This window comes from Rhinopithecus roxellana, chromosome 15 (genome assembly GCF_007565055.1).
Source record: "Rhinopithecus roxellana isolate Shanxi Qingling chromosome 15, ASM756505v1, whole genome shotgun sequence".
In the NCBI taxonomy this organism is placed as follows: domain Eukaryota; kingdom Metazoa; phylum Chordata; class Mammalia; order Primates; family Cercopithecidae; genus Rhinopithecus; species Rhinopithecus roxellana.
In genome coordinates, this window is record NC_044563.1 from 27,911,111 (window position 1) to 28,055,289 (window position 144,179).

The 144,179-nt window shown below is 40.6% G+C and overlaps 1 protein-coding gene and 1 long non-coding RNA gene across 7 annotated transcripts in view; both read right to left on the minus strand.

Annotated features, from left to right (window-relative positions):
• Positions 1 to 1,941, minus strand: part of LOC104671125 — a 13,955-nt gene extending 12,014 nt beyond the window's left edge. The window contains exon 1 of the long non-coding RNA XR_749249.2: positions 1,740 to 1,941. This is a non-coding gene — a long non-coding RNA (uncharacterized LOC104671125). The remainder of the gene's footprint in view (positions 1 to 1,739) is intronic.
• A 25,471-nt stretch (positions 1,942 to 27,412) lies between these two features.
• On the minus strand, positions 27,413 to 97,752 carry BDNF (brain derived neurotrophic factor). Of its 6 annotated transcripts, none has more exons than XM_010374531.2 (2): positions 76,556 to 76,889; positions 27,413 to 31,096 (listed from the first exon to the last, which is right to left on the minus strand). In XM_010374531.2, the coding sequence occupies exon 2, from the start codon at positions 31,073 to 31,075 to the stop codon at positions 30,332 to 30,334; it is 744 nt and encodes a 247-aa protein (XP_010372833.1). In that variant the 5' UTR covers positions 31,076 to 31,096; positions 76,556 to 76,889; the 3' UTR covers positions 27,413 to 30,331. The 6 variants fall into 6 exon arrangements, with proteins under 6 accessions (XP_010372833.1, XP_010372831.1, XP_010372832.1 ...); XM_010374529.2 differs by lacking the exon at positions 76,556 to 76,889 and adding an exon at positions 75,424 to 75,760; XM_010374530.2 differs by lacking the exon at positions 76,556 to 76,889 and adding an exon at positions 97,436 to 97,752 and having other exon boundaries at positions 27,520 to 31,096.
• Between the last annotated feature and the right edge of the window lie 46,427 nt (positions 97,753 to 144,179).

The following is a 144,179-nucleotide window of genomic DNA, read 5'->3' on the forward strand; positions in this document are numbered from 1 at the left end:
TTTTAGAGAAAGAGCCTGAAAATGCATTTCTCAAGATCTTAGTCTTCATGCATTTGAAAAAGTTGGTGGAGTTGGTGCAAAGATTATTCTAAACATCTTTCTAGTTTGCCTCAGTGAATAGGACTGTCACTATTAGTGTATAGGAAACAATCATCTGGGCTTTACAGCTAACCAGCTAAGAGACCCTGGACAAACCATGTCCCACTTGAGGTCTCAGGTAGATCATGTAAAATGGAGATGGGACAGACAGACAATCTCCTAAAGACTCCCTGAAGTGTTATCATACATATTATCATATGTCCTCTGCATTCATAAACATACAATGTCCTGGGCAGGTAACAAGTATCTGTCTGTGGATTGATGACAGACGTTGGGCTATATTGACTTTGCTATGCCTCTTCAGTTTCCTACTTTATATTTTTGGAACAGTACAATATATTTGTATTAACTTGTGTTCCTCCAAAAGCTGACCCAGGGACAAGGGTTCAATTTTAAGAGGTTTATATTTGGAAAGTGCAGGAAAGACCAGTAAGGGAGGTGGCTGATATAAGGTATGTTATCAAGCCAGCTGTCACTGGGCTTAATCCCGAAGGGCAATGCTGAGAAACAGCATAAAACCCATGCTTCAGAGTTATCTGCCTTTGGATCAAGGGTGCTGGGGTGTTCATACATGAAATCCCATCAGCACACCCTAATGTGCTAATGTGCTAATTATCAGCACATCTAGCCTGCCATGCAAAGGCTTAGCAGCCTGCCTTGGTTTAAGGAAAAGCCTTCCGGTCAAGAGTGCAAAAAGAGTTTTCTGGAACACAGCTAAGGGATGTAGGCATGGCCACAGTGTCTACTGTGTAACTCTCACAGTTCCCCTCACACCAGCCTTGCTTTACTCTTCTGTGTCTTTGCTCATGTTGTCTTCCCTTCTTTCCCTTTCTGATCAATTTCAAATCCTCAGACTTCCTAGGTTTGTGTCCTGCCTCTGCTACTTCCTAGCTGAGTGACTTTAGACATGTTACTTAAGCGCTCTATGCCTCAGTTTCCTTATTTGGAAATAGACGTAGGGATCATTCTCATCTCATTAAACAGTTGTTAGGATCAAATGGTAATACTGGAAAGCACTTATGGAGGTGCCACCACTTAATACGTCTTCAGTAAATGTCATTTTTTAAATTATCCTTCAATAGCTACTTAAAGTGGTAATGCCTTGAAGAAAGCATCCCTGGGACTCCAGGCTGGGTTAAGGGCTCAGGCCCCTTCTTAACACATGATGATGACATTTTCCATATGCAAGTTTATCTTCTCCTATGGACAGTGAGTCCAGGAAGGCATCACTGTGGCTTACTCAAGTCTGTGTCCTCTGCAATTCTTGTAGGACCTAACCTGCCATTCTGTGAATGAGTAATAAACAGAGACTTTGCTTTCATTCATTCATAAATAAACCTTTTGCTTTAAGATTCACCCTGAGTAAAACATAAATTTCATCAAACTCTAGTAATAATACACTTCCTTTATCCTAACACATACATTGCCAACAGTGCTTCCTTAAAACGCACACACACACACACATGCACATACAAACCACTGCTTAATATTTCTGAAATCAGGTTGTCAGTCTTAATACTGAGATTTTTTTCATTTTATCTGCCTTTCTTATTATTAAATAATAATAAGATTATTATTAAATAAATGATTAAATAAATGCTAGACTCTAGTATTAAAATTGACAAATGTATGGTTTAGACATCAAAGTGAAGGATAACTTGGGAATAGTTCTCAGTTGCTCTTCAAGAAGAAAGCAGGTTCCTGGGGTTCCTCGCCATGTGGTGGATCTCATACTCCCGTCATTCTGCTAACACAATCCCAGGAGCTGATTCTGTTGCGTCTCGCAGGGTATCCGTCTCATCCCGATCAAGGATGAGCAGGGCAGACTGGTAGGTCCTAGGAGTGGGAAAGGACAGAAGAACTAGTCAGATGCCATGTTGGAAGGTCAAGACAGAGATGCCAAATCAGATGTCAGGATGGAGGAGCCAACAAAATGGGCAATAGGGGACACAGTTGAGGAATGGAGTGACAGTAGCAAGAGAATGAGAAGTAGGAACCCGGCACAGAGATGTACACCCAGCCAAGAGGTTATCCTGCATTAGATGACGGTGAGCTGGCCTGGAATAGATACCCCAAAACCAAGATCCATGGCAGAGGGGACACTAGCAGTACAGGGTCTGGTCCTGGACATCAGGTGGGTGAAGCTTTTGGGGATGGTGGAGAAGACGGCATTGATGATGAACCATGAGCCTTGGGAGGGTTTAGTCAGATATTAAACATTGCCTCATTTAATTTTGCTTGAAAAGAAAAATAATTCAGGTTAGAATATTTTAGAAGACAGGCTTGCTAGTATCACTAAACCAGAAAAAAAAATTATCAAATATGTGTATGTATATATATATAAAAGAGTAAATCCAGATTTGAATCCAGTCTCCTTGAGTTAATAGCTAGAAGAATTTGGGCAAACAATTTGGACAAGCAAGTTCTCTGCATTTAACTTTTCATCATGAAATACACATAATACTCCTGGGCTGTTGTGAGGAATTATTAAGATAAGAAGATAATGACAGCAATGGTCTACTGAATACTTAATATTTCCAGGCACGGTACCAAGGGTTTTCCCATACTTTGGTCTTATTTTCTAAAATTAGCCTACAAGGCAAGTACTACAGATTCTTATTTTACAGCTGCAAATTGAGTTTCAGTGTGATTAAGTAACTTGTGCCATGTCTCATAGCTAAAGAATATATATACATCATCACACATGGAATACAGTAGGTGTTTAACACATGTGAGTTTTCTCCTTTCACTCTGCTTGCAATGCTAGCCATAGAAGATTTTAAAATTGTCCGATTTTTGAAGAAAAAACCCTTGGAAGAGCACTCCCTCTCTGCTGGACTAGAGTTTAACTATCATCATGTTCTTTGTGAATTTGATAGCCTTTTAATCCACCAAGGCCATGACCTTCTTATAATGTGCTGACTTCCTCTGCCGCCAGTGTTTTTCTCGAGGGACCTCCATCTGCATTTGTTTGTGGCTGTCTCTGTGACATTTCCTCCTTTACCTGATTCTCAAGATAATTTGTTTTTCATTTGAGCTTCAGCAGCCTGAGAGATGATGTCAAAATCAATCAATCCTCCAACAAGCTTTGTAAATACAATTCCTTGGCTTTGCAGAAAGGGTATCTCTGTTGCCCAGTTCTTCCTGGAGCAGTGCGGCCACCCAAAGGAGAGTCAGGAGGTTAGAACACATCCTAGAACATGAAATCTCATGCATGGGGGGATGTCAGCCTCATAGCATCTGAGTCCTAGTGTAGGAAGATGGGAGCTGAGGGGGTGTCATGCCCTGGGACTTCTGGGAGCTGCAGGTGGAACATAAGAGCCATTGGTCCAATGCGGATAATAAGGAGCCCTGTTAGAGAGCCATAGAAACCATCCCTGAGTCATGTCTTCCCTTCTCCTTCATTATGACCTTCTCTGTTGGGGGGAGGCAGCAATGCCTTGGAAAGTTTGAGCTGGTTTCTGATGAGAGGTTGAGGATGGGATCTAATGGTTATCTCCTTCCTCAAAACGGAGCTAGAAGATGCAAGCCAGCTGCCATGGCTTGATTGAAGCCTGTTATGGATTTGTCTTTTAATGTGTTTGTTAAAAATTTGAATCAGGTGCAACATTTAAAATGGGAGACGTCACATGAAACTCCAGATTTCTGGCTTGTCTTGAAAAATCACATCTGATAATCCTGGGCTAGGGGCATTTCTATGGACAAGAGTAGGCTGGATCTAGGGAAACCTTTTTAGGTCGGCCAGGTGCAGTCCTGTGTGCCCCAGTCCCCACCTGACCCCATGCTCCCTTAGGTTACCTGTCTTGTTCCCTGGGCATTTGAGTTTTGACAGAAGGAACGAGAAGGAAAATAACGATAGAGTTATAAGACTTACAACCTAACACAGTTAATAACAGGAAAAGTAAAAGGTGCTTCAGAGGCCAGGCGCGGTGGCTCAAGCCTGTAATCCCAGCACTTTGGGAGGCCAAGACGGGTGGATCACGAGGTCAGGAGATCGAGACCATCCTGGCGAACACGGTGAAACCTCGTCTCTACTAAAAAATACAAAAAACTAGCCGGGTGAGGTGGCGGGCGCCTGTAGTCCCAGCTACTGGGGAGGCTGAGGCGGGAGAATGGCGTAAACCCGGGAGGCGGAGCTTGCAGTGAGCTGAGATCCGGCCACTGCACTCCAGCCTGGGCGACAGAGCGAGACTCCGTCTCAAAAAAAAAAAAAAAAAAAAAAAAAAAAGGTGCTTCAGATAACTATTTCCCTTACATATCATGCAAAACATCCAGTTTTGCAGAAAGAGAAATTGGAGACCCGCGAAGCGAATTAAGCTGCTCAAAGTCACATGGTGTTGGTAAATGGTACAACCAGAATTTGAGGTTTGGTCTCTTTGACTCCAAGTCGTGTGACCACAAAATCCCACTTGGCCACAGTGGCCTCTTCCAGAATCTGCTTCCCTTTTATGAATAGGATGCCCTCACAGTTCTGCATACCCGGGGCACCCGATACCCTGTCAGGTATCAAAGAGTTAATGTTATATCAGTCACCATTCTTGATACTAAGAAAATTCAAGAGGAGTCTTGTTTATCTCCGATGCTGGCTGGCATCCTCTCTGTTCCCTGAGTCTCTAATGAGAATGTGTACAGTGATATTCAAACAGGATAGGAGAAACTTCTTTGTGTATCACTGAGGTTACCATTTGCATTAAGGGAAAAGAGGTTCTATGACTCTCAGTTCGGCAATTCAGCAGCCATCTGTACTTCACATCACTGGCCTGAGTTTTCAGCCTCATTAAATTCTTTCAGGTCATCTGGCCCCAATCTTTATGGTTGCCCAAGTGTATATTTATGTCCCATGAGTTATTGCCATTTCTAACCTGTGCTTAACTGCTCCCACCTCCCACCACCCTTAATTGATCTTGCAGTACTTCTGGTATTTTTTTTTTTTTTTTTTAAGTCTTCCCTTTCCCAATTATTTCCAAGAGCCCACAGGGGTTACTGCATGTGTCTCAGACACTGTGTCCTCTGGGTTTCTACATGGCTTCTACTTTTTTCTGTCAAAGCTCCCTGTGAGCTATTTTTTGCTGGGTACCACGGTCTCCCACCAGACACCACTGGTAAGAGGTGTTTAAGGTCATATGGGGTTGCATGCAGTGGTGGGTAGAATGAATATTTCTTTCTCATGGTCTGTATTTCACATAGCTACCAAACTGCTGGTAGTGCCATGTCTTAGGGAGTCTTAGCTTGGTTGGTTTTTGTCACATCTCTCTGCCTCCATATACCCTTGCATTGCTCCACAGGATTCAGAGGAGATGCCATGGGGAACTGGGCTGGGAAATATAATACTGAGCTAGGGTTTGCTTCTTCCCTTTGATGACTGAGGCACCAAGACTTTCTTTTGCACCAAGACTATCTGCCTAGTACCCTCTTCCCTTAGACGGAGTTTTCTCCCAGGGAGCTCTTTGCACCCTGTGCAACCCTTGCTATCTTGCCTGCATTGGGCATGACTGGCTCTAAGTGATGGATATGGCTTGGTGGCTCGAAGTCAAATTGGAACCCTTGAAATCTGTTTTTTTGGCTTTTTTTTTTTTTTTTTTTTTTTGGTAAAGTCTCACTCTCTCACCCACACCAGAATGAAGTGGCACACTCTTGGCTCACTGCAGCCTCAATCTCTGGGGCTCAAGTGATCCTCCCACCTTAGCCTCCTCAGTAGCTGGCACTACAGACGCATGCCACCATGTGCAGCTCATTTTGTGTATATTATGTAGAGGTGGACTTTTGTCATGTTACCCAGGCTGGTCTTGAACTCCTGGGCTCAAGCGATCCATCTGCCTTGGCCTCAGAAAGTGCTGAGATTACAGACAGGAAGCCACACGGCTGGCCGGAACCCCTGAAATCTTAGGTGGCAGTGTTTTATATAATCTTGTGTCCTTAAAGCCCAAATCATCTGAAATAGTTTTATCATACAGCCTCAACCCAGACACAGATTGGCTTAAGTGTTTTTCTGGGTGCTTGGGTATGCAGCTTCCTTGTCTTCTTTCCTAAAGAAGCAAGCCTGTGACTCAAAGGAGATTTTGAAATTTGGATTCTTGCATGATGTGAACTGAGTAGCACGGTTATAAGGCTACAGACACTACTACAATAGGTGGGACTCCTTGAGCCAGCTTAAGCCACAGGGAGGAAATGGAAGTAGAACCCAAGGAAAGGATTATGGCTAGGTCTTGGGAAGAAGGGATTGAGGCAGTGAACTTTCTCTGGTTCCTGCCTTCCTCTGTCGGCTGGTTTCATCCTCTCTCTCTCCATGCAGACTGTTTACCTTTGCCTATCAGATCACAAGGCGGCATATGACCATCCCATTCTTTTCAGGTTTACATATAATAGTTCCAGAAATATGCAAGACTTTTCTAATCCCAATTTTAAATTCCCAAGAGGAAGAGCCTGATTGTTTCTGTTTAGGTCAGTGTTCACCTCTGATTCAATCAACTGTGTTGCATCCACCAAGTCTGTGTCTAAGGATCAAAGATAGACCAGAGAGGTTACAGTGAGCTGGACAGTCAAATACACATCCATTCTACTTGACCATATTTTTTCCCCATTTTCTCACATTTACTTGTACCTTTCTGGAAAGGCACTGAGGAGCAGAGGGGCGATACTCAAGAGAAGCAATGAAGTCTAACAATAATGTTTTCTTTTTCTTTCCTTCCTTCTTTTCTTTTCTTTCTTTCTTCTTTCTTGTGTGTGTGTGAGGGTCTCACTCTGTTACCCAGGCTGGAATGCAGTCATGTGATCTCAGCTCACTGCAGCCTCTGCCTCCTGGGTTCAAGTGATTCTCATGCCTCAGCCTCCTGAGCATCTGGGATTACAGGTGCATACCACCACGCCAGTTAATTTCTGTATTTTTAATAGAGATGGGGTTTTGCCATGTTGGCCAGGCTGGTCTCGAACTCTTGGCCTCAAGTGATCCCCCCACATCAGCTTCCCACAGTGCTGGGATTACAAGCATGAGCCACCGCACTCAACCCTAACAAAGAATAGTAGTAGCTAATATTTGCTAAGCATTTCCTATGTAACAGATACTATATTGAGTGCACCTATGACATACAAGAAGATCTTACCATTGGTTATTTTTATTAGCCTCATTTCACATGAGGACACCAGGGTTAGGGGGCTGGCTGGACCAAAATCTATGTGGAGAGCAGAGTTCAAACCAAAATGCATGCTTTTTATCGCTATATTTAGAGACAGACACACCTGGTTTCAAAACTGGTTGCCACTAGCTATGTGATTTTTGAATAATCATTCTGAATCTTAGTTTCCTCATCTGTAAATGAAGATAAAAATACCTTTCAAATTAAAAATGATTTTAAACTAGGCAACTTAGACAAATTATTCTTTTCAATCATGTACCGGGCTTTCCTGCCTCATCTAAGCACACTTGTTCTTTCTAAAGCTCCCTGACTGTAACCAAAACCTCCAGAGCCCTTCACCCATCCTCTTATTGCCATGAATTGCCAATATCAGACAAATAGTTTAAAAAGTGGCAAGAAGGTAGGATTTGAAGTCAGAAGACTTGTATTTGAATCTTGCTTCAGCTTTGTATTAATTGTCTGACCAAAGGCAAGCCTTTTTATCATTCTTAATCATAGTTTCCCCATCTGAAAAATAAGATGTGGAATTGTTATTATTGGTGGTGGTCTGTTCTAAGCATTAAATTAATAAATGCATGTCAAATGTTCTGAAAATTCAAAGACATCATACATTTGGAAAGGAGTCTGTTACAGACTCACCAATGCACCACAATGTAGTAGTCTTTCCTTGTGAGGTATCACCCAAGACCAAGAGAATTAAGGAGTGTGGACACAAAGGGTGAGGTTGGAGTGAAAGTTTAATAAGTGAATGAAGAAAGCTCTCTGCTGCAGAGAGGGGACCTGGAAGTGAGTTGCCATTTTTCACAGTTGAATGCAAAGGCTTTTATAGGAAACTGCTGAGGTCTGGGCATCTAATTTGCATAAGGCATGTGTTTCTGGTAGCTCCACCCCATCCTCCTAAGGCGCATGTGGGCCCTTAGCTTGAGTTACCCATATTGCTTTGTTGCCCTTATTATGCATGTGTCAGGGGATGAAATTTTCTACTGCTGGCATGTCTGGCTAAGTCACCTGTGTAGCCTTTCTTATCTCTGCAGCTGTGGGCATATCTTAGGCAAGGTCCCCAGTGCAAGTTCCCTTATCTGTGCCTGGAGGCTGTTCTTTTGTTTCTAAGAAGTTTCTAAGAATTCAATCCAGGACCCATGCTAACTGCCTGCCTGACTGGTTTCTTTCTTTCTCCTCTCTCAATTCTTATTAAGGCAGAAAAATTCTAGAATGACTTTTTATCCTATAGCCTGGGTCTCAGAATGTTTTGGAAATGTAACCACCCAATGGGTTCACGTTACCCACTGCCTAGACAGAGCCAATTTATCAAGACAGAGGAATTGCAATAGAGAAAGAATACTTAATGCAGAGTGAACAGAAAAAAGATAAAGGTCTTTTAAATATATATAGCTTGGACATTCATGTTTAATTAAGCAAATTTTAACTATAGAGCTCTTTTGTTTAAAGAAAATCTCTTTCAAATCTCTTATTACCAGACTCTAGTCAGGACAGCCAATATTTCTGGCCTTTGAATTCTACCCCAGATAACCGCCCACATGAAATTAGTAACTTTTAATTAAGGTTATAACTTAACCATGGATACAAAAGGTGTTTTAAGGAGATGGTTAGCATTTTTTTTAAAAAAATAAGTTTTAGAATATCCCCAAAGGTAGTTAAGTGAAAGGAAAATTCAAGACAGGAAATCAGAAGCTATCTATGGGGTGAAAAAAAAAAAAGTTCAATAAATGACAAAGTTACACAAATAACAACCCAGAAAGGAATCATTCTGAAAGCCAAGAATTGAACGCGGGCCACCATTGTCAAGAGATAAAACCTTAGCTACTGAACTACACAGTATTGAGCAGTTTCTACTGCTCTTCCCCAAAGAAGTCTAGAGCAGCTGATTTCAAGCTTGTAAAGGCTTTTAACGGCTCAAGATAATTTTTAGGGCTGTGATATGAACCCCCAAATTCCTGTCCCCTGGATGGTGGGGACCAAGATAAAGTACCTCTACATAGTCACAAGGTTAAGCTCTTAAAGACACAAAACAAGACAGAAACTTCATCTGGTATTGGTTTCAGGGGCCCACAGCAAAGTTTATAACTGACCAGCCTGCCAGGTTGGCTTGAAAAGCAGGATTATAGGGGTCCTAAACTCATGTTCTATTCTGTGACACCCTTCTCTCCATTACAGGAAGACAAATTCTTAGCACAAAGTGCACCAGATTTGCCACAGCCTAAGACTAGTCTCACAAATCCTTTTTTACTATTCATCAGACCTTTGCAGAGGACACACATTTATCGCTTACCACTGCCCCCCTACACACACACACACACTCACACACACATTCACACACACACACACAATGCAGAGAGACAGAGAGAAAGAGAGAGAGAGAGAGGCCAGACACTTTTCTGGTAAGAATTCCTACCCTTTGTGCCAGCATATCAGGTTTCTGGGTCCCTTTCTCTGCAGCTTCTAGAAGAATGGAGCAGCATTTGATGGCCCTGTTCACAGTGCCATAGCTGTGGGGGACCAATCCCCATTACAAAAGAAAATGATCCTTTTCTGTTTTATGGAACCATAGGCAAAAGCTTCTCAATGTTGCAAGATGCTGCCTGACGGGCTGCATGGGGAACCAAATTAACATTTTCCATTCCAGTGGAAGCAAAATACACATAACGCAACAGACACTGGTCACCTTATTCAGCACCCAACATCGACCTGGCAAGGCTCAAACTTTTTCCCGTTGGTTCCTGTTGTCTTTGATCTACATAAAGTGGGGAATGGTGACCTCCATCCAGGAATTCAATGGGTGGTCTCTGGGCAAGATGAAGAGCAGTCACCCCGATCCAGGGCTGTTAAACTTCTTTCAGGACTCACTGAATGTGACTAGATAGATAAGGAAAATTCTCTGAGTTAGGCCTGCTGGACTTCCATCAGCAATTCCTTCAGAGGTCCCCTCCACATATACAAATACACACATATAGACAAGACAGACAGAAGGCTTTCCAAGTCAAGACTCCTAACCAAGAATTCCAGAGTGTCTCTTCCAAACTATCCTCCTATTCTCTGTTTGAGAAATCTCCCTGAAATCTTCTTGACTGAGAAGTGTCCCGAACCAAGACTCTTTCTACTAGTTAGGGAGAGCCAACCGAGACCCCCCCAGGAGCCAAACCAAGACAGACACCCCATGGTGTAGCTACAGACACCTCACAATGGAGCTACAGAACTAGTTGGGAAAAGGAAGGAGACGGTGGCAGCATCTAGGATACTGACCAACCCAGACAACCTGCAGTGGGGCTATAGACAGACACCCTGTGATAGGGCTCTAGTTATGGGATGTCTCCCTAGGACTATTTATCTATTGCAATTAAATCCATGCCCATTGGGTCGGGAGTGCCCCATCAGTGGATTGAGTACCAGAGTCAGCTCCCAGTCCAGGTGAACTAGATGGCTGCTTGGGCTGGCCTCTGGATCCATTGCTGGAGGGGGCTACTGAACCACGGGTAGATAGCCACAAGGGCAATCTGGATGAGCCTCTAAATTTGTAACCATCCAAAGGGTTCACCTTGCCCACTGCTTAGACAGAGCTGATTTATCAAGAAAAGGGAATTGCAATAGAGAAAGAGTAATTCACCCAGATCCAGCTGTGCAGGAGACTGGAGTTTTGTTATTACTCAAATCAGTCTCCCAAAAAACTCGGGGACCAGAGTTTTTAGGATAATTTTGTGGGTAGCAGGCCAGTGAATCAGGAGTGCTGATTGGTTGGCTCAAGGATGAAATCATAGGGAGTCAAAATTGTTCTCTTATGCTGAGTCAGTTCCTGGGTGGAGGCCACAGAACTGGTTGGCAGGTCCAGGTGGGACCATCCAGTTGGTAGAAATACAAAAACCTGAAAAGACATCTCAAAAGGCCCATCTTAGGTTCACAATAGTGATGTTACCTTTAAGAGTAATTGGGGGAGTTGCAAAATCTTATGACCTCCGGAATAATGGCTGGTAATATCTAGAATTCCAGCCCCTCCCATTCTAACTTGGTGGCTGGTGGCCTTTCATTCATTTTACAAGAACAGTTTAGTTTTGGGGAAGGGCTATTATTTAAACTATAAAGTAAATTCCTTCCCAAGGTTAGTTCAGCCTACGCCCAGGAATGAAGAAGGACAGTTTAGAGGTGAGAAGCAAGATGGAGTTGGTTAGGTCTGATACCTTTCACTGTCATAATTTCCTTAGTTATAATTTTGCAGAAGCGGTTTCGGGAAAGCCATTGTTTGCACAGTATTTTCATACTCTTAATTTGTAACTGCATATGTTTGCATGTCTTACTTTTTAAGTGGCAGGAGTTTTGAGTCTAGGGTGTGTCTTTCAAGTTTCTTTACAGAACTTAGAAATAATGGGTGTTTAATAAACGCTAGATGCACAGATAACATTCAAGCTTTCTATGCATCTATCTTTCATGTTTTTGTTGGGATGTTTTGCAACAGTCTGGGGACCTCTTAACAATGGAGTGAAAGGATTTGAAAAATCTCTAAAAGCCTGTATAAATGCAAAAGTATTTTAAATTTATAGGAGGTGCTATTACTACTAATACTGTGCAAATTTGTGAGTAGTTACGGAAATAACTCTGAGCAAAAATGCTTTTATTTCGGTTTTGTTCTTTGCATTGTGCAAATACAGCCTATATAAATCAAATTTCTACATTTCTGCATCCTGTGTGCCTTAAGACATATCTTGAGATATCAAAAGAAGAAAAAAAATACAACAACATGGAATCACTAAAGGTTGGAGCTTAAAGATTATTATGTTCAGCCCTGCCATTGTACAGACGAGGACACTAAGTCTAAGGGACACCAAATGACTTGCCTAAGGTCACACAGCAAAATAGTAATCTTTTTTCTGTCATTATTTGTTCTCTGAAATATGTGGGTGTGTTTAGTATTGTTGACATTTCCTTGGAAAAACAATTTTTAAAATGAAATCTTTTCTTTCCAGGGCTAGAGCAATGTATCTTAGGCTCACTCACTTAAGGAGGTTATAGAAATGAGCTCAAGGAGGGAAACCAGAAGAGCCCCCCCAGGCTCACCAGCTGTTTGTTGGCTCCCTACAAACATGTCATTCAAGTGGCTAATCTTACAGCAGCACAAATGCATCTAACCAGGTGAATTTCTTCGAGTCACTTCAAATAATTATTTCTTGAGCATCTACTTCATGCCAATGGTGTGCTAGGTTCTATAAGAAAATAAATGTGAATTAGTCACAGATAAAAATAAATAACAATCAGGCTGCATACGGTGGCTCATGCCTGTAATTCCAGCACTTTGAGAGGCTGAGCAGGGTGGATCACTGGAGGTCAGGAGTTCGACACCAGCTTGGCCAACATGGTGAAACCCTATCACTACTGAAAATGCAAAAATTAAGTGGGCATGATGGCGCACACCTGCAATCCCAGCTACTCAGGAGACTGAGGCATGAGAAACACTTGAATCCGGGAGGCGGAGATTGCAATGAGCCAAGATCGTACCCGTTGCACTCCAGCCTGGGCAACAGAGTGAGACTCCATCTCAATAAGTGAATGAATAAATAAATAAATAACAATCAGAGAATAGAATCAATATAGCCCAGTGGACAAGACCATGGATTATGGAACCAGACTAGCTACTTACTAGCAGAATGATTAATTTTGAGCAAGACCCTTAAGCTCTTTGGGAGTCAGGTTCTTCATGTATAAAGTGTGGCTTACTTAATATTAATAGTTTCTGTGAAGTTGTGAATTTTATAACTATCAAGCTCCTTACCAAAGCTAACTAATTTGCTAATCACTGATTTTGCAAAGCATGTTATGGAGATGTGGCTGGACAGGTTTGTTTGGGTGAGGGAGAAAGGACAAGATGGAGGAAGATAAACAAGAAGGCACCACCCCTGTTGCTTCCGGGTTCTTCATCACCAACTTACCCAGGCGGGGGAAAATGCAGCCCGCGCCCGTGAAAATGCAGATCAACTGAGCAGGCGCTGCAGGACGTCAATCCAAAGAGATCGAAACTTACCAGCCATGCCTATGGAGACGCCCCTATCACGCCCTTATCCCGCCCACTGCCCGCCCCCTTCCAGTACAAATGCGTAAAAGTCCGCTGCAGCAGGAGCCGCCTGACTTCTTCGGCCCCCTCATTCCTGGACCGGAGAACCTCACCCAAGAGCACGGGGGCCACTTCCCTGGCCCCCCACACCTGAGGACCAGAGAACCTCACTGGAGAGTGTGTGCATATTTGCAATAAAGGGCTGCCGCTTTCTTATGTACTTTGGCTTCATGTTTAATTACTTAGCTCTCCTAAATTAAGTTACATTAAATTAAATTAAGACAAGGTTTGCCATCAGAGTTGACATACCGTTGTATTAAAAACAAGATTAAAAAAAGCTGCCAAGTTCTTTGGTGAGTGGTTGGTTCGTCTGAAATCTTTGTAAGATGCTGATGCTCAAGCTGTTGACATACTCATTGCCTACTTCAACAACTGTCAGAGAAACATGATATGGGGTAAACAGGTGATTTTTAAAAATTGTTCATAGACCTCTGTAAAATGCAAGATAAATTAAAGTTATTTTAACAGTGAAAAAAAAAAAAAAAAAAAAAAAACAAAAAAACAAATGTCAGGTGCTTTCAGGGTCCGACATATAATAAGTGCTATAGTAACAATTATTTTACATTTGTTATCTCCCTGGGTCTCATTCTAAGCCTATGAAGTAGGTACCATCCACATTTTATAGAGGAGTAAACTGAAGTTAAGAGGTCAAGTAGCTTGCTTAGGTCACCCTGCAACCAGCAACAGAGCCAAGAGTCAAGCCTGGCTGTCTGTCCGACAGCCAGGCCTGGCCCCGTAAACACTGTTCCATGTGCTGTCCTCAGACACAAGCCTTGCTCTCCAGAAGGTCGTATTCTAGAAGCCTTATTGCAGGACTGAAAACACTAAGTGCCACTAGAGACATAGAAATAATGTGGATGGGGATTTCACAACAGGGCCTGTGGGAAATTGTTTCTAGCTTAGAAAATCAGAGAAAGTTTTAAGGAAGAAGTGGAATTTGAGTCTTGAATGATTTATTTGTGCAGAAGCAGGAGTGAGAAAGGACAAACAAAAAAAAACCAGGGATGAGAGGGGTGAGGAATAGTTTGGAAACAGGCAGTAGCTGGTTCAATAAAAGTGGACTCTGGGGTATATGCAGGAGAACAGGGAAAGGTGAGGCCTGCAACCCTCCCTAGGTGAAGTCAGATCACAAGAGGCTTCAAGTACCAAGCTAAAGAGTGTGCATCTAAAATTGAAGGTCTTTAAATAGCTTTTTAAAAGACTAAATGGAAAAAAAAAAAAAAAAAGACCAAAAGGGAAAAGGAAAAAATAAGACCTAAGACTTTGAGACATGGTGATTATTTGTCAGTAAGAATTGACGGAATATGGTCTTATTAACCTAGTTAGTTCTCTTCAGAAAAAGCCACATAGATTTACAGAAAAAAAAAGTTGATTTTGCAAACAACATACTTGTTCATTTGAAGAGTTGAAGCATTCTTTCTGAAATGTAATATAATTTTTATATTTAAGTTAAAATGTAATTATAGATATTTTTCATCGGTTAGATAAAAGAGATCTAGAATTTAAATTTTATTTGTGAATTATTTCCCTACATCCTTCCCCCTCTCCCTTCCTTCCGTCCACTTGCATTTGTGTTTGGTTCACTTCTCTCTCTTAGACAATAGGCATTTTCTCATTTCTTAATCCCGATTCCTCCTTCATGTTTTGAGTGCTGTTTTATGTTTCGATTTCATGTTTATTGTAACATGACCCCTCAGCCACTAGGACATCCAACATCCCTAGAATGGCAGAGTTGAAAGGAACAGTAGAGATTATCTATTCTAACATTCATCTTACAACTGAGACAATGAAGGCTCAGAGAAAGAACATGACTTTTTCAAAAACACAGAGTGAGTTCAAGGCAGAAATGGGACTTGCACTTGTTTTCTGGCTCCTATCTAGTGCTCTGAATTTCAGTGCACCATCTGAGCACATGTGTAAGCAGGGCTCTGGGCCTTTACCTTCTTGAGAATGGTTTAGGGAGTCTCAATAGACTTCTCATGTACTGCTGCAGGACTTAGAATCTATGAAGTATTTAGAGCTGGAGGGAACCTTAAGGTCCTGAAATTCAGCATCCTCCTGGCTGTGGTCTAAATGGTGCCTGCAAAATTCATGTGTTTAAAAGAATCCCCGGTGCAACAGTGTTGGGAGGTGGGCCTTTTTGGGACATGTTTAGGTAAACAGACTAATGTCACTGTGAAAGGGCTTGATGGAAGGAGTTTGGCCTGTTCTTACTCTCCCATCCCTTCTTCTATGTGAGAACAGTGTCCTCCCATCTGAAAAATGCAGCATCAAGGTGCCATTTTGTAAACAGAGAGCAGCCCTCACCAGACAGCTGAACCTGCTGGTGCCATGATCTTGGACCTTCCAGCCTCCAAAACAGTCAGAAATAAATTTCCATTCTTTGTAAATTACCCAGTCTCGAAACTTCTTTTGCAGAGGAGAAGACCAAAGCTGAAAGAAGTGAGGGGTGACCTGCTTAGCTTATGTGGCTGGAGACATACACAGCAAGGTCAGGGATTCCAATCTGCTGACTTGAGGCCCATGCTTTCACTCTGTACATGCTCATCCTTATTTTCAAAGTCTCCAGTTCAAAAATTCATCCCTTTACAGTCACATATACTGAAAGGAATTCTGCTTCACAATGCCTGGAGGAGCTTCAAGTGGAATGTGTCCAAACCAGGAGGAAACAATTCCCTTGGTTTTCCTCTGGATGTCAGTGCAGGTTGGTGTGAGGTGAAGGTGGGGGTGTGGAAAGCTGGCCAATTCCGCTTTACAAGTTCTTTAGTTTCTCATACCCAGGAGGTACCACAGCCACTGAATTCTTGGTGAAACCAGAACCTAAAACAGTAAAAGTGGAGTTGGGAACCTGGGGAAACAATACTCAACCAAGCCAAAACTAAGATTGTATATGTACATAGCATGGCTGTAGCCATTTTGTTCTTCACACTCTCAAAGTGAACACACAGCACAAGGCTCAGAGGCCAGACTATGTGGTGGGGGTGGGATGTGGCAGGTGTGCATGCATGTGAAAGAACAGTATAAACTCTAAAACATCTACAACAGGGAAAAGCAAAAAAGAAATCCATATCTCTCCCTCTGATGGTCTTAGTCTGTCTCCTCTGTCATGGATTAGACCCAGAGAATAATATTAGTCCAAATCTCCAGCAACTGTTCATCATTTTTAACCTTTTCTGCCTGGTAAAATCACCTGGGAGCTTTGAAAATAATGTTGATGCCTGAGCTTCACCCCCAGAGATTCTGATTTACCTGATGTGGGATGGGGTGTACAGATCACGAATTTTTAAAAACTCCCCAGATGCCTAATGTGCAACTACTGTGGAGAATTACTCAATTAGACTATCAAGTAGCTTTCCCTGACTGCTGGGATCCATTCCTTGGCTGCTGCGAACAATGTTGTAGCCATTTAGGGCTAAATACACTTATAATGTGGTCTTACACTGCATTCATTCAATTTAATAGACACTTGTTTAGTGCTTTCTGGTACATGGCTAGGTGAACTGCAGTGGGTACGTAGGTGAATGAGTGTCCTCTGCTCTAGAAGAGTTTATACAAGTAACTGTGGCTTAGTAAGGGAGCAATTATTTTCCCCAAGAAAATGCTAAAGGCTTCATGCAATTGAACTTTGAAGATTCTAAACATATAGAAACATTTTTTATATTCATAGGAAATTCATTTGTAAAGAGTAACCTGCCTAATCGAAAATTTGCTTTGATAAGTCTACCATGGTATACAAACAAGCCGTGGACTAGTGCCTGGGTTTGAAAAGTGAAAGCTTCTGTGCATAACAGAGAGTGAGAGCAGGTGATCAGCATGAAATGCTATGTAGGGAAATGGTCAAAAGGACACTTAATGACTTTTAGAGATGGGGTCTCAATCTGTCACCCAAGCCGGAGAGTAATGGCATGATCATAGCTCACTGCAGCCTCAAACTTGTGGGCTCAAGTGACCCTCTCACTTCAGCCTCCTGAGTACTGGGATTACAGGCACGTGCCACCACACCCAGCTAATTTTAAAAAAAATTTTTTTGTAGAGACAGGGTCTCACTATATTGCCCAGGCTGGTCTCATCCATTTTGCTTCAGCCTGCCAAAGTGTTGAGATTATAGGCCTGAGCCACCATGCCCAGCCGTAAGGCCATTTTTAATAAGAACTGTTAAAAATAAAATGTCAATTATGGAATGTAAACTTCATTTTCACATTTATTAAGAAGGCTTCCATAAAATACACATTGCTCATTATTTAGTGAGAGTGAATTGTGTATGAAAAATTCAAAGAAGTGCTAAATCCCACCTTGAGATGGCAGAAGAAAACCAGAGGGTGCACATGGGACAACTGCCTGATGTGTGGGTTTGCTAGATTTTACAATTAAAATTGCAGGACACCCAGTGAAATTTGAATTTAAATGAATACAAATCATGTTTTACTATAAATATGTTCCATGGAGTATTTGCACATACTTATATTAAACAATTATTCATTTGGTTTGATGTTTTTTTCTGGCAGCCTTATTATGGGTTATGGTTGGGTAGGGATTTTATAATCAGAGAGGGAGACAGGAAATGGACAAAGGTGCAGAGGAGATAGAGTGCAAGGTACATTTAGGAAATAGGGAGAAGTAGGGTTGGAGTGCACTCTCAAGTGTGTTGGAAGTTGTCTGGACATTAAAGTAGGAAAATAAAGCTACATCCTATAAGGCCATAATGTCAATATCACCAATTGGTACTCTGTCAGCAATGGAGAGCCCTGTGATATGTTAAAGGGGGGAAATCATATGCTCTATTCATCCATTCATCTATCCATCCATCCATCCATCCATCCACCCACATTAATGTATCTGTATCAATATGGCACACTTGAAAAGCATATATCCTTTGAATTTATATTCTAGTTCTGCCATATGCTCACTGAGTGATCTTCTGCAAATTACTCCCTCTCTCAGCCTCAGTTCCCTGAAAAATGGGCATAATTAGATGTACATCTTACATCTCTTGTCAGGTTTATCACAGTGACGTACAATTACCAAGCAGACAAGGCCATCTTGAATGCCTTTTTGAGGACTCGTTTGAGGGTTCCAGTACTGTGTGTGCCAACTTAGACCATTATTTCCCAAAAACATTCCTCTCAGTCTATTTCATTTCCTTGCAATGCACTGGCCTTTACACCTGCATAGTCAACAGTGAGTAAAGACTGCATTTCTGTCTCTCCTGCCACATTGGTACGTTTGTGTATAGGTGGGTGTTGCTATTTGTGTAATGTATTACGAAGTGTTTTCACATTTATTATTTTCATTGAACCTTCAGAGAGATCATTCTGCTATCATGGGAGGATAGATTGGAAGTGGGTGGGGGTAGAGAGATTGGAAGTAGAGAGATGGTTGGAAGGCTGCTGTGATAGCCCGGGCGAGATGCAATGAAGACCTGAACCGGAGTAGTGGAAAGGTGAGCTGAAAGTGAAAGGAACGGATGAAAACAAATGGCACAGAAATAAAAAACAAAGGGAAGTTCTGACACCCGCGTTTTGGTCTCCTTGACATTGCTTCTATTTCCTCTAGGGACATGTCCTGGATAAGGGTGAAACCGGATGCTCCTTGGCAGTTTCAGATGTCACCACCCCTAACTTTCCATTGGATAAAAGAAGGCCCAAAATAACCTCTGGTCCCATAGGCTAGTGATTACTGGGACTCAGATTCCTGTCCTGAAAACACAGGGAAGAAGCCAGGCATTTGCCCACTTACCCTCTCACCAGCTGACCCCAGGCATTAGCACCCTGGTGCCTGCTGACGCAGAGCATCTGCCAAATTCGATTAGCCCCGTGGCCTGGCTAAGCTGGGCATGTCCTGCATTGCTTCTAAAACAAGCCCTCCAGGAAGGGGCGGTGAGACTCGGAGATGTTTTTTCCTACTGTCAAGCAAGACTCACTGCTTGGAAGTTTGAGGTAAGGATGGGAAGGAGATAAAATTATTAGAAGATGCAGAAGATAAAGCCAAACACTAATCTAACAGTCACTTCTGAAAACAGAGAAAACACTCCAGTCAACATGGATTGTTTTTTTTTTTTTCATTGCTTCAACTTAGTAAAGCCTTTTGAGTCCAGCAGAATGAGCCAAGCAGTGTGAAATGTGTGGAAACATGTTGGCTCAGAGCAGGTTGCTTGGAGGTGGGACAGGTGACGACCTGCCTGTGAGAAGACCATAGAGCTCCCTTTGCCTCAGCACTGGGTCAGTTGATCCTCATCTGTAGATGAGAGATCCTCATCTGTAGACTCAGCCCTCCTGCAGCCATTAGTGCCTCTCCTGTTTCTAATCACAGGGAATCTAAATACATTTAAGGAGCCTCATTCAGGAGCTCAGTGTTAGATTGAGCTTTCTGGTGGGTCCATTCTGACTCTGAATGTTGATTTTACTATCTATAATCATTTTTCTTGTTTCTATGGCTAGGGTCCTACTAAATTTCCTATAGAACTAGGGTCCTGTCTGGTTAATTCCCAGTCATTAGAATCCCACACCCAAGTTTGGAACCAGGTTAGGGCTCTGAGTCCCTTGGGTGGAAATCTCTGATACCTCTAACTCCTGTTTACCTGGAGGAAGAAGAATCTGGGGCAGCACTTCTACCCTGGCTGGTCAAAAAAACCACTGGAAAGATCTTTAAGAAATACAGATTCCTGGGCCCCACTCCCAGAGATTCTGATTTAACTCATCTGGGTATAGACATATTTTTTAAATTCCCTATGTGATTCAAATGTACAGGTCAGGATTGAGAGCCACCAGCCTGGTGGTTAAAATTTGAGGCCTTGGGATTATATAGATGTGGCTTCAAATCTGACTATGTCATCTATTAACTGTATGACCTTGGGCAAGTTATTTAGGCTACTGTGTTGTCAGTTCTCTTGTCTCTCAAATTACATCTATCTCATGATTGATGAGTATTTTAGATAGCATGCAAAACATTTAGCATGGCATCTAGTACAAAATAGGGATGTAATAGTATTGCCTATTGCCAAACACTTGTCCTTGTGTTCAACCAATTCCTAGGGTAATCTTACCCTTTACTTGGATTCTTTGCATATGGATCATCTGTCTGAAGTGCATGGATAGAACTCTTTATACTCATTATAGAACATTCTTCACCCTTTCGCATCTAACTTCCGCTCAACCCGAGGGGCACATCCAGTCCTCAGCACCTTGACTTTACTACCTTATCTACCCCATCACCAGTGGGATCTGTTCTTAAGAAACTGGGGAAGCCAAGATAGCAAACTGAGTTCATCTTTTGGTTCAATTCAATTCAACTGGCAGTGGAGCATGACCTTGAGATGACTTCTGAGGCTGAGGTGCAGCAAGGACTTACAAGTGATGTCTGCTATACATGGAAGAATGGGGGAGAAAAGGCTGGCGCTGGTGGCCAGGGCTATTGCAGACCCAGCAGGCCTGAGTCATTGTCCTTTCTCTTTTCCACCAATCCCAAACACAAAATAACTGTAAAGTATTGACCTAGAGAGGATTGGGCATTCCTGAGTTTTACAAGTGGTTCCATAACAACCTGCCTGTCTTCCCAATCCCAGCAATTCACAGGAAGCTCTTCAGATAGGTCATGAGGTTAAAGGGGTGACAGCTGCCCCATATCCAAGTATTGGAAACAGCTGGCATGAAGCTCTAGAAACCCTACAATCAGGTTTTTCAGCACAGAGCAGGGTTGTATCCACTTTTGGAAAGGCCCCCATGCAATGAGAGACTGTTTGCATGTTAACCTTTAAAAGAGCAATCCAGTACTCTTTTGAAAGCTAAAAATTCTAAGCACCACTAGTGGTCTCTCTCTCCGATGGAAGCCAAATCCCTTGGACATGTAACTAGCTATTCCACTCCCCTCCCCTGAACCACTGCCTTTTTTTTTTTCCCCTTCTGTACTCAATGCCCTTTACACTTTTAAATTTTGCAGTGGTTTAAGAGTGGCTCCAGATCCAGGCTGCCCTGTTACTCACAAGTGTTGCAGCCTTTGCCAACTTAATTGGATTCTCTGTGCCTTAGTTTTTTCATCTCTAAAATGGGAGTACTAAAACTACCACCTAGTTTATGGATTGTTGTGTAGTGAGAAAATCTGCATAAGATGCATTGAACACTGCCTGCTTATAGTAAGTACTAGTCACTATAATTGTGCAATGGGTTAAATGTATGTCAAGGACATGGGGCAGAGGTTAAGGCAGGATTTTCCTGATGTGCCATGTCTATTTTTAGAAATGTGACCATGGCCCCTTGTTTCTTTCAGACTACATGAGTTCATCTATTTCATCCTGGCTTCAGTCATTGCCATTCAGCTGGGATAGACACGTAGGGATAACGGGCTTCATTTGGAATGTACAGTCTAGAAAAACACCCTTTGTTGTAGTATATCTCTTCCATTTGCCTGAGTGTATGTAGTGGCCACAGCTTAACTGCCAAGCAGTATTATTGCTAGTGGGTAAACAAGAATTATCTCTCTGAGTCTTCCAGAAAAGACAAAGTGACCCTGGATGCTAATGGCACAGATGAGATGGGATCTCTTCCAGGATTCTGAATATAAGAAAAAAGTCTCTGAAGTGTGTACTAGATGAGCCCAGCTTATTACCGGTCAGCAGAGTGACTACCAAGAGTTTGTAAACACTTTCTGAGGCTTTCTCATGGGTCCATAACTTTCCTAAGTTCTTTATATGTATTACCTAATTTAATTATCACAAAATCCCATGAGGTAAGTGGGAATATTTTTACCTGTCCTTTGCAGGTGAGGAAACTGAGGCACAGAGAAGTTAAGTGACTTGCCTACAGTCACACAGCTCTTGTAGCAGAGTTGGGATTCAGACTCCACTCTTCACTATATTATGTGCCTCCTGAGAGGTGAGACGTTGGATCCCAGAGGAAGCAGAGCTCTGAGGTCATCGGGAAGGGAAGCAGGGCATGAAGTGGGAGCAGAGGTGGATTGAACAAAAACATAGATTTCTCAGAGATTCGGGCAAAAAGGACTCAGGGCCAGGAATAAACCAAAGTTGGATTGCTGAAATGAGGAGTTTCAAACCCTGGCATACCAGTGAGGTTTGTCTCCTAAGCTAGCCAAAGCTCCACTCAGAATGACCTCTTTACCGTTCTGAAATATCTGCTGTTCCTCTGAGGAAATCTGCTGCTGAATGTGGTGTTGCTGTGATTTGTTATGAGACACTTTTGTTCTCAAGGCCATCCTCTCAAGAGGAGGAATCATCCAGAGTGCTCGGGGGTGGTGGTGAAGCAGGCTGGGAGCTGTACGTCCTTGGTGAATTTATAAAGCCCCAAAGAACAGAGATGCAAACCCATTTCATTCAGAGAGCTCTATAAACAGTGACTCTACAGGATGCTACTTCAGTTTCATTCAGAGTTTCCTGACTCTGCAACTTGGCAAAACACAAGGAATCTCTCCTTGCCAGGCACCATGTCATACAGTTGAATGAGTGACATAAAACAAAGGTAAATGCATTGCCTGGCTTTGAAAGTAAGGTTTGAGCCTGGTAGAAAGTTTGCATCTTGAAGAATATTTGGGCACCTTCCCCAAGGTATTTTCTGCCTGCTTGTCAGACAGTTGGTAATAACTTTATAGTTGCATATGAAGTAGAAACATTCCTTGGGTCACATCCTCCCCAACTACCACACTAACTCGAGGTGCCTCCTGCTTTTAATCTTGTGGCAAGTGCCAAGAAATAAGGACACCAACTATGGAGGGAGGCAGGCGATGCACAGTGAATTATCTCAGAATGCATCCCAGCCTTTAAGTGCTTCAGAAACCTCTTTAATCTCTTTTTATGGCAAGTAATAAAGTAGGAAGAATGAAATTGTAGTCTTAAAACTGAAATTTACCTCCAAGACCATCCTCTTGGGAGATCCCCCAAGTTCAGCCTCTTCCTCTGACAGATGAGGGCATGGAGGCTCAGATACTGGAAAGAGTTGGCCAACCTAATGATTGAACTACCAAGATACCTGGCTCTCCAAGGTAGGCTTGTTAGAATTCAGGCTTCCGTATTGCCTAATGGATTGGACACCCTCCTGTCCATCCCAGAAACAGAAAAATCTTCTAATGCAACGTGCAGTGTAAAATGTGCAGGAGTGTGCACACACACATACACGTACACACAGAGATGGGAATAGCTATGTTGAGGTCCTCATTTCCAGAAACCAGTTCCTACAATATGGAAAAGCTTTGCCACAAAGTCTGAGGAAGCCCTTTGAATTTATAGTCTGGTCATTCTGGAGGTGTGAACCTAGATTTCCTCAGCTGGATGTTAATATCTGATTAATTCAGGATTCTGATTTAATTTATGACCTATAAAACGCTATTTCACAGAGAATGGGCTGTGTTGGCATGTGCAGAGCCCAGCTCCCCAGATGGAATAATCCTTTCCTTATTAATTTGCTGCATGTTGCTTCTCATTTCTCACAATCCTTCCAAATGTGTTACAAACGACTACATGCTCTGGGTCCTGAATCCACTACTGCTGTTGCTTTGAAAGGAAAGAAAAAAAATTGTTGAATATGAATGGCACTGGGCTTTCCTGGCTCATATTTGCATGCTCACTTTCAAACCATCAGTGCACTCTTGTCTTACAACACTAAGCATTGCTCCACCTGCGAGCACCCATCACTCTTGCGTTGTTTAGGAAATGGAAACATAGATGGTTTGATGTTTTCAGGGCCAAGAAAAGAGGTAGTGACATGATTGGGATCAGATCTCAAAGTTCCAAATTCTTGGGATGTGCCATCTTCCTATTATCTAGAACATGTGAAGGGCTGTTTAATCCCCTTAGTCGAATGATCCTCAAATTTGAGTGGGCACAGAATCACCTAGATGGGTTGTTAAAACTCAGATTGTTGTCCTCTACCCCCAGAGATTCTTATTTAGTAAATCTGGGATGGGAACTGAGAATTTGCATTTATAACAAGTTCCCAGAGATGCAGATGCTGGTTGGAATCCACACTTTGAGATCATTGCATGAGTCTAACTGGAGGAGAGTGTGGGTACTGTTATCTCCAAGTAAACACTGCTTGGTATCTGTTGGAGAAGGTCTCTGCTGGGTAAGGTTTCTGTTTTATGTCTTTTTCCTCTTTCCTTCCTGATATGCACCAAATCCCAGTTTAGCAACTATTTTTTAAATGTTAGGGCTCAATGGAGAATGCAGCTTGACTAAATAAATTTAAATGTGTACTGCAGTACTTGATACAGATTTTTTCAAATTGTGAGCACTTAAGCCAGACGAAAATATTTCCCCTGGGTTCAGACATTCTATGCAGACCAGCCCCTGGTTTCTAAGGAACCATTTGAAATAGAATACAGTACCAAAGTGCAGAGCTGCAGAAGCATCTTTATGTCCTTTCTAAATGTAGAACATACACCTCAAGCTCAGGATTTCAACTAACGCTTTTTGGTCATTTACAGACTTGAGACAAGTCCTGTCATTAACTACAACATTGTGTGTGAGGCTTTTTTCAGGACAGATAGGCTTATTTTTCTAAAGGAAAGACTTGTTTTGCCAGATATAAAATAGCAGTTCACACTTAAATGTAAAGGTCTTGTTTATTGTTTGTGTGGTGAGGTTTAATTGGAAGGCCTGCTTTTTACAATTCCATGGTACTGACGTTACCAAGCACACAGGATTGTTCTTAGAAAAGCAAATGCCAGGCTAGAGAGCTCCTAATCTGGTGCTCTGTGCCTTGTAAATAATTAGGGGGTGGGGGTGAGGTAAAAGCCTATAGAAATCCTACAGAGTGCCACAGAAATGGGTCTTCTCAATGATGATAATGTGTAAGGTCACAGTATTTTTTCTGTTAATATTTAAACATAGTCTTTAAGTAATTTACTGCAAATAATCACTTACTAAAAAGGAGTTTGCCTTTTATTCCCTACAAATAATTCAAATGGTGGCCAGAATTGAGAGAATGGATGATCATACTCACAAGGCTGGGGATAGACATGCAGGCAGGGTGTTTATTAGAAGGAATGTCCATAAACGTGGGCTGGTTTGGAGTGGCTTCACCCACTCTAGTTGCTAAGTTTAGCTATTAGGTGGGGAGTTCACCAACCACCAGTTAGTTCAACGTAACCAACAAAAGTCAAATTCCCAACCATTACCCCCGATTGTCCCCAAACCAAGCAGCCAACCAACCTTTAAAACCACAGTTTAAAAACCCACAGCTAAAAGGATGGCCTGTGTTCCATCAAACACTAATTTTGCTGGTCAACATTTTGAGGTTGGATCAAATCTGTGAATGGCTTTTTGCAAGCTAAACACTTCATCTTCCTAAATTTATGTACACATATATTGTTTTTTATCCCAATTAACAGTCTTTACTTAACAATGGTTTGTCAAAATATGCAGCCATTTCCACTTTAACTTATAGACCAGGCTTGATGTTAGAACATGAGGGAGACATGTATGCTTTACAATAAGCTTAAACCTTAACACTACTGGGAGTGCTGGCTGAACTGAGGCAATGCCTGAAGCCATTTGTTGCAGTTCAAAAAGTGTTTGACATTTTATCCAGATCTAGAAGCCACTTAAATGAATGAGGAACAATTTAACACTGACCCATTCTACGACTTAGTCCAGATTCTCATTCGGAACTGTCTTATTATTCATAGAATTAGTACAGCTCATAAAAAGATTTCATAGACACAGCTAATCACCCAGAGGCTTATCAGTATGGTGAAAAACAACAGATCAAAGCAATGATCTGAGTTATTTCCAGGCATCTTAATAATTAAACAAGTTTAACTGCTTACTCAATGAATGCAGTACACATTGGTTACTCCTATTAACTCCAAGTTGGATAATTTAGTAGATGTCTCTATTTTGTTTTTTTTCTCCAATCTCATATTCTAATGAAAACTTTCAGTGATGTTTACCAAACTCGTTTAACTTCAAGTAATTTGGATGTCATGTTTAATTTTTACTTTACTCAACCATTTAAAAAATATTTTGATCCTCTGACTATGAAAATTGGTCAAGCCTGAAGTTTATCAAAGTTCTAATTCCATGGCTAGGCTGTCATGACTGGCAGTCAAGGGCTTCTCTTAGAGTTTAGAGTACTTTTCAAGTTCACTGGACAGATTAGGATAGAGTAATTCATCTCATTCTATCTGTTTTTCCGTATACACAACACAAGTCAATGTTTGTTATGACTTTCCTGATCCTTATTTATAAGACAATACAAGAGGAAACCATGTGTGTATGTTTAGAAATAGAAATGATACATTGCACAGATATAGTTCACCACGTTATGGGATGGGTTGTCAGTGTTCAAATGGGGAGGCTGAAGAGTAAGAACAGATGCTTTTTTTCCTTAATGGCCCTTTCTCTGATTTAAAATCCTTCCATTTATTTCCCTAAGATTTAGTGATAACTTTAAACACTTTAACTAAATTACCCAGCGGCTTGGCAGCCATCACGGAGGCAAATCCTTTTAGAAATCCTAGCAATCTGTTAGATTGTGGGTACTATGATATAAAATCTGTGTGCTGCACGTACAAAAATTAAATCAGTGCTATGGATACAAATACATACTGCAAATGGCACCATTTCTAAACTGTGAGTATGTGACCTGTCTCCAAATATTGAATTTCTTTTCTTTTTTTTCCAGTACTTGACTTTCTAAATTTGGGCCAATTTATTCTCATTATCCCTAAGTAAACCTACTTTGATTTTTTTTAACAGTTATTTTATAATCAGATAGAGCCAGCCAGCCAGCCGTGATTCGTGGATCCTGATGTTGCTAGGATACATGGTTTGGTATCTGATGAAAGTATATCACTTCAAAGGGGTAAAACTTTCAAGTGTCCGAGAAAATGACACTCCCATCTTACAACATGGAAGACAGATCCAATCCTACAACTTCTCAGAAGCTCACAGACTGCAGGATTGGCCTCCCAGGCTTTCAAATAAGTATCCTCTCTGGAGGGCTGTTTAATTGCTAAAACTAGTCAGATTAGTCTTAAAGCAAGGAACACACGTATTTATAATAAAACACGTTTTCATGTTTGTTTTACAGTAAAGAGAAAAAAACCCAGAACCCCCAGATTTTATGTACTTTGAAAATATATTTAAAAACATTAAAAATTCTATATTTAAAACATATATTATATGTTAATTAGTACACTTAAATAGAACTTGTATTTACAATAGGCTTCTGATGCGGTTAAGTTTTAATGCCAATTTTTTCAATAACATAATTATATAAATATACTAAAATACAATAAATACTGTTTTTTGTTTTACATGGTGAATAATATCTTTACCATAGAGAGAACAAGGCCACAGACATTTACTTACATTTTCAATGGGAATCACCATAAAAAAGCAACAGGCCTGCTGCCATGCATGAAACACTTCTGCCACAAAGAGACCACAGCAAGACTTTAAAAAACAAAACAGAACAAGAACGAACACAACAGAGAGAGATTTTAACAAAATAAATCTTAAGTCAACATAAACCATCAAGCATGTGACTGTGATGTATCTTATTGGGTAAAAGAGCCACTGACCACACAATTGCTGGATGTGTCTCCTATGAAACCACTTAACAGATCTGGCCCTTGCAATCCTTTAAGATTGTGATGGGGGTTTGTTTTAAATTCGTCCCTCAAAAGAAAGATGCATAAAGTTAACATACAGCAGATATTCCAAGAATTCCTTACATATTAAAAATAATTACAAAAATAATATTTTCAAATAACACAAAACAAAGTTATACTACGTAAAGTCTTCCTTCTCAAAGAGGTATTCAGATGGTACTGTGAAAGACAGACTAGCTCTAAAAGAAAGATCGAACAAATTGTAATTCTTTGCTGATGGTATCTTCATTCCTGGGTTATGGTGAGCATCCTCTTTTGCTTATCCCTCACCCTACTAAGATGCAGCAATTGCTTGGGGCTTTCTGATACTTAAGGATGCTGGTCCAAGTGGTGATCACTAACATTTTCAGGTGTGAAATGGGCTGAATGGGCTTAGAGCACTAGTTTTCAGTGGGGATCCATTTTTCCAAGAACCACTATTTCAGCCTCCCAACTTGACTTCTAACCCAAAATGGCAGAGGTGAGGCAGGGACCCTCTCCATGAACAGACAGGATGGGAAGAAGGTTGCTGTGGCCTTCACTGGGGAGCAAAATTTTGTCAGCTCTGTCCTGGCCTCTTCCATTGAGCAAGGCACCTTCAAGTCTTGGTGTTCTGAATGTCCAGACACCTTCCCGAAGTCTTGTCTCTGGACAAGATTTCCTATGGGTCCCCTTGATCATTCAGCCTGAGTTTGGGGTTTCTTTTCCTGTTCCCTTTCCCCTTACCAAAAGTTCTCAAAAGATAAACCCTGGTTTCCTCAAGTCTAGTTTCAAAGCAATAAGTGTTCAGGTAGCAAACATCTTCTATCTCATTGCATCAATCTCATGATCACAAATGCCACATTTGGCTCCCAACCTGCTCCAGGCTAATCCAATTTTATGCAAAATTATCCAGAGGTGGGATGGAGGGCATAAGTCGGCTTGAGTGTGGTCCTCCAGTCGAGAACCTCTTGAGCACAGTTAGATAATGTAGGCACTTAAAGCACGAGGTCCAAGCAGCTTGACACATGTCATTCCAGAGTCACCTCTGAAGGGTCCTTCAGAGGCCTTCCTTTTGGAATGTCTCAAATACCATGCCCCACCTCCACCTAGACCTTGGGGTGGCCACTCAGAAATTCCTCCCGCACTGCTGGTAAATGCTATGCCAGCTCCACATAGCCTCCATTTGGCTGTTCAGTCTCATGTCACTGGCAATGTGGATTCCTGTTCTGATCTAGGTGTTCCTGGGTTGATACAGGGCTCTACCTTTTGCTTGCAAGACATTGTTAAGCCTTACCATGAGTTTTTTTAAGCTTTACCATGATTTATGCAAATGTTTACTCCTTATAAAAAATAATCTTCATTTTGGGGTTATTTTTTGTTGTTTTCTGTTCTAAAAAAAAAAAAAAATCACTGTTCTCCATGCTTATACTATGAGTGTCATGATGTGACACGATGTGTCCACTTGTTCACAGCAGTGGTAACATATTTCAGAGCGCGCAACTAATTTTTCTTCTTTAAAACAAAACAAAGAGGAGACCAGAGGGGGAGTGGGGGAAAGAATGTGTTCTGAGCAAACATAGGTCCTTCCGTCAAAAGCAGCTTACTCTGACCAATGCCCAAAGAATGAGCGGGGCCTGGGAGGTGCATCACAGGATGTGGAGTGTGAGCATTTTTTGTTCAGTTGCCTTAATTTTTATTTACTTTCCAGTCATCTGATTGATATTGCAAACATCTTCACAACATACAAATGTATCTTTTATCAGCCAGAATACATATTGAAGGAATTCTTTCCCCATCTCTACTCCCTGTGGGAACTAAAAAACAAAACAAACAAACAAAAAAGAAAACACAAAACAAACAAAAATATACCCCTCCCATCCCCCATCCCCTAAGCCAGTAAAGCAATGACAACAGCACCTTGACATTGTTTTAATTCCAACGCTATCAGAAGTTAAAAGCAGTAAAACAGATATAGTACTAACAAGAACGAAGATACTTACTGTCTAAAATGTAAACGGAATGTTTTGGTTCAAATTTTTGTTGTGTCTGTGTGTGTGTCTGTTTTCTGAAAGAGGACAGTTTATTATCAATTCACAATTAAAGCAGCATGCAATTTATTATTTTTTTTAAACTTTTTATGTTTTCAATTCTTGGCAACGGCAACAAACCACAACATTATCAAGGAATGTAATGCAGACTTTTTAAAGTTGTGCGCAAATGACTGTTTCCCTTCTGGTCATGGACATGTCCAATAAATAGATTGTAGAACCACTGTACTGTATAAACTTCATTTATACATGCAGTTCATAAAATTATTTTTTTCTTAACTGAATAATTTACCCTGTTATGTATATATACAAATAGATAATTTTTGTCTCAATATAATCTATACAACATAAATCCACTATCTTCCCCTTTTAATGGTCAATGTACATACACAAGAAGTGTCTATCCTTATGAATCGCCAGCCAATTCTCTTTTTGCTATCCATGGTAAGGGCCCGCACGTACGACTGGGTAGTTCGGCACTGGGAGTTCCAATGCCTTTTGTCTATGCCCCTGCAGCCTTCTTTTGTGTAACCCATGGGATTGCACTTGGTCTCGTAGAAGTATTGCTTCAGTTGGCCTTTCGATACAGGGACCTTTTCAAGGACTGTGACCGTCCCGCCCGACATGTCCACTGCAGTCTTTTTGTCTGCCGCCGTTACCCACTCGCTAATACTGTCACACACGCTCAGCTCCCCTCGGCGGGCAGGGTCAGAGTGGCGCCGGACCCTCATGGACATGTTTGCAGCATCCAGGTAATTTTTGTATTCCTCCAGCAGAAAGAGAAGAGGAGGCTCCAAAGGCACTTGACTACTGAGCATCACCCTGGACGTATACAAGTCTGCGTCCTTATTGTTTTCCTCATTGGGCCGAACTTTCTGGTCCTCATCCAACAGCTCTTCTATCACGTGTTCAAAAGTGTCAGCCAATGATGTCAGGCCTCTTGAACCTGCCTTGGGCCCATTCACGCTCTCCAGAGTCCCATGGGTCCGCACACCTGGGTAGGCCAAGCCACCTTGTCCTCGGATGTTTGCTTCTTTCATGGGGGCAGCCTTCATGCAACCAAAGTATGAAATAACCATAGTAAGGAAAAGGATGGTCATCACTCTTCTCACCTGGTGGAACTGTAGGGAGAAAGCAGAAACAAGACAAAAAACTGGTTAGGGCTTTCTTTCACCGGGATGCCATGTGGCCCATCTGATTGCAATTCCAGGCCATTCTGCAGGGTCAAGGTTTTTTTATGTCTTGGTGATAAACTCCAGCTGCACCAGACACAAATCAACGTCAGTAGCGTGCTGTATGTGGTTTAATATAAACCAGAGACGTGCAGTGTTTCCCCAAGATCTAGCATATAAATCTGAGATTAGATAGCTTCTAAGCAAGTGCAAAAATTGTGGCTTCAGGTTCTCCTTCCTCCCACTTTAGCAGCTTTGTAAGTTTAATTTTTAATGATCTCTGCTCATGCTGTCACAAGAAACACAAAATCAGAAATGTTACTAAGCAACAACTGCAAGTGTAATAGTAATTTTTTTCAAGTTAGCAACATGGTCCTTTGCAGGAATGTGACAGGAACAGCAGCGGCCTGAGGGGTCTGATGGGCCTTTCTAGCTATGTGATGTCTAGGCATGAATAGCACAATAAAACAGCAGTTGGGGAACTATAAGGAGCCTTTAAATTGACTTTTTTTTTTCTCTCTTCCCACAGAGATATTCTATTATAGCAAAGAAGAAAGATAATTTCATTGAGCCATCCTGTTTTACAGATAAGGAAACCAAAGGCCATAGAAGACTTGCCTCATGTGATGAAGAAAGTTTATGTTAGAACTCAGGGCTCCCAATTCCACTGTTCTTTATTCTACACCTGGGTGGTCACAACTGAAAATGTTTTGCTTATTTCTAAACAGAAATCATTTTTGACATGTTCATTTTAATGATGTGTCTATGCCTGGGGCTGATATCATGAAAACAATGTGTCTAGTAAGGAGAAAACTGAAAAAGTCAGCGTTAAAAAGGCATTTAAGTCCATTTCAAATGCCTCCCATATGCATACTCCACTTTATCTCCTCCAATTCTCTAAAACCCTTCACTCCTTGGCTTTTTCTGGCTAATACACACATCTAGCTAAGAAAGCTCAACTTTTCTTTTTACTGGAGAAGTGGTCCTGTGTGTGCTCTGAGTTTATATCCTACGTTTAAAAAGCTGAGTGGTATTTTACACATTTTGGAATAGGCAGCCAGTGCTTCTTTCTCTGCTTCTGAAGTTTCCTGGGAAGTCCCTTAAAAGCATACCACAAAATTAATCTCTTCCTGTTTGCCAGAGGGTTGCTCTACTCTAAATTTGGCTCTACATCTACAAGCATGCTCTAGGAAGCCAATTAAAATGGATGAATAAGCAAAATGAAAACATACCTATGAACCAACCCAAGGTTACCGTCAGGTGGTGAAGGACTTCAGAATCACTTACCTGAAGTATTGTGTCTCTCAGCAGCAAAGAGTAGCATTCCCAGCCCTGCCACTAATTTTATTCCTACTTCTCAGTTCTGAGGCATGGACTTACAAAAAGACACATCATGCAATGACCATCATGCTATCCAAATAAGTAGGAAAAGGAACTGTGTTTCTGCCCATGAAGTTTTACTGAATTCAAAGGCAACCTACCTCCAGTCAATAGGTCAGAATGCAGAAATGGCTGAAAATTCTGGTATTGAAAAGCAAATATTCTCCACTTTTGTACAAAATAACATTTTCAACCACTAAGAGACTTTATTACCATCCCTAAACACACAAAAAAATTTATTTTAGATTTACTCTCACTTTGCACGAATAGCAAACATGCTTAGAACTGCTTAGATTGCACAATGTTCTCAGATTAGGAAGGGCAAATTCGTTTGAATAGAATACAGATGTCTGTTCTGCTAATAACTAAATCTTTGTGAATATTCTGAGTCCTGTACCATCAAAGAAATAGATCCTCCATGGGGGTTTCTATTTCTGGTAGATGGTACTTACACCACTGAATGAAAAAGCTTTCTCCTAATATTCCCAGTTCAAATAAAAACAACCCAAGGGGCACCTCTTATTTAGGTCAACAAAAGGTTGCAAATTTGGAATACTTTAGCCATCTACGTCACACTGGTAGAGACTTTCTGTGATCAGCTATTTTTTAATACCATATTTAATCAAATCTAAGATACCATCATTGTGAAACACAACATTTTATATACCACTAAGAAAGCAAAAATGCAGCCTGGGTGACAAGAGTGAAACTCTATCTCAAAAAAAAAATAAAATAAAATAAAAAAGAATTAATGAACTATAGTTTAATACATATTTACTAAGTGCCCACACTAACTACTTAAAAATGGTCCAAAGTACTGAGGCATCTTAAGCTGTTGGAAAATTGTTTTGTTATCACCACTACAGTAATGAGTCTTTGAATGATACCATTTTCTATACTTGGCTTCTAGTTTATTCTGCCTTTCACTGATCTTATCTTTTTATTAATAACTTTTTTATGAGAAAAATAAGTAATGCTTTCTATGTTGTTTTCTCAGTTCCACAAGCAAATATTTCAGAGGGAAAATTGGCATCTGAGTAAATATTACTTGGCTTTCATTCTGAAGCCCAAACATGGGCATTCCTCAAGCTGAGCATCTGCATAGAATTAGGAATTAATAAAATGGTGACAAAGTCCAACCCCACACTGCAAGCCCTGCTCTCTGAGTGGCACTTCTGCAATTCTAACTGTCTACTCACTTGCAAGGCCTTGAAGTCAAGTGGGTGTGACACCAAACTCAATACTTTTTGTCAGAACAGTGGTATCTCCTATCTTTTCTGTTTCTAACAATGGTTTCCTGATATTTTGGGCAACCCAGGCATAGGATAGAAATCCTGGAATCAAGTTTGAGAATATATTTCCAGTATAGCCTTCCAATCTAGTCAGTAAAGATGTCCTGTTAATTTTTCCTTTAAAATATTTCTCCTGGCTATCCCTTTTTATCCATCCCACTGCCACCATCTTAGCTCAGCCCTCACCACCTCATTTTGTGACCACAACATCTCCATGCTGTATCAGACACTCTTTCTGCTCCATTCAACTCTGATGACCACTTCCTGGCTAACCACTCTCATATTATTATTCTCTTACACGAAAAATGGCAATGGCTTTTTTGTTCTATCTGCTCAAATCTAATGTCTTCTCTCTGATATTCAACACTCTCCAAAATCTGCCCTCACCCTTCTTAGCTAACTTTCTCAAACTACTCAATGCTTCATCACTTCCGGTCGGATCAGGACAGAGTCCTTAGAGTGCCATACACATTACTGCCTCCTGACTTATTCCATTCTTCTGACAAACTCTTCTCTCTCCCCCTCACTCGCTGCCTAAATCTTGCTTATCCTTCATAATCCAGTTCAAACATCAAATCATGCATGCCCCTTTTTCTAATTACTCCAGCATACACTGCCTTCCTTCCCTAAAATTCCACATCTTACGTAGTACTTGATTCCCTTCTCACTTGTTTTTTTGTTTGTTTGTTTTGTTTTTTCCCCAAGACAGAGTCTTGCTCTGTTGCCCAGGCTGGAGTGCAATGGTATGATCTCGGCTCACTGCATTCTCCGCCTCCTGGGTTCAAGCAATTCTCCTGCCTCAATCTCCCAGCTAGCTGAGATTACAGGCACCCACCAAAATGCCTGGCTAATTTTTGTATTTTTAGTAGAGATGGGGTTTCACCATGTTGGCCAGGCTGGCCTGCTCACTTGTTAATTGTTAACCGTATTTGCTCATTCTGGTCAGTCTTCAGCTGGAAGGTAAGTTCTTTGAGGGAAGGGATCATGTCTGAGCCCCCAAAATGCTTAACTGAGAAAAATGTAATAGCAGTACTCAGTAAAAACTTACTTATAGGTTTATTAAACTAAGAGAAAAGACAGTTTGAATATAATTTTTGTAAGAAGCCTTTTCATTTGGAAAGATCAGTGAACTCATTGAGATTCTTAGGTAAATATAGGCTGTGCTAACCCCAAATTATAAACTCTAAGGCAGCAGTCCCAACCTTTTTGGCACCAGGAAGCAGTTTTGTGGAAGACAATTTTTCCACAGTCTGGGGGTAGCAGGGGGGATGGTTTTGGGATGAAACAGTTCCACCTTAGATCATCAGTTAAATTCTCATAAGGAGTTGGGTTCTCATAAGAAGCACGCAACCTAGATCCCTTGTATGTGCAGTTCACAATAGGGCTCACGCTCCTATGAGAATCTAATGCCACTGCTGATCTGAAAGAAGACAGAGCTCAGATGGCAATGCTTGCTTGCCCACCGCTCACTTCGTACTGTGCAGCCTGGTTCCTAACAGGCCAGGGACTGGTAACAATCCATGGCCTGGGGGTTGGGGACCCTTGCTCTAAGGAATTTGACAGATGGCAATTATCAGCCACAACCAACTTCTTGAGTTCCTTTAATGGGGTAAAACTTTTCTTGAATAATTAAAAAGCAGATAACACTACCACATACTAACTGTCCTACTATTTCCTGTGTAGCTCTGTTTCTAACAGATCAATAAGAGACTTGGGAAGTAATCAGTAATAGTAATAACAATAATAGCAAAATTTGTAGTTTTCAGCCTTTTAATTTCCTACTATTCTGCTGAGCTTTCAATGAGTAATTTTATATACTGTATTAGGAAATAATCAAAGATTAAACAAGAGCTTCCAGGACAATTTTCATTTTCAGCCTTCAGATGACTCTTTATCACACATAAGATAAAGAGGCTGTGCAGTATTGCTAAGTAGATTATATATTTATTTATACTTAATAAATTCATTGATGCTGTCTAATTCTGCTTTAAGGCTTACAACCATTAATTCAACCACATCTATAAAATGCTAGGAAGGCTTTCTTAGCCCCACTCTCAGGAAATTCAATATAGTACATAGAACTAAAAAGAAAATCAATGAAGTAGATATCAAGTTTAGCTTTAATCATGACTCACAAGTCTTAGACATTTCACTGAAAGAATGTCCATAACAACATGCTCTTTTACTCTTGCTGTAGTCATAACTTACATTTGTCTAAGAGACTACAGAACATTCACAGGCATCATCTCATTTGATTTTTACAAGGAGACAGGATGGGCATTATTATCCCCATTACACAGATGAGGCAATTATGCGTCAGAGAGGTTAGGTAACCTGTCAAATGCCGTAAAGCTAATAGGTCACCTGTCTCCTGAACCAAGCTTTTACCATCAGGATGTGCTGCCAGTTTTAGAATAGCCACAGAGAAGAGAGTGGCTATGACAACGAAGGAGCTTACAAAACGTGGACACAGTTTTCTGCAGCTATGTGTGTCCTGGAACCCAACTTTCTAAAGGAAGTGCCATTAAGATACCACTTTATAGGGCTGGATTAATCATGACCAAGATCCTTCAACTTTAAGGCTTGATTACTTCAATGGATGAAGTTTCAGACAATGTGGTCTTTTTCTAAGAGAGAGAATTACAAAAATTTTAGCATGTTAGGACTAAGTTTCTATGGCCAAAGCTGGGAAAACAAACAACAGTACAGATAATTAAGGCATACAGAAAAAAAAAAAAAAAGTCTTGTTTGTTCCCAGCCCCTTTGGGTTTTACCTGTGAGCATGTAATCAGAGAAAACACAGTTTAAAGATATGGCTGCTCATTTTAGACAGTCCTATAAAGATAATGGTAATGCTGAAGAAGTTATTAATATTTCATTCCTAACATATATGATACAAACTATTAAGAGTTGACCTTAATGAAATCTTGCAAATCAATATTTAAAAATCTTTAATTTGCATCCAGTTGACTACATCCATATGTTAGGCTTCCTTTTGTTCATTCATTCATCACACATGAAGTCTACTTTCCAGTCTTATCGTCTAGGAGGGAGGTAGGATATATGCAATATGTAACTAGAATATAAAGGTAGAAATGACCTAGAAAAAGTACAGATAAAATTTTATAAAGAGAAAGAAGTTACTTCCAGTTAGGGAATAAAGGAATACATTGTCAAGAAGTTTGCAAAGGGCCAGGTGCAGTGGCTCACACTTGTAATCCCAACATTTTGGGAGGCCGAGGTGGGAGGATCGCTTGAGCCCAGGAATTCAAGATCAGCCTGGGCAACACAGTGAGACCAGGTCTCTACAAAAACTTAAAAATTAGTCAGATGTGGTGGTGCACAACTGTAGTCCCAGCTACCTGGGAGGCTGAGGTGGGAGGATCACTTCAGTCTGAGAAGTTGAGGCTGCAGTGAGCCATGATCATGCCACTGCACTCCAGCTTGGGCAACAGACTCTATCTCATAAATAAATAAATAAATAAATAAATAAATAAATAAATAAGATTGTAAAGAGTCTGAATGTACCCTACAGAGGGTGAATGGCAGCTTAATGAATGGCAGGAAGGTGGGAGGGCACAGAGTAAATGTCTGGAGAGAAGAGTGTGGAATAGGAACAGTGAAAAATAAGACTGAACGATTGCTAGATTTTGAAAGCCTCTGGGGGATGCCAAAGAGTTTGGATGTTGCCATATGGGCGTCAAAGAGCCAATGAGAGTTTCTGAGCATGGGAATGCTGCCAGAAGACCAATTTATCATCATGTGAAGGAGGACCTGAAAAAAATGATAGACTAGAAGAAAATAATTGGCTGACTTTACTCTTAGTGACTATGGAGCTTTAAAAACAAATATTAAGTAGTTACTTAAATGTGGGGTTAAAGGCCTGGCTATATCTTTTTAATTAATTAATCCATTTATTTATTTATAAGCTGAAGTGAGTTGCAAAAAGAAAAGTGGTCGAGAGAGTGTGCGGAGCTGAGTAGTAACCATCAGTTAACATCTGGGTTGGCAGAAAGAACAAGATAGAGAAAAATGGAGGAAAGGTGGTACCACAAACTGATTCCAATTATAATTACAAAGAATTTTGATTACATTGCTCAGTACTTTTAATTCAAATATCTCCAAACACTTTGCAAATATTAACTAATTAAGACTCAGAAGACCCTAGAGATGTAGGTAACTATAATTATCCCCATTTGGTACAGGAGGAGAGAGGACAAGAGTTTTTAATCAACTCATCTACTCACTGTGGTTCCCTTGATAGAACAAGCTCAGAACCCCAGATTCCAAAGGAAACTAGGCCTTAAACTATAGGGACTGGTTTGTTTCATTCCTCTATATTATTTCCACATTATTTTCCCATCATATATGTATTGCTTAGCCAAGAAGACTAAAACAAGAAAACACCACCACAACAAAAACCACCCACACATTCCTCAAAGAAAATAATTAGCCATTGAAATCTATAAATAAAATGAAAAAAAAAAAAAAAAAGGTAATGGTCATCACAGATACTCACCTACTTATCCGGATGGCCATTCAGGTGAAATTAATAAATATTTTAGTAAATGATATCTGAAAATGCAGATATTCCAAAGCTTTGCAGCTACCTTTAAAAATACAGTTTTTAGCCATAATGTAGCTTATGTCTGAGAACATCCAAATACATGTCCTACAAAACACAGTCCTTCATACCACGGTATACTCTAAGCCCCTGGTATGTCTGTGGTGTTGATTGATACTTGCAGACATCACTTAAACTCACTAAGAGTTTTACAGAAATTGCTGAGTCTTAATTCATACCTGAAGTGATACCTACATGTAACTACCATAAGAAAAAATGTATAATTTCCAGAGTCTTTAATTTGATGGATAAATTTACATGCATCTTTGTTAGAAAGCACCATAGCTCTGACCCTCTGTTACTTCCCACTACACCCCTACTCCCCATCTCTGAAAATATAAGGATTTTTTTTATTGGCAGATGCTCTACCTTTCTTCAAGAGTAAATTTAAAATGCCTGTGTTACAAAGACATTTGTTTTTGCTCAATAAGGAGCAAAGGATAAGAATTGACACTGGATATTCTCCTCTGAATAAGCAACTAGAACAATTTGTACAGTACCATCTACAAACTAAGTACTCAATTCTCCTTGTGCTAGAAATATTTGTATAGTATTTAGGGAAGTGCAATTAAACTAAGAGCAGTAAATCTTAAGGTAAATTGAAATTTTGTCATTAATTTTGGAATAAACAATAAAAAATGCCCAGCACAAGGGCCAGAACTGGGCAGAGAACATCCCATCTGGCCTCCTGACCCCAGGCACTTAGTGCTTCCATCAAGAGAAAGAAGTTACTTCCAGTTAGGGAATAAAGGAATGCATTGTCAAGAAGGTTGCAAAGGGCCAGATGCAGTGGCTCACATTTGTAATCCCAACACTTTGGGAGGCCGAGGCGGGAGGATTACTAGAGCCCAGGAATTCAAGATCAACCTGGGCAACACAGTGAGACCATGTCTCTACAAAAACTTAAAAATTAAAAAAAAAAAAAAGTGTGGTGCACACCTGTAGTATCAGCTACTTGGGAGGCTGAGGTAGGAGGATTACTTGAGTCTAAGAAGTTGAGACTACAGTGAGTGATTGATCATGCCACTGAACTCCAGCCTGGGTGACAGAGACACTGTTGTTGCCCTAGGAACACAACTGTTTCTCTGTAACCAATGAAGGTTCCTGATAGCCAGAGTCACCCAGAATTCACAGTCACATCGAACCTTGCCCTCATCCTCTGCCTCCTTGTCACAGACAACACTGCCCCAATAGCACACATCTCCAGTCTATAACAAAGAAGTCTTAGCATCAAGCATACTCAAGCCACTTGCATAGCAAATGAGGTCATCTGAAAACACTTTTAAAGGTTATTAAAAAAAAAAAAAAAAACAGTTTTTCATTTACAGGACCCAAATGGTAGTTGACATTCCATGTAAAAGTTTAACTTCTTCAATTAGGAGTCTGTTTTCTTTAAAATTTCAGGTGGGATCCATTACAATTCACTGAAGTTTAGATTTAACAATGTTCTATCTACTATGTTATTGAAAACCATATAATATTTGCCAAATTCCCATACATGGTAGACAGTGACATTAATTAAGAAGATAATTTCCAATTTGTTCCATGAAGTTTCAGCAACCCACTCTGTAATAAAGAACCTGGAGAGGGAGGTTCCAAGATGGCCGAATAGGAACAGCTCCAGTCTACAGCCCCCAGAGTGAGTGACACAGAAGACGGGTGATTTCTGCATTTCCAACTGAGGTACCAGGTTCATCTCACTGGGGCTTGTCAGGCAGTGGGTGCAGCCCACAGAACGTGAGCCGAAGCAGGGCGGGGCATCACCTCACCCGGGAAGTGCAAGGGGTTGGGGAATTCCCTTTCCTAGCCAAGGAAAGCCATGACCAATGGTACCTGGAAAATTGCAACACTCCCACCCTAATACTGTGCTTTTCCAGTGGTCTTAGCAAACGGCACACCAGGAGTTACATCTCGCGCCTGGCTCGGAGGGTCCCATGCCTATGGAGCCTGGCTCACTGCTAGCACAGCAGTCTGAGATCGAACTGCAAGGCAGCAGCAAGGCTGGGGGAGGGGCGTCCGCCATTGCTGAGGCTTGAATAGATAAAACAACTAGGAAGCTCGAACTGGGTGGAGCCCACTGCAGCTCAAGGAGGCCTGCCTGCCTTTGTAGACTCCACCTCTGGGGGCAGGGCATAGCTGAACAAAAAGGCAGCAGAAACTTCTGCAGACTTAAACATCCCTGTCTGACAGCTTTGAAGAGAGTAGTGGTCCTCCCATCATAGAGTTTGAGATCTGAGAATGGACAGTGTGCCTCCTCAAGTGGGTTCCTGACCCCCGAGTAGCCTAACTGGGAGGTAACTCCCAGTAGGGGCCAACTGACACCTCATACGGCCAGGTGCCCCTCTGAGATGAAGCTTCTAGAGGAAGGATCAGGAAGCAACATTTACCGTTCTACAATATTTGCTGTTCTGCAGCCTCTGCTGGTGATACCCAGGCAGACAGGTTCTAGAGTGGACCTCAAGCAAACTCCAACAGACCTGCAGTGGAGGGTCCTGACTGTTAGAAGGAAAACTAACAAACACAAAGGACATCCACATCAAAACCCCATCTGTACGTCACCATCATCAAAGACCAAAGGTAGATAAAACCACAAAGATGGGGAGAAACCAGAGCAGAAAAGCTGAAAATTCTAAAAATCAGAGTGCCTCTTCTCCTCCAAAGGAATGCAGCTCCTCACCAGCAATGGAACAAAGCTGGATGGAGAATGACTTTCACAAGTTGAGAGAAGAAGGCTTCAGATGATCGCTAATAACAAACTCCTCCAAGCTAAAGGAGAATATTTGAACCCATTGCAAAGAAGCTAAAAACCTTGAAAAAACATTAGACAAATGGCTAGCTACAATAAACAGCATAGGGACGACCTTAAATGACCTGATGGAGCTGAAAACCATAGCACAAGTATTACGTGATGTATGCACAAGCTTCAGTAGCTGATTCACTCAAGTGGAAGAAAGAGTATCAGTGATTGAAGATCAAATGAATGAAATGAAGCAAGAAGAGAAGTTTAGAGAAAAAAGAGTAAAAAGAAATGAACAAAGCCTCCAAGAAATATGGGACTATGTGAAAAGACCAAATCTACATCTGACTGGTGTACCTGAAAGTGACAGGGAGAATGGAACCAAGTTGGAAAACACTCTTCAGGGTATTATCCATGAGAACTTCCCCAACCTAGCAAGGCAGGCCAGCATTCAAATTCAGGATACACAGAGAATGCCACAAAGATACTCCTTGAAAAGAGTAACTCCAAGACACATAATTGTCAGATTCAGCCAAGTTGAAATGAAGGAAAAAATGTTAAAGGCTGTGAGGGAGAAAGGTCAGGTTACCCACAAAGGAAAGCCCATCAGACTAACAGCATCTCTTGGCAGAAACTCTACAAGTCAGAAGAGAGTGGGGGCCAATAGCTGACATTCTTAAATAAAATAATTTTCAACCCAGAATTTCATATCCAGCCAAACTAAGCTTCAGAAGTGAAGGAAAAATGAAATCCTTTACAGACAAGCAAATGCTGAGAGATTTTGTCACCACCAGCCTGCCTTATAAGAGCTCCTGAAGGAAGCATTAAACATGGAAAGGAACAAATGGTACCAGCCACTGCAAAAACATGCCAAATTGTAAAGACCATCAATGCTAGGAAGAAACTGCATCAACTAAGAGGCAAAATAACCAACTAACATCATAATGACAGGATCAAATTGACACATAACAATATTAACCCTAAATGTAAATGGGCTAAATGTTCCAATTAAAAGACACAGACTGGCAAATTGGATAAAGAGTCAAGACCCATCAGTGTGCTGTATTCAGGAGACCCATCTCGCATGCAGAGACACACGTAGGCTCAAAATAAAGGGATGGAGGAAGATCTATCAAGCAAATGGAAAGCAAAAAGAAGCAGGGGTTGCAATCCTAATCTCTGATAAAACAGACTTTAAACCAACAAAGATCAAAAGAGACAAAGAAGGACATTACATAATGGTAAAGGGATCAATTCAACAAGAAGAGCTAACTATCCTAAATATATATGCACCCAATACAGGAGCACCCAGATTCATAAAGCAAGTCCTTGGAGACCTACGAAGAGAGTTAGACTCCCACACAATAATAATGGGAGACTTTAACACCCCACTGTCAACATTAGAAAGATCAACGAGACAAAGTTAACAAAGATATCCAAGAACTGAACTCAGCTCTGCACCAAGGGGACCTAATAGACATCTACAGAACTCTCCACTCCAAATCAACAGAATATACATTCTTCTCGGCACATCGCACTTATTCCAAAAATTGATGACATAGTTGGAAGTAAAGCACTCCTCAGCAAATACAAAAGGACAGAAATTACAACAAACTGTCTCTCAGACCACAGTGCAGTCGAACTAGAACTCAGTATTAAGAAACTCACTCAGAACCACTCAACTACATGAAAACTGAGCAACCTGCTCCTGAATGACTACCGGGTAAATAACAAAATGAAAGCAGAAATAAAGATGTTCTTTGAAACCAATCAGAACAAAGACACAACATACCAGAATCTCCGGGACACATTTTAAAGCAGTGTGTAGAGGGAAATTTATAGCACTAAATGCCCACAAGAGAAAGCAGGAAAGATCTAAAATTGACACCCTAACATCACAATTAAAATAACTAGAGAAGCAAGAGCAAACACATTCAAAAGCTAGCAGAAGGCAAGAAATAACTAAGATCAGAGCAGAACTGAAGGAGATAGAGACACAAAAAACCCTCCAAAAAATCAATGAATCCAGGAGGTGGTTTTTTGAAAAGTTCAACAAAATTGATAGACTGCTAGCAAGACTAATAAAGAAGAAAAGAGAGAAGAATCAAATAGATGCAATAAAAAATGATAAAGGAGATATCACCACCAATCCCACAAAAATACAAACTACCATCAGAGAATACTATAAACACCTCTACACAAATAAACTAGAAAATCTAGAAGAAATGGATAAATTCCTGGACACATACACACTCCCAAGACCAAACCAGGAAGAAGTTGAATCTCAGAGTAGACCAATAACAGGCTCTGAAATTGAGGCAATAATTAACAGCCTACCAACCAAAAAAAGTCCAGGACCAGATGGATTCACAGCCTAATTCTACCAGAGGTACAAAGAGGAGCTGGTACCATTCCTTCTGAAACTATTCCTATCAATAGAAAAAGACGGAATCCTCCCTAACTCATTTTATGAGGCCAGCATCATCCTGATACCAAAGCCTGGCAGAAACACAACAAAAAAAAAAGAGAATTTCAGGCCAGTATCCTTGATGAACACTGATGCAAAAATTTTCAATAAAATACTGGTAAACTGAATCCAGCAGCACATCAAAAAGCTTGTCCACCACGATCAAGTTGGCGTCATCCCCGGGATGCAAGGCTGGTTCAACCTACGCAAATCAATAAATGTAATCCATCATATAAACAGAATCTAAGACAAAAACCACATGATTATCTCAATAGATCCAGAAAAGGCCTTTGACAGCCCTTCATGCTAAAAAATTCAACAGCCCTTCATGCTAAAAACTCTCAATAAATTCGGTATTGATGGAACATCTCTCAAAATAGTAAGAGCTATTTATGACAAACCCACAGTCAATATCATACTGAATGGGCAAAAACTGGAAGCATTCCCTTTGAAAACTGGCACAAGACAGGGATGCCCTCTCTCACCACTCCTATTTGACATAGTGTTGGAAGTTCTGGCTAGGACAATCAGGCAAGAGAAAGAAATAAAGGGTATTCAGTTAGGAAAAGAGGAAGTCAAATTGTCCCTGTTTGCAGATGACATGAGTGTATAGTTAGAATAACCCATCATCTCAGCCCAAAATCTCCTTAAGCTGATAAGCAACTTCAGCAAAGTCTCAGGTTACAAAATCAATGTGCAAAAATCACAAGCATTCTCATACACCAGTAACAGACAAAACAGAGAGCCAAATCATGAGTGAACTCCCATTCACAATAGCTTCAAAGAGAATAAAATACCTAGGAATCCAACTTACAAGGAAGGTGAAGGACCTCTTCAAGGAGAACTACAAACCACTGCTCAATGAAATAAAAGAGGACACAAACAAATGGAAGAACATTCCATCCTCATGGATAGAAAGAATCAATATCGTGAAAATGGCCATATTGCCCAAGGTAATTTATAGATTGAATCCTATCCCCACCAAGCTACCAATGACTTTCTTCACAGAATTTGAAAAAACTACTTTAAAGTTCATATGGAACCAAAAAAGAGCCTGCATTGCCAAGACAATCCTAAGCCAAAAGAACAAAGCGGGATGCATCACGCCACCTGACTTCAAACTATACTACAAGGCTACAGTAACCAAAACAGCATGGTACTGGTACCAAAACAGAGATATAGACCAATGGAACAGAACAGAGCCCTCAGAAATAATACCACACATCTACAGCCATCTGATCTTTGACAAACCTGACAAAAACAAGAAATGGGGAAAAGATTCCCTATTTAATAAATCGTGCTGGGAAAACTGGCTAGCCATATGTAGAAAGCTGAAACTGGATCCCTTCCTTACACCTTATACAAAAATTAATTCAAGATGAAATAAAGACTTAAATGTTAGTCCTAAAATCATAAAAACCCTAGAAGAAAACCTAGGAAATATCATTCAGGACTTAGGCATGGGCAAGGACTTCATGACTAAAACACCAAAGCAATGGCAATAAAAGCCAAAATTGACAAATGGGATCTCATTAAACTAAAGAGCTTATGCACAGAAAAAGAAACTACCATAAGAGTGAACAGGCAACGTAAAGAATGGGAGAAAATGTTTACAATCTACTCATCTGACAAAGGGCTAATATCCAGAATCTACAAAGAACTTAAACAAATTTACAAGAAAAAATCAAACGACCCCATCAAAAAGTGGGCAAAGGATATGAACAGACACTTCTCAAAAGAAGACATTTATGCAGCTGACAGACACATGAAAAAATGCTCATCATCACTGGCCATCAGAGAAATGCAAATCAAAACCACAATGAGATACCATCTCATGCCAGTTAGAATGGCGATCATTAAAAAGTCAGGAAACAACAGCTGCTGGAGAGGATGTGGAGAAATGGGAACACTTTTACACTGTTAGGGGGACTGTAAACTAGTTCAACCATTCTGAAAGACAGTGTGGCGATTCCTCAAGGATCTAGAAGTAGAAATACCATTTGACCCAGCCATCCCGTTACTGGGTATATACCCAAAGGATCATAAATCATGCTGCTATAAAGACATACGCACACGTATGTTTATTGCGGCATTATTCACAATAGCAAAGACTTGGAACCAACCCCAATGTCCATCAATGACAGAGTGGATTAAGAAAATATGGCACATATACACCATGGAATACTATGCAGCCATGAAAAAGGATGAGTTCATGTCCTTTGTAGGGACATGGATGCAGCTGGAAACCATCATTCTTAGCAAACCATCACAAGAACAGAAAACCAAACACCGCATGTCCTCACTCATAGGTGGGAATTGAACAATAAGAACACTTGGACACAGGGAGGGGAACTTCAGACACTGGGGCCTGTTGTAGGGTGGAGGTCGGGGGAGGGATAGCATTAGGAGATATATCTAATGTAAATGACAAGTTAATGGGTGTAGCACACCAACATGGCACATGTATACATATATAACAAATCTGCAAATTGTACACATGTACCCTAGAACTTAAAGTATAATTAAAAAAAAAAAAAAAAAAGAACCTGGAGAAATTATCAAGTAAGCATCATATTTAATGAATTTAACTATGGTGGAATTGTGGGAAAAATTTTCCTGTACAGGGATGATGGCTCTGGAAATGGTGCAGACAGAGATAGAAAAACAAATGTCATTGTAACACAGGTATTTAAATTGTATTTAAATATACAGACTTTTGAATTTATAGAAAATTTTCAAGTATGAAATTGTTTTCATGCAACCTTAAAGTCTCAAACTTCAAATAATTTTTTGAGTGTTACATTTATAAATTGTGTATTAATGCAATTCAAATTTATTCCTAAAAGTATTTTAACTAAAGGAGAAACTCATGGCGCCTGAGATTAGAGTTTTAGGAAATGTACATATGGGATAAACTTACACAGGCTGAAATTAAGTGAAAGTTTACTTCTCAATGTTGAGATGGATTAGCCATTTTAACATAAAGTAGAAGCTTCTAAGAAATGCAGAATCTCAACTTCCCCACCCTCATTCCACCTACCCCACCCACTCAATCAGATCCTGCATTTCAATAAGATTTATTTAATGCAGTAACTTTTTTACTTATCAAAGTTGAGAAGCACTAGACTAAATGATAAAGAGAAAAGAGGCTGCTTAGGATAGGGAAATAAAAGGTTAAAGTTAACTTAAGTATTATGATACTTTCTTAGCGTGTCATACGGTTACCTGTCATCTTTCCTCTTCAGTTCAACTTGTTTTATGGGGATGTTTATATGGGAAAATATCTTTGCTTTTGTAATTTATGTGGGAAAATATCTTTGCTTTTGTAATTTTACTTAAGTAAAATCTGGGCTCCTTTTATGTCAACTAGCTTTTCCACTATTGTTGTTACGATAAAAAGTACAGGCTACTTATAAACATGATTAGTTCAATGAGAACTTTTAGAGTATTGCTGACCCTAAATGTGGACATCTACACAATCATTAATTCTTACCAAAATGCTACAAGGCAATATAAGCAAATTAGCCTCCCTGATCCCTGAACATAGCCTAATATCATTCACTCAATCAGAATCATACTGGAAATGATATGACCAACTATGGCAGGTAGTAGATGTCCAGTCACACTACTATTGCTTTTAGTCAGATGTCCCTGGTCCTTGTGAGTTCCTTTGGTCCTATATGGTGAAATAGCAACAGAGAGAACCAACTCACTCACTCAAGGCAGATTTCTTATTTCTAGATTCATTCTGAAACCAACAGATCCAGCTCTCTCTTTAAATACCATGAAATTTAAACAAACAAAACTCACAAAATAAAACAGCAGCAGCAGCAGCAGCAACAACAATGAAATCTTAAAATAGTAAATATAAGTTTCAAGCATTGAAACCCCCACTCCAACCAAAATCTCTCTTCTTCAATAAAGTTCCCAGGAGGAACCCAATTTCTAGATTAGTATCCAATATTTGGGATCGTTTGATTCAAGACTGAAGTACTTAAAATGGCTTTTAAAAAAGGAAAAAAGGTTAGATTTCCAGAGAAAAGTGTAACATTTTTTAAGTTGAACATTATGAGGGATTTGATGGGGGCAGCTTTGCAAATAGAACTGGAAACTGGTCCACCGTTTAGCCTTTTTACAAAAGACTGCAAAGGTTGTTTGTTTCTAAACACCAAGAAGTCACCAAGTTCACCAGTCCAAATGCAAATAACTCACACTAGGAACCCTAATAGTGCTGCTGTTATTTGCAAAGGGGTGGGGCTGAGATGACGCAGGACCCTATTTTCCCAGGTGGCATCTTAAGTATGGTTGATTCTACCTTCAGCCCCACATTGAAAAGTACAGTGTAAACACAGCTAAGGGACCGCCTCCTTCAAATTACACACAAGGCACACCTACTTATAGGAGATGTTGTGAAAGCCAGGTGGGGCTTTGTCTTTCAAGTCCCTGCATCCAAGAATAAGCATGCTCTATACCAAAAAAAAAAAAAAAAAAAAAAAAGAAAAAAAAAGCAAGGGTGATGCAACTGCATTCATTGTCCCTAAAGGGAGAACATGCACTAACTCTCAGATCCAAGGATAAAGGGAATCCCCCTTTAAGAAAAGACGTTGGCATTATGTGGGGATTGGGAGCAGGCCAGAACAATCACACTTTTTTACAAAAGAGAGAAAGAGAAAAAAAGTTAGGACCCATTTGTCTTATTTCAGTCTCTTTCTTCAGAACTGACAACTTTAATCAACAGGTTGCTTTCAGAGTATTGCTGGACATCTTGACTTTCTGCCATAAAATGCTATGGGAATTCTGACAGTTGAGAGCCAACACCCCACTAGACACCAGTGCTGCATAACCACACTTTTAATAGACCCCAGAGCTGTGGTGACGGCATGCCCTTCCCAGTTTTTCCACAGACGGTGCTCCTGAAATTTTCCATAGTCAGTGTATTCTTGTGGTTAATTAGTTATCTGAGCAATTTCCATTGTAGAAAGAGTATCTCTACATAATTAAACCCATCTTAGGACCAAACTGCTAGGCTTCAATGTCATTAATTCAGAAAGGCTAAAATGAAAATGAGATGAATAATTCTCACCTGCTGAAGGGACCGCACTAGATTAGATCCTATCCTCTGAAATACACAGAACATTAAATTTAGAAAAACAAGAGAGGTGAAAACAGGTGGTGGAAGAAACTGGAAAGGTAAGTTGCCTCTCGAGACCAAAAAATAACACTCCTTTTCAAACTATTATCAAGAAATCTTGGGGGAAAGATAAAATTAGCAAGATAAGGCTATTAGCTCTCTGTTACTCACCTTTTATGAAACCATTTTCAGGGATCAGTTTGTTAAATTCCACTGAAACGCGGAGGTACACAGCACAGCTCTTCTTCTGGGACGCACAGTCATGCCATACAGAAGGGTGTGGGTAGAGACGCCAAAACATGTGTGGACCTGCAACCCTTTCTGTAGAAACTCAGCATTCTGAGTAGTAAGAAGGATTAACCTTGAACGCACATGGAGAATACTGGTGGCTCCACACATCCAGTTGTCCTTCGGGTTATTTTTGCATCCCACTCTATAATTTCTTTTAATTACTTACTGTAAAGCACAGGAAAGTGCTCATTACTTGTAGCTTAATGCAGGAGGAAATATAATTGAATATGTTCTTCTAGCCACTGCTCTACCCCAGCTCCCAGCTCTTCTGAAGTGTCACTGTTCATCTCAACAGCATGAATAAGGCAGTTTCCAGGCCCTGTGCATAATGAGCCATGTGGACCCTATTCAAGAAACTGGCTGTACTCCAGAATCACTATAAAATATAAGGAAAATATTAACATCTTAGATGACAAAAGATCCATATGGCTGGCCAGAAAATATCCGCATCATTTAAGCCATTAGAATGCACCTATATGGAAACATTCAATTTGGCAGTACTGTGAACAACAGGACTGTGAAAACATCTGTTTGTCTCCACCCATTTTCACTAAACACTGGTTCCTATAGAAGACATGTGAACTCACATACCAACATATTTCATCTGAGCATGGGACAGGGACTCCATTTTTACATAGTTGCTATAATAAATACAATATTTGCTGGTGATAGGATTTTGGAAGATGCTCTGGGCAGCTGGAAAAATAAATAAAATGTTTCTCTTTGTATTAAACTTGATAAAAAATAGCTAACATTTATTAATGGTGAGGTAGATAATTTGATTATCCACCATTTATAGCTGAGGAAACTGAGGCCCAGAGAGTTTCAGTGGATTCCCTAAGATCACATACCCATCATGTGGTAGAGAGGGAATATGAACCAGTGCTGGCTTGCTATGCCTCTTTCCATATGGGGTCAGACATGGATGTGGTGTCTTACTTGTGAGGGAGGTCTACTTGGCAGAGTATCCTTCAGACCCTGTATGCCAGTTTCTTATTTATTTAAACAAAGCCCCATATGAGCATTTCTGATAAGCAGTTTGTTTACACACTAATTCCACAGAGGTTAAATATAATCCTAATGTTTCTTTGTTGCTACTCTGTTCCCAGTATTGAATTATTACTACAAGGTACCAACCATACATGCATACTTAATAGGGCATCGTGTCAAAACTGTGCATGAGGGTCATTTGTTTGAGATGTCAGAACATTTTCCCCTGAGAAGATCTCATTGGGCATTGAAACAGAACCACATGCTTTTCAGACCAGCAACCGCGACTACCAAATACTCTTCTGTCAACTCTACTTGAGTAAGAATGCTTTCAATTAAGACCTAAGTGTCAACATGCCTTTAAAAAAATCGTGGTGACATAAAATCTTTCTTTTTAGCACCCAACAGAATCCCTTCAAAGCCTGGTGGTCTAACACCCTATGCTACGTGACTTGTGATCCACCCATTTGTCGTGTTCTTTGGGAATGTGCCTGAGGGGCTGAGATGTGACTTGAAAAGAATGGTAGAACAAGATCATCTCAAATTTATTATCAAGGAGTAGTTCAGACAACTAGTTCAGATGACAGAGACAGCAGAACAGATGGTCCGGTGTGGATAGAGCATCAGACACTCACAGACTGTGCCAACAAGAGCCATCGAGCCAAAACAGCCAAAGGAAGGAGGATCATGGATTGGGTTCTCTCACACCAAACTGATGCCCAGAGGCCCTCGGCATGAACAAAGGCAACCAGTCCCACAAGCCATACTGAGTTAATACAAAACCTATACCTGGGCTGACATCCCAAATATGTGTGGCAAGTTAGATGATGATGGCACAAAAGACAGAACACCTTTGCTTCTAGCCGTTGTCAGCTCTTGGTAGACAGCAGACTTTTAGAGGAGCAGCTGCAAGGAGCCTGAGAACAAAACTGGAAATGCCTGTTATGAAAGCCTTCACAGGTATTATTAACAAAAGAAAATGTGTATTTGTAAATGATGTGTCAGTTAGATTTTGGCAGTCCATTCTTATGCCCAGGAATGACCTCTTGTATAGGCAGGATACAGTCATCAATGCAACTGTCCAGGTGCAACTATTTTATAAAGGGGAAGAGGAGTGACTTTCCCCTGTAAAGTGGCCCTATCAAAATTCTATAAGAAAAGATTGTCCATTTAAATTGAATAACCACTGTGCCCAGCTCCATTTACCACACTTTTCTATGCAGTGGAACTGAAGGGGATTTTTTTTTTTCTGTCCTCAGAGAAAAATAAGACTGAGAATCAAACTTTCTAATGAGAATGGTAAGGAGTTATGTGAGGATGACCTGAAATATAGGCTTCTCAAAATGCGGAGATGTTATCTAGGCCGTAAATCATGGTGTTTTAATATGATCCCCTATTTGCCTAATGCAGGAAACCACTTGACAACTTTAAGGAAGAAGTCTAGCAATACTGCATCATAGTTCAATGTTTATATTGTACTTGGGCAGTTTAAATTTATCTTATAAAGTACTAATTAATTACAAATGTTGGGTAAGTGTAAAATCATTCCTCAAAAAAGCATCCCTTGAGTATGAAAGTTCCAAGCTTTGCAAGACATCCCTGTGATTTGGGATACATCTCTTGAACTCAGTCCTGAAAATAATGTTAATAGCTGAGAAAAGAGCATTGAAAACCTCATACACAGTGTGTTGTGGTGAAACAATTTTCTTTTTAGTTCTAAAAAACACTGTTGTGCTCTTTAGATCCAGTATGGCTAGTTATGTGAATAATGAATGCATATTCAATTTTCTGCTACAGGAAATTCTGCAAGTGGCAACATGGGTCTATTCTGTGTGTGTCACTAGAGCTGGTGCAAGCCCATGCAGTGCAAGCACTGTTTCCACTGGAACTAATCTGATACCTGCACCAGCTCTTGGAACTGTGCGGTGTTCCCACTGCAAACTACCGATGAGGTAAATAACTTCTCACCTCCTATTTCTCACCTCATCTTACACACTGTTTGATGAGGCTATGGAGAAACACATCTTTTCATACACTAATGGTGGGAGTACAAACAATTCAAGCCTTTTGCAGGACAATTAGGCAATATCTATCAAAATTATACATGATTTTTCCTGCTGGCCCAGCAATTCCACTTCTGGGAATAAACTGACAGATATAGTTGCGTATGTACAAAATGATGGAAAGCTCTCTGGAATATATTAGTAAGTGATAAAACAAGGTGTAAAATAGTGTATATATGGCTACTACCTTTTGTTTTAAAAATGGGAGAAAATGGCAGAGCTTGTGGTGAGCCGAGATCGTGCCACTGCACTCCAGCCTGGGCAACAGAGCAAGACTCTGTCCCAAAAAAAATAAAAGTGTGGCGGGGGCGGGAATAATGGTACATATTCATTTTTACCTGTATCTATATAAAACACACTATCAAGGATTCACAAGAAACTAATACAAATGATCATCTTATAGACGGTATATATTGGGGGATACTGGGGTGAGCAACGTATAAGTGGGGCAAGACTTTTCAGTGTAAACTTTGAAATTTTATTTTGATTTTTGAATAATGTAAATTAACTGTCAAATAATTAAATTAAAAATAACCAATTTTTTAACAAAACATTTAATCTAGTGGCTTGACTTTTGACACAAGACAATCTCCACTGAACCACCAAATCTCCACCAATCACCAAAAAGAGAGATTTACACCAGTTCGTTTGCTAGTTTTTCCTGGTAGTGACTACAATTAAGAAGTCCTGTGGGTGCCATCTCAGTTTGGGAGATATTTCCCTAGAAGAAATTGATTCAAGGTGGGACAATTGGGTATAGAGAATAGTTCCTGGGACCGGGGGCTGAAGTCCTGAGTTCTGGTCCTGCCTAACTCCCGCTTTCTATTAAGCTGACCCTGTCAAACAGCTGATACATGACCATTTTTTACCAACTAATTAGACAAATTCATGGGTGAACAAATTTAAAAACCCTGTTGCCTCACCACTATGATATGATGAGGACACATAATCTCACCCACCCTGCCTAACTCACAGCATCACACCAGGGATTGTCAACATATGGGAAAGAGCTTTGTACACTGTAAAGATCAACCCCACAAACAGCAGCTGTGAAACACAACACAACCCTGAGGGGGTGGCCATGGCCAAACACAGGAGGGGAAAAGAACCCAGCCACAAAAGCATCTGAGATACTGAGATATTGCAGAGGAATGAAATCTTCCAAAAGATGGAATCTAAACATAAACAGGCATCAAGAGCAGGACTTGCAGTGGAAGATGTGGTTAAATGACTCCACATGTGGTCATCTGCCATTGAATACACTGCAAACTCTGTAAAGCCTACTAAGGGAAATTAGGGAGATGTAACTGGGAGCTTACTGTAAAGATACTGATATGAACACAAATGGGAGATCAGTGTTGAAAGATGGACCCAAAAGGATGGCTCTTAGTCCTTGTAACATATAGTTGTTGGAGACATGTGTCTGTCATACACAGATAGGCCTCCAACTCACCTCTGAAATCAGATGCAAACTTCAAATACTTTTGAAAAGGCTCCCTAGAGGACCTTTTACCCCAAATGTAGAGATTAAATGAAAAACCACTCTTTAAAGGGGGTAAACACACACACACACACACACACACACACACTCAAAAAACTCCTTTCCACATGTATAGTCATCTGGAAAACAGATCTCCCATTAAACAGATGGTCAAAGCTGTACCACAACATGAAAGTAAGCACAAAAATTCAAGAGTTCCTTTCCTCACCCTCCTAAAATGAAACATTTCAGTAGGCTAGAAATAACCTCATGAGGAAGTTCATTGAAGGTATTCCCACTTGGCAATGCTATACAGACACTAGGTTAAGAAACTAGTTACTTGGAACTCAGAAAAAATAAGAACTATTTTGATTAGGCAAGGCCCCTGTGAAAGGTGCCTAGTTCCAGCTGGGTCTCAGTAGTCTGATGGTGTCATGCACTCCTGGACCTCCTCTTAATGAAACAAGGGATCTTGACTTCGGGCCCCATGCTGAGAAACTCTGAAGCCACTTTGGGCCAAATATAATGTCCTCTCACTTCTAGCTTCATAGCAGACCATGTTTCCGTATAGAAATTTCTCTAGGAGGCTTACTATCCTATGTTATCTCAAGCCGGGGCCTTCTCTTACACAAGAGCCTTAGACTGCCTCTAAGTAAGAATTAAAGATATGTTATATTTTTGTGAATTATTCATTTATACATTCAGCAAAGGTTATTAAAAAGGATGTACTATTAGGAAGGAAGTTTGGATGTACTTTGCTTTAGGAAAATCATTTTCAAGGTTGCTTCATGCAAAGTGGGAATAATTAACTTGATATCTCAGTGGATTTGCTAAGTGATTACCCCACGTTTAAATTGTCACTGATTTTCAAGTATGACAAGAAAACCAGAGACCCAAGGAGGTGGACACATTCCCACCTGTCAATAGCCCTTAAGAGAAGTGCTTCAGTATTACCCCAAATGGCCAACTTTGCATGGTTAATCATTTAGTTAGAAGCTCACAAGATCAAAAACAATTCTTTAAAAACTATTTATGTGAACACAGGGACAATGGGCTGACACCTTCAAGGTGCATGTCAGGGGCAGAAATACAAGTTTCTGTTTCACCAGCAGAGCTCTGGTCGCTCAGTTGAAGCTGAAAGTCAGAACCAGCTGTTTCTGTCATTCCCTCACATGAAAAGAACTCAGCTGTAGACCTTCTTTACTCCATGAGAAAAAAAATTTAAAAACCCACTAATAATTTTTAGGTTTCATTTTTGCCTCTGCTTCCTCCAGAGCTACAAAGGTCACCCAAATTTCTGTGACGAGGTTATTTAGGAGAGCCTTTCTTTTGGATGTCAACTTGTCAAACTTGTAGTTTAGATGAGTGTGATGTAGTCTTCTCCTAAAATTTACTTTTGCACTATTTGTTCATATAATAGACATTCTCTGAGGACAGGCACTGAGGACATCAAAATAAATAAAACTGAATTTCTGCCCTTGGGGACTGCAGTGTTAAAGGTGGGTTAGATCCCAAAACCAACAATACAGTGCAATGTGGTACATGCTGTAACTAACATGCACAAAGCGCATTCCCAAAAAAAGAGAATGAAAAGAGGGAGGAAGGTGGCAGAGGAAAAAAGCCTTTGGCCCAAGTTTTTGTTCAATAAAAATCATATTTTGTAGATCAAAAGATTACATGATCTGCTAACCCCTTAGCATGTATAGCTCATGAAGCAAGACAAAGTTCCCATGAAGAGTTCAACATTAGCGAGCCTCTGGGGCAAGTAAGTTGGAAATCATAACCCATTTATGGATACCTACCTAGAACTGATTTCCTATTCAGAGTGCCTTCCTAGCTGATAAGAACAATACTGAAATCTTTCTTTTCCGTGAGGGAAAAACATGTTGAATCATTTAGCAAGTACCTACAGAGCCACCTACTATCTATGTGCCCAGCAGTCTACTGTGTGCTATCAGGAGTAAGAAAATGGGCCGGGCGGTGGCTCAAGCCTGTAATCCCAGCACTTTGGGAGGCCGAGACGGGCGGATCACGAGGTCAGGAGATCGAGACCATCCTGGCGAACACGGTGAAACCCCGTCTCTACTAAAAATACAAAAACTAGCCGGGCGAGGTGGCTGGCGCCTGTAGTCCCAGCTACTCGGGAGGCTGAGGCAGGAGAATGGCGTAAACCCGGGAGGCGGAGCTTGCAGTGAGCTGAGATCTGGCCACTGCACTCCAGTCCGGGCGACAGAGCGAGACTCCGCCTCAAAAAAAAAAAAAAAAAAAAAAAAAAAAGGAGTAAGAAAATGTAGAAATATTCTTGCTTTCAAAGGGTTTACAATCTAATTGTAGAGATAATACTAAAATACATGAGAGGAAAAAAGGCAAACAGCTTCTCTGGGATAAGGACTGTATCTCATGCAACTTTTAAAAAGTTACCATTTATTCAACTTCCTACCACCATTACATACTTGCCGTAATCAACTATCTTCCTTCTCCCCTTGGGATTTTGAATTGGGAACAGAATAGAAACAAGCTGCCAAATAAGAATCAAAATACAGGGTCAGCCTCAATTTCAGTGCAAGAGGTCCATTGCTTTGGTTCACAGCCTCTACAGTCCAGAAAACGAAAGATTAAAGATTTCATCAATCAGATTAACCTCTCCTCTTTTCACGGAAAGAACAAGTAATGGGGATAAGAGAAGGGCCTAGACTACTCCCCTGAAAGTGTTACTTATTAGGAAGCAAGTTCCCTTGTGGAAACACAAGGATGGGGGAAAGGGATTTCCCTCAATATTGTTGTACCTACGCACAGAGAATTCAAGTAACTTGCCAAACATCACAGAGCTAGTAAGTGGTGAGTCTTAAATCAAACTTAATCATCAGGTCAAGGAACACAGCTGGGGCTGCCTCATGAAGTTTCTATTTAGGAAATGTGTCTTTCAAGTCAACAGACTGTCCTGAGTAGGACAGTCTAGAACATTTTTCTAGACAAAAACATCATATCCACAACTTCCAGCCTAGAATCTGATACAGCAAAGACACACAATAATTATTTGTTATATAATTGCGTATACAATTAATTACCAAATTGTGAATTACAGACCACCTAGGAACTCAGATGGGGCAGGTTTATTATTATGGGCAAGAGTCTTTCTAGAAACAGAATTCCAGCTGGGTCTTGAAGAATGAGCAGAATTAAGATGAATAAAGAGTAGAAAAAGTCATGAATAAACAAATGAGACTCAGAGAATTACAACAGAAGTTTTAGTCTTGTAAACTTTGCTATAAAGTGAAGCATATTTAGGTATGAAGCATGCTGATTAAACTTTTTATTGTTTTAGTACAGGTCTAAAAAAAGTATCTTTTTGGGGGAGCTGGAAAGTACTACTAATAAAAACAGTGGCTGAAATTCATTAAGCATTTACTATGCCAAGCACTGCTCTAAGCACTTCACAGGCACTAACACATTTAATCCCTACCAATACCCTGTTGAGAGGTTGAGATACAGAGAATTTAAATTACTCGCCCAAGGTCACAGACCTAGTGTTAGGCCTGGAGTCAAACTCAATCCTCCTCTGGCTCAGGAATATTGTTCCAGACCTTTGCTCCCACCTGGAAGTTTCTAATTAGAAAATTTCTTTCAAATCGTCTTCAGCAGTTCTCCCATCTCAAAGTGTCTAAATTTCTGATTATTTACAAGACTGCAAATCTCTTCTAGCCATGCTCTAATGCAAGTACTTGGATAGTGAAATAAACAATAAGTCTCTCTAAATCACAGGATATTCAGTTTATTTGATTTTAGTTCAGCAATTGTTAAATTTTCCTATACATCCAAACCACCTGTAGAAGTTTCTAAACCTGACATAGGCCCAGGGACCCAATACCAAACTTACAAATCTTGGAGACTAAGATCTCATATGTATATATATTTTAAAGATTCAAGGGTAATTCTGATGCTTAGTGTGTTTGAGAATCACTGCTGTATGCTGTATTATATTTTATTCGTATTTCTATTATTATTACTATTATTATTATATTATACTTTTAAGTTCTGGGGTACATGTGCAGAATGTGCAGGTTTGTTACATAGGTATACATGTGCCGTGGTGGTTTGCTGCACTCATCAACTCGTCATCTACATTAGGTATTTCTACTAATGCTATCCCTCCCTCCCCTACCCTCCTACCCCCTGACAGGCCCCAGTCAGTGTGTGATGTTCCCCTCCCTGTGTCCATGTCTTCTCATTGTTCAACTCCCACTTAAGAGTGAGAACATGTGGTGTTTGGTTTTCTGTTCCTGAGTTAGTTTGCCAAGAATGATGGTTTCCAGCTTCATCCATGTCCCTGCAAAGGACATGAACTCATCCTTTTTTATGGCTGCATAGTATTCCATGGTGTATATGTGCCACATTTTCTTTATCCAGTCTGTCATTGATGGGCATTTGGGTTGGTTCCAAGTCTTTGCTATTGTGAATAGTGCCACAATAAACATACATGTGCATATGTCTTTATAGTAGCATGATTTATAATCCTTTGGGTATATACCCAGTAATGGGATTGCTGGGTCAAATGATATTTCTGGTTCTAGATCCTTGAGGAATCGCCACAGTGTCTTCCACAATGGTTGAACTAATTTACACTTTCACCAACAGTGTAAAAGTGTTCCTATTTCTCTACATCCTCTCCAGCATCTGTTTCCTGACTTTTTAATGATCACCATTCTAACTGGCATTAGATCATATCTCATTGTGGTTTTGATTAGCATTTCTCTAATGGCCAGTGATGATGAGCTTTTTTTCATATGTTTATTGGCAGCATAAATGTCTTCTTTTGAGAAACATCTGTTCATATCCTTTGTCTACTTTTTGATGGGGTTGTTTTTTTTTCTTGTAAATTTGTTTAAGTTCCTTGTAGATTCTGGATGTTAGCCCTTTGTCAGTTAGGTAGATTGCAAAAATTTCACCCATTCTGTAGGTTGCCTGTTCACTCTGATGTTAGTTTCTTTTTCTGTGCAGAAGCTCTTTAGTTTAATTAGATCCCATTTGTCAATTTTGGCTTTTGTTGCCATTGCTTTTGGTGTTTTAGTCATGAAGTCTTTGCCATGCCTATGTCCTGAATGGTACTGCCTAGGTTTTCTTCTAGGGTTTTTATGGTTTTAGGTTTTACGTTTAAGTCTTTAATCCATCTTGAATTAATTTTTGTATAAAGTGTAAGGAAGGGGATCAGTTTCAGTTTTCTGCATATGGCTAGCCAGTTTTCCCAACATCATTTATTAAATACGTAATCCTTTCTGCATTGCTTGTTTTTGTCATGTTTCTGAAAGATCAGATGGTTGTAGATGTGTGGCGTTATTTCTGAGGCCTCTGTTCTGTGCCATTAGTCTACCTATCTGTTTTTGTACCAGTACTGTGCTGTTTTGGTTATTTTAGACTTGTAGTATAGCTTGAAGTCAGGTATAGTGATGCCTCCAACTTTGTTCTTTTTGCTTAGGATTGTCTTGGCCATATGGGCTCTTTTATGGTTCCATATGAAATTTAAAGTAGTTTTTCTAAATCTATGAAGAAAGTCATTGGTAGCTTGATGGGGATAGCATTGGATCTGTAAATTACTTTGGGCAGTATGGCCATTTTCACAATACTGATTCTTCCTATCCATGAGAATGGAATATTCTTCCATTTGTTTGTGTCCTCTCTTATTTCCTTGAGCAGTAGTTTGTAGTTCTCCTTGAAGAGGTCCTTCACATCCCTTGTAAGTTGTATTCCTAGGCATTTTATTATCTTTGTAGCAATTGTGAATGGGAGTTCACTCATGACTTGGCTCTCTGTTTGTCATTATTGGTGTATCAGAATGCTTGTGATTTTTGCACATTGATTTTGTATCCTGAGACTTTGCTGAAGTTGCTTATTAGCTTAAGGAGATTTTGGTCTGAGATGATGGGGTTTTCTAAATATACAATCATGTCATCTGAAAACAGATACAATTTGACTTCCTCTCTCCCTATTTGAATACACTTTGTTTCTTTCTCTTGCCTGATTGCCCTGGCCAGAACGTCCAATACTATGTTGAATAGGAGTGGTAAGAGAGGGCATCCTTGTCTTGTGCCTGTTTTCAAAGGAATGCTTCCAGTTTTTGCCCATTCAGTATGATATTGGCTGTGGGTTTGTCATAAATAGCTCTTACTATTTTGAGATACGTTCCATCAATACCTAGTTTATTGAGAATTTTTCGCATGAAGGGTGTTGAATTTTATCAAAGGCCTTTTCTGCATCTATTGAAATAATCATGTGGTTTTTGTCATTGCTTCTCTTTATGAAATAGATTATGTTTATTGATTTGCATATGTTGAACCAGGCTTGCATCCCAGGGATGAAGCTGACTTATCATGGTGGATAAGCTTTTTGATGTGCTGCTGGATTTGGTTTACCAGTATGTTACTGAGGATTTTTGCATCAATGTTCATCGGGGATATTGGCCTGAAATTTTCTTTTCTTGTTGTGTCTCTGACAGGTTTTGGTATCAGGATGATGCGGGCCTCATAAAATGAGTTAGAGAGGATTCCCTCTTTTTCTATTGATAGGAATAGTTTCAGAAGGAATGGTACCAGCTCCTCTTTGTACCTCTGGTAGAATTAGGCTGTGAATCCATCTGGTCCTGGGCTTTTTTTGGTTGGTAGGCTGTTAATTACTGCCTCAATTTCAGAACTTGTAATTGGTCTATTCAGGAATTTGACTTCTTCCTGGTTTAGTCTTGGGAGGGTGTATGTGTCCAGGAATTTCTCCATTTCTTCTAGACTTTCTAGTTTATTTGCAAAGAGGTGTTTATAGTGTTCTCTGATGATAGATTATATTTTTGTGGGATCAGTGGTGATATCCTCTTTATCATTTTTTATTGCATCTATTTGATTCTTCTTTCTTTTCTCATTAGTCTGGCTAGGGGTCTATTTTGTTAATCTTTTCAAAAAACCAGCTCCTGGATTCATTGATTTTTTTTTGAAGGGTTTTTTGTGTCTCATCTCCTTCAGTTCTGCTCCGATCTTAGTTATTTCTTCTCTTCTGCTAGCTTTTGAAGTATTTGCTCTTGCTTCTCTAGTTCTTTTAATAGTGATGTTAGGGTGTCGATTTTAGCTCTTTCCTGCTTTCTTTTGTGGGCATTTAGTGCTATAAATTTCCCTCTAAACACTGCTTTAGCTGCGTCCTAGAGATTCTGGTATGTTGTATCTTTATTCTCATTGGTTTCAAAGAACATATTTATTTCTGCCTTAATTTCGTTATTTACCCAGTAGTCATTCAGGGGCAGGTTGTTCAGTTTCCACTGTAGTTGTATGGTTTTGTGTTAGTTTCTTAATCCCGTGTTCTAATTTGATTGCACTTTGGTCTGAGAGATTGTTGTTATTTCCACTCTTTTGCATTTGATGAGGAGTGTTTTACTTCCAATTATGTGGTCAATTTTAGAGTAAGTGTGAAGTGGTGCTGAGAAGAATGTATATTCTGTTGATCGTAAGTGTGAAGTGGTGCTGAGAAGAATGTATATTCTGTTGATCTGGGGTGGAGAGTTCTATAGATGTCTATTAGGTCCACTTGGTCCAGAGCTGGTTTAAGTCCTGAATATCCTCGTTAATTTTCTGTCTTGTTGATCTAATATTGACATTGGGGTGTTAAAGTCTCCCACTATTATTGTGTGGGAGTCTAGGTCTCTTTGTGAGTCTCTGAGAACTTGCTTTATGAATCTGGGTGCTCCTATATTGTGTGCATATATATTTAGGATAATTAGCTCTTCTTGTTGCATTGATCCCTTTACCATTATGTAATGCCCTTCTTTTAGTTTTTTGATCTTTGTGGGTTTAAAGTCTGTTTTATCAGAGACTAGGATTGCAACCCGTTTTTTTTCTTTTCTTTTTTTTTTTTTTTTTTTTGCTTTCCATTTGCTTGGTAAATATTCCTCCATCCCTTTGTTTTCAGCCTATGTGTGTCTTTGCATGTGACATGGGTCTCCTGAATACAGCACACTGATGGGTCTTGACTCTTTATCCAATTTGCCAGTCTGTGTCTTTTAATTGGGGCATTTAGCCCATTTATATTTAAGGTTAATATTGTTATGTGTGAATTTGATCCTGTCATTATGATGCTAGCTGGTTATTTTGCCTCTTAGTTGATGCAGTTTCTTCATAGTGTCAATGGTCTTTACCATTTGGTATGTTTCTGCAGTGGCTGGTACTGGTTTTCCTTTCCATATTTAGTGCTTCCTTCAGGAGCTCTTGTAAGGCAGGCCTGGTGGTGACAAAATCTCTCAGCATTTTCTAGTCTGTAAAGGATTTTATTTCTCCTTCACTTCTGAAGCTTAGTTTGGCTGGATATGAAATTCTGGGTTAAAAATTCTTTTCTTTAAGAATGTTGAATATTGGCCCCCACTTTCTTCTGTCTTGTAGGCTTGTAGGGTTTCTGCTGAGAGATCCACTCTTAGTCTGATGGGCTTCCCTTTGTGGGTAACCTGACCTTTCTCTCTCACTGCCCTTAACATTTTTTCCTGCATTTCAACCTTGGTGAATCTGACAATTACGGGTCTTGGGGTTGCTGTTCTCGAGGGGTATCTTTGTGGTGTTTGAATGTTGGCTTGTCTTGCTAGGTTGGGAAAGTTGTCCTGGATAATATCCTGAGGAGTGTTTTCCAGCTTGGTTCCATTCTCCCCATCACTTTCAGGTACACCAATCAAATGTAGCTTTGGTCTTTTCACATAGTCCCACATTTCTTGGAGCCTTGTTCATTCCTTTTCATTCTCTTTTCTCTAATCTTTTCTTCATGCTTTATTTCATTAAGTTGATCTTCAGTCTCTGATATCCTTTCCTCTGCTTGATTGATTCGGTTATTGAAGCTTGTGTATGCTTCACCAAGTTCTCGTACTGTGGTTTTCAGCTCTATCATTTATGTTCTTCTCTGAACTAGTTATTCTAGTTAACAATTCCTCCAACCTTTTTTCAAGGTTCTTAGCTTCCTTGCATTGGGTTAGAACATGCTCTTTTAGCCCAGAGGAGTTTGTTATTACCCACCTTCTGAAGCCTACTTCTGTCAATTCATCAAACTCATTCTCCATCCAGTTTTGTTCCCTTGCTGGTGAGGAGTTCTGCTCCCTTGGAGGAGAAGAGGCATTCTGGTTTTTGGAATTTTCAGCCTTTTTGTGCTGGATTTTCCTCATCCTCGTGGATTTATCTACCTTTGGTCTTTGATGTTGGTGACCTTTGTATGGGGTTTTTGTGTGGACATCTTTTTGTTGATGTTGATGCCATTCCTGTTTGTTAGTTTTCCTTCTAACAGGCCCCTCTGCTGCCGGTCTGCTGGAATTTGCTGGAGGTCCACTCCAGACCCTGTTTGCCTGGGTATCACCAGAAGAGGCTGCAGAACAGCAAATACTGCTGCCTGTTCCTTCCTCTGGAAGCTCTGTCCCAGAGGGGCACCCACCAGATGCCAGCCGGAGCTCTCCTGTATGAAGTGTCTGTCGACCCCTGCTGGGAGGTGTCTCCCAGTCAGGAACCTCGGGGGTCAGGGACCTGCTTGTGGAGGTTGTCTGTCCCTTAGCAGAGCTCAAGTGCTGTGCTGGGAGATCCACTGCTCTCTTCAGAGCAAACAGGCAAGAACGTTTAAGTCTGCTGAAGCTGCACCCACAGCTCTGTCCCAGGGAGCTGGGAGTTTTATCTGTAAGCCCCTGACTGGGGCTGCTGACTTTGTTTCCCAGATGCCCTGCCCAGAGAGGGAGAATCTAGAGAGGTAATCTGGCTACAGGAGCTCTGCTGAGCTGTGGTGGCCTCCACCCAGTTCAAACTTCACAGCGGCTTTGTTTACATTGTGAGAGGAAAACCGCCTACTCAAGCCTCAGTAATGGCGGATGCCCCTCCCCCGACCAAGCTGGAGCATCCCAGGTTGACTTCAGATAGCTGTGCTGGCGGTGAGAATTTCGAACCAGCGGATTTTACCTTGCTGTGCTCCATGGGGGTGGGATCTGCTGAGCTAGATCACTTTGCTCCCTGGCTTCAGCCCCTTTCCAGGGGAATGAATGGTTCTGTCTCACTGGAATTTCAGGTGCCACTGGGGTATGAGAAAAAACTCCTGCAGCTAACTTGGTGTCTGCCCAAACAGCCGCCCAGTTTTTTACTTGAAACCCAGGGCCCTGGTGGTGTAGGCACCTGAGGGAATCTCCTGGTCTGCGGGTTGTGAAGACTGTGGGAAATGCATAGTATGTGGGCCGGATAGCACAGTCCCTCATGGCACAGTCCCTCAGGGTTTCCCTTGGCTAGGGGAGGGAGTCGACCCCTTGCACTTCCTGGGTGAGGCGACACCCCACTCTGCTTTGGCTCGCCCTCTGTGGGCTGCACCCACTGTCTAACCAGTCCCGATGAGATGAGCCAGGTACCTCAGTTGGAAATGCAGAAATCATTCACCTTATGCATTGATCTCTCTGGGAGCTGCAGACTGCAGCTGTTCCTATTTGCCATCTTGCCAGTCACCTAGTATTTCTAATCATTCACTTAGCAAGATTCTCAGGTTTAAGTAAAAGTATAACTGAGTTACGAAGGAACAATATATCAAAAATCATATATTCATTTTTCCCTCTTTCTAAGAGTTTTTTGTTTTTTAAAAAAATTAAATTTAAAAACTTCTTGGAATAAACATTTTTAATCTTCCCATTACCACTTTATTCCTTGGCACACAGAAGGGTACTAGTCTCTGCTGGAGAGAAAAGTGGATACTAGGCCAGGGTGACAATATCAGCCTGTCCCTGCTCCAGGTCTCGCATTAATGCATCAACGGCAAGATACGGTTTCTTACTTGAATACTGTAGGTTGTGGTTATAGACAGCTGGAGTGGTGGTAAGGGGACTAGGTTAGGTGAAGTCATTGGGCTATCATCCTTGCTCTGGTTCTATCGCTGTGCATTTTGGATTGCTATTTAGCTTCTCTAAGCTCTAGTTTCCTCCTCTGTTATATAGAAATAATGTCTGCCCAATCTTTTTTATAGGGTTATTTGTAGGATCCAATGGAATGAGATATGGGAATGCATTTTTTGAACGTATGGAATACCACACATTTGGACAAGATTATTATTGAGGTATGCAATCTGTCTATGTGACAAGTGAAATCACGTAGGAATTGTAGTAATAACAAACCAACTGAATTTTGGTCTCAGTACCAATACCTACTGGGGCACTGCACTAGATCAAGTTTTCCTAACACCTCATGGAACAGTGACAGTAAGGGTTCTCCTAGGTTTTTATGTGAGACTGCCTGAAGACCAATTACAGACTCTGGAATAGTAGATGCTACTAAGTTTATTTTATTATTTTTTATTTTGCTTTAAGTTCTGGGATACATGTGCAGAATGTGCAGGTTTGTTACATATGTAAATATGTGCCATGGTGGTTTGCTGCACCTATCAACCCATCACCTAGGTATTAAGGCTCACATGCATTAGCTATTTGCCTGTTTGTCCTGATGCACTCTCTCCCTTCCCCTGCCCCCTGTCCCAGGCAGGGGAAGTGTGTGTGGTTCCCCTCCCTGAGTCCATGTGTTCTCTCTGTTCAGCTCCCAATTATGAGTGAGAACATGCAGTGTTAGGTTTTCTGTTCCTGGCTACCATGTTTAAGAAAGTCATTGTCAGAGATGTGAAAATCAGAAAAATAATCTGGTATTTTAGGAAAAGCACTTAAAATAAATTGTATTAATGATACCACATTTTAATGATTAATAAAATACTTAAGGCCATCCTGTATTAATACTCAACCATTTATACATGATTATTTCTAAATATTATACAATGCAAAAAATTCACATTTTTAAAGAAGTATCTACTTTATCAGGTTACTATTTGTGAATACTCTCAAGAAGCAGGTGAATACAACTCTCAGTGCAAGTGAATATGCACAGAAATGGGCAGCAGGATGGTCATTTGCCTGTCTGTCCTGCTCGGGAGTAAAAGAGAAGGCTAGGAACATGGCTGTAGGTTTGGTATTAGAAGGAAAGTGGGACCTATTCTGACTTCCTGATCCTGTGATTTTTTTTTTTTTTTTTGAGATTCACACACACACAAAAAAACTATGCACAAGTTTGCTTCCATGTTGTATAGCAAGATTTTAAATATTTCTGAGTTAATAATGCCAAATTGTGCTCCGATTATATCAGCAAATTTACATGATCCTTGAACACCACATACAGATTCCTATACTACACATTTGAGCAAAATCACCTCCTGACTTCACAATGAAAGGAGACCTATTGGATTAAGAAGTGGTTTCTAATAAACCCCAAAGAGATACCATTACTAAATTACTAAATTTAAAGGCAAAATAGTATTCACTAAACTGATTTTTCTGTCTTCTTTTCCTTATTTGGCATAATCATTAATCAACTTCTAGTAAATGGAAGTGTTCTCACAATTTAAGTGTTTTTAGGGGGAAACACACAATTTATAAATACTGCCAAGTGAAGAACAGATTCCTGAATACTAAAAGACCTATGCATATCTTTGTATGTAAAAAAAAAAATTCATCATAAAATCATAGACTCAAACACTATCTTTGATTCAGAAGTTCTCCCTCTACTGTGGCTTCTGCTGTAGAGTCATTGTTAAAAAGAGTTCTTCATGAAAGATTCTCAGATAGCAAAATGCTTTAAGACAATGTCTAACAAGCATTTTTATTGTCTCAATTTGAACACAAACTGACACCTGAAAATCAGAGAGGATAAAGAAGTTCAATCTTTAAAAAAAGAGAGGTAAGTTATTCCAAAATGCTACCAGTCAATAATTAAAAATACAGTTTGGGGGTAAGAAGTTCTGAAATAACTCAGAGAATTTGCTCAAGATTTTACTTTTGGACCAGTCTTCTTTGGGAGAGAGTATGTGAATAGGTAATGAAAGCCTTATATGAGAGAGTCAATGGAGAGCCGTATCAAGGAGCATCTGAAGATATATGGATCAATACAGGGAAAAGAAATCCAAGTAGCCCAGTGCCTGGCACTCACTGGTCACTCAATTAATGCATGGTGAATTAAAAAATGAATTAATGAAGGAACCATTTGCTACATATAACATTGTTACTTTAAGAAAAAAGACTTTGAAACAGAAGAAAACATACACGTAAGAACACATACAAACTATAAAATATATGATATCCTAAAGGAGATGTAAATATTAAACTGTTTGCTTTGCTGATTGACACTATTAATACCTAAAAGCAGTATGAAAGATCACAAAGAATAAGTACTCATTCATACTTGGAGTGGGCTGCTCATCTTATGGTCTAACTTGCATTTTATGACATATCCATGTTGCTTAATCTCCAACTGTTCTACAGAAGAGCAAAATAAGTTATAAATAAATTATTAAAGAAAAAAGTAACTCCATGCTGAGGCCTGAGGGAGTTGGGGGAGGAGTCAATTTCTTTTAGTTTATATTTAAAAAGAGAAACTCATTGGAAAACTGTAACATCCAAAGATTTTGTGGTTTCCAAAAGGTGAAGGTGAATGGTGAGAAGTTTTCTTAGTTTAGCTACTGAACTCTAAAAAAATATAATCTCAAAAGTTAATTTCTTAAGCAACTTGGGCACCTGAATTTGGTAAGAACCCTTTTTTTCCCAGACATTCTGTTCTGTCTAACCCAAAGGAAAAATAACCAATTTTGAGAATCTGTATATAAATTAGGAAAAGGAAAATACAGCGCTTTGCAAAGAAATGGGAGGGATTTCTGATACTCGATTCATGATGCTAAACACATCAAGTAGAAGATTCAAAGGCAGAAATATATAACTGTTCTCATTAGGATTGTTTATGAACTATAAATAAGGAGCAGACTTATGGCCAATGCATTAGAAAAAACAAGTACAAAGGTACTTCAGAAAATACCTAACTCCAACCTCGCATTTGAGTGTCATTTCTAAAACGGTTTCAGCCTTCCTACCTTTCTTCCTTCCTTCCCTCCAACGGGGTCTCACTCTGTCACCTGGGCGGAAGAGCAGTGGCACAATCACAGCTCACTGCAGCCCCAACCACCTGGGCTCAAACGATCCTACTGCCTCAGCCTCCCAAGTAGCTGGGACCACAAGTGCCTGTCACCAAGCTTGGATAATTTTTTTGTCTTTTGTAGAGATGGGGTCTTGCTATGTTGCCCAGACTGGCAATGATCTCCTGGGCTCAAGTGATCCTCCCACCTCAGCCTCCCAGAGTGCTGGGATTACAGGCATGAGCCACCACACCATATCTCTTTTTTCTTTTTTATATATTCCTTTAATAAAGTGCTCTGTAGGCAGTGGGCATTCAATATTTGCTTAACTAAATTAATGGAAAGTTCTTCTAACTACCACATAGAGTATCTAAATTTACGTCATTGGTTCTAGAACTGCTCTCTGAAGCAACACAGATTATACCTATGACAATTCGTCAAATCTTTGAAGCTCTTCCTCAAAATAAGGATGTCAAAAATACATCGCACATGCTGACACTCTGATCTCCCAGCCACAGTAGGCATTAGCAATCTGAATGTTATTTCTTACTAATCCTTCACAGTTTCAGAATTCTTCTCAACCCAACATTCAAAAACCACTTGCCATTCAAGCCAAAGTTTTCTTGTTCCTAAGTCATCCATTCCAAGTCCCCTCAACCATTGCTCACATGCAATGCTTTCAAATTCTCTAGCATCCTGGTCACAGTGATTTGGATGTACACTAATTTATCGATGATGTACCTAAAGCAACTTATTTCATTTCCTTGAACTGATGATAATATTCTAGATACAGTCTATTTAAAAAGTGAAGAATTATTAGCTTCTCCATTTCAGTATTATATTTCTAGTGGTGCAGCCCAAAATTTCAGTAGCTATGATAACAGCCTCTTGTCACACCACTGGCTTATACTGAACTTGCAGTTAATTTAAAACATTTAAGTTTCCTTTTTACAATCTGCTGATAAGTCATCCCCTAAAACTGTGCCCCCAACTCTCTATTCTCTCCTAAATTGATTTTTTTGGACTTAATCATAGTATTTTACATTTAAGTAAATGTAAATGATGCAAATTCTATCATTCAGCAGAATGTCTGCAATATCTGCTGGCTTTATGTTTCATATGATAAGCATATCGTCTGTGCCTTCAGACACATTATCAGCCAACATGTCGGTGCTGGATGTATTTTCCCAATGTTGCATAAGAGAGAATACCTTCGAGAGTTTGGCCTAGGAATGTGGCCTGGGACTCTGCCAAGCATCTCTCTCCAGCGAAATGACTGCAAATTTCTCGACCTTCAGATTCTGCATGATGTAAAAGAAGTTTGTCTGTGTTTAAAAACACATTCAAGAAATAAGTGAACATGTGAAAAGACAGAAAAACTTGTTTTAATTTGGGCATAGTTTCAGTTTTCAAAGGCACATGAAGGCAGAAAGAAAGAATCAGAAAATGGAACTACTGATGATAGCAACTCCAAAACCAAGACTGATTAGACTAAATCCCATGTGGCAAAAATTTTATTTAGTAAGTTTCCTTCTCTCTCTCTCTCCCTCTAGATATATGTGCATACACAATGCACCTTTATTGTAGTAATTTTTTTTCTGAAAAAGAAAGTTTTCTACACCTGATTGCTTCCACGAATGACACAAAGTACAAACAATATGACTTTCTTTGGTTATCATGCAGTTTTTTCTCTGCTTACAAGAAATTGGCACAAATCTAAGATATACTATATTCTACTCCCAGAAGCACAGTAGCTGGCATCTCCACTGGCATTTAAAAATTTGAAGACATTTAAAAGAAAATCCACAAGTTTATAGTTGCTGTCTAAATCAACTTTAACATTTCATATATTCACAATTTCATGAGTAAATCAAATTACACATAAGAAATTGTAGAACTAAGCCAACTAAATGACTTTTATAATAAGTACTGGGGAAAAATATTACTAAACCTTTTCCTCCAATTTTTGCCTTTCTTCCAGCAAGACAAATAAACCATTTTCTATGAAGTTTCTGTCTACATCACTAGTGATAATCTGAAGCAGCCATTAATCAATCTATTAGTGCATTCAGCAACATTTATCAAAGTGCCTCCCCTGCTACCAGAACTGTTTTGGATGCTGTTGTGGGCACATGCAAAAATGAACTAAATACAGATTTTGTCATCTATATTTCCTAAGTCAATTTGTAATTATTGGTTCCTGGTTCCATAAGTTTGTTTTTTTTTTTTTTTTTTTTTTTTTTTTTTGTTTTTTTTTTTTTTTTTTTTTTTTTGGTGCTGGCTCAGATGTATATCTTCATCTATTCTAAGGTTAAGGCAACCCTTATAATTCTCTTCCTTTTTCTTGTTTGTTTTTGTTTTCGTTGTTGTTTGTTTGGTGTTTAAAATCCTGCTTATATATGACTTTATTTTATTCTCACATCTTCTGAAATCATTAAAGTTAAAGGTAGATCATATATCAAAAACATTCTTAAAGGTCTCTCTACTCAAATTATTTGGTGTTATTGTATCTCAGAAAGTGTAATGAATTGCCTGTAGCAAACAAATAACATCAGAACCTCTATACTCAATGCTTCGGTACATATCCCTGAAAATAATAAATGTTAAAAAGAAGGCTAGCCGTTGATTCCTGGCATGCTATTCTATATTTGGCTACATTACAACATTAAAAGGATTCAGTGCATATATCAAATTGTGGATCTGCTTGTTTTAAAATTTCATCTGTAATTCCACATGCACCCCCCACCCCCATACACACTCACCAGATCTGAATATGGTAACAAGGAAATCCTAGTAACTGTAGCTTTGGAAAAATGGTTCATATGGAAATAAGCCATTTGGCTGGTAAAGCTGGTGATTTTGTTCTCTAGGTGGCACTATTACTTCAATTTTTGGTGAGTTGCTTAAATTACTTGGAACTGCCCGTTTATTTTCTTTGAATTCCCATTTTATAAATTTTAATTTTATACAAGCTAGTTGTAATTAAACCACAGGTTGCCTTCTAGGTTTTATTTCAGTAAGCCAATTTGAAGTTCAGTGATTTTTTTATCATATAATTTTATGTTTCCTTACTATATTTTCTTAGATTTAAGAAATCCTCCCTTGCCTGACCTTCTGTCTCCAAAAATGCAGAGGCATGTCAAACACACAGAGGGTCGTCATCAAGTTTCCGTCAGACCAAAGGAACCAAGATGAAAGCATGTTTAAGAGCTACTAGGTTCTGGGAGATTTCAAAGTCAGGACATTACTATCATGACAACCAATGAAAAGTTCTTTTAAGTGAACCTTTGGGGAAAACGATATAACATTCGTTACTCTCCAGGCTCTCTGGAAATAAACTTTTACTTTATTATGGCTGTCACTAAAGCTTGTAAATTTACTTTGCTTCCCTCCAATCGTTCTCCTGTCCCACACCCAGCCCCCTAACTCACCTAATGCAACCCATCCTCAAACATCAATCTATAAATGAGACATCGGGGCAATGAGCCACTTCTTAGCATCTAGTATTTTTGGTAAGATTTGTCTCATCAAGAGGATAAGTGCCCCAGAGCTTGTACTTGAACTTAAATACTTAATTTAAAGGAAAGCTTCCACACTTACCGATCAGATACTCAAATTTTTCTACAGAAAAGAGAATACCTTCCTGTTCCGCTTAAAGAACACACACATTTACCACTCCCCCCCTCCCCGAAAGATTTTCAATGTCAGTACGTTCGTGAGCTCTATTTTGCATCTGCCATCAGTAATGATTCCATATGGTCAATAATTGGGTCCATGACCTTTCTAAGTCTTTACAGTGTAAATATTCTGGAAATCCAGTGATGCATTTCAGTATAAAATTATTTAAGATTAAATAATTCTATGCCTTAAGTAGAAGTTTAAGAGGACTTTTAGAACACACATGACTAAGCCTACAAATACCAAAGCCACTCTACGTTTCCTAGGTTTAAATCACACATGCAAATAACATACGGATTTCATTTGCCAGCATCATTTATTGCTTAACATTACCCCATACTAAACAGAGTAAATGGATGCAGAGTGTAACCAGTGTTTGCTCATTCACTTTTGAAGCTCATCTGTGCATGTTATTCATCCTAATAGAGAAAATTTATCACAACACAACTTGATGCGATTCTCGTTCAAATGATTTCTTCTTCCATTGAACAGCAGCCAGCACTTAAAACCTAGAATTCCACAGAATCCTCTCCTCGATTCCTCTTTAAAATGCAATTCACAGCTTGAGATCATAGAGCTTGCCAGTGCCTGAATGGCTGCACTAGATGGCTAAGAGTCCTTCAATTAAGCAGCAATTTTGCAATTAGTGGAAACTGAGTGCTCTATAACAATTGTTTGAAAACAAGTTGAGACAAGTTAGCAATTACCCTATAAAAGGGACATATTCACTTTTGTTGGATAGGCGAGCCCCTCACACAAATTGAACTCTTCCACGCAGGGAGATACAAGTTGAAAATCAATGTTTTAATCACTAAAATCAAATCCGTATTATGGGCACCTGAAATGGGAGTGCCTTTCTTCTCAAAAGATATTCAGAGTTTAGCTATCATCCACTCTGTATGCTGTCTGTTTTTATTCAGGAAGTCTGAAATTGTTCTTCTCTACTCTGGGATTAATTTCCTACATCTCAAAATGTTAATAAACTACTTGAACATGACCTTTCTATTCTGTACCTCTTCAATTTTCTTAAGATTAAGTCTACGATTGAGACCCAAAGCTGCTGGCTGTGTTATATTTCACAGTTCACAGTTCTCTCTCTCTTTCTCTCCCTCTGCGCGCACACACACACACACACACACACACACACACACACACAGAGAGAGAGAGAGAGAGAGAGAGAGAGAGAGAGAGAGAGAGAGAGAACCCCAGGTTTTAGAAGATGAATGTAAAAAGAATGTAAACAAGTTCTCTGCAATACGATCAGGTGGGCGTGCCCAGCTCACTGTGTGTGCTGAACTACAAGCCAGTGCTATTCATATGAGAAAGAAATAATATCAATCATCTACATTTTGACTATTGAAAAGCTGGGACTCTTAAAGATACCAGGAAAAAGGGAATAGCTTACATTCTCACGGTGCCCCCTTTAAACAGGAAACCCAAGGACTTTGAGCCAGGATTTTAGAAATTTGCATTTTTTTTTTTTTTTTAACAGGATTTTCCCCTCCTGGTGAGTCAAAATGAACAAGAAATATCCCAGGACCTCCCTTCCCTCCTTGGCCATTAATGAGATTAAGGCAATTAACTCGCATAGTATAAATGAATCATTTGAGGTGATGACTGCATTTTAGGCAAATGACGACTTTCTTGGTTCCCTTGATTTGCAAGTAAAAGTTACACACATTGAAAAGACACTCTGAAACAGATTTCCTAAATGCTTCATTTTCTGGATACACCAATGGTGACCTACTTATACATCTTAAATGGCTTTAAAATATCACCTTAAAATAAACGAAACTTCCAGCTACTAACTCAGCTCTGAATGGGCTATGAAAGGCTCCAAAGGTATGTGAAAAATTACTGTTATTTTGTTTTAAAAAATGTGATGTCTAAGTGTGTCTGCAATGTTCTAATGCTTCAAAACATGTACGTAAGCCTTGTTTATCTGGAAATCATTTCTTTCTGCTTATATCATTTATAAATAGAAAATGTTCTGTAATAACTTAAAATAGTTCCACATACATAATGCTTTTCATGTCATAATACTTACTACTGGTCTATATTTACCAACATTTATCACATTTTACAAAATGAAGTAAAAGAAAAAAAAGACAACGACTTTATGGCCCTGGAATTCCAGTAATGGTGACCAACATGTTTTAAATTCCAGTAAAGGTTATGGTTACATTTCAACAAGTGTCTCTTTCCTTTCTCTTACCTCTCCTGCTAACCCAGAGGTAAATTTACCAAAAAATAAAAATAAAAAAATAAAAAGTCTTAAGCAAGGCATTTGCAAAAAAAAGAAAACACGAACAGGTGTTTAGTGATGGTTTTTAAAAGGTGCTGTTCCCAGGGTCAAAACTTTGTGGTGTAATTTCAACATGCTATGTTACCTATTATGTGTAATGTCTTGAATCGCTACATGTCATAACATCAGAAATCTCCAACGTAAAAATTATGTTGCATGAGGTAAGCATTGAAGGCACACACGTTCTGCCAAATTAAATCTGTAATTATGGCTCAATAAATTAAAATGTAAAGACGTATCAAATTGTAAGACCAAAATGGCTTTTGTCCTTAGAACAAACTCGTATAAAAATAGATTTTTCGATAATAATAAAGGGGAGAGAGATTTTTCAGGATATTGAGCCAGTAGGGAGGGGTCTCATTTAATAGCATATCGCCTTTTATATGCAGTTAGAAAATCAACGTTCCCAATTACATACTACTTTGCTTTAAAAGATAACTGTACTAGGAAGATTAATAAACACTCAGAAATATGCTTGTCTTCGCTTCTGGCCAAGAACATTCCTGCGTGCTTGTTGGAAAATGTTCTTTGGTTGCTACTGACATTGAGGAGTAAGTGCAAGATACCTAGAGGGCCCTAAAATAAGATCCAAGAAGCCCTAACACACCACCAATCGAGGCTTATCAGAGCTCCCCCAGCGCGAGGAAAACTTTCATAGAAGCCAAATAAGAACAAGGAGTCAAAATCCACCGACGACGAGTCGCATGCCCCACCGAGCTGGAGTCAGCAGCACCATTCAACAAGTCCCTCCTACCAGCTCTCTAAGGGATCCCGCAAAACTTTCCCTTACCACTTCCCCACCCCCAGCCTCCCGCCCCCAGTAGCTGCTCTTGGCAGCATGGCCAGCAGAGGGCACCCTCTACCTTCCCTAGCTTCCTTCTCCCGGTCCCCTCCTCCTCCTTGCCTCCCCTCCACCTCGGTCCCTCATCCCCGCTCCACCCCCAACACAAAAACACTGCATCCTCCAGTTCACCCTCGCAGCCCCAAGGCTTCTTCCTTAGGGATGCCCCTAGTCTGTAATCTCCCCTTCTTCTTGCCCGTCGGGCACAGAGCCCCCAATCCTCAGCTATTTCTTTCCAGGCGCAACTCACTCACTCATTCCTCTTCCCGGCTCTGCATCCCCAGAGACTAACCCGAGTAAGGAATCCCCCACGTATATTCCACCCAGTCCCCGAAAGTCAAAACTCTAACTTCCCTGGAGGGCGCTTCAGAAGAGGGGCGCAGGCTGGGTAGAGATGTGGGTTCGGCCCGCCCGGGAGTCTCGCAGACCCTTTCAGTTCCCAGCGGTAGTAATTCCGCCTCCCAAGTTTACTAAGCTACATTGGCTTCGGACTTGTAAATCCACTTCGGTCTCAACTCCTGGGGAGCAGGTAGCCGTGTGCAGCCCCGGGGACGATGTGGACTCAAGGCGCAAGCTTCCCTCCCACTCCCCCCGCAAGTCGGCGCGGGGACCACCCAACCCCTGGAAGGATTCCTAGCCTAGCCTCAGCACCCTTCCCTCAGTCAGGGCCCCCAACAGCTCTGGCCCCTTAAGTCTCTCTCGACTCCTCCTGGGGTGGGGAAGGACTGCGAGGGATCCCCGGGACGCCGTCTTGGCTCCCATCACGCAGCTCTAGGTCTCCTCCAGGCCTTCTCTCCTCTACTTCGTGCCTTCCCCGGGTCCCTTTTTCCCTTGTAGTGCCTGCCGGCTGACCTTCTGGGTTGTGGGATGGGGGAGAAAACTCCCCAGGAGCACCTCCAAATCCTCCCTTCTACCGGAGGGGAGGAAAGAAGGAGACTGGCCTCGTCCCACAACTTTGGGGGGTCCCCCAGTCAACTTTCTCCTGCGGACCGGCAGCTCCCGTACCAAGCCCCATGCCCGGCGCTTGCCTACCTCGGGGTCCACACAAAGCTCACGGGTCCCCGGCGGCGGAGTCACATCGTGGTTCCGATTCTGGCTCCAGAGCCCAGCCCGGGTCCCCGTCGCGGTGCTGCTCCCCGCCGGCCCCACAGCAGCGGTGGCAGCTGCATTCAAGTGTCTCATTAAAGCTCCCCGAGCAGGAGATGGGAGGCGCACCGGGCCGGTTCCTCTGTCCGGCCCGGGAGCCCGAGGCGCTACCGGGTGCGCGGGACAACGAGCGGGCGGGTGCGCCCGGGCGCGGCGGCGGCAGCGGCTGGGACCCGGAGCTCCAGGCTGCGCTTTGCGCCCCGGTCAGACATTATTTAGCTCTTCGGTTGAGCTTCGATTGGTCAAACGGCGCCACCCCCCCCGCCCCCCTCCCCCGCTCGCCCGCGCTACCGATACCCGTTCGGGGCGGCTGCTTAAAGGGAACGCCGCGCCTTTTTCTCGCCCGGGGGACCGAGGGGCTCCCGGGACTCCCCGCGCCCCCAGGGCCTGTCCTCACGTCCTCCCCCGGGTCCCCGCGACATTATCCTGCGAGTCCTGCGCCCTCCCGGGGCGCCTCGGGCAGGACGCCCACAGCTTCGAGGGGTGTTCCAGCCCCAGCCCCAGCCCCGGGGAACCCCGCGTCCCGCGCCCTCTGCAGAAACCCTGGCTGTGCGCGCTGGGGCGTGAGGGAACCAGTGAGAATCGCACGCCCTGATGTCTTGCTCCCCTAGCTTTCAACTCTCCCCTTGCTCCCCATCCCAGCACCCAAGTTCTCTGGGAATGGGCGTGCTTTTCCCGGGCCACAGACACACCTTCCCGCACCTTCCCGCACTACGGAGCTTGCGAACGCGAGCACACAATGAAATCGCACAGAGCATGGGGGCTATTGGTTTACTCCGCTGCCTTAAACACGCCGGCTTAAACAGAGTTCGCGCACTGACCTCTCTAGAGTTTGCCTAATAGGAATTCAATCAAGATAATAACAGCATTTTTTATTGATGAACGCCCCCAGATAACGTTACACCAAGTTACTTGTTCCAGCCAGGAAGCCCAGGCAATGACAGACCTCGCTAAAGCCACACGCTTTCTAGCAGACCAAACAGAAAAACGGAAAGAGAAAGAAAGAAAACAAACCCACCTTTTCAGACACTACTTGTCAAAGTAACCATCAAGGCAGCTGCTCTGGGAAAGACTTCGGCCCCAAAACTCCCAGACTCTATTATTTTTTCACGTTCCCTTTGCTTAAAGGGGGGAGGGGGCGCGAGTCTTTGGTGCCCGGTATGTACTCCTTCTGTTCTGCAGCAAAGAAGTTAAATTATTGATAGTGGAAATTGCATGGCGGAGGTAATACTCGCACCCCATCAGCGAGAAGCTCCATTTGATCTCGGCAGAGGCAGGAAGATTTCATGCTAGCTCGCCGGGGGGGAGCGGCAGCGAGAGCAGCCCTCTCCGCGGTGAATGGGAAAGTGGGTGGGAGTCCACGAGAGGGCTCCACGGTGCCTTGACGTGCGCTGTCATATGATACCTCCGCTGCCTCGAAATAGACACTCTAGTGCACGAATTACCAGAATCAAAATTCAGCGCATTTAAAATGATACATCTTTTATTAGAAGAGTTCCGTTCCAGGGCATTGCATGCTTTTGCAGATGTTTTCACTTCCAGCCCCAGCAAACACACATATAAGCTAACCCTTTTAATAACGAACCAGGGCAGCAAAGATAAATAAAAAATCTTCTGCTTTAACCAGAGTGGGGGTAGGGGATTGGAGGGTGGGGGCAGAACTGGCTCAGTTAATCCTCCCCCGCCCTCCACCCCCACCACTGCCCGCAGCAAAAGAGCAAATAGTCTTTCGGGTTCTCATTTGCCTGTAGCCAAGACCCGTGGAGAGAACTTATACGGCTAGGGTCCAGAGGACATTTTCAATTATCCATTTGATGGACTCTGTCAACCGTCTACCTGTGTTTCTGCTTTAAGGCTAAATTTTCTTCTCATTAGTTCAACCAATTTGGGCAGACCTTAAAATTTAGAATAAAGAACAAGACAGCAGTACCGTACTTAACTCGGAGTCCCTGGACCTCCTCGGAGCATAAAAATCACCTGAGTGAGTGTTAAAATGAAGGTCCTTCCTCCTGAAATTGTGATTTAGTAGGGGTGGGGCAGGGTCCAGGAATTAGAATTTTAATAAATGCCACAAGCAATTCGAATGCAGACAATCCGAAGTCACACTTTGAGAAACACTCTCTTGGGGGTACAACACTGGGTATCAGAGGAATCTCCCACCAAGCCCACACCCAAATTCCGCAGGCAGCTTTCTGTGTATGTGCATTTTTCTGTAATCTCAAAGGGGTCTGACTTAATAATTGCGAAGACTCATTGCTGTAAGAATTTCCCTAAAGACTCCAACATTAATTTTGCTAAAGAGAAAGATTTATAAACAGTTTCCTTTCCTGGACCCTCTTGTGGTTACCAAGAATGTGCTGTTGAACTGAATGTATAATATTATTACATACTCAGTTCAGTTTACCTAAGGGTTTACAGTTAACAAAATGAATTCACTAACATTAGCTATTTTAGAACTTCTAAAGACTAGTGACAGAAATTATTTACCCGTTTTGTACAAGAAGAATCCGATCCTCTGCCAGGAAATAATTTACCCACGTTCACACAGTGAAGTACCAGGGACAAGACTTCAGTGAACTCAAGAATTCCTGCTAGAAATAACCCTGCTTCCATCTCCCCCACCCTCTAAGTGAAGCTATCTGTTCCTTGGAAGTGTTATCAGAATGTGTGATCATTCAGAGCGCCTTTGCAAATTGTTGGACTAAATAGTCAAATTATTCAAATATATGCATATTCTTCGAGTGTCACACATTTAGCTTTGCACCTCTGTCAACTTGACAGAGCACATGACCAATACAAACTACCCTACAGCACAGATGGTGGAGTTTATTGTGGAATATTTAATGTATGTGAAATACGCAGGCTAACCAGAAAGCAGTAAAGGACAGAGGGCATGAAGCTGGGTACCGTTACCCCAGAGATCCTCTGTGTTGGTTCCCAGGTTGTAAGCTGAATGCAGACATAATTTCTTTTAGTAGCACAATACAATTTAAAAGGCTAGTGTTATAAACTAAAAAATAAATAAATACTTGTACTACGTTATAAAGGACTGGAGGAACCCTACTCCAAACTTTAACTTTGTTAACTTCAAACTGATGCTTCACATTTGCTTGAAAATGAGTTCTACCCTCAGGTTTTTAAGCTCAATTGTAATTTATTTCCTTTCTGAAAAATACCTAGCAAGTTAATGCCAGGAATCTAAGCTAGCATTCAGAATGCTGCTCACTTAGAAGTTATGGCAAATCTTTTTCCTGCTAAATTCACATTGGCACGTCAGCATTTCTGCTGAAGGAAAAAGTGCTCTCATTTCCCAGACTCTGATTGGGTGGGTCTATGGCCAATCTTCTTTTTCCTACTCTCCCTTGGCATTATATAAATAAATGTGTGTATCTTCGTTTTCCAGTGTGTGGTGCAGTTTTACTGAGGAAAAGACAGAGGAGTCAGAAATGTCAGGGATATTTAGAAAGAAAAGAAGATCAAATGCCAATTCAGATAACCATGATGAATCACACCTCTTAACACTTCTAAGCATTTCCAAACTTTCTGATCTGTGATTATAGCATTAGCAAAATTGTATGCAAGCAGACTTAAAACACATACTTATTTGCCTTAAAAGTACATCTTACATTCAAAAACAATGAAGCCAAGGTAAACAAAAGTTGTACCAGTGCCTTGCATGGAATTCTAAATATTATTTTTTATTTGCTTAATTCAGGTAGCATATAGAGATAATTCTGGAGATCTAAAATCAAACTTTTTACAAAATTATTTCCCTATTGTGGGCAAAGATGATGCTGAGAATATAGGGCATGCATTTCTTATTCTTCTTAAAGATTGGCATGTGACATGATTGATATGTTAGGAGCAAAGTTTCCAAGTTTATAATCTGAACATTTTCTCTATTACTAAAATGAGGGAAAGTTTCACAGCTTGAAAAAAAGATGCTACCTATTTCACTTTTGTGGGGCTTAAAAAATAATTGTGAATTCGTCTGAATCTTTCTTTCTTTTTGGTTATGTTCTAATATGATCCTAACCCAATGTTCCAGTGGGGACAAAGGTCAGGAAGAAATGTGAATTCCCATCTATTCTTGTCAGGAAATATAAACTAATCCTCATTACCCAAGTGGGAACAGAGGTAATAGGCTTGACATTGACATGTTTTTTCCATTAATAATTTTAATTGGCTGAGGTCAATTCTATCATTATAAGCATTTTATATTTAATTATGTTTATTTAAGCTTCCTAGTTACTCCTACCTTCAGTCTTCCTTACAAGAAAAAAAAAAAAAAAGTTGTCTAGTCTAGTATCAAATAAGTTGGCCTAAAAAAACTGTTGAAAATTTCCATAATTAGCATAGGGAAAATACTAAGCAAACAGAAAACTCTGCTACTGAGCAGAGTGGCAGAGGTGTTTTCAAATTCATGCTGGATAATTTGAAAGGCCCAGTCCAATGTTAAACTATGTCATTCACAATCCTTGAAATTTTTGTATAAGGCCTGTCCTGAGAAAACCCTTAAGGGAGACGTAATTTCTCTATTCGTTAGATGGTATGTTCTCACTAAGCTTTTTATGAACCATAAGAATAGCTCTATACCATACTCAAATGTGTTCAAATTGGTCAACACCTGTTACAGGAGTTATGTAACCAGGAATAGTCATTAGTGGCAGACAAAAGAAAGGAACCACAGCAAGAAACTTTTAGAAGGGTCAAGACTAGGAGAGTAGAACAAGAGGGTCAAAAACCGATTCCATCTGGGAATAATATTTAGTTGGATCAAGAAAAACAACATAGAAACCATTAAGAAACTGTTGAGACTAAACCCCCAAACATATGAGAATCATCAACTTGTAGCCCTCCAAGTTACCAGATTTGTGCTGAAAACATTTAAAAATTAATAATGAAGAATAAATTTGGTTTACTTGTTGTAATATTTCTATAAGTGTGGTCAAAAGGGATGTGAGATTGTGGACATAAGTTAGAGCTGACAGTAATAAATAGCTGTGGTATTAGTTGGTTTTCTAGGAGAAAAGCCATGAGAAGAATTAACAAATTTAAACCAAAGGGTTTCAGGACATTGAATCAGATGAAAGATGAACATTAGCTTATTTTTGAGACTCACCTATTTAGGCTGTATGATGACTGGAGTGAGAGATTTTCTACCGCCAAATTTTATATTCTTCATGGAAAAAATGGAAAAAGAAAAATATGCAAAAAGATAATTTAGAAAAAAAAAAAAAACTGAACTTCCTAAAATCAGATTTTAAAAACACACACTAAGAATTTGGCCTACTTTCATGTGATTCTGATATGAATCCACATAGCACCTCTCTTTAGTGGTCTTTTTGATCAAGGACGTGGGCAGGATGTGCAACTGGCCCTCTTTCTACCTCCAGATAGCACAGGCATGGTGAGAATGAAATCCTTAATAGTACATGTGTGAAGAATGGGTGAGGCTTTAGATTGGTCTCGCATACAGAATCATTTGGAAACATCCGAAACTCCTGAATTTCTCAACTTTAGTTTCCTTTCACTTCATAGCTACAGTCTTTCAGTTGATGAAAGATTGCTGAGTATCTACTATCCATCAGAGGCTATTCTATGGGCTGATACAGGCAGATGCATGAAATACATTTTAGTCCTTTACATGCTTATATTCTAGGATGTAAGAGTTGTATTTTAATCCATGGTGCCACTTGCAAATTTCTTAAGCCTAGGAAGTTTTGTTTTATTTTCCCTTGCCGTAGGTTTGGTGTGTAGAAAGATGATGGTAAACATGCCCCTTGTGGCCAGGGAGTGGTAGTGATGGATAAGAAATTTGCTCCCAAAGCTGGAGTGGCACTTAGAGACTGGGGAGGGCCCACCACAGTTAATCAGTCCCCAGTTGTTTTGGTTAGCAGTGTTTTACAAAAGATAGACAAAGCAGAAGGAGTGGATAGGGTGGGAGGGAGGAAATGAGACAATTTTTGTTTGAGACAAATAATTTTTCTAAATATGATAGATAGACCAATAAAAGATAGGTCCAGAAGGGATCTTAAGAGATTATCTCATCTTCCTCACTATTTGTAGGCCTATCATGGCGGCAGACCAGGGAAGTTGACTACACATCCTTCTTCTGGGGAGCTATCTAGAATCCAGCAATGCTGGTGCTTGGAAGTCCTCCTGTAATGCATTTTTTTGTTCCTGTTGCAATTTATATCTTATTTCATTTCATTCAACCTTAGTGAAGATGGAGAACAGCTGCTTACTAACCTCCCTGTGTTATTAAGTCACCACTCAGACTTTTCTCATAGCAAAAGATCAGATCTCACAACCTTTCTTCATAAACTCCAACTTTCAACCCATTAATCATTTCCCTTGGTCTACCCTGGACCTCCTCCAAGGTTTCTATATTTTTCTGAAAACGTGAAGCCCCAAACCAGACATGTGTGTGAAATTATCCAGGGCTCAGGAAACACAGGAGTCATGAATTATCTGAACACAGCTGTTGGGAAAAACTAAAGGGAAGGTTCAATCAGATTGACAAATCCTCCCCTTGCAACTTGGAGACAGAGTAGTGGTTGTTTAATAAAAAGATGAACCTTCATAACAAAGCTATGTCTTCTGTCTTTAGCTTTTAAATGAAGCATTATTTTCAAAACAAACAACTCTTGAATAGAACATTTAGCTTTCACTGTTTTCCTCCTCAACAAAATTGTTTAAGAAACAGTGGCTTTTCTGTATTCCATTTAAAATCCCAAGTTGTAGACCTTTAACATTTAAATTGGATTTGTGCTTTCATATTCTCAGGTGCTTATTATATACTGATATAATTTCTCTCAAATATAAGGTCTATGAAATACTACACTACTTTTGAAGCTTTACCTTTCACCTAAATTGAACCATTTCTTTTCATTTTGTCTGCACACAAAATCCAGTTAGAATAAAGTGAATAAAACTAAGTTGAATTCAGTAAAAAAGAATTATGCTAACCTACATGATACCTAGAATCAAGTCTTCATAAACTCATCAAGTATGTCTCCATTATGGCCTTACAACCCAATGTGACCAAATCATGGGATCAGTAGAGATATTGTTCCCATTACCCATGGTTGTCTGTTCAGGAGATATTCTATGGTGACTGTAAAATCAATCCAATTAGTCCAAGAAGATATGAAGCCAAGTATAGAATAAAGTTTTAGCACTCTAAAAAGAAATAGGGTAGCAAAGGAGAATGTTTACTTCCTCTTCATAATATCTCCTTGAGAAATCGTCTGGGGACTTGGTAACGAAAAAGAGACTACTACAAGTGTTTGCTATAAGTAGGTACTACTGAAACCTTAGTCAGCCAGTGAGAGGGACCAAGGAGTGGTAAGTCTAGTTGAATATAGGAAAGGCTGATGCTGATACAGATGAATAGGACAAATATAATGTTTCATAAAAGTTGAAGACAGAGAGACGGGGTGGAATGGGGAATGAATTGGTGAGAGTACAGCTATGAATTTAAATTCCAACCCCCATAATTGTTTTTTTGTTTGGTTGGTAGTCACTGCCATGTATGTACTCTGGGAAATTACTTCTTTTTTGCTGCTTGGACAGTAGTCATGACCTGGGAATGGGGGGTCGTGTGTGTGGGAGGTGAGATATTATATGGCTAGATATCCAATTTTGGAAGTCAGATGTCGATGCCGTAATTCAAACTAAATATATTTCTGAGACACAAACTAAGACCATAGTCAGTTTTCCTCAAGACAGTTTCCATGCTGAATTAGAAAAATGAAGACCAACACTTCCTTTATTACCAGATTTCATGTATCTCCCAAATGCAGTAAAATGTTTAATATTGAGGATCTTTTATTTCATAGGCATGTTTTCCTGAAGGCCTTGAAAAGAATGAGCCAAACATATGACCATCCACTGGCCTTTTTAATTTAAATAAGTTCCCAGTGTAAACAACGAAGTTAGCTTTGCTTTGTTCGTCCCTTTATGTTGATACTAAATACTGATTTGAACTACTATTCTCACATAATAAACATATTCTTATAGCATTATAACCAGATTGTGGATGTAGATCATGTTAGAACTACTTTGCAAGCCAAATTTCCATCACCTTCCATCTTGTCTGCACATAAAAACTAATTAGAGCAAAGTGAGTAAAAATAAGTTGAATTCCATAAAGAAGAATCATGCTAATCTACATGATGCCAATTTATCTCAAAAGTATGTATAAGTTTGACATATTCTTCACTATTTCTTAGATTAATTTTGTTTTCTAATGTCACTTTTTATCATTGTACTTTTGGAAATTCATATTGTTATTTATATGATTTTGCTCTCTGTTTCTAGAAAGCATTTATAAAACATCAAATTTACCCTTTAGTTAATCGATGTCTATAAAAGCACAATTTTAGAAGAGTATTTACTAATAAAAGTTAGTCACAAAAGCAGAATTATATGTATGGATATTATATGAGGAACAAAGAAATTGCTCCAAAGAGTATTTTGTTGTAACATAAGGAGGGTTTAAAAATAAAAATTTTAAATGAGCAAACGTTTTCTAACATTTTAAGAGTAGGGATATTAATAAATACAATTAATTTTAGAAGTCCTCTTTTTTTTTTTGATACAGAGTTTCACTGTGTCACCCAGGCTGGAGTGCAATGGTGTGATCTTGGTTCACTGCAACCTCTGCCTCCTGGGTTCAAGCGATTCTCATGCCTCAGCCTCCAGAGTAGCTGGGATTACAGGCATATGCCACCATGCCCGGCTCATTTTTTAAGTTTTAGTAGAGACGGAGTTTTACCATATTGGTCAGGCTGGTCTCGAACTCCTGACCTCAGGTGATCCACCCGCCTCAGCATCCCAAAGAGCTGGGATTACAGGCATGAGCCACCGTGCCTGGCTAGAATTCCTCTTTTATTTCTTGATCACTTTGAGGAAAATATAGGAGTCGTTGTTGTTTTCTTGGGGTGGAGGACCAGGAGTGAAAAGAATTTTGTCACTAAAAATCAAATAAAGCTGTTGTCAAATCTCAGATAAAAGAACCAAATGAAGTAACTCTGAAACAAGTAATAATATAGGAATCAATGAAAACCTGAAGTTTCAAATTTTAGCTAGTGTCTCAATAGTCATAAAATAACTACAGGATATTTAAGAAGTATAAAGTATAATTAGTTTTGTCCTACCATTTTGAAATTAATAATATCTTAGTAGAATGCTATTAAAGTGTTGTTATACTTATGTTTTAGTAATTAATGTTTTTAATTTTATTTTGAACATTAATTAAAATCTTGCACAGACTGTCCATTGTTTCCTTTTGATATGACTATTAGGAAATAGAAGAAATATCTTTGTCACATGATATTATTATTATTATTATTTATTTATTTTTTTTTTTTAGACAGAGTCTCGCTCTGTCGCCCAGGCTGGAGTGCAGTGGCGTGATCTCTGCTCACTGCAAGCTCCACCTCCCAGGTTCACGCCATTCTCCTGCCTCAGCCTCCTGAGTAGCTGGGACTACAGGCGGCCACCACCATGCCTAGCTAATTTTTTTGTATTTTTAGTAGAGACGGGGTTTCATCGTGTTAGCCAGGATGGTCTCCATCTCCTGACCTCGTGATCCGCCTGCCTCGGCCTCCCAAAGTGCTGGGGTTACAGGTGTGAGCCACCGCACCCGGCCTGTTGTATAATATTATTTTAAGACCCAGATAGCAGTCAAAAGAACTTGGGTCCTAATTTAAACTGTCAGTTTCTGGTCATGTAACCTGGGCAAGTGACTTCACTAGCCCAGGATTTTTCAGATAGATACCGTAAGGGCCATATAATTGTTTATTGAATAAATTGAGAGATCTACCACTGTGCACGTCAGTTGCCCAATCAATAAAATGAGGTCAGTGGGCTACAAACTGAGTTTGCTAAACCTGGTGACACATTCAGACCTTATCTCAGAAAGAAGAGATGATTTAGGTGATTTCAATGCATGAGGGGAATCAGTGAGCTAGATCATTTATAAGGTACTTTTTCTATCTAAATTTGAACTCCTTTCAGGAACTGTAGATCATTTGGAAACTAAACTTGGAATTCATGCAATTGTTTCCCGTGATTTTAGGGAAATAATTGCATGAATTTCAAGTTTAATTTACCAAATGATCTACAGTTCCTGAGCCAATGTAAGGATTTATAGTCTTCCAGCCATCATATTACTTAGTTATCTCTGACAAAGCTTTAGGTGGACTTTTTCATACATCAAAATGTCCTTCAAGATCATCCCTTTCTGCTAGGCTGCTTTCAGAGCTCTGGGACACATCAAATCCATTATGTGTTCATGGTTTCCTTCCCTGAATAAATCAGAGTGAAGGTGGGATGAAGTCTCTCCATGGTTTTCCGCATCTTTGATTACTTATATGACTTTGGCAGCTCTGCAGAGACCACTGACTTGTGTGCTATCTAAGACATAACGGTATGCATCCAATCCCTCATTTAAAACCACATCTTTCTAGGAGCTGCTTTCTAGGAAGAAGATGGATGAAGTAAATATATCAGGAAGATGCCCAAGTAGATACATGACTCCCTTACCCAGGATATATCCCAGCTTAGTTTCTGGAGCTAGTATCCAGAATTCTGAGTTGGTGCAAAGACACAAAGGACCCAGACACCAATTCCTGGCATGCTCCCAAATGAGATGCTATTTTCAGGAAAGTTGCAAGTTTGGAGTGGATCCTTTTTGGAGGAAGAGCATTGAATTGCACAAGGAAAGCCAATAAACATTTTAGTCCCCAACAGGGACTATAAGCCTTGTAATTACGTTTTAGACTGTGCTTGTCCATCCTCTTCTTCTCTGTATCTGTAAACAACATGTTAGCTTTGGAGGTTTGTCATCCACTGTGTGTCTTTGGAGAGGGTGTTCCTCATCACAGCATCTGCAGCATTATAGCCAGTAACAGCTCGAAAAGGCAAACTTATGAAATGACTTCTAAACATACTAAATCCTAATCCAAACAATTTATAACGTTTCTTACTCAATAACTCTCAGAAGTCAACTAACTTGGAACTGCCCTAAACAAGTTAAGAAAGGAGTCAGACATCATCCATTGGGTTAATAAACTAAAGTGGAAGGAAGAACATGCAGGTGAAAAGTTTCAGATTCTAATCTCTTCAGTGACTATATACTTATGCCTGGATAATTCTGTATCTTGATAGTGTTTTAAGTGTGATGATAATTATAATAACAGCTAAGACTGAACAGTGATTTGCAGATTAGTGATTAAAAGAAGGGCGTTGACATTAGACAGACCTAAGTTTGAACCCAGCTTTGCCACTTATTGGATCTGCTAATTTAAGATAGTAAATTAATGACTGATGCCTCAGTTTCCTTATCTTTTTTTTTTTTTTTTTTGAGACCGAGTCTTGCTCTGTGGCCCAGGCTGGACTGCAGTGGCCGGATCTCAGCTCACTGCAAGCTCCGCCTCCTGGGTTTACACCATTCTCCTGCCTCAGCCTCCCGAGTAGCTGGGACTACAGGCACCCACCACCTCGCCTGGCTAGTTTTTTGTATTTTTTAGTAGAGACGGGGTTTCACCGTGTTAGCCAGGATGGTCTCCATCTCCTGACCTCGTGATCCGCCCATCTCGGCCTCCCAATCCTTATCTTTAAAAGAAAAATAATCATCTTTGCCTAGAAAGATTGTTGTGAGGATTCAATGAACTATGGAAATGCAGAATGCTTACCGTAGTGAGCTCAACAATGTTAGATTTTATTATTAATGTATATGATCCTCACCAAACATTTTAACACTTTTTCCGTTTTATGATTATGAAAACTGGGCTTCAAAAAGGAGGTGACAATTAGCTATTTGAAAATCTCTCATTGGTTAGCAAAGATCAAAATGATTCTAAAGTAGCACTCCTGGAAATGAATTGTAAGACTCATGGCCATCTCAAAGAGTTGTGGTCAAGATCTTGTAAGAAAATGTGCATGTAAACCATCTGATAATGGGAGACCCAGATTAAATCTGGGTGGTAGCTATAAGATGGGGAGGCATAAATTTATAGTGGACTTTGGAATCAGAAAACTTTGGGTTTCAAGTTTAGCTTCCCCACTTCAGATTTTCTGTGTCAGTTTGGGCAAGTTACTTAAATTCTCTGAGCTCTAGTTTTCTTAATCTATCTCTGAGAGTTGCTTTGAGGGTTAAGTAATATATGCCAAATACAAAACAAATAACAGCACTGGATGAATGCAGAATAAATGTCATCCCACACAATTACAATGTGCATATCCTTTCCCATGGTGTAGTAATGACAAACAGGAAGAGTTTCAGTAATCTGTTGGGTTAGTGAGGTCAGAACAGGTATTTTAAGCAATGCTGAGTTAATGACCAGAATCTGAACTTTTTATCTTTTTCAATGGAGTTACGGATTGCTAGGGTAATGGGGTTGTGCTGGTGATACTAAAGATAAACGTTAGAGTAATAGCAAGCTCAGTCAATAGAAACATGCTTACCATGCCCTGGCCTTCTCAGTATTTGGTCCTTTCCTCACTTGGCAGCTTGTCTAATGGCAAATGTGAATTTTAAACGTTTTCTCCCAATGCCAGTTTCCTTTTGCCAGGAAGGAAACCACAATGGCTAATGTTGACATTGACTAAATTAACATTTCTGAATCTATGCTGTGTTAATAAGTGCTTCTCAAATGTTCTGTTGTTAAATATGTGTAGGAAATGTTACACAGTAGTATTTGCGTGCTTTCCCGCCAGTATACATCACAGATACCTTCATATTACGTCAGTTTTATAGATACTTCAAAACACATTGATACTTATCATTACTTCAAAATCATATTTTTCTTGCTGTTAGACCTTATTTAATGCATTAAAAAGCATATATATTTACTATATCACATATGTTATTTTAAATGTTTTTATGACTGTACATCAATTCCTTTGGCTTCCTTTGTAATCTTACATGTTTATTTCATTCACTTAGAATTTTTTTTTTTTTTTTTTTTTTTTTTTTTTGAGACAAAGTCTCACTGTGTCGCCCAGGCTGTAGTGCAGTGGCTGATCTCGGCTCACCGCAACCTCTACCTCCCAGGTTCAAGTGATTCTTGTGCCTCAGCCTTCCAAGCAGGTGGGATTACAGGTACGTGCCACCACATCCAGCTAATTTTTTGTTTTTGGTAAAGACAGGGTTTTGCCATGTTGGCCAGGCTGGTCTGGAACTCCTGACCACAAGTGATCCACCCGCCCTGGCCTCCCAAAGTGCTGAGATTACAGGCATGAGCCATTGCACCTGGCCCCATTTAGACATTTTTATGAGAAGGGTTTACATAGGCTTTAGCAGACTGCCACGATAGTTGAGTCCATGGCATAAAAGTCATTACAACGAGCAATTCTTTCTTTTCTTTTTTTTTTTTTTTTTTTTTTGCATATCCAGCCCAGGTTGGAGTGCAATGGCATGATCTCGGCTCACTACAACCTCTGCCTCCCTGGTTCAAGTTATTCCCCTGCCTCAGCCTCCCAAGTAGCTGAGATTACAGGCAGGAACCACTAATTGTTTGTATTTTTAGTAGAGACAGGGTTTTGCCATGTTGGCCACGCTGGTCTGGAACTCCTGACCTCAAGTGATCCACTCACCTCGGCCTCCCAAAGTGTTGGGATTACAGGTGTTAGCCACCGTGCTGGGCATCAGAGCAATTCTTAAACATTGATTATAGAAGTTATTGGCAAGGAAGAAGTCCTTAGCAGAGAAGGAAGGTGAAAGCAGAAGAAATCATTGTTCCTACTAAAGTAGCCAGAACAACAATGAGCATGCAAGGTAGAGAACAGTCAATTGAAGAGCCCCTGTATAATCAGAACTCCATCGCGACTTCCCTTTTTATTTCTCAATTTTCTCCACATTCCCTTTCTTTTCTCTATTCACTCACGCTGCAATGTCCTATCCCAAAGGCTTTGGATGTTTGTGGCACATTTCTGCAATCACCTAATTTGTGAATTTTTTCCCCCACAGTAAACTTATTACTTAGAGACAGGAGGTGGTTGATATATTTCCTTAAAGCTGCAGGAATCAATTCTAACTCCTTTTGGTACTGATGACCAAGGTGCTCCAAGGAAATTTCTAGATAGCATAACATTATAACATGCACTCTGGGAGCAAAGATCTCAGAGCATTTTCTGCTGCTGTTTAGGAAAATTGTTGGATCGCCTTTCCCAGGATGCGAAGATTTTGGAGTGGATTTAATATTCACTCAGAGGTTAAAAACTTTTACAAAGTACATTTTACTTCCTGTAGTGGTCTCGGAAATGCCCACAGTGTGTCAAAATGACCCATACAAGCTACAGCTTTCTCCCAGCTTCAGGCTGAATTGTTAAATCCAGAGGTCACGTGTCACTAAACTGCTGGTTTTTAGAAACTAGACTTTAAAGATTTTTTATTTTTAAATTAATATTTTGTAATATATTCTGCCATTTGTCTAAAATAGAATTCAAGAATGATGTCTGTTATCCCCAGTGCATCAGAAGTTATTTTAAATATGGCATCTTTATAAAAGTCAATAGCTGCCTCATCAAAGGGCAATCATGTCTAGTGTGGGTGGCTGTGCCAATTGTTTTTGAACTACTGCAGCAATCTAGCCAATCCCAGGGAATGGCTTGCAGTCTTCCTACACCCACATTTTTTTTCTTAATTATCTCCACCAGGCTGAGTTAGTTAAGGACAGATCTATAGCATTTCCTGGATGTCAAAATGCCCACACACCTTCTGCAATCCTTGGGCTACCCGCTCCCTTTCATGTTTCTTTTGGTTTGTCTGTCTAATTATCTATTATCATGTGTATATAATGCATTATTCATGAGACCCAGGCCATTTCAGGATGTAATATCTTTGATTTTAAAATGGAATGACCTGAAAAATTAGAACTTCTGCTTGCACAAAGAAAATAAACAGTAAATTTGATAGTGGGTCTTTCATCGCACCACCTGCTTTTAAAAATAATCCGCAGAAATTTGAGATCACTCTCTAAATTAAAACTTTCTCAGTCATCATTCCATAAATGAACAGGTTCAACACCAAGATTCCTTCTATTCTGGGTTCGAATATATTGCTTTGATTTTTTCATGATATACTTCTTAACAAGTTAAAAATTTGTGGTACCCCAAATTGTAAATCATCAAAAGTTAGGGTAACTTAGCCTTACTTTCCCCAACACTGCAAGAAATAGTTATAGACTGTATCTTTTATATCACTCAAACTTGGGACGGAAATGGAATATGGAGGTTATTCTGAGAACATCTCTTTTGTTTTATGTGTGAGGAAGCAGAGATCAAGAGTGACTGATTGACTTTTTTAGGTACTGACAAGCGATTGGAAGTAAAACCTAAACTCAGGCTTTTAATCTTATTCACTGTGTTCTCTTGAAAAAAGGAATCTTATGAGTCTAGAAGTCTGTCCCCTTCTAAGGACTGGAAAAAATAAAGAGACCAGTCTTTGTCTCTAGGCCACAAGATCCACCAAGATAGGGATCATCTGGTCTTATTTATTCTTGAATCTCCAGATTGTAATACAGTTCCTGGCACATAATGGCAAATAACGTGTTGCAAATTAATACTTACAAAATAAAATTATGAATGCTAGAGTCTCTATAGAAAGTATACCTTTTGGGCAAAACGGGAAACGGTCAGCCAAGCTCATGATCCACATAAATATCAGAACATCTACCAAGATAAACAAGTACCCAGCGTCCAAGACTGGGATGAAATTCCAGAGGGTCAAAAGAAAACAAGCCAGCATGAATTCATGTATCAGATATGGGCTGGGCTAAGTGACCTCTGAGAACCTTCCCAGACCCCAGATTCTATGACTCACAAGTAAGAGTAATGTACATCTTGGCTTTGGCTCTTGTTATTCTCTGTATTTGTTTTTTGGGGAATTAGCAACTATGACTTAGATGGTATGTCAACTCGAGGAAGAGTTCTGCTGTCTTTGAGTTTCTAACTGTGGCAGAGGGAAATACTGTCTTAGGAAGGCTAGTTAAAACTTTCCATTAGGCCTGAAAATTTCGAAAACTATTTGTAGACAATGTTTTTATTTTAGTTAAATAAATCAAAATAGGAGAAAATAATGTCTACAGCTCCTCTGATGCCTTAGTGGAGTTTAAGGCAGCATGGTCTAGAGAGGAACAAACATAAATTTCCTTAAAATTTGAAGAAAGATTCTGAGTTAGTCTTTACATCTTACAGGTAGTGTAGTATTAGATAATTCTGCACCTTACTTTTCTCATCTGTAAAAGGTGATTGTTGATTCCTACCTTACATGACTAATAAGGAAATCAAATGAAACCTATAAAGAGCTGTCAAAGTACTATATGAATCTAAAGTGTTATTACTAGAAAATACAAATAAAGTCTGCACTGCCGCAGAAAAATGTCTTCTAGGACTATTTTATAATGTTGGAAAGAAAGAAGAGAAAAATATCCACCAGAATTTGTAAAAACTCAGAATGAACACTCCAAAAATTACCAAATGAGATTAGAGGCAGGGATAAAGAATTCATCCTTCCATCTCTGCACCATAGTGTTTTAGGGGTATTAATCTTTATGAAACACACGTATCTTTCTCAAAAGACACTTGTTAAAGCAGCAGCTCTACATTCCAAAGTAAAAGAGGAAAGATGTCATATTTTTGAAACTATAATCACCTTTAAGCCAAAAAGGGGAGAAATTTTTTTGTTGTTGAAAAATTTAATCTTTCTTGCTTTAAGACCTCTATTTCCATAGCACTCAATGATGGTAAGCTTTCACTAGATGCTAATGTTTATTTTTATTGCTAAGTACTACACAATGTTCTTGACATAGATTATGGCATGTAAATTTAAGAGACTCACTGCTTGTTAAATTCCCACTAGAAAACACACACAGAGACACACACGCCCATACACACACACACACACACACACACACACACACACACACAGCAGTAGCAGATCAGCAGAGAAAGACACCAGCCAAAGAAAGATAATTTGAGATACTTCTGAGGTAGCAGTTGTAAAATTAAAATAAGCAACTCATTAAATTATCCATAGAGTGAAAAGAAAGCTGCAAAAATAGATATTTTTCTGGCAAGTCAGTGCTTTTCAGAACAAATTTAGTTTTCAGCAGAGCTTTTAAATCTGATGATATCAGTTCATATTCATTAGAGTTATTTAAATGGTTAGACTAGTTTGTCTTAATTAAAATCAAAGAGTAGCTTTACTGGCCTTTGATAGAAGTATATTTAATAAAAAATATGCTCAGTTAGACATCATTTTAACTGACAGATTGTAAGCAATATGATCAAGTGAATGTTACTTGAGCAAGTTTGAGTCTGGTCCCAAAAATCACAGAATTAAAAAATAAAAACCCTTTGTAAATTATGCTTTAATGCTGGTTTTCCCTTATTTCTGTTTGTTGGCTGATTATCTATTTTGTGGTCATCCAGTCCCTTGCCTTCTTTCTCTCACTGCCTAATTTTGGAATGTTGTTTCTTACTAAAGCTTCCCCTAGAGGACAGGCCAGGAAAAGGAAAGAAACTAAATTCACCATCTTCTCTTCTTATTAAGAATTTAGATCAGAGATTTGATGGGGAAAGAGTCTGGGCAAATGAAATGGGAAGCTTATGTATGCTGATTTTAGATATTTAAAAGCCTTCTTTCCAATGTACAATAGACAATTGAAAAATAATATTTTATAAGCCAACTAATCACTTGCTTTTAAAATCCCCACTTACTACCTTGAGCATATACATTAGATTAAGTTTTAAAATAACTAGTACTCTGGTTCAATCAAATGAAAATGCTATATGCAAAGAGAATGTCATAATGATACCTCCTATTTATGGAGTGCCTGCTTCCCAGTTTGCAAAGCCCTTATGGACATTCTCTTCAGTCCTCCAAAAATTGCTGTGTTGTAGGTCTTACTATCAATGACACTGAAAAAGCTACTGGCAGGATGCATATATTCTCATCTGAATCAATACTGGTATACTCCATTGGGGGAGCTAGACCAAGCTAAAATCTCACATACAGAAATATTAATATGCAAGACCAGGGGGTATAAAAGTAGGCTAGGTTACTGTTAATTTAATAGCAGCTAGGTTAAAATTCTCTCTTTCCTCTTTCTTCCCTTCTTTCTGTCACCTTCTAGTCTTCTGACTGATTCCAAGCAGGACAATTGGAATGTCTTGCCTTCATGCTGAAGAGCTCTTGGTAAATACACATAAACAGTGAATATCAGGTGCAGCATTCTTAAAGTGATATTCATTTCCACAACAGTTTAGGTGAAACCATGTTATCTTACAAGTGGAGTTTGTGTGTGTGTGTGTGTGTGTGTGTGTGTGTGTGTAGAGGATGACGTGACACTTTTGAGGTTTATTTAAGTTGTTAAAGATCTCAAGGTTACAAGACTTAGACTGTCAAGCATTTTTCCTCCCAGGGACACGAAATCTACAATTTTCTCGGTTCAATTGTCAGCTAAATTGGCAAGTCAACTAAAAGGATAATATTCCCTTAACGATGCATTCATTTGAAGCCCTAGCAACTGTATTAGGCAGCAGCGAGTATTCTCTCGCAAGGGATGGCGCGGGGAGAGGGAACTCTGCAATTTAGAGTGACAGATGATTTCTTTCCCATCCATCAAGCTGCCTCAAAATGTCACAATATTTACACCTCTTTCTTGGTGAATTAGAATCCAAAGACAAGCAGACAGAAAGAAAAAAATAATAATTCCGGCCGGTTGCCGCCTGATTGGGAAAAGCAAGCGTTGCACCTTTAAATTTTGCTCCTCCATTCCCCATTCTGCGCACCCCCCCTCCCTTCCCGGGATTTTGCAATAAATCTCCCAGTTCTGCGTTCAGCCCTGCAGATCCGTATTTAAAACAGCACCATCTGGGAAGGGTGGGTGGCGATGGTGATGCGGGCGCCTTGGAGTTCCTTTGCAGCACGCTTGGAATTGCATCAGACTGATCAGAAATCCCCCCGCCCCCAAGCCCAGCCCCTCCCGCCACGCTCCCTTGCCCGCCCCTCCCCTTCCCTCCCCTCCCTTCGCGTAGATCTGACTGAGGAAACGACTGGATCTCGGAACAATCTGTGCCCCATTCGCTGCAGGCTTGCTCCGTAAACCCTGCCCTACGCTCCCTTTGTGTGCCGAGCAGCCTATCACCGTCATCTGATCCTAGCGCCTGTTTTTTATTTTTTCCTTCTAAATTTCCACAATATCCTCGCGTCGCCTATGAATCCACCTGCGCAGAGTTGGGATTCTTTCTTTCGTTCGTTAAAACAGCCAAGTCTTGAGTTTCGGAAATAGGTTTTTCCTACGTTCCCCTCACCTCTACCCCAAGCCCTTGCCTTTTAATTAAGAAGAGCAGATCTGGGAGGAGTCCAGAACCACCAAGCCCTGGGGCGAAAACTGCCACCAGGCACGGCTCTGCGGCCGGAACAAAAGGCCTGAGAAGGGGGTGGGGGTGACGGTTATAGGAATTGTGGAGAGGCTGGTGGCCCCCGCCCAGGGGCGCCTAAGTCCCTGAGCTTCCCGAAGAGTGGCAAGAGGACAACACAGCCGCGCGTTCCGGCAGTTCGAAGTCCTTCGGGGGTGCAGGCGGGGGCGGGAGAGGTAGAACACTGGCTGGGCGGCTCCGCGCCGCTTCCATCTCACCCGCCAAGCCCCCCACCTCCACCCCACGCCAGTCCCCCGGCCCACCCGGGTGGCGGCGGTGGCTCAGCGACTAGCCAGCCACCCTCCACCGGTGCCTCCGGACGCAACCTCGCCCTGGCAGGGCAGTCTACGCGCCCAGCTGATTGGTGGCTCTGTCCAGCCGCCACACGGAGCTACGAATGTTCTTCTCCACCGCCTCCAGCCGCCCAGGCCCCCTCGCCCGGCCCGCTCCCTGGCTCTTCGGTCCGGAAAGGACCTTCTACTCCCAGGCGGAGGCCCCCCTTTCCCTGAGTTACCCTGACTGACTCGGACCTGGGCTCAGTGAGGCATCCGGCCCGGCTGGGGAGCGGAGCGCGGTCTCGGCAGCTCCCCTTCCCTTGAGAAAGCGGGAGCCCTCTAAGCCAGCGCCCGAAACTCGCGGGAAGGGAGGACAGAAGGAAAAAAAAAAACACAAACACACACACACAGAAAGAAACATCCAGCGAGGAGCGAGGGCGACGGAGAGGAAGAGATAGAATGAGGGAGGGATGGAGGCTGGAGGAGGGGGCGGGGTGGAAGAAGGGGGGCGGGAAGGAGGGAGGGAGGGGGAAAGAGAGGGAGGGAGGGATACAGAGAGAATGAATCCTTCTCACTAGAAGAGCTGAAATTACCTTGATTCATTTTTGTGTTGGAGGTTTAGCTTTACCTCCTTCCCTCTTCCCAACCTCCACCTCCTGTTTCCCCACCGCACACCACCTCCACCGCCTAATTCTAAATGCTACAAAGTCAAATCTTAGGAAATCGAACGTTGTGCAAAAGCTTCATAATTAGTAATGAATCTACTGTACACACACACGCGCGCACGCACACACACCAGCAAAGAGAACGGAAAAGAAGGAGGTGAAGGGGAGAAAAAGAGAGATAAATCTTACATTTGAATCAGACATTTGCAGGTCCAAGTTAACTAAACTCATTATATCCGCAGGAAGACTGAGTTTCTTTTTTTTTTTCCTTCTCGCCTTGCCCCAGGGTTCTCACCTAGGGCAATTCAAACTGAGCAAATACCAAGAAACAACCCCCTCTCATGCTCCCCCTCTACCTCCTCCCCTCCACCACGCGTCCTCTCCGGAAGACAGAGTATCAAAATAGCTCAAGAATTGGGGATGCAGGGGGTCCCCGCCCCGGTGCTTACCTTCTTTGCGGCTTACACCACCCCGGTGGCTAGATCCTGGAGATAAACACTTGCATTTCCCAAAGTTAACCCAGTATACCAACCCGGAGCTTGCCAAGAGTCTATTCCAGCCTACACCGCTAGGAAGCCAACTTCAGCGAGCTCAATGAGGGGACCAAACTGGGGCTCGCTTTCCAAACGCTCCGCTCCAAAATCTGACTCTCTCTCCAGCCCCGATCTCAGTGTGAGCCGAACCTCAGAAAAGACGCTTTTTAAGGGCGACACGGGGTTGGCTTTACAGCGGGGCCAAGAAGACTACCTGGGGGTACCGCCACCTCGGACAAATCCGTTGGCTCTGTCCAAGGTGCTGAATGGACTCCGATCGCCCGGATTACACACCCGGCACAGCAGGAGGAAAAGGCTTTAAAATCTCTAATTAAGTGATACTTGATATTGCTCTAGACGGTTTCTTCCACTTCCTTACGTTTTGTCACGTGCGGATGGCTTTGCCAAAGCCATCCGGTTAATAGTTGATCACATGTTGATGAGAACCTTTTCTTCTACGAGAGGGTTACCCATTTCATTACCGGTGATATGCACTTCTGACTTATTTCTCTCCCCCCAACCCCAACCCCCATCTACACCTAAACTCCCAGTCTCTACCCCACCCTTATCCCCACTCCACCCCCTAACCCCAACCTCTAACGGCATTATTGTTTTTAGATGAAAATTAACCCCCTTGCAAATGTCAATTATATGCCCACATATAAATCATAGAATATGATCATACACCATACACATAAAGAAAAAGAATGGAATGCAAGACGGCTGAGAGACAAACATCAGCCTTGAACAGCCAATATAACAACCCCCCCCCCCACCCGGCTCCAAGTTTGTTCCACGCAGCTCCACATAACTGTGTTAAATCTCAAATGATTCCAATTAAAGTTGCACTGTGTAAAAACCCGATTCCCCTGGCCTGAGTAGCTGCTGTTCTTTGGCGTGTGAAGTGCTAGGAAGAGCCGCGATATGCCCGTTGTTAAGCAACATGTCAAGATTTTTCAATTATAATGCAGGGTTTATTGCTACTCACCATTGTGCCTTTGCTGTCCTGGAGACTCAAGTGTCTTAAAATCTCGTCTCCCCAACAGATGCTGGAAGGTAATGTGTCTTGTTTGAAGTCATCATGTGAGAAGTTCGGCTTTGCTCAGTGGATCGCCCACCACTTGGTGTGACTTATGAATCTAATAACCCTTTGCAATATCCGCAAGCTTAAACTCTCAACCACCTTGGCGACTACAGAAGACAAAGCAACTGGCATCGATGTCGAAAAACCTATAAATTTACGCAAACGCCCTCACTCCTAGAGACACGTTTCCTTTTGAGTTCTTACGTGATTCTAATGAATGAGCGAGGTTACCAATGATTGCCCAACTGCCCTGCTATGTATGTAGCAGGTGTTTCCTAGGGCTGACTTCTAACCGCCCGTCACTGGGTCCTGGCACAGAAAGTTCCCAGAGAAAGTGAGGAGTTTCAGGGTACCCCTGCAAAAAACAAAACAAAAACAAAAACCCAGCCTGCACACCGCTCCCTTGCCCACTACCCAGGTCACACCTGGGCCTCCGGCGAAGCTGAATTCGGCTCGGGAGATTTCCCTGTCGCCAGGTAAGAAAACCTTCGCCTTGTCAGGCTAGGGCGGGAAGACCGCTGGGGAACTTGTTGCTTATCAGCGCCAGCGGACTACCGCTTTAATAATAATACCAGAAAAGCGCAGAAGGGAGGGGGTGGGGGCGGTAACGGCGACGACTAACCTTGCTGTTTACGTGACCGACTCACTGTGACTCCCTGGGTAAAAAAAGCAAACTTCTTAGAAAAGTTCGTGCCCCTCCCCCTCCCCCATCATGACTAAGGGTCTCCAGCCGATGAGGTCGTGAGTGATGATCAAATGGGGACTGGGGGAAGGGGGGCGAGTAAGTGACTTGTCCTTGGGAACATCTGCATGCGTCGAAGCGCTCATCAGCCCAACAATTTTCCCTTTTCCTCTTAGGTACTGATGACTAGGCGAGAGGCACCAAGGCGAGCCACTAGTTGCCCACAGGAACCTGTGTAAGCCGAGCTCTCGAGCGGCTGAGTTGAATGAAGTTATGACTGCGTTTGCTTTAATGGGTTATGGCTTCCCAAATGTGAGTTAACAGCCCCGGTGCGCAGCTAGGTCCGAAGGCTAGCCGCGGAGAGCGGAGCCGCGGGCCAAGGCAGGGAGGGGAGGGGAGGCGGCAGGTTGGGCGCTCCGCGGCTGCTCGGTGCTGCTTCCCCGGAGTCGCTTCCTTATCCTGCGGGGGCTGCCCCGCCGCCGGGGTGCCGGGGTGCCGGGGTGCCGGGGTGAGCACGGCGGGAGCCTGGGCTGGGGTGGCGATCCTCGGAGGGGGCTCTCCCAGGAAGCCACGCGGTTAGCGCCCGCGCTTCACCACCAGTGGCTGCGCAGGCTGGGAAGCGGAGAGGTCACGTGTTGGCGGAAAGTAACTTGGAGGCGAAAGGATGAACTTTGAGAAAAGGAAAAAAAGCACAATGAAACAAACCACCCCCTTGGAGTGTCAAATAGAGGGGGAGGCGGGAGGGGATGGGGGAGGGGCGCCGCTCTCCGCTGGAGACGTGGGGACGACTCCGGAAATCTCGGGAAATAGGCAATAAGTCGAGCTTTGGCAAAGTCCCCCAGCTCAGGGAGGCGCTAAGGCAAGGTATCTTTCCACTGAAGCTGCCCTTTGCCTACCCTCAGCCATCGCTAGCACAGCCGAGCAGAGGAACCGGGGAAGAATGTACACCAGTTGTTATGGAGATGCCCGTCGCTCTGAGGAGCGCTAGTGCCCTGGGAAGTCCCTAGACGCATTTCAGGTTTCGTCGTTTTGGCACTGACACCATGATTTTACTCGCTCTGATTTCCCACCAAGGGGAGCCCACCAACGGCGTCACAGGCCCTGGCTGTGGCGCTATTGACTGCAGGGATGAGGCACAGCGATACTGCAGAAGATGGTGGATAGCTCTTAAGTTTCAGATCACCCAGCCCTTTCCAATTTCCAGTTTCTTTATTCCAATCCAAAGTGCTTTATTGGAATATCATTCTTGCTTGCTTATGTATAAACATCTTACTTACACGATAGGATGATTAGAAGCAACATTAGCATTCAGTGGCTGCTTCAAGGTCCTCCCCCTCCCATCCCAGAAATGCCTTCCTTGTGGAAAATAAGTTTTACTTCCCAATTATGTGTATGGACCTCTGTTCATTGCAGCCCCCATTGGTACTGGGTTATTATTATTAGCAGTAAGTCCAGTGTTGAGTTCATCCTTCTCTAGAAATGTTTCCAAAGTCTAACCCAGCTTATCTTAGGTTCCAGATAAAGTATCTGTATACAAAGGCTTCCTGGTTCTCATTAGGAGTAGTTCTAGATTTGCCAGGCTTCTGGAGACCTGAGATGGGTCACCATGAAAAAGATTTCAGACATCCTCACAGTCATCAACACAACAGTTCTCACCAACTGAAAGGACTGCTCAAATTGCCCACAAACTGCCACTTTTTGTCCATCCATGAATTAGCCAGCAGATGCTGCCCTAAGACTGGGACAGCTGGTACATACCATTCTCAGAGGTCTTGGGGTACAGACTTTGTGGACAAAACTGGTTTTCTGAGAATGGAATCCATAATGCTGTTAATAACTTCCTTGCCTACTGACAAATTCAATGACTAGCACAGATCTGCAATCTTGAAAAGACATAAGAAGATGACCACTGTATATGAACATATTATTCCCCATTGCCATCAATGTGATATATTTTTCTGACTCTTTTGTCAACAGTTTGTGGTCTGTATAGAAACTATCAGCTACTCTTGTGATGGATCTTTATTCTGAAAATTATATCTTGTAGTGGGATACCCTGAATTGTTGGTATAGGTACCTGAGAATTCAGAACATGAATGACTGATTAGTTTGAAATTATTTAGACACATAATTGTTCTGAAGAAAATTCCCAAGAAATATATTTGATCATTGTTCTTATCACTTGGAACCATTACTAAAACCTCCAACTCAGGGACCAAAATGATGGACAAGAGTTGTTAAATAATAAGGGTTGATATAGGGAGCTAGGGAGAGTGGTGAAGATATGGTGTTTGCCATATATCTATATATACCTATTCTCACTCTGATTTCTCAGTGATCTGATAGACAATTATCTTCTCTTGGTGCACTATCAAGTCTCAAACCTTTTATCTCCATCCACTCACTTACATAATTTTTTTCCATCTGCAGAAATTCAATGTCTAATGTAAGTAAAGGCTGCAATCATTTCATTTGTTAAGATAGATGCCAAGCACTGTATCTGCCACAATTTTAATCTCAGTAGCACTTATTCCTGAGGTTATCTTATTTTTTTATACAATCCCAATCAGCTGTGATATGGATATCACACTTCTGTAGGCTCATTTGACCCCATTTATATTTAGTAATGGTAAGAACATTTCAGACTGAATAGCGAACAAATCTTGTCCCTTAAGGATCACTACGTAACAACATAACCAAACTTAAAGCAAAATGTATTAATACAACCCAGAAGGAAGAATTTTTGCTTTCAAAATATGGGTATTGCACTCCTTATAGATGAGCTGTTCAATATTCATATTTTCCACCTATGCCACAGTTATAAAGCTTGTTCATTGCCGACATCTTTATGAAGATAGTTTAAAAAATTAATATAAGGCTCATCAATATTAGGAGGTACAAAAGCTTCACTAAGTAGATGTGTAAAGTCTTAGAACTGGTGAGAGACGGGTAACAAAGCAGGAGTCGACAAAGTCAGAAATGAAAGAGAACTCCTTTTTCTTAGAAAACTAAGAAATAATTGGAGTACCTCTTCAGACAAAGTCCACTATCTATTTCTAAAAGGAAATTCAGTAAGTCACTTTTAATAGGATGGTTTGTGTATTCCTTACTACATGTCAAGGAAGACAAAGATGAGATCGTACTTCCATTCTCTTCTCCCAACTTCTCCAGGCTCTCCATCTCACCTGGTGTTGGATAGATTATTTCCATCCTTCCTTCCTACTCTTACTTCTCCTTCCTCTTCAGTACTTATTCTGTGCCAGGGACTCTGATGGGACTGGTGATCCACATGTTAACAATTCTCTACCTAAAGTATGTCAGAAGTTAAAGAGTGCTTGGTTAATAATAGCTGAGAGGTCAACAGTGCCTTCCCCTTCGTTACCTCAGGATCACTTGTTATAATCAATCCAGAAGAGTAGTCACCGAGAAGCTCTTGATGGTGACATAATTGCTATCATAGAGGCTAAAACACAAAAAACAGGTAGCAGAAGCCTTCTGTTCATGATATAAGAAGTGCTTCTGACCAGGTAGGAAGACAAATTGGCTCTCTTAGTCACTTTCTGATCTCTAATGGTTCTCCACAGGTAATAGAAGGAGAGGCAAAGAATCACGACACAAAATTTGGAAAGCCTTCTGAAAGCAAGAATGGGCAATGATTGCCAAGAACCTGGTGTTGAGCTCATATTTAAAAAGAACTCAAAGAATATTCTATCTACCAAACCTAGATTAGTTATAAAGGAAACAATCAAAACTTCAAAAAGAAGCAAGCAAGAGAAAGCCTTGGGAAAGTCATGATTTCGTTTGCAATAACCTCTGTGCATTTCTGAGCCTGACAAGCAAGCATGAGACAGAAGATCTGGACATGACTTAACTCAATTTCAGAAAACCAGACAACCCTATAATGAGCCTGAAGCAAGACCACATGGAATACTGAGGAAGAACTGAATAACTCTTTCTAAACCATCTTACAGAAAAGAGATGAATAAGAGGAAGTATGGGTAGCAAGTAAGAGAGAAGTGACGTTGTTAATATGAAAAGTTAACAGGAGATTAAGATGGTTCAAGAGCATGTCAGGTCAGGACTTGCAAGATGTACTTAACTAAATGTAAGTTCATATTAGGAATTGGATAAATGAGATATAAAAACTCCAAGGAGTCACAAAACTTAGGATCATGAAAAGGCAAATGAAAACTAGTAAAAGGAGCCAAGTTTATATCATGATAGGGCCTACCAAGTATGCTTGACATCTAATCTGCCTAGAACATCTGGAAGGAAACTTTCACAGATGCTAAACTGTGCTTCTTACAATTTAATGTGCACATGAATCTCCTGGGCAACTCTTTAGAAAGCAGTTTCTAAGTTTGGGGTCAGCATCAACATTTGGCATTTTCAACAAATTCCCAGGTGATATGAGGTTGTGCCACATTTTGCACAGCAAAATACTAAAGCTTGCTGCCCCAGCCTGTGGGTTCATTTGCATTACGGCTTCATTGAAAACTAGCTGATCTCTTTAGTAACTGAAGTGAATGCTATATAACAAAAAAATAATTCAAGGAAAAGACCTGTTCCTTTAACTCTAATGTTACACATACCACAAACTCTAATTTGCTCCTGAACCCATTAATTCTAGAAAGTTGTTAAGCACAGTGAACATCAACCTCTTATTATGAATAACATTGACTATAGTTTGAACATTTATCGTTTGGTACCTATTGGAGTAAAAGAAAAGAGAATCCATTTGGAATATATTGGGCACATTGCAAAATGGAAAAGTCAGGGAAAATGATTCTAGTCATGTAAAGAGGATTGGTTAGGTCATATTCTGAGTCCTGAGCTCATTCTGGGTTTCTTTCTATAAATAGGATATTTTGGAACTAGAGAAAGCACAGCAGAAGGCAACCAGAATGACAGAGGGATTTGGGGAATTTGCTTCTGCTGAAAGGTTAAGGAAACTAGGTCTGTTTTCTTTTGTAAGGAGAGAAAAGATGGTACCTCACTGAGGTGATATCATTCTAAAAGTAGTGGAAGTAATAGGATGAGACAAGAGTGCCTTATGGAAACAAGAGTAGAAGGATTCTGGCAAGGAATGAAGGCCAGAAGAATGGCTCTAGCTTTTCTAAAGGCCCACAGTTACCAGTGTTCCTACTGGCAGAACTCCACTGCTGGCAAAAGGAGGGGTAAACACTAGATTGGGATCAGGAAATAAGTGAGAGAGAGAGAGAAAATGAAGAGGCAGGGGGGATCTTATCTCTTTGTTCATTGAGAACATTTTCAAACAGGCATTTATTAATCCTATATAAGCCCTGCACTCAAGGCATATGGTGAACTTTACCAACATTCCCCAAGCTCAAGGGTTCTTCTTCTGTAATACATCACATCTCTGCTTCCTCTTCATCCCAAAATGGCATTTTGTCCATCAATTCAGCAACGAAATGTAAATAGTTATAATATGCAGGATTTTCCCTCTAAATTACTTTTTCCTCTTCATCAATCCTGGAAAACATTCTCTTTTTGTTTTATTTATTTATTTTTAGAGACAGGGTCTTGGTATGTCACCCAGGCTGAAGTTCAGTGGCTCGATCTTGGCTCACTGCAACCTCTGCCTCCTGAGCTCCAGCGATTCTCCCACCTCAGCCTCCCGAGTAGCTGGGAACACAGGTGCACGTCACCACACTGGATAATTTTTATATTTTTTGTAGAGACAGGGTTTCGCCATGTTGCCCAGGCTGGTCTTGAACTCTGGGACTCAAATGATCTGCCTGCCTCAGCCTCTCAAACTGCTGGGATTACAGACATGAGCCACTGTGCCCAGGCTGATTCTCTTTTCAGTTGGTAGAAAAGCATTGCCCTTGACTTCACATATGAGACCCCAACATCTTCCTTTGATCCCTGAAGCTCAGAGATAAAAGTACTTGCAGACCATCCTGGGCCATCCCATAATTTTACAGCAGGGGAATATAAAGCTCATAGAGTTGATAATCATACAGATTTTATCTGTAATACACTGGCGCATATATGTTTTCTGGAAACTCTGAAAATTCCCCAATGAGCTATCTGGAAAATGTCAGTTATTCCATGAGTTAGCTCAGTACTCTGGTCCTCTGTCAAAATTGATTTTCAGCTCTGTGTCTTTTTACTTGGACAACCTTTCAGGGGAGTTGCTCTAGGTCCACTGCTTTAGGTAGTTGACCCAAACTTCCCCCAAATGTAGGAAAGTTGGTTAACTAACTTTAGGTGGGTTAAGCAACTTTTCCATAGTCACATCACTTGTAAGTAGCAGAGGAGGAATTAAAATTCAGGATTTTCAGATCTAAAGTTTATGCTCTTAAGCACTGGACCATATTTACCCCCTTGCCATCTTTCTTTCTGAATACATACATTTTTGTTTTTGTTGCAGTTTGTTTGTGTTAGAGTATTGGAACAAGCCAGTCTCACTTATTTATACTGCTTTCTCCCTCCCAATACCTTGACTGCTATATAATAGAAACTTAATATAATTTCCCTATATGAGTTAGAATCAAATTGCTTCTGTTTATCTCTGGGAAGATTTGTTTTCTAACTTTATCCAGCATAGCAGCATAGATTGCAGTGCAAGGAGAGACTGAAGAACAATGGTGATCACCAATTGCCCAATGTTCCGGGAGGCTTAAACCACTTCTGGAGCCTCCTTTTCCCCCACCTCCATCCTAGAACGTAGCAGATGCATCCTCGAAGAAGCCTCGACAGAACATAAGCCAATTCGATTCTAAGATGCAGGTTATTCCTGAAATCTACGAGCTGCAAATCAAAGATGGGGTATACACTGCAAATTGGGGGCACTAATGCGATGACTCAGAGTCCCAGAATGGGTTTGAGTATGCAAATCACTGTGGAGATGTTCCCGAAATCTTGACAGATCTATGTTAAGGCAGAAACAAGGACATCATACTCTCCAATATTACTGTGATTCAGAATCTAAATAGTGACCTGAACACCAGAAATGTCAGACAAGAAATGGGAAAAGGAACGGGCAGCCCAGAGATCTGGGTCTGTTGAGAAGCCTATGAACCCAATGACTTGGAATAAAGACAATTGGGAGACGCCTGAAATTTCAAGAGAAAAAGAGGAATCTCTGGCCCTAATGCTGGGCCTTTCTTGGTGTCCCCTGTCTCTGCAGTCTGTTTCCTACCTCCTGTAAGACAGAACATCTCTTGGAATTATCTGATGTGTTGGAAGGGGGCTGTGAGGGAAAGAGCATTCATGCTGACTACGTTACAGGTTGGATTGTCTGACCTTAGCAAACCATTTTCTTTCTCTGGGCCTGTTTTTCCACTTACATAATGGCCTTAGATTTGATATTTGCTGTGAGTTGAATTGTGTCCTCTCTAAATTAATATGTTGAAGTCTCAACCTCCAGTACCTCAGAAAGTAACCATATTTGGAGCTGGGTCTTTAAAGAGATGATTAACTTAAAATGAGGCATTAGGGTGGGGCTCCAATCCAATATGCCCAATTTTTTTATAAGAAGAGAGAGACTGGCTGGGCACAGTGGCTCACACCTGTAATCCCAGCACTTTGGGAGGCTGAGGCAGGTGGATCACCTGAGGTTGGGAGTTTGAGACCAGCCTGATCAACATGGAGAAACCCCGTCTCTAATAAAAATACAAAATTAGCTGGGTGCGGTGGTGCATACCTGTAATCCCAGCTACTTGGGAGGCTGAGGCAGGAGAATTGCTTGAACCCAGGAGGCAGAGGTTGCAGTGAGCTGAGATTGTGCCATTGTACTCCAGCCTGGGCAATAAGAGTGAAACTCTGTCAAAAAAAAAAAAAAAGAAAAGAAAAGAAAAGTAGATAGAAGAGAGAGACACCAGGGATGCACACGCACAGAGGAAAGAACGTGTGAGAACACAGCAAGAGGACATCCACCTGCAAGCCAAGGAAAGAGGCCTCAGAAAAAATCAACCTGGTTGGCACCTTGATCTTGGACTTCCAGTCTCCAGAACTGTGAGAAAATGAGTTTCTGTTATTGACATTCAGTGTGTGGCTTTCTGTTTTGGCAGCTATAGCAAATAAATACAGATTTCAAATGACCCAATTATCTGCCTTTCTATTTCTGTGAAACTTCCTTCAACAGGCTTAGTATTGGGGTGGATTGAAGTTGACTGCAAATTCTTTGATAGTTCTTTCATCAAGAAGGAGGAGTGGGGGGGTCTACGTGCTCCTCCCCTGCTTTTGGGTGGACTCGGTGACTACTTTGACCAATAGAATAAGGCAAAACTTACACTTCTAGTTTCCTGGTTCCATTAGGAGACTCTTCACTTCCTCTTCCTGTGTCATGGAACGCCTGCTCTTGGAGTCCTGAATCACCATGTAAAAAGTCCAACTACCCTGTTTTAGATGCCATGTGAAGTAGTCATGAGACTACATGAAGACAGTGAAAGGCCCAACTGAGCCCAGCCTTCCAGTTTGCCCTGCTGAGATGCTGGGCATTTGAGTACAACTCACTTGGACACTACAGACCAGACCAGCCACCAGCCAAAGGCCACTAAGTGACTCCAGTCAATGCCATATGAAACAAAAGAATTGCCTAGCCAAGACCTGCCAGAATTCTTATTCATCAGATTTAATATGGTTGTTGAGTAAGCCACTAAGTTTTGTTACAATGCTTGTTAACTTGTTACAGTGATGTAATAAACATTTCTGAACTGATTTACTAGACATTTATGAGCCTATTAATTCTATACAGGCCCATTCTTACCAGGTCTTATTTTGTGCCCATGGAGAAAGTAAGGTGCCATTATGAAGGGATTGGGGTTTGGACTGAGATTTGGATTCGGGTAAACTCTGCCATTAACAAGTCACTTGTTTTCTTCAGGCAAGTAATTTGACATCTCTGAGTCTTACTTTCCTTATCTGTAAAATAGGGATAATCACACCTGCTGTGTGGAGTTTTGTGAGGACTTAATGTGTTAATTAGATATTTTATTGCTAGGCAGATAGCATCCTATAAATGGTAACTGCTCTTACTGCAATAGTAATGCTACTGCTGCTGCTGATAATCATGATGAAACCAGGTCATCTTGCCTATGACTGCCAGTGGAGTTGGATGAAATGCCCCTTCCAAACAAGCAGCTTTCCTCGGTCTGCCATAGGGCTAAAATTTCACCATTGGCTTTTTCAAGTTATGGCATTTCAGTTTAAGGACTCAATATCCTTTAAATTTCCAGTTACACCTGGCAGGGTTAACACAAGCAAAAACATTACAAACTGGAGACAGCATAGCAAAGTGAAAAAAAGCATATGATTTAAAAAATTGTAGAGCTAGTTTTGGCTACAAGTCATTCCAGATCTAAAAGAACAGTGGATTAAATATGTTAGAAATTTGACTTTCATGTAAATTACAAATAGGTCTGGAGCCATATGATGTTCTATAGTGTCAGAGACCCAAGCACTATCTATCCTCTATCTTCTGCTGTATATAGTTTTACTCTCCATGTCATCTCATGGTATAATATGGCTGTTCTTCACCATCAGGAAAGAAGACTGGTTGGAAAGGATGCACCCTATTACTTTAGGGACACTTCTTAGAAGTTGGACAAATTGCTCTTGCTTATATACTATTGCCCAAAACTTAGTCATAAGGCCAAATCTAGCTCCTACACAGGGTAGGAAATGTGAACTTGACATCCATGTGCCTAGCACATTAATTCTATTATCAAGGAAGAAGAGATGCTTACTGGGGAAAAGAAGTAATCTTTGTGACAGTTAACACTTTCTTGAGCACTATTTCAAGTCAGGAGTGGTGGTAGGCAATTCAGGTACTTTGCAGCCCTGTGAGCCTTTTTTTTTTTTTTTTTTTGAGATGGAGTTTCGCTCTTGTTGCACAGGCTGGAGTACAATGGCGCGATCACGGCTCACTGCAGCCTTCACTTCCCGGGTTCAGGCGATTCTCCTCCCTCAGCCTCCTGAGTAGCTGGGATTACAGGCACCTGCCACCACACCTGACTAATTTTTGTATTTTTAGTAGACACGGGGTTTTGGCACATTGGCCAAGCTGGTCTCGAACTCCTAGTCTTGGGTGATCCACCCGCCTTGGCCTCCCAAAGTATTGGGATTACAGGCATGAGCCACTGCACCTGTCCTATGAGCTTATTATTATCATCCCTATATAAGAGAGAAAGAAAGAGAAACTGAGAAGTGATTTTCATAAAGTCACACAGGTAGTTAGTTCCCAGGCCAGGATTGGACCCAGGTCTATGTGATCCAAAGTGCATACTCATTTCCCTAAAACAACCCTAGTTCCAGTCCTGGCTTGACGACTTTACTGACTATGTGACACTGAGCCAGTCATCTGCCCAAGCAAAGGCAGCTTTACTGTGAAGCTAATGAAACATCTCACTTACACAGACTCCTGATGAGATAGGAGTTTCCAGGAGCTGCAGAGTACTGAGGGTGGGGTGGAGGGATAGAAGCCAGGTAGCAATCAGTAAGTATTTCTATGTAAGCCTTTCTTGCAGATTGACAAATAGACTCAAGAAGAAAGAGACATAACCTCTAAGCCTACAACAATTTTTTGTGCTTTCTTTTATTTTATTTTTACTTTTTTTTTTATTTTCAAGACTGGGTCTAGCTCTGTCACCCAGGTTGGAGTGCAGTGGCATGATCACAGCTCACTGCAGCTTCAACCTCCCAGGTGCAAGTGATCCTCCCACCTCCGCCTCCCAAGTATCTGGGTCTACTGGAACACACCACCACACCTGGCTAATTTATTTTTTATTTTTATTTTATTTTTTTGTAGAGATGGGGGTCTCACCATGTTGCATAGGCTAATCTTGAACTCCTAGGCTTGAGTGATCCTCCCGCCTAGGCCTCCCAAAGTGTTGGGATTACAGGTGTGAGCCATCACATTTGGTCTCTTTTCTTATTCTAAATAAATATTTGCAAGATTTGTGTTCGGACCTACAGTTGTATCTGTAACAGTGTATTGTTTTCTTAAAGAGGGTCCCCCCAAATTATACATACTTCAGCTCTCACGAAACCTGGATCCATCCCTACTGCCAAGCCAAAATTCAGCAATTTTAAAAGAATGAATTTCAGATCTATCTTAAATTTTGACTAAGATTTAGGTCTGAGAAATGGCAGAGCAGAGACCCTGACCAAGACGACAAACTCAGAAGGAATCTAAGGTGGGGTTCTGGAAACACAGAAAGACAGACCTTCCCCAGGGATCTCTCCCAGATTCCTCCAGAGAGGGACTCTTTCCCTCTGGCATATTCCCATGGCCCTGTAAGTGTTCTTTAGCTCATTGTACATTCTGCCTTCTGAAAAATTACTCATGTCCGTATCAATCCCTCCACCCAGAGTAACAACTATCAGAAAGCAGAAACCAGGTATCCTTCATCTCTGTACCAAGACTCCAGCAAGGGGCATGTTGCAAACCAGGAACCAATAAATAGTTGTTGAATTGAGTTGAATTGAGGAACCTGTGGATTTAGGAACACAAAAGGGTGCACAAAAGCAAAGTTACTAACTCATTTCTTTATTGCATGATGTTTTCTAGATCTCAGTTTCCTTCTGTGAAATGAAGGCATTAGATCTATTGATCTCTAGGGGGGCAATTGTGAACCTGACAGTAGTGAACTAATTAACATCTCTGAACTCTATATTCTCAGAGTGCAGGTTTTATGCCTTGAATTGAGGTGAAATCCAATCTGGAAGCCTCATGTTCATTAAAGAGGCCTTCGGCATTCCTTGGAAGTGTCAGATGTTGGCCTGACCAAATTTCAGCAGGGATAATTGCATTCTGACAACTTTGAGTTCCCCTGAACTCTTCAATCGAATAAGGTAAGCTTCGCTTCCCATCCCAAATTATTTTGCACTGCTCTCCTTGGCCTTTAAACAGAGATGTCACCTCATTTGTAAGCTGTTTTGTTCTTTCTTCTAAAGGGTTATGTACTTTTGCTGAGGTTCAATAATTTTTAACAGTTAAGGCATTGTATAATTTCAGGTAATTCCCTTGGAAGAAAGGCTGTTCCTGGATACTATCTCCAAACTATTTTAGGACCTTATAACTTGTTCTCCAGTGCTGAAGACAGTTACTTCGAATGATATGAAAACTCTATCATAGTGAATGATCTCAGTGTTTATAGGAGGAGAATGAAATGAGATAAAAATTCAAATACTCTTTCTCGTAGATACACCATCTTGGTTCTAAAAGTTTTCAAGGGCCACACGTGTTATCTAGTCAGTAGAATAAATATAGATTCTAATGAGTTGTACACTGGAGACTCAAACATCCCCAACCTGACTTGATATAACTTTCAGTCTAACAAAGGAATGAGAACATGTGTGAAAGGTATTAGAAAGTGAGGCAGCTCCATAAATACTTGTGGGATCACAATGACATTTATTTGTTTATTTTCTGTCTTTGTCATGGAATGCAGTAACAGAAGCACTAATGTGCCACGACTTACCCTCATACCCAGTTACAGCTATAAAGCTCTGTAAAATTATTTGTTTAATATTAGGGAGGTAATTTAACCCATTTTACTGGGCTTTATTTTATTAGAAGCTGCTGTAATAGGTTTGCATCTAATAATTTTACTTTGGTTATAATAATAACATCCTTTTCCTCATAATGATGAGATTTTTTCCACTCCTTTGATGTCTGTACTAATTACTATCTATTGTAATATTTAAATTCAGAATTAAAATGAGTTTCTTCCTTCATCTGTAGCTCTTTAAAAAGCCAGGTTGTGAATACAATGACAGCAAATCAAACCAAAACCTGAGGTTTGCTTAACAGCTGAATGACCCTGCTGTTTTTTTGTTTTTTGTTTTTTGTTTTTTTTTTTGAGACAGAGTCTCGCTCAGTAGCCCAGGCTGGAGTGCAGTGGCGCGATCTCGGCTCACTGCAAGCTCCGCCTCCTGGGTTCTTGCCATTCTTCTGCCTCAGCCAGCCGAGTAGCTGGGACTACAGGAGCCCGCCACTACGCCCGGCTAATTTTTTTTTTTTTTTTTTTTTTTTTTTGTATTTTTAGTAGAGACGGGGTTTCACCGTGTGGCCTGGATGGTCTCGATCTCCTGACCTCGTGATCCACCCGTCTCAGCCTCCCAAAGTGCTGGGATTACAGGCGTGAGCCACCGCGCCCGGCCGACCCTGCTGTTTTAAATAGATGGCTCATCCCTTCCATCACCAAATGTTTACTGAGTACTTCCTTTGGCCAAGTACAGGTGTTACAAAACTTGCTATACCAATGTGACCCTCTTACTTTGCTCCTTCTTGACCTGGATAGTGTATATCTTGGAAAAAACTAGCAATTTCATAAATTATATCTGGAGCTAAAATAAATAAAAATGGGACATGGAGGAAAGGAAAGGAAAGGAGAAAAGGTATGGTCATGAATTAGAAAGTAAAGTTCCTGTAGGAGGTCTTCTTAACTATTTTTGGACTTCTAGAATCTCTTTTCTAAAAAACATATGCACTTTCCAAATTTTGCTTAGAATTTTGGCATATTTACAGACTCACAGAAGCCCCTCTAAGCAACCCAGCTCCATAGCAGTATATTTGGGTGAAGTTGGGGAAGCATTCAAGTGGTCACACAAAGCAGGCAACGTGCCCCTTGAAAGATTTCCCATGTGGTTATTGACCTTGTGCCAGAGTTTTATGCGTTGCTTAGCCATGTCACTCAAGACAGGGAGCTTCCTGTTATGACCTTAAGTGCATTATTATTATTATAGTTAGTGAAAATTCTCCTAATCTTGTGACCATTTTATTTATAGTTAGGAAGCCTTTGGCTTATACATTTCTTCAGTGATTATGATGTAGTTTAGTTAAAGAACTGTGAATACTTATCCCTTAACTTAGGAGACTGAAGGCAGAGGTGTCACATGGTATTTATACAACTTCTAGGCCAGATCTGTAGATAACTGTAGGCAGAATCCAAGAGGCACCCAAATCTTACAGGTAAACCAAGGCAAAACTGAAATCTCTGTTAACATGGGTTTATGAATGAGGTGTGTGTGTGTGTGTGTGTGTGTGTGTGTGTGTATGTATACACTTTGATCCCTTTAAGGAGAGAGGGAGGGAATTTGACAATGCATTTATAGAAGGACTTCTTCTGACTGGTAGATACTAAATAAGTGTGTTAATTGGGTGACAAAAGTACCAGATATGTATAAGGAAGCCATTTGCTTTATTGAAAATAGTCTTGAAAGTCATTATCCTTTTATTTAATTGAACTCAATGAATATACACTGTGTCCACACATGCCATACGTTGTGCTATACGCTGAGTGACTCAAAGATATCATTCCCTGAAGATATTTACTGCTAGTACAGTTGGAAAGCACACGTGCAGGCATGCTCCCTTCTTGCTCCCACATCAGACATTTCCAATCGATCCTGGTGATCTTTTTGTGTTAACCTAGATTCAGTCTCAAAATCTTTTTAAACTCAATGCTCTGAGCAGCAGTTTCCAATCAATCTGAATAGGCACAAGCAATAAAATCCATTTGTATCCTGACTCTAGGAGAGGGACAGATAAATACACAAATACTTATGGTATCAAGGAAATTATGATCATCTACAAGAATAGATATTTCTTAAGTATTTACTATATGCTGAATCAAGTTCTCAACAATTTATTGTACTACCAATGTCCAGAAGATGAAAACTATTTAAAGAAATCCTATTGGGACCTCCTTTTGAAAAGCAAAGAACTATTTTGAAAGCAAGTTATCATCCTCTGATTGGTCTGTTTGCTGAGATCAACTGTGTATTGAATTTTCTTTGTGTACCACACACCTAAGAAGGGAAATAGGGTTCGATATCAATTGCCTTCACTCGAGTATGAGATGAAGCAGGACAAGAGAAAAGAATGGTTTTTCAAGGAAAAACAATTGAAAAAAAAAAAACAAATATAAAGCACCCACTGGGAATGAATGGAAAGAATATGGAAATTATGATTATTATATGAATCTCCCCTCCACTTGACATGGGAAAAAATAATATTGATTTTCCTCTTCTACCTTAATGGAAAGAAATCTGATTGTCTTTCAGATCAGCTTTTTAAGAACATCTAATCCTTAACAGGTAAACAAATTATAGAAGAGTATTTTTTAAAGTGAGGCATTTCAATTTAACAAGGACTTTCCTTAGAACTGTAAATTTTTAAAAAGACAATGGATATCCACACAATGCAAAGAGAAACACTGCATCAGCAAAAGCGCCCTAGGTATGGTATTTGTTAAAAAAATAAAATAGGCATATGTACTACTAAGCAGACAATTTTGAGCTTTGTTGTTTTCTAGCTCATTTTTTCCTTTGAGGGAATTCTAGGCTTAATTTTTGTTTATTTATTTTTATCAGTTGCTGACCACCAAGTGCCTTGGTGTCATCCTGGCTCCTCTCTTCCTCTCACACCCCATTTCCAATCCGTCAACAAATCCTAACAGCCCTCTATCTTTGAACCAACAACTTTCTACCCCCATACTCACTTGGTCCATGCTATCATTACCTTTCCTTCTTTTTCTCAGTTTCTTTCTTTCTTTCTTCTTTCTTTCTTTCTTTCTTTCTTTCTTTCTTTCTTTCTTTCTTTCTTTCTTTCTTTCTTTCTTTCTTTCTTTCTTTCTTTCTTTTTTTTTTGAGACAGAGTCTCACTCTATCACCCAGGCTGGAGTGCAGTGGCATGATCTCAGCTCACTGCAACCTCTGCTTCCCGAGTTCGAGCAATTCTCCTGCCTCAGCCTCCCAGGTAGCTGGGGTTACAAGTGTGTATCACCATGCCTGGATATTTTTTTATTTTTAGTAGAGTTGGGGTTTCACCATATTGCCCAGGCTGGTCTCAAACTCCAGGCCTCAAGTGATCCACCTACCTCAGCCTTTCGTGCTAGGATTGCAAGCATGAGCCACCGCACCAGCCATTAGCTTTCACCTGAATTATTTCATCAGCTCTCCATCAGCCTACCTGCTCCCACCCTGGCCCATTTTCAGTAGTATGTCTACAGCACTCGGAGAGATCATTTCTGAACAGAAGTCAGGTCAAGTGGCTCCTCTATTCAAACTCTCCAGGGACTTCCAACCTCAATTGGCACAAAACTGGCACTCTTACAGGACTTACAGCTTGGTTCTTATAGGATCTGTGAGGCTCTGCATTATTTTCCTCCTCCTCAAGTCTCCCACTACTTATCTGACTATATCTCCTTCCACTCTCACCATCGCTCATTTTGTTCCAACCACACTGACTGTCTTACAATTCTTTAATCATGTCCCTCTTCAGTACCTATGAGTTCTTTTCTTAGCCTGCCGGAGACTTGCTTCTGACAACTACATGTCTCATTTTCTTACTCTCTCAGATTTTTGGTTAAAGGTCACTTTGTCAGAGAAGTCTTCTTTGACTACCTCAAATGCACCTCATCCCCACTGTCTGTCCTCTCCTCTTACCCTGCACCCCTTGGCATTTCCTAGAATGGTATTCTGCTTTATTTGCTTCTAAAGTATTTATCATTGATTGACATTTTATATCTTTGCTTATTGTTTGAATCACTCTATCAGACTGCAAGCCCTGTGAAGGCAGGGACATCATCTACTTTGTTCCCTGTTGTGTATTAATCTCTTCGAACAGTATCTTGTGTTTTGTTGGTACCCCATAAATACTTGCAGTGACTGATGAATGAATGAATGAATGAATGAATGAATGAATGAATGAGTGAATAAATGAATAGAGACTGACTATGAACTAGACACTGCTATGGTTAGAGCAGTGAAAAAGACAGACCTGGCTACTGGCTTTAAGATGCTCACACTCTACCGGTTATTGGCATTCTTATTTTCCCTAAAATGTAGCTCAAATTCCTTTTACAATCAGTTGAAAACGGAGTGAAGAAAAAGTGGGGGAAAGATACAGTGGTACAGTATGATACTGGTTAAGGTAAGAGGAGGGTCAAGATTTTAATGTACAATGTGTTACAGAGTTTCAACACTTTCTGTACTATATTAGTGTCATAAATACTGGAGTTCATTTAGGAAGGCTTCAGATACATCCTGTTCCAAAATTTGCCCTGTGGACTCTCTTCATAATGCCCATCAAGGGAAGGAAGATAGAAGTCAAGCCAAACTGCTTGGTAATTTTTTATCTCACAGGCATTCTCCACAAATGCTTTCTTTACCCAACATTATTCTTAGAGCACATTCTGCACGGAAAACTCACACCTTATCATTTGCTTTGTTTCACTGAATATCTACTTGCTCTTTCTGGCTTGTTCATATGTCCAGTGTTTCATGTGTAGCAAAACCCAGGAGCATCACAGTCTACCTGAATTATCAGGGGCAAGTTGGAAATTTTGAAAATTATTTTCCATTTCCCCATAGAAAAATCTTGAGCCCTCCTTGACCCTCTTCTTTTGCCTTTTTCTTTTTGACAAGGTCTGGCTCTGTTGCCCAGGCTGGAGTGAAGTGGCATGATCTCGGCTCACTGAAAATTCTGCCTCCTGAGTTTAAGTGATTCTCATGCCTCAGCCTCCCAAGTAGCTGGGATTACAGTCGTGTGCCACCAAGCCCAGCTAATTTTTGTAATTTTAGTAGAGATGGGGTTTTGCCATGTTGGCTGAGCTGGTCTAAAACTCCTGACCTCAGGTGATCTGGTCACCTCAGCCTCCCAAAGTGCTGAGATTACAGGTGTGAGCCACTGCACTTGGCTCTGCATAACTTTTTAAAGCTGATTTAGTGATAATGGATTTTCCCCTTGTCTTTTTTTTTTTTTTTTTTTTGAAAAAGGTTCTTGCTCTGTCATCCAGGCTGTAGTGCAGTGGCATGATCTCGGCTCACTGCAACCTCTGCCTCCTGGGTTTAAGCGATTCTCATGCCTCAGCCTCCCAAGTAGCTGGGACTACAGGTGCATGCCACCACGCCCAGCTAGTTTTTGTATTTTTAGTAGAGACAGGGTTTCACCATATTGGCCAGGCTAGTTTTGAACTCCTGACCTCAGGTGATCTGCCTACCTGGGCCACCTAAAGTGTTGGGATTACAGGCGTGAGCCACCATGCCTGGGTGGATTTTCCTTTCTTAATCTATGGACAGTTCTCCAGCCACTTTGAACTGTGAAGAAGCCATTGTAGGACCCTTGCTAAGTAGAGGGGCAAAGGTCAGTTTCAGGATCCTTTAAAGACTCATTGACATTTTAGGCATGGCTTAGGACAGTAATTGGTTATTTTGCTGCTGTGGAAATGGGCCTTTTTATTTCCAGCTGTATGGCTCAAGGAGTCAGAAGATATACTATGTATTTATTTATTTATTTATTTATTTGCTAGTGGGTTTTTCCTATAATCATATAATACTGAGTAGATTTATTTTGCTTCTTGAGATTAAATTCATAATAGAGGATGGTCAGAATTTGTCTGGGGATTTTATGGGTATAAATTAAGATGACAATACTTGTTATAACATAGGAAGCGCAGGAGTGCCACACTATCCTCGTTCAGTACTAGTTTTCCATTTGGTTCCACCAAATAACATATTGGCTAGATATGAAGAACTTCCATTTGAACCACTATCACCCGTCTAAGTTGGCTGGACCAATGAGTGTTCTGGTCACTGAGGGGAATTGCAGAGTGGGTTGGATAGTTCGGAACAAAGTCTTGAGGGAACAAATGGGGATTACTTTCAATCACTGGGCGATCTTTGGATGACATGTCGTCTACTGTCATTGGGTGGACCTCACTAGCTGATGAGAAGAAAGCTAATATAGCTGCTCAAGTCAGGCGGTGCACAGGGGTCCAGGAATAGAAAGGGAACTATATGTGGGCGCTGAGCCAGTTCTCTGCTGGTGACTCCTTTGGGCTGACAACAAATGGTACTTTGGTCAACTTCAGCTGTCTCTCCCTATTCTGTTCGAATCCTGTCTGTCTCAACAGTCATCCTCTCTTCTCAGTCCTGGAATCTTTACTTGGTGTGGAAAAAGAAAATAAAACTTAATCATTTATTCTTATAAATATTTTGTTGAGTAACACTTAGATCACAGTTCTTGAAACTCGAGAGCCAATCTGTTACTTTCTTCCTTGGTTCCATACTTACAACCTTCTCTAAGGCAAAGGGGGAATTTACTGTAGCTGCCAGGGCTGAGGAAAGGGTCACAGAGTCTATGTGAATAAATGAAATGGGGAGTTGAGGTGGAAGTGGTGGAGGTGGAGTGGGGAAGAGAGTGGATCACAGTTCAAAATAGTCTCCTGCCCTACTATCATTTCATTCTTGGTTAGGATGCTCTATGCCAAACCCTGTATCAGGGACCTTATTTAACTTTTATAACGACCCAGTGGAAAAGATACTATTTTCTGTTTTAATAGATGAGGCAAAGGAAACCCAGAGAGCTTAAGTAATGTGTACAAGATCATACAACCAGTAAGCAGCAGACCTGGTGTTTACAATCAGGGCTGTCTAATTCCCAGATCTGTGTGCATGACCACTCATTCACTAGCCATATTGCAAGCCCAGAGAGATGCATTTTGAGGAAAAGAAAATGCTGCGTCCTCTCCCTTACTTTATTTCTATATTTCTAACATCAGGTTAAATGGAGGTCTCATACAAATTGGTGTTGTGGGGTGACCATTCTTTTAGGCTTAGACCTGGACTATGTGGTAAGGGTGCACACATAGCTGGAATGTTAAGAGGTCAAGCTTCTTTTTGCTGTCTGAGCCATTACAGAGGTGTCAACTTTTCTTTTATCTTCTGGGGGTGTCTCCTATGGAAGTCCTAAGAACCTGCAGGTATCCAGCCTGCATCTAGCACTGTCCTTCCTTAGAAGGTGGTGGAAAACAGCAAGCGATTGTTTTCTTCCCTTTCACTCACAAGTTTCTTTGCTTTCACCCGGGCCTCCTTCTAGCAAACTCTATTCTTCCTCTGGATGGCTCCTCTGGCCCATTGCCAGCTCTGCAGGAAAGCAAGAAGCTTTCCTTTCTGGGATAAGAGATTTCTCATTCCCCACTGCAGCTCCCTCAGTAGATAAAGATTTTTGGCATGTTTTCAAGGATGTTGCAGCTGAATTATCCACCTCCGTGCTTTCTTCCATTTGCTTTTATGATGTTTCTTCCATTCTCCATTGTTTCTTGCAACTTTTCTTGATGACAAAAGATACCCCCATTTACATTTGAAAAAGGGTAGTGACTACTGTTACAAAGTCGGAACAATACCCACTGAAGCTGAGCTTACTCAATTGAATAGTCATTTAATATTTTAATAAAATAAAGACCTCTTTTAGTACCTGCTGCTGCATTTGTGAAGTTTATGATGCATCTTTTACATTCATTTCCATGTTTAAATTATAATATTTTCCCTCTCACCCTAGAGCAGCTTAATACACTGCAGGGAACACTTTCCCTTGATGATGAAAATAATATTTTTAAGGTAAGTGGGGCTTATAGCTTAAGTATAACCAGAGGACTCATTAAAGAATGTGTTCAATGTCCCAGTACCTGAATTCTCACTTCTAAACCACTACCATTTGTGCTTGAATTTAAAATATTGTTGATTGATAATTTCTGGGGGGAAATAAAGCATTTGTGTAAGGTTAATAAAAATCAGTTAGTAACTCTTGCTAGCTAACCCCTACAAAGCTTCAAATGATGACATTATCTTGGTGAAGTTAGATGGTCCAGAATCTGAGCTTTGAGACTTACAGCCTCTGAAACCTGATTTGTCATTACACAGAGAGAAGTATTATTTTCTCAAAGTCAGATTTATATTAACTGGACATATCAAGATTGTTATATAAATTGCCAATATCAGTTGATCAAATTTTTTTAAAAAAATGTGGTTATCATTTGCCCTGGAATAATTGTGTAGCAGGAATCAGCACATTCTTTCCCTCTATGAAGACTTGCAGGTGAAACCAAATTATAAGCAGAAGATTGTAGCATGATCATAGAATCTGTGTAAAGAGATTAAATTTATTCCAATGTCAGGCTAAGATTATCTGACACAGTGGTGGTTCTCCACTCTGGCTATGTCTCTGGGACTATTGGAGTCTATGAAATTTTCAGAAGCTTGGGACCCATTTCAGAACCAAGATTAAGGCAAGGCATTTGTATTTGTTTTCTCTTAAAAAACATGTGATTCTCTTGGTCATCAGGGTTGAGATCATTGGTCTGAAGCATTTGTCTCCACTATAGGAATGATTTTGCAATGGTGCCATATTATTTAACGTCCACTGGGCAAGATTTCTTCCCTCCTGGATAGTATGTAGAATCACACCACCAGCATTTGGTTATTTCCCTTTGTCTGTGGTCTCAGGGACAGTCAGTTCTCTTTTTAAATAGGTTTTTGCATCTAGATAAATACATACTCTGGCCAGATGCCTTTTGATTTTAGGTAACTTTCTCCATCTCTGCTCTCATCTGGCTTGCCTGGATCATACAATTAAATCTTCGGACAATATTGTTTCTTTCTTTGCAAGCTTTGAGAGATCCCTGTTATTTTAATCCCACGTTCCACTTTGTCAACCAAGAAAAATCAGTGGGCAAAAAGTATTTTCCCAGCTATGTAAGTTTATGCAGAGATAAGATATTCCATGGAAATATGTATTTGTTGTCATAAGGACCACATCCAGAGGCTTTCAACCCTTCCCCAGGTTGTAGCTAGAATCATCTTTCTTTTAAACATAGGTTTTCTGTTTTTTTGGGTTTTTTTGGTTTTTGTTTGTTTGTTTGTTTGTTTTGCTGTTGTTGTTTTCTTTTTGTCTGAACTCTGAAAACTACTTCCAAGGCAGCAGGAAGTACGATCTGTGCACTGCTTACTTCTCTCGTCACATCCCTCTCGCTCATCTCCTCAATCATGCTTCAGCCATTTTTGAACTTCGTTCAATTCCTTGAATGTACAATTCTTACATTTTCTCTGCCTAGGACACTATCATCATCTTCTTCATCCATTAGCTCTTCTCTTCCTTTGGTTCCCAACCTCAATGTCACTTGCTCTCTGAGGCCTTCCCTGATTTCCTAACTTGGTTTAGAAATGTTAACCATGTACTCTCATGGTACCCTTGATCTCCATGGTCAAAACTCATCATGTTTCTTAAAATTGCTCAGTGACTTGCCATTGCTTTTAGGATAAAGTCCAAATTTAGCCTACTATTTAATCAACAGTCCACCTCTTGGGGTCTTATTCCTCTGTCCTCTGGACCATTCTTTCTCAAGAATGCTTTATTTTAGCCATTTGTGGTTACTTCTTAGCTGTCTATTAAGTATCTTTATTATTGGGTCAATACATTGGAAAGATATCTTGGCTTTTTATGCTGGATCCATATTGCAATTAGAATTAAGCATATGTTTTTTGCAAATCATTATAGACAAGAGTAGAGAGGTGTGATATGTTCAAGGTGGATTTTGTTCAAAAATTTTAAGATATTCTCTTTCTTTACTGCTTCTGAGTTTAATTTCTGGAGACAACCACTCTTGTTAATCACTGCGCCCATGTGCTACCCATGTCTATGTATTTACTGAATTGAATAAGGGGGAAAGAATCTTTTTGTAAGCAGAAAGTCCCAGTCAATCACATTTACCAGGCTTAATTGAGAGGAAGCTAGCATACCAATGTGTTTGCTCTAGGCCAATCCCAGATTTTCCAGTAGAGTTAGAATTTCATGTAATTTTATAGTTTTCTACATTGGCATTGTGTTAAATGCTTCCCTAAATGGAAATTCATTTTTAGAACTTCTAAAGGTATAAGTAAATTCACAAACTTTTCAAAAACCCTTTGTCAAGCTATATAACTATATATAACTGTATCTCTCTGGTTTGGCAAATCCTGTGGCTGTATATATAGAAGCTCCATCTTTCTCCAATAGTCGTGTAAAGGGAACAATGTTTCCTCAGCCTCTTTACAATCTTTCCTCCCATCTTGGATGCCCATTCTCTCTTCATATATACCCCACTTTTCAGACAGACCTGGATTCAATTTTGTTTCACTTTCTTATTAGCTCTGCTATTTGAATTTTTACTTTTCTGCTGTATAGGCTAATAATATGAAATGGGGAAAATTAACTGAGATAATATATGCCAAATGTTCGGTATGGTTCCTGGTTAAGACAAAAAAGATGGGCATGGTGGCTCATGCCTGTAATCCCAGCACTTTGTTAGGCAGAAGTGGGATGATTGCTTGAGGCCAGGAGTTTGAGACCAGCCTGGGCAAGAAGGTGAGACTCCATCTCTACAAAATATTTAAAAATTAGCCAGGCAAGGTGGCATGTGCCTGTAGTCCTACCTACTGGGGAGGCTGAGGCAGGAAGATAGCTTAAGCCTAGGAGGTAGAGGCTACAGTGAACCATGATCACGCCACTACACTCTATCCTGGGAAATGGAGCTAGACCCTATCACATAAATAAATAAATAAATAAATAAATAAATAAATAAATAAATAAGAGTTTGGTTTGATTTCCCTTTAGTGACACTGAATTCTCCATTTCCAGAACATATCTTCAAGCCCCAATATTATTGCATATTCTTTTTGTTCTACCATGAAGCCTTCCCAAACTCTGTCAGAGTTAGTTCCTTCTTTCTCCAGGTATCCTCAGCCTTTTTGTTCTTATCATTCTAGTAAGACTTCTCTACCTGTTTTGGAAATCAATAACTTGCCCCAAATTCTGCCAGCTCCTCCAGAGATAGGCACTGCCTTAGTCATTACTGTATCTCTAGGGATTAAAAGAGTGTCTCCTCAGAGGTTGTTGTGAGGATTAAGTGAGTTAATACCTGCAGACTCCTAAAAAAGGACCTAGCACATAGGAAATGCTCCATGAGCATCAGCTATGTTAGCAGTTTTTGATTATCATTAGTGCCCAGCACAGGGACTTGTATAGAGCAAGTACTCAAAATGGGCTGAATGAACGAGAAAAGGGAACAGGGAAAATACACACACCTTTCTTCTCATTATGGTAGCTTAGCATCTTAGAAACAAATAGTGCAATTGACCACTTATTTTCATCTCCTTTTTTTTTTGTTTGTTTTTCTGAGACTCTCCCTCTGTTGTCCAGGCTGTCGCCCAAGCTACAGTGCAGTGACAGATTCACAACCCCCTCAATGCAGCCTCCTTGAACTCCTAGGCTCAAGGAATCCCCAGATGTCAGCCTCCCAGTAGCTAGGACTACATGTGCATGCCACTACATCTAGCTAGTTTTTCAACTTTTTATTTGTAGAGACAGGGTCTCACTTTCCCAGGCTGATCTTGAACTCCTGGGCTCAAGCAATCCTCCCACCTTGGCCTCCCAGAGTGCTGTGTGATTACAGGTGTGAGCCACCACTCCCAGCTCATCTCCCTTTTTATAATGACAACTCTTTTTTTTTTTTTTGGAAAGCCATCTCTCTTTGTGCATGTGGTTCAAAGGGTACTGAACTCATTTCCTCAGCTTAAGGTTGAACATGCAATCTAGATGTGGTCGCTTAGCATGTCCTATTCCCTGTCCATTATGACATTGTGCTTGGAGGATAAGGACGTGACTCAAGTGGTCCAATGAGAGTCAACCTTAGGACTTTGGTTGGCACTCCCAGAAAAGAGGTAGTATTTACCACAGGTTTACTAATTTACTCAGATGTAAGACTGGGGCTTGAATGGCCATGTTTGCTGCTGATGGGAGAGAATCAGCCTGGGAACAAAGCCAGCTTAGAGCAAAGCAGAGCCAAAAGATATAGACAGATGCTTGATGATACCTCCAAAGCCCTTGGATTCAGCCATACCTGAACCCAGATCTATCTCTGAAAAATACACACTAGCATGTAACTAAAAATTGTTGTCTGAGAAACCCTAGGGATCCCTGAGAGCCTCGTAGGTGCCTAAAGGGTTAAAATAATAAGATGTTATTTATATTTTTCACTGTCATCCCCTCAGGAGCATACAGTGGAGCTTTACAGGCTAAGTTGTATGTGACAGTGCAGTTGATGGAATATAGAAGCAGATAGAAGAATGTAGCTGTCTTCCATTAAGCTAGACATTAAAGACATTTAGCAAAATGTAAAATGATAACATTCTTCTGATGATATATTTTTATTTCGGAATATATAGCTACTTTTAAAATAAAATATGCATTATATAAGCATATAATGGGTGTACAGTTGTTATTTCTAGGTGAATAAGTAAATATTTAGAAATGATTATCAGTATGAATTTCTAATATGGTAAATATTGATTAATATAACCCATATAGACAAAAAGTCTTTGGGAGGTCATCAATAATTTTTAAGAGTGTAAAGGGATTTTGGGGCCAAAATATTTGTGCACCTCTGAATTATACAAGTCAATAATTTATATATATATAAAGTGATTGAGATCCAACTAAACATGACCTCAGCCAAAAAATATATATATTATATATAAATATGTATCAAATATATAAAACATACATAAACATATATTTATATACAAAATATATATAAACATGACCTCAGCCAAATATATATATATATATAATATATATATATATTTGGCTGAGGTCATGTTTAGTTGGGTCTCAATCACTTTCAAATGAAAGAGACTTGATATTGTATTGCATTTTACAGAAAAATATTATAACCTTGAGAAATTGGGGACGTCTTTTGGCCAATAGTAATCTCTCTCTCTCTCTGTTTTTTTTGGACAAAAAAAGTCCCCCTACCCCCCGTAATCCAAAAATAAGGAAGAGACTTGCAATAAGTGAAAGAATTCAGGTCCAGAGAATGTTAGAGTGTGTTGCAGTGTGAACCACCTACAGAGAAGAGACCCTTCTGTATCCTAGCAAAGGGATTCATGAATTCTGTCCTTATGGGAGTACTGGGGGCTGTTCCAAACCATTGGGATGTGGGTATTGTTTCAGGTCAGCAGGACCAATGTTTTAGGTTAAAGAGCAGCAGTTCTTTTGTCTTTGTGATGTGTCAAAACAAGATTTTATAGGCTGAATGCTTAAAATCACTTTTTTTCTAATGGGCTTTCTTACTTGATTTTTGATTTTCACCAAAATTGCTCTCAGTTTCACACTTCATATGTCAAGAAGCTGCTTTGAAAGTGTCTGAAGATTCAGCTGAATGCTGATTTCAGTACTTGGGCAGAACTGATCTATCTGCAGATAAGCCAACTTTGGAAAAATGCCTATAACTGTATTTTTTTTCTCTTAAATTGCAAACATGGATGAGAATGTATGGACCTCTTTTTTCAAGAAACACTTAAGCAGAAAGTCATAATGACATATCATAGTGACATATGGCCAGAGAAGGCCTCTCAGAAGACGTGATGTTTGAGCTAAACCCTGTCATGGGAAGATGAGCAAAAAGGAAGTTACTGGCACAGCAAAGAACAAATGCGAGAGGCCCTACAGGCAAAAGATAAATTTGAAGATCAGAAGGAAGTCAGTGGGACTGGAGTAGAGTGAGTAAACAAATTCCATGAAGAAAGAGAAGCAGACAAGAAACATATCATGCAAGTACTGTACTATAAAAAGTCACTGAAGGATTTCAAATGGTGAACGTAGACAAGATGTATAGTGGTATAGAAAGTGAGGATGTCCTCTCCTTGGTTTAGCACTCCTGAGAAACAAGACCATTGATTGTTCCTATGTGTTCCTATGTGTATCCTAGCAAAAAGATTCATATTTTGGCTGTTTTGTCTACACATGCTGATATTTGTTTGTTTATTTGTTTGTTTTTTGAGATGGAGTCTCCCTCTGTCACCCAGGATGAAGTGCAGTGGCATGATCTTGGCTCACTGAAACCTCCTCCTCCCGGGCTCAAGCAATTCTCGTGCCTCAGCCTCCCAAGTAGCTGGGATTACAAAAGCATGCCATCATGCCCAGCTAATTTTTGTATTTGTAGTAGAGATGGGGTTTCACCATGTTGGCCAGGTTGGTCTCAAACTCCTGACCTCAGGTGATGCACTGGGCTCAGCCTCCCAGAGTGCTGAGATTACAGGCGTGAGCCCCTGCGCCCGGCCTACTCATGCTGTTATTTGTATTCAGAGACAGTCCCTCTATCTGCACCTGTTGAAATCCTATCCAACCTTCAGAGAACCCCTCAGAAACCACAGCTCCTTGATGAAGCTATGACGTTTGGCTGTTTGGTGCTATGAAAAGCCCATGGGCATTGGCATCCAGGAAACTTAGTTTTGTATCCTGGCTCAGTCACTGGCAAAGTCATTGTGCATCTCATGTAAGATTCTTAACCTTTCTGAGATCCTTGTTTTCATATATGTGGTAATGATACCCATCTTGAAAAGATACTGTGAGGATAAAGTGAGATGGTATTTGTAAAGAACATGGCATATGATAGGTGATTCATAAACGTTAGTTTTCTCCTGCCTTGCAAGGCAGCGGGTAGTGTTTAAGAGCATGGGCTTGACCAGGCGTGGTGGCTCATGCCTGTAATCCCAGCACTTTGGGAGGCTGAGGCAGGTGGATTACAAGATCAGGAGTCAGAGACCAGCCTGGCCAATATGGTGAAACTCCACCTCTACTAAAAATACAGAAAAATTAGCCAGGCATGGTGGTGCGTGCCTGTAGTCCCAGCTACTCGGGAGTCAGAAGAATCGCTTGAACCCAGAGATCAGGAGGTTGCAGTGAGCCGAGATCATGCCACTGCACTCCAGCCTGGGTGACAGAGCAAGACTCCATCTCAAAAAACAAACAAAAAAACAAACAAATAAACAACAACAACAACAAACATGAACTGTGAGTCAGAAAGGTTTGGGTTTGCATCCCATCCTGCTGTAAGCTTCCTGGGTAATCTTAGGTATTATTTCACCTCTTCCCAGGTTTCTCATTTGTACATGGAGATAATAATAGTACTAAAACTATAGGATTACCTTGAGGATTAAATGAGATAATTTACTGAAAGCAGTTGGCACAGTGCCTGACAAATAATAAGGACTCAATAAATATTGGCTATTATAGACTAGAGCAGTACCCAGCGTGGGTGCTGTGTGAAACACTATATGTGTTATAATGATCTACAATACTTTCTCAATGAATAACTGCTGATGGAGTTGCTAAATTCAGATCTGGAGCATGGGCAACTGGGTAAGATCAGGGGGCAGAGGAATGGGGAACTGATGCAGAGTAAATTCAATAAGCAGGCACAGAGAGCAACGTGGGCTAAGGAAGCTGGTGGTGACAAACTCTGCTCTCTTTATAATTTTGATGCATGAAAAACACAAACTGAATCTCCTAAGCTATAATCGACAAGAATAAACTTAAAAAATACAACTGAATTTCCATGAGTCATATTTCTTTCTTGATGATATTTGGAGAGATTTAGGGTCCAGACGTGATTGCTCCCACAGAATGCATGCATCTCTATCTCTGCTGGTGTAGTGTCAAGCTTGCCAACTCCACTCAGGAGGGGGTGGGCATCCAGGCTGGTGACACTTGACTAGGTTACATATCACGATCATTCTAATGCTACCCCCATAATCAAGGGGGTGCAACTGGCCCAATATTCTTGAGCAAGGAATCTTGGGGAAATGCCAAGAAAGAAGACTTCAAGATTAATATTGATCATTGATGACATGATGACTCTCTTTCTTGGTATAAGCTCATACTCCAAATGTAAGTCTTTGAGTTCTAAAATACTCCCAAATTAGTGACACATGCTCAGCCTCTGGCACAGTGGCTTTCGTGATGAATGTTCAACTCAGTTTATTGGAGTTTATTGGCTGAAGAAAGATGAAAAAATCTAAGGATAATATTGATACAGAGTTAGAGAGTTGTGAAAGTCAAACCTTTCCCAGAAGAACCTCTTTACACGACTCCATTCATATCACAGTCTATATAATAGCGTCCCCTAGAGTTGTGCAGGGCATGGGTTGTGTGACCATTTAGGGCATCATTAGAATTTCTAAACTGAAAACTTTCTGATTCCAAAATACATAGATGAGTATTGAACCCTTATTATGTGCCAAAGACTTTCTTAGAGATTATCTTAGTTTATTAAGAAAGGCCAAAAATCTCAGGACCCATTCTTGATTTTCCTCTTCCCCTCGCTTTACCTCCAACCCAACAGCAAGTCCTGTCAGCTTGACTTTTAAAGTACAATGTGAATCTGATCACTGCTCAGCACCTTATCTGCCACTACCTCAGGTCACACTTCCATCATCCCTCACCTGCAAGATCTCAGCAGTCACCTAACTTATCATCTGCTTCCACTCCTGTTCTGCTCTGTAGTTGGAATGTTCTTTGAACAGTGTAAGTCCAATTATGTTTTTTTTTCCCCCTTGGGATCTTTGCACTCATTCTTTCCTCTTGGAGTGCTCTTCCCCCAAATCAAATGTCTTCTTCTGTTTTTATCGTTTTTGATCATATATGACCTCCTCAGAGATGCTTTCCCTAACTACTGCCGAATCCGAAATAATCTTTCTCAATTAGACTCAGTCACTCACTATTCTCTTAACCTGCTTTATTTTCTTCAAAGAACTTAACATAATCTGAAGTGTTATTGTTTATTTATGGGTTTACTTATTGTCTACCGCCACCACTAGAAAGAAAGCTTCATGAAGGCAGGGGCTTTGTCTTGTTCACTGCTTTTTCTTTCATACTGAAAACAGTTCCTGGTACAGAGTAGGCACTCAATAAATGTGTGTTAAATATGCTCAATACATTTAATCCTTAGGATAGGGGTTCTCAAAGTGTGACCCTGGACGGTTAGCATCAGAAACAACTGTGAAATTGTTCAAAATGCAAATTCTCAGTTTCTAACTTAGACCTATTAATACTTAATCAAAAACATTAGGAGTGGGACCCAGCAATTGATGTTTTAAGAAGCTCTCCAGGAAATTCTGATGCATGCTTAAGGCTGAGAACCACTGCATTAAAACAAACATGTAAAATATTATTAGGTTTGTGTACAGATAAGAAAGTTACATTTTAGAAAGGTAACATGGTTCAGACGAGAAAGAACTAACATTTATTTCCAAATGCCACATTATAAGCACCCAATAAATAGTATTAATAATAGTATTTGTAATTGTATTGTTACCTACTGTGCCATATGCTGTATTTGATCTTCACAATAATTCTATTCAGTATCATTGCTTCTATTGTTTATATACAATTATTGAGACATAGGCATTTAAGTAATTTATCCAAGATCATCTAGCAAAAAAGAGACAGAAAGATCTGCTTGCGTCTTTCCTTTTTTCAAAGAGATCTAACTAAGGACAGATCACTGATGTGCCAGCAGATATGCAAGGAAAACACATTTGGCATTTTCTGAAACAAATGCCAAGTTTCCACATTTGGAAATGATGAATGGTGGGTCTTGACATCAAGGGTACCCTCAAAAGGGGAAGTAGATGCTCTTTCATTCTGGTGGCTTCAACTTGGAGATACTGGCTCTAGCTGACCTTGATGAGCCCCATCTTTTTCTACCTCAGAAACAGCAGCTTTGTGGACTTTGGATGTGGGCTGTCAAAAGCCTGACTTGGACATCAGGAAGGATGAATAATTGTGGGCTCAGCAAATCACATGGGCCCCACTGCCTTCATGGAAGAGAACTGACATTTGATGGTGATGGAGAAGATGATGATGGGAATATATAAATACATATACTTCTGAAGTCGAGTCACAGCTGTTCTTGGAACTGTACACCCTGAGCACATACAGACAAAACCCCAAACAGCAAACTCCTAAAATTATGCTACAGCAATCTGGTCAATTTAACCATGAATATTGATGGGGAAATTACGTCAACTGGCCTTTCCAATTCCTCCTTATTCCTTTCTGTTTTGGTTTTTATAGCAACATCAATCCATTTCTTATTTTTTAGTTCCCTTATAATAGGGGGGCAAACATTCATGAGACAAATATGCTTTAAGTCTCTAATGTAGACAAAATCACAGTTGTATTAACTTCTGCTTAAAGTTGATATCTTTACAGATGGGCATTTATGCATGGACGATTTCTAAAGGATCCAAGGTGTTAATATTACTGTTGAAGTTTTGCTTTTAGGTGGCTATTGGCCATGGAACAATTGGACTTGTAGAAAACAACGACAATAGGCTTCAAGTTATCAGAGAAAGGGGACACTGTCTGAATCATGTGTCTCCAGCCCTAATGTGCAATACCTAGCACATAGTAGACACCTAAAAAATCTATGTGGAGTGAATATTTAGAAGTTGAACATACATAGGAAATCAACAAATAGTTTTTGATTCAATAAAAGAAGGAACCAGGGAAAGATTCTCACTATATCTGCCATATGATAAGCATTCAACAAACATTTCTTGATTAAGAAAGTACTACTGAGATCCTCAGTGAATATTGAGTGAAGGTTTGGACAAATGCTTGGCACATGGCAGGTAGTCGAAAAAAGACACCAGAATGAACATCAGTCATTTTTCTGCCACAAAAATGCTCAGAGTATAATGGAAAGACACTGGGCTACTTCCCGAGAGCAGAATCCTTATGCTTGGAACATATCTTTCTAAGTAAGTCTCTGTGTATTCCATAGCATTAACAGAAACTTGGGCTGTTCATTTTTGCAGTAACAGCTTTGTTTCTTTTCTCACCACTTCTCGGAGGCACACAGACACTCATTTATCCAAGTTCACACGTTAAGGCAAGGGTATGGTCCAGGCTTCTGACACGTCCACACTCATTAGAACCACCAGAAAAGTCATTCTCCCCCCAAATGCTTAAAGAGTGCTCTCTTCGTGCACATAGGTTCTTTGTGTCAGTCCACGTGGCAGAGTTCTGACACATTGGATGTCATGAGCCTGTGATGTCATGGATTTTTCTAGACATCTCCCTTTGCTACCCAGTCACTAAGGCCATGTAACCAACTTGGCTTAGCTCTCAAAAAGGACCATCATGGACAAGTTTTTCTGAAAAACAACATTTCACTTGTGACTGGCATTTTCTTCAAAACCAAGACACTATTCTCTGCTTGATTTTAGTTCCCTTTGGATTAGGAGACTAGATATCACTGAGGATCTGAAATCTCTTGCATTCTGGAAGGAGACACTCACTGTGAGAAGTCTTCATTCTCGGGTGTGTTAAGCCCTTTGTGCCTCAGTTTCTTCTGTGAAAAAGGGTTAATAATAATACACCTGTTGCATAGGGTTATTGTGAGGATAAGGAGTTATGGTATGGAAAGCACACAGAAAGGTTCATTGGAAGTCCCCAGGAAATCTTCTTTCCTTAGCAAAAAAGTCAAGTCTGGGAGACTGCACAGAGATCGTGGGGTCCGTCCCATATCTTGCAAAGTGGCCTTGGTAGGAGAGGTGGAAGGGCAACAAGGCTTTGGTCCCATTGGAAGAGCTCTCTATTCCTGTGCTATTTTCATCTGTGCAGCATACTCACCCACCTAATAGTTTGGCGTTCCATGTCAGATTGCAGGTAGCAACACCTTTCAACTGCTGGCTAAGAACAACAACAAAAAATGAAAGCAATGGATTAGTAAAATGTTTCATTTTACAAACGAGAAGACTGAGGACCCAAGGTCTTCTGATATTCACATTCAGTGATTGTTCAATTTTCCAGCTGTGGTCCTGACTTACCTCTCAAAATTGATTGTTCTCACCCTTTGGCTATAACCCAGACCCCATTAGATAGACTTAAGCGAGACATAAGTCAACTCTCATTTTCCAGTTGAAATGAAGCTTGTGTCTTTTCAATAACTTATCTGAGGCTATGCAGTTAGAAAGTTGCTTGAACTGTAATGTGGGTTCCTTTTATTCATCATTCATCACTATTTATAGAACATCTACATTTCAGTCACTTTTAGCACTATTTCTATGTACGCTCTAGAACCCTCTGCTTAGAATAGGGCTACCACCATAGGCACGAAAATTCCCATAATGCTAAAAGATCACTTTCCAAGGTCATGTTCTCTTTCATTCCTCTTAAGGAGCCAAAAGGGCTTAAGAAACCTGTAAGCCTTCCAGAAAAAAATACCTCATAACTTGAGCTGTGAGGAGGCCAGAATCAATCTTCAACTGGTACCTTTCCTTTCTTGGTGTGACTTTTCTTATTTATAAAATGGAGATGAAAATGTTCTTCTTATAATGTTAATGGAAGAGTCGAATGAAATAATGCTCACCCCAGGCCTGTGGTCAGTCCTTGCAGAAGAAATTTAACCAATTAGACATACCCTCTCCTTTCCCAGGGAGTATGTGCCCCTCTGTTTTCCCAGGTTCCTTTTAGGGATCCACCCCGTTTGGGTGTACTAAATTCTTGTTTCTGGCCTTTTTCCCTCTGACCCACATGAACATTTCCATTTAATCCTAGCCCCTCAAGGTCCAGTTCCCTAGATGGCACAACAGCTGTATTTGAGAGTGATTGTCTTTTTAAAAAAATCTTCACGTTAGCTCCTTGACATAAGCAGAACAGGTGATGTTACTCCCATTCCTCAGCCAATAACACTGAGTTTCAGGAAAGTCAAGTGATTTGCCCAAGGTCATGCAGCTCATGGTGTCTGGGCTGGAATGCAAATAGAGGTTTATCTGACTCCTTTGGCTGCCTCCTGTTAAAACCTTTGTCTATCCTCCCCCAGCCTGGGGAGCTGTATTTTTATATAAGACAATTTTAGTCTCCTCTCAATAGGTGGTAAAAGTACTGGTGAGGGAGGTCACTCCACATTGGCGGCTGCTTTGAAGGCCTGGAAATGTGTGGGAGGCAGAGGGAGAGGGTTGAATGACATTTGGTCCCCCACACTGTGGGAGTTGAGGAGGTGGGAGACATTGCGACAAGTCAAGCGTAAAGGAAGAGGAGGCCTTCCAAGCACTGCCCTACATAAACACAGCCGTGGCAGGGGGAAGGTTGCCTACAAGGACACACTTGATGTTTCCTTGGGTTTTCGAGGGGAAAGGCTGAGTCACCACGGAAACACCATCACTTTCCCTCCCCCAGGGTGTAGACAACTAAGGTGTGACTCTAAAATAATGCAACCGATGCTTTGCATTCCTGAGCTGTTCACATAGCCACAGAATTGTCCCTCTTCACCCACTTCACCTTGTGGTTTGAGGTTCCAAACTACTGTTTAAACTCCTGCCCCCGCCCTCACCCCTGCTCAGTATTCTTCTAATCCAGAGTCAGACACATTGACCATTAACTTATAGGAAATATATCCCCTACCTACTTGGAAACTCATATGTAAAATTTTGCCTGCAATTAACAGAGGACCAACTTAAAGTGGCTTAAATTATATATATATATAATCTTAAATAAGAAGAAATAGAGAGGAAAGTGGTTTCAGGGTTGATTAACTCCAAGACTTAAAGTCAGCAGCTTCCCTTCACCTTTCTCTCATCTTTAGCGAGTTAGTTTCATCTTTAGACTCATATGATTATGGTCCCAAGAAGGCTACCACAGCCGCAGGCTTCACGTTCTTAAACAGATGCAGAAAGAGGGGTCATTCTCTTTGTGAAGTTTTTGTTTTTTTAATCAGGGAATAAAGCCTTTCCACAAGTCCTCTGACCAACATCCAAGTGGGGAGGGTGATAATTTCTTTTTTGGTCAAATCTCAACTTGCCCTTAGCTCCAACAATCTATGCCAGCAGGATTGGAATTAGTATTACAGACTTAGATGAATAAAGACACCTCCTGGGGACTGAGGACTAAGGAGGTGCTCTTCTACCAGGACAGATCTGTCCAGGGGAAATAGCCAAAATTAAATCAGGGCTTGGTGGCAAGGGAAGAGGAGGAAAAAAGCTGTTGGGTAGGCAACCAGAAGTGTCTTCGATAATATTACCTAAGACTGCTGTGAAGATTAAATGAGATATGTGTAAAACACCATGCCTGGTTTCTGGCAGATCATAAATTTCAAATAAATGTTAAATGTTATCTTTTCTGCTCTGATTTTCATCCCATCTTGCACTTGCTACCCCTCCAATTGGCTCATAGCCTTAACCCATATTCTCTCTGCTTAGCATGCTCTTTTCCTGGCTACCAATACCCAAGAGCTCATCTCAAATGTCAAATCTACAATAATGTTTTCCTTGATTTCTCAATCCTCCAGGTTATTTGTTTCTTATTTATGGCTTTAATCATGCTTTGTCTTGTGTTTGTGTACTTTCTGAGATTTCTCTAGAGTGTCAGCTCCTTGAGGATTACAAAGGTCTCACTGATTCCTTATTTCTTTGAATAACCTCTAGTGGGCCTTACACACAATGGGCACTCAGTAAATAACCTTGGAATTGAACTGAATAAATTTTGTTCAAAGTTATTATCCTGGAGCTCCAATATTGGCCAAAGCTTGTGGTACATCCTTTTTTTATTGTAATAGACACAACATAAAATTTACCATTTTAGCCATTTTTAGGTGTATAGTTCAATAGCATTAAGTACATTCCCATTGTTGTACAACCATTACCACCATTTTATCTCCAGAACTTAAAAAATTTCCCAGACTGAAATCCTGTACCCGTTAAGTAATAACTTTCCATTTACCCCTCTCCATAGCCTCTGGCAACCACCATACTATGTTCTGTCTCTATGAATTTGACTACTCCAGATACCTCATGTAAGTGGAATAATACAGTATTTGTCCTTTAGTATCTAGTTTATTTTACATGGCAGTTGGTCCTCAAGGTTCATCCATGTTGTAGCATGTATTAGAATTTTATTTCTTTTTAAGGCTCATATTCCATTGTGTGCAAGTACCACATTTTGCTTTTCCATTCATCTATTGATGGACATTTGGGTTGTTTCCATCGTTTGATTATTGTGAATGATCCTGCCTAAACAGCGGTGTACAAATCTCTGTTCAAGTCTCTGTTTTCAACTGTTCGGTATATTTAACCAAAAGTAGAACTGATAAATCATATGACAATTCTATGTTTAATTTTTGAGGGGCTGCCATACTGTTTCCCACAGTGGCTACACCATTGGCATATTCTTTTGGCTTATACCAGTGGCAACAAATCTCAGAACTTGGAGCATGGGTATGATTTATCATTTTTTAAAATTATGCTTTAAGCTCTGGGATAATGTGCAGAATGTGCAGGTTTGTTACATAGGTATACATGTGCCATGGTGGTTTGTTGCACCCATTAACCCATCATCCAGGTTTTAAGCCCCACATACATTAGGTATTTGTCCCAATGCTCTCCCTCCCCTTATCCCCAACCTCCAACAGGCCCCGGTGTGTGATGTTCCCCTCCCTGTGTCCATGTGCTCTCATTGTTCAGCTCCCACTTATGAGTGAGAACAGAGCATGGGTATGATTTTAACATCACATGCATCCTCCAGGGTGTCATGTTGGTTCATGTTTATTACAGTCGATCAAGCCTATGATGACAGCTTTCAGTAAAAAAGATGTAAGGCAGATCAGCATAGAGATTTAGAGTTCATGGCCTAAGCCACACAGGTCTAGATTCCGAATGCTGTTGCTATTACTTACTGTATGGCCTTTGGCAAATTGCTCTACCTCACTGAGTCTGTTTTGTCACCTAGAAGATGAGGATAATAATAGAACCCACCTCTCTGGTGACTGTGGAAGTTAATAGGATAATGCAGGTAAAGTTCTCACTGCCGGGCATGGCAAAGTAAACATCCAATTAATGTAGTAATTAAATCATACAATACTAATAATTAATAATGAGATGGGCCCAGATACTGATTTTGAAAGCCATTCTCAGAGAGAAATTTCAAACTGGCTTGATTAACAGTGATATTGAGTGTTTAGTCCCTGAAGGTATCTACCTTGATGCACAGAATTTATTCAGATATCACAGTTTTGTCACATGTTGCCTTAGCTAAGATTCTTTTGGTTTCTAGTAAGAGAAGCCTGCTCAAACAGGTGTAAGCAAAATGGGGAATGTATCTTAGGGATATGTGGCAGGGGAGGGAGCTCTTAAAGAACCTGGAATAAGATATAGCCAGGCAGTGTGTGTATTTGGGTCTGGGGTCCTATGGTATCTTATTGTGATATCTCTTATCTCTAGGCACGTCCTCTGTTTTCATCCTTTCTGAAGATTGGCTTACTTCGCTGGTTGTTGTACATGATATGCCACAGCTCCTGAGTTTTGTGCTTGTTCACTCTAGCCTCAAAACCTAACTTGCTGAATCTGAATTCCCATCACAAATTCCCAGGAAAATCTGATTGTCCCTGGTGGGTCAGCTGCCCATCCTCTGTGAAACTGGGCCAGGAGGCTGTGTGATGGCCAAAGGGAACAAACATGGCTGCCCAAAGTAGATATGGTGGACTTCAGAGAAAGGGGGTTCTTGAGTTTTTTGTAGATCCACTAAAAGGTGCTCACAACAAAAGACTTTAACATGCAATATGGCTCCTTGTTGTCATAGTTTTAAACCCATTTAAATAATTCCTTTAAACATTTAAATGGCTTCTTGGCTGTCCAAAGAAGAGGAAGGCTTTCATTCTTTAATCAGCAGTTCTGCCAAGAAATTGGGTTAACAAAACCTCAGATCAAGTTTTCCCCTCTCACATTTCTTCTCAGTCAAAATATTTCATATGTTTCAGACGTCATTCTCTTTTGAGAAGGGCCCAGAGTCCACACTGGACAGGAGGACTGGTCCTTGGCAATGTTACAGACTGATGACGGACGACTCATTATTACAACTCTATACATGTGTTTTGCTAGCACAAAAGGGGAAAAAAATACCACAAAAGGAGAAGACGAAGGATAAGGTCTTTAACATTTTGGCCATCCAAAGTCTTGTCATCCATCGGGTCCTGGAACTCTGCCACCCACCCACTTGGCCAGTGCTGGACTAGAAATGATGAACATAGGTCACTGTGGTTTTTTTCGTTTTTCAAAAATAGAAGAAAAGAGATGTGGCTAGAATGTATCATGTCTGGATTTCCAGATATATCTGCTTATACAGGGAGATGAAGACCCCAGGGCATGCTATTGTAGATGTCATTACAGGGGTCCTCCAAATTTCAATGCTGTCAGTTCCCCTAGATCAGAGGAAGATACTTTTAGTTGCCTTATCTTTATTATGATTATAAATGTAGTAGATTCCCACTCTTAAAAAAAAAAAAAAAGAAACTTTACAAAAACAAATGACTTCTCCATAATCTTATTCCACAGATATAACCACTGGAAGTCATTTAGTTTATATTCTTTCAATATTTTTTCTATACGTGTATGCTAACATAAGTAAAAGCGTGCTTTTTCTACATATAATTGTTTTTACCTAAGTGAACAAATACAATAGCGTGGCTCTGAAATCCTTTTTTCCCAATGATGTATCTTACACATTTTTCCCTGTCAATGCCTAGAGCTCTCTCATTCTTTACAAGCTGCACAATTTTCCATTTTATGGTTGTACTTTATTTATTCAGCCCCGATAACAGCTATTCAGGAAGTGAGAAAAATACTTAATATTTATATTTCCCCTTATTTTCTCTCTTCTTTTTTTGCTTCCCACATCTATACTATTTTATTGAGCAAAGGTGATTTTTGGATTGAAAGTCAGAATTGACTTCTGTTTACTCCAGGGGCCACATGGTTGCTTTAAAACGAGCATCTATTTTAGTTATTCACTGTGAGGCTCAGTTATTTGGTTAATTATTCTCAACTCAAACAAATCACCCTTCATCTGTCAATTAAATGTATAAAATGTTCTCAGACCTACAGAAATCTAAGGGCTGGGAGAGATCTCAGAGCTGTAGATCTGGGAAGAATCAGGGAACTGAGTCAGAGAGCTCTTCTGAAGTTTCTGGACTGCTTTTTGATATTTTCCCCCTTGTTTTGTTGCCATGGGAATTGGTGGAGTGCATTGTGTGTGGGGGGGGGGCCGGGGTGGGGGCGTGGGGTGGGGGTGGTATGCATGTGTGTGTGTATGGGGAAAAAAAAGGCCAGGCAAGGATGCCTCCCCAGAGCAAATGCTGATCTGTGCAAAGCCCAAAAACGTGGCCAGGTGGAATTTTGGGGTCACTAGGCAGTAGGAGAAGTGACCTTAGTAAATTAGGACACAGCTCAGGGCCAAGGTTGGATGCTATTTCTGTAGTTTTCCTGAATTTGGAAAATTGATTTCTTTGCCAGTGCGATGATGCCTTAGGCATCTCTGATTAATTAAACCCCTCTAGGCTCCTTTTGTGACTAATCTTGTGGACTTCTGTGTAACATACCATTGAATGAACTAGAGGATCTTGAAAAAAATTTGTGATGGTCCTTTTTATTTATAGCTTATCCTTATTATTTATAGCTTATTTGGGCCACAAATGTTGGAAAGGAGCTTCCATTTAAGATGGATGCTGGCTACCTAGGGTGTGAGTTTGGGAGGTGTGATTGGAGAAGGGTGGATAAGGTTTTAGGATGAATTAAAGGCATCCAGCAAGTGCTTTCAAAATACTGTTGTCTGTAGTGATAGAAATGTTAGTCTGTGTTGCTTAGAAGGGCAGCCTATCTTAGAGAAGCTTTTATTCTTCAATGCTAATTTAAGCACAGTGTGGTTTCCCAAGTATAAAAACAGATTTAGTGTGTACTCTACCCTACTCAATATACGATCGTGTATCTGCAAAAGCCACCTTGTTCTGAGTCTCATATTGCTGGTTGCAGACAAGAACCGTCAGCCTTACAGTTCCGATTTTTCTTGGTATAAGGATTGTTTTCTAGGGACCAAAGAGACCGTTACAGCTTTTGTGATTACAAGTAAAAATTTTTTACATTAAAGTGTTCTTTTAATATACAAAGTCCCTTCGATCAATGGTTTCATATGCTCCTCTCTAGAAATCCTGGAAAGTAGGCATGGGTTATTTTTTTTTTTTTCAGATGGGGAAAATGAGCTCAGAAATAGCTAGTGGGAGCCAGGTGCCATGGTTATTAGTAACATGGTCTCCAGGGTCTGGCAGAACTGGGTTCAAATGGGAGCTTTATCCCTTATTGGCAATGTGACCTTCTGCAAGTTAAGAGATTCCTCTGCTCTTCAGTTCCATTTTAAACACAGTGAGGCAGTGAGGATAGTAATTTCTACTCTATATGGATCATTGCAAGATTAAGTAAAATAAGCCATGTTAAGCATTCGGTACAGTGTTGGCACTTAGGAAGTCCTCGGCAAATGTAGAAACTCCGAATAATATGTTCAAGGACAAAACAATGGTAAGTTACAAAACAGGACTACAGTTAGAGTCTGACTTTGAGCCAAGTATGTTTTTTACTCCACCATACAGCCTATCTCAAGACTCTGGGGGGAGTGAATTCATTCCTGTTGGAACTATCTAGAATCTTTCCTTTGTGGTAGCTGCACATTTGAAATGTACTGATTCTGCCAACTTAGGGCATCTTTAGGACAGAAAGAACACAAAAGGGGCAAACATGTTCTGAGTGTCAGGTACTACTGTGTGTCAGGTACTACTGTGTGTCAGGTAGCCTTACAATATTGCCTCATTTTATCATGATACTCTCATTCATCATGAAGACAAGGAACAGGAGGCCCTTGTAGATAGCTTGCCCCAGGTCAGGCAGAGCTGCCCGACACCAAAGACATCTTTCTGCTGCTCCAACTAAGCGTTACAAAAAAGGCCCAAGAGACAAGTTTGGGCTGAGAAGGTGTGGGCTGTATTTGGTTTGCCTGCCTGTTCAAGACTCCTTCCTCAGTCTGACTCCCTGGACTATTTCGAGGCTGCCATGTCATTTCAGTCCCCCTCAAAGAGCCCTGAAGAATGTGCAGAGGAAAAAAGAAACCCAAAGAAATCTATTATTGGCACTCGCCCTTGATTTGCTATTATGACGTCCATCCTGCAAAGAAGTGTTTATACCCTTATAAGGTTCCTAGCATCAATTTAACTGTGTTATCTCCCAGTAGATGGTACAAAATGCAATCTCAGTAGCATACGGCAGAGAGAGGTGGGAGAGTTTCTTGGCTGAGGAATGAGAGAGAAATTAAAAAGGGCCTACTATGCTGAGTCACTAAGGCAAAGCAGCTTACTATGGACCACATTCAGGCCTGAGCCAAGACACAGTAGCGAGTCAGTTACTGGTTAGGGCCGCTGAGATGGTTCCTCATTGGGAGCGCATCTTCTGAGAAGCTGCAGCCAAAAAAAGGGGGAAAAACGCCAACATCCTGAACATTTTAAGTTCATCGGTTATATTTTTATACAGTTAAATCAAGTACAAAAACAGAAAAAAAAGAAAGTCATGTTTCCACCAGCTTTCCTTGAGCCTCCCCCAACACACGCTCACCAGCCGGATGAGTTAGTTCTCCTCCCTTTGTTCTCATAATAATCCATTTAGAATTACTGGGTGTTGTTCACAGGCCAGACACTGGGCCCAGAGCATCTAGCGCTTTATCTCATTTAATTATTGCAAAAATCTCATGGGGGTAGGTGCATTCCCATTTTTGAAATGAGGAAACTAATGCTTAGAGACAGTGAGTAGTTTCAGAGCCAGAGAGTTACACAGCCAGAATCAGAATCAGATGCTTTCTAACCCCAGAGATGGAATTCTTAACGGCTGGTCACTACTATTTCACCACTACCAAAAGCTAAGAGGGACAAGAAATCATTCAGTTCAGGAGTCCCAAACCTGGCTTATTATCAGAATAACTTGGTGAGCTTAAAGCAGAACTAAAAAACGAAACAAAGCAAAAAAGATCCTTGTTTAAAAGGTTTATATTGGACCCTGGAAATTTACATTTATTGAGTCCCCCACCCTCAGGTGATTCTAATCAAACCTAAGTTGGAAAACATGGGTCTCATCTATCCTGTTTCTTAAAAAGCAGCAGCTTAAAATAATGGCGCTCTGCCTACAGAAGTACATCAAGCTGATGGTACACCAGAACTTGATCCTTGATCATCTTCCCGTATTACCGATGTCCATCAATTGATTAATGAACCAGCAACGTAGGTGGTCATTAATTCTGTGAACTAGATGATGTGCCTTGCCTTGTTTTGAGGGACGGGGTACTGGGATATTAGTGAGGACTAGATTCATTAGGGAAGGTTCTTGGATGGGGATAGACCTACATTCAACAATGTTCAATTAACATTCCAGGCTCTTCGTTCTCAATAAGTAGGATTTGGAGAGTTTCAGAATTGTGAATCAAATATGGGGTATTTTCAGAATGAGAGAGAATTGTTGTAAGGATTTGCCATTTTGTTTACTACCCAGAATCTGAAGCACCTTTCCATATTTGGTGATTTTGCTCTGTGTAAATCTATGGAAGTGGAAGAGGCTTTATAGATACTTGCACTCTTTGCCTTTGGAAGTTAGTGTATAGACATGGTGGACAATTAGATATTCCCAACCAGATTGTACATCTAATCAACTGATATTTGGAATTCAATTGGGTGACTGAAGTCAGGCATCCAAGGTCCAGCAGTGGCAGAGACTGTGTTCAGTGTCTAAGCAGGCTGTTTCTGCTGTGATGCACCCTTGGCTGTGGACATGGCCACTTAGCTTCCCTCAGCCCCTGACCCTTGCTCGAACCAGGCTTTCCAACCTCCCCACTGAGTCTGGGAGTCACTCAATGGCCAGCTAAAATTTTTCTTCACTGCTTCACTTAGCCAGAATCAGTTTATATTCTTTGCAACAAAGAATCTTGGCCCATGTGCCTTTCCACACATGGCTCCCTACTTGCTCCCTGCTAGAATTTCTCAACAATTTTCTGTTTGACTTACTCCAACATTTTTCCTAACAACAATCCACTGAAGAGGTCATTTTAAAGTGCTTCATTATAGTATGTCTTTATTTGTGAGGCATCTATCACCATAACTTCAGTTTTCAAAGATGAGGAAGCTATTAGAAATAAGTAAGAAGACCTGTGTTCAGATCTTTATTCTGATACTTCACTCTGGGATTTTAGGAGAATATTATTACCTCTCTCAGTCTTCATGTGCTTGTCTTTGAAAGGAAGACAGTGATCACTTATTTCCCAGGGTTGCTGGGAGGATGAAATATATGACAAAATAATTTAAATGTTATAAAACATATCTTAAATAAAAGTTATTATTATTACTGTGACTTTATCCCCTATGCATTTTAATTTACTTTAAATTCACTGTGTTTCAAAAGGATGAAAATTATAGCTTGAACACCCTCCCATCCTAGAGGACATTCAAGTCAATATGTAAAAATTAATTTTCAACAAAATTGGTTTTCTTTTTTTTTTTTTTTTTTTTTTTTTTTTTTTTTTTTTGAGACGGAGTCTCGCTCTGTCGCCCGGGCTGGAGTGCAGTGGCCAGATCTCAGCTCACTGCAAGCTCTGCCTCCCGGGTTCACGCCATTCTCCTGCCTCAGCCTCCCGAGTAGCTGGGACTACAGGCGCCCGCCACCTCGCCCGGCTAGTTTTTTTGTATTTTTTAGTAGAGACGGGGTTTCACCGTGTTAGCCAGGATGGTCTCGATCTCCTGACCTTGTGATCCGCCCGTCTCGGCCTCCCAAAGTGCTGGGATTACAGGCTTGAGCCACCGCGCCCGGCCCAAAATTGGTTTTCATCTGCATTTTGATTCCAATTCTGTTGTTGGTTCATTTTGGGGTCCCTGATAGAGTATTTTATTGGAGGTAAGGCTATTTTACAGGAACACTGGGCTGAAGGCATCCCTTCTGAGAAAGACGAGCTAGTACTGACTCCAGTAGTCTGGGCATTTTACCTAAAACATGTTTGGGAATGGGAAGAAAAATGATCTCTTTTAATTGGAAGGCTCATGAGGCCTGATCTACCAGAAGCAATGAAGCTATCACTTATAACACTTGTCAATGGTGGGGGCTCCAGAAGCTCCCCTTAGATGAAATGCCAAGCGCTTAATGGGCAGTAGAGGAGTGTTGGGCTCTTCCCTTGATACTGAAGGGAGGAAATGCCTTTCTGGGCAAAGAGGCCTTTTCTGGAGAAACAATTCTGCTGTATGCCTGGCTGGTGCTATGATGGCCATTTTTCATTTAGAATCTAAGGCACTGATGTTAAGATCTCCCAAGAAATATAGGGAAGTTTGACCTTTTCCTTATTCCCTCCATGTCCAGTGCAGGGAATAACTGGATTTTCTGTTTATGAAAATCTCTTTTGAGCTGTGCACTTTCCCCATGCCTTTCAGGCTGCAGATCCTTCTGAGTACCTCCCGGAAACCTAAAATACAATTTGTATCTGTTTCCATACCTGTCCTTTCTTCCTTCTTCTAATTCTATGACACCTTCTCACTGTGACATCTCAGAGGTAAAGACGTTATTCTTCTTATCAAGGGCTGACCATTGCCCTCGATCTTGACCCTATCATTTCCTACATGTCCTATCTTCACCTCCTTTCTTCCCTGTTTTTCTAACTCTTTAATATCTTCCTTTATTTTGCTCTATCTCCACAAACTATAAATTCACTGCAAGATTCTTTTGTCTCAAGAATTACGTTTCTCTCGACCCTGTGTTCCCTTCTAGCTCCCATCACTCTAGCTTCCTTTACAGTCAAGCAATGTAATCTCCACTCCCTGTCACACTCCCCTCACTTCATTCAGCTTTTTATGACTGTTTTCTCTGGCTCCTACCCTCCTACCATCTCACTGAAACTGCACTTCTTCAGTTTATCAATTGCAAATTCAGTTGACCCTTTCAGTTCCGATCCTAGCGAAGACTGAAGCGTTTGAGTGTGGTGAACTTTCTCTCTTCCTTAAAACTTTCTTCTTTTTATCATTTCCTTGACACTTCCTCCTTCTTTTCCTCCAACTTCCATGATATGCTTTCTCATTATCTTGCCCTGTCTGTCTATTTTCCTTTTCCTAGCCCCCTTAAATATGTTGCCCAAACGTGACAAGTGACAGCTAAATTTTATTCAGCTCTTAAGAATAGAGATCTATTGATTTTAGAGAAGGTAAATGATAGGTCTAAGAAGGAATATTAATCTCAAAAAGTAAAAATTTTTTCCCTGCTTAACACTCCTTCCTTGAAGCTGGCTGGGTGAGGGCATGGAGTTCAGGCTATGGCAGCCATCTTGAGACCATGAGGCAACGAGCCTGGGGGCAAAACGTCAACATGCAGAAAATGGCAGAATAAAAAAACAGAAGGAGCCTGGGTCCTTGATGACATTATTGAATTCTGGACTAACCTCAGAACCAACTAACTCCATCATTCCAACTATGCAAGATCATTACAGGGCTTTATTAATACATTAAGCTATTGTTAGTTGGATTTTTGCCTACTTGCAGCTGAATGCATTCTAACATCCCTGGCTTAAAGTATCCCCTGTACCCTGATGACTTCCAAATGTGTAACTATAGCCAATTTCTGCATGAAATAAGGTATTAAGCTATTACGATGTATCAGGCGCTATTCTGGACACATTACATATTTTAATTCATCTTTGCCACAATCCTATGATGAATGTCTTATTATTATCATCATTGTACAGGTGGGAATACTGAGCCAAAGATACTTAACTTGCCTGAAATCATAGAGCTATTACAGGTCAAAGCCACAATTTGAACCCAGTCTGACTCCAGAACCTGAGTTCTTAAGCATTATAGTCTGCTTCCCACTGCCAGAGAGTTCAAATGTTAAAAAGTGTTTCTTTTTACAGATATTTAATCTTCCCCCTTATTTGTTTCACCTTGGTTGGTGGTCTGCTTATTCAGAATGTTTCTTCTGTCTTCCTCCTGTTAGCTGTTCAAATATTGGAAGAATCTCTCTTGTTTCTCTTTTCTCTTCTCTTCTCCAGTCTAAAGAACACCTCAGAAACAATCACTAGAATTGTTCCTCAGATATTGGGGTTTTCAGACCACTTACCATTACCCTTTAGTCTAGACACTCTCTAGTTTGTTTCTCTCTCTCTCTCTCTCTCTCTTTTGTATTTTTAGTAGAGATGGAGTTTCACCATGTTAGCCAGCATGGTCTCGATCTCCTGACCTTGTGATCCGCCTGCCTCAGCCTCCCAAAGTGCTGGGATTACAAGCGTGAGCCACTGCGCCTGGCCTGTTTCTTTCTCTTTTTTAAAAGAGATGCTTCTCACTGGACATAACATTACACACACATGTGGTCTGACCAGTGAAGAGCCAGTGGGATAATCACATCTCACAAATTCCAAATAGAGAGATTTACGAATTATTGACCACTTACTACGTGCTAAACCCCATGTGAGGTGTTGTATGCACACCAAAGCTTCTCAAATTT

What these genes read in the sequence shown, in the direction of transcription:
- BDNF (XM_010374529.2), bottom strand. Translation starts at nt 75,573, where the DNA reads ATGAGACACTTGAATGCAGCTGCCACCGCTGCTGTGGGGCCGGCGGGG. An exon ending in AGCTTTGTGTGGACCCCGAG is followed by an intron (nt 31,097 to 75,423) that starts GTAGGCAAGCGC and finishes TTCTCCCTACAG; the next exon opens with TTCCACCAGGTGAGAAGAGT.